The following is a 135,782-nucleotide window of genomic DNA, read 5'->3' on the forward strand; positions in this document are numbered from 1 at the left end:
TCTCAAAATAGTATCCTTTCTCTTGTGTCTTTATTCATCAGCACAGTTATTCAACACCCTCTCTAAGGAACCATATTAGAACAGGAAAACTGTATAAAACAGTGAAATGACCTAGGCTGACCAGATTGACTGACGTGCCAATCTGCCACCTACTAGATGCTTGCCCTTAACCAAATTTCATTAAAAGTCCAATAATCCAACAAAGTCCAGACTGATACTCTACTGGATCATTGGATTTTTCTATACTATTGGGTATTAAACTATTAATACCACAGATACCAAAATAAATATCAATTTTCATCATCAAATCTACAATATAGTATTTTGATGCTTTATTATAAAGCATAATATGGTAAGTAGCCAACATAGCAGAAGAGTATACTCTAGAAAACACTGCATAAAATAGACTATCTAGTAAATCAATACTTATAAATATTATAAATAGCATAAACATCAGTTTGATTTTTCAGAGTGAACTTGCTAGTACATAAGTAAATAAGTTAATTCTTTGCAGGGGATTAGGATGCGTAACGTCATTAAAAAATATATTTTTAGAAACTTTTAAAAATTATTTAATCTGTAACTTAAACCACAATTACTTTTTTTATCAAAATCATAACAGTATTTAAAACAATTGTAACTTAAATAAATGTATTCACGCATTTATTCATTCAAAAACTATTTCTTGAAGTCTACCATGTACCTGGGAATAAAATAATACATAAAAGAGAAATGGATAGTAGCCTTTGGGAATTTGTGGTCTAGTCAGGAAAAGAGACAAGTAAGCAGGCAGTGAGAAAACAGCAATGCATGTCGTGAAGTCTGACTTGTTCTGGCAGCCCTTAAGAGAGCACTTAACCCATACTTGAGAGGTCAGAGAAGCTTCCAGAAGGAAGGGTCAATTAAGCTGAGACCTGTAAAATGAGGAGTTGGCCAAACACAGGAGAATGGCAGAGATGGAGAAGATTTATGGCAGGGAAACTATATGTTCAAAGGCCTAGAAGCAAGAGAACAAGGTACATTCTTTGAGGGACTGAGATAGGTTTTACATGGCCATATTATCCAAAGATTTGAAATACTTTGCATTCCTTAATGTGAATATGTACTCCTCCTATCTCACAGAATCACAGAAGATCAAATGATAAAACAGGTTGTAACAATATTTCATAAACTGCAATGGAGTTGATATATTTTGCAAATTATTATTATTATTTAGTCCTGAGGTGGCCCTGGCTGCAACAGTCATGCAACCGTGAGCTGCTATGGACAATAATCGCTGAATTGTTAAAGATCTCACAGGATCTTTGTAAGACTGAGGAGTTCTAGCAAACATTAATATTTAGTTGAGCAGTTGAAATTAAATCTGTTTATAAAACATTGTTAGAAATTTATACATTGGGGACTAACTGATAGATTTATATACTACACATAAATTTGATCAATATAAACAAATTTCCTAAGAAGTGTGGTTTGCTGCTGCACCAAATCTCTGGTTTCTGATAAGAAACTGTTGAGGAAGTGAAACAAGATAAATTTTCACATGCTTCACTTGAGAAACTTGCCCTGTAGATATTTAATAACACACTCTGCTTTTTGCAATCATTACATCAGAAGACACAAACTTACCTTCAGGATCTGTTTTAATTACAAATGTGTGATGCATAAAACATGTGGAATCATTTCAGTATGTTCATTATCCTTTGCTGCATTCTTCAATTCACAATGAAAGCTTAATTGTAGTATATTCATCAATTCTTCTTTGGTCTTAAGATTTCCACCGATACTAGTTCAGCTGAAATTTATAGAAAACAGTCCTCTGGCAGGTTGTCTCTGATTGGGTTCCACTTGAGAGGACGGTATTAATCGATGTACTGGAAAACACGTAAGCACCAAAGCCACATTAAATCTATGCTCCATCCCATAGGGCTCTGATTATGGAAATAGATTCACATATTTTAGTGATAATGTTAGCACATAAATCTTTCACAAATGAAATGTGAAGCAGTCACGCAGATTAACACTGGTTGAACACTTTAAAACTTTGTTTTTAATCGGGTTTCAGAGGAAATGATTGCAGCTTCCCCATGCACTTATTCTCACTACTTCACTGGGGTACAGGAAGCTTAATTAGACTTATGTTGAGGCTATTTGTTCCTCTGAAGTCAAAGTTTCTACGAATTTGAATCATTAAATAATTGCAGTGGAAACATTTTTTTAAATTCTTTCCCCAAATCAAAGGCAATTTGAGAAATCCCAAGGTACCTGAGGCTGGAGGGATTAAAATAATTAGCTGGTAGATATGCTAGTATTTATTTGAGACAGTGGACCAGAAGTCGATTCTCAGATGAGGAGCCAAAAGGAAAAACCACAGAGAGTGAAAATAAAGAGGCAAACTTGTAAAGAAAGCTGGAGAACTTCAGGAGAAAAAAAAAAAACAACAGTAAGAAGTTATTAGAATTGGGTGGTACTGTTAAACATCAAGGACAACTTTGGTGATTTTTTTAATGATAAGGGTTAGGTGCCCTGAGTAGAGAAGGCCAAATTGAATAGGCAATCAAGTGGCTAAAAGGAAAGTAATTTTGACCAGCCACCAAAAAGTGGATTTGAGACCCAGACAAAAAAAAACTTCTCTTTCCCAATTAGGAAAGATGAGACCAGAGAGAAATAGCTCTGTCCATATACTAGAGAAATTATTTCGTACCTTTTTTCTACCAAGACATAAAAAAATCTTTGGATATTAGATATGTGCAATTTTTCATCACATTTCATCCTTTTTCACTCTAGAATTGTAATGGGTGACTATACTGTCTTTCTGAGATAAGCTCCCTAATGTGTGGAAAAAGTTAATCATTCATTACTTGAAATAAGCCTCACAAATTACTTATACATTTCAGGTTGTTACCATACCCTAGCAGAGGTAAGAAAATTAGAAAGGGCAACTAGAAATGCCTAGAGAAGGCCACAGTATCTGACTACTTGTCAATAAGCTCATGAAAGCCCACAGGTTAAAACAATGAAACATTCTCCAAAGACTTTCTGATCTTAGCCCTATCACTCACTAACAGTCCTCCAGACCAGGGGCCAATATCTAGAACGACCTCACACCACCTTCTGTTTTGAGGGAGAAAATCAAGATAAACAAAATTCAATCTAAATTTTTAAAATTACAACCTACACATTTTAAATTTTGGAAATCTTTTGAAACAATCTCAGCTCACTTCTCAATATATAACTTTCTAAACAATGTTCTACAAAGCGTAGACTGTAAAAACAAAAAGTTGACAACCCAGGAAACATGCTTCTGATTTGGGTCTCATCAAACATATAAACTGATGGGCCAGCCCGTGGCTCACTTGGGAGAGTGTGGTGCTGATAGCACCAAGGCCACAGGTTTGGATCCCTATATAGGGATGGCCGGTTAGCTTACTTGGGAGAGCGTGGTTTATATATATAAACTGAAAACCCACCACTGGGTATTAAAGCCTACAGAGAAAAAAAGCCTCTCTCATTTCACATCTTTTAGATAGCTTATTTTGTATATTTCTCTTAGGTAAGGTGTAGTACTTATTGTCATTACCACCAGACGGGAATTTAATCACATATTCCCTACAAGTTTATTTAATTTTTCTGTTGCGTCTCATCTTTTCCATTAGATTATCAATTCCACATGATTGGGTCTGTACCCCTCTCGTGGGCGATGTTAGGCACAAAGAAGAAATTCTGTTAAGTACTTGTATGATTAATTAATTAATTTAATTAATTCCTACATTACTCTAACTTATTGTTTTTATTTCCAGCTATTATTTTTTCTCTTTTTTTCTTTTTCTTTTTTCTTTTTTTTTTTTTTTGGCGGCCGGCCAGTACAAAAATCTGAACTCTTGACCATGGTGTTACAAGGCTGTGCTCTACCCAACTGAGCTAACTAGCCAACCCCTCCAGCTATTACTTTCTGTAGATTTATTTAAATACAATTACACTTAAAGTAAAATAAAACAAATATACATATGTATATGTGTATGTGTGCATGTGTGAGTGTATAATACCTAAAGGCAACTGGCGGATGTCATAAACTGGGAATTAAGAAAAACATGTCTGTCTTTAATCAGGTACACCATCAAAAACTAAATATACTTTCAATCTTAGACAGAAACTGCTTTTACTATGAGAATGTTGGTGAACTCTTAGGAAATTGGACAAAAATCCACATCTGAATCTAAGGAATATTTTTGTTCCATAGATTAAAATTCTAATGACATAAACTGTGTTTGTTTTAATGTATCACTATAATGGTTTTCTTTTGCATCAATTATACTATTGAAAGATATCTTATCATTAAAATTATCCTTAAAGTTATCCTTAAGGAAAGCTCTTATCAAGATAAGTCTGGGAGAATATAAATCTAAGCAAGACAGTTTAGAGTAACATAATTTATAGAGACTTGCATTTATAGCTACATTACTTTAAGAATTAAAGGTAGGCCGTGCCCAATCACATGTCACACTTTTTTTCAGTGGGGTGGAGATAAGCTTCAGATGTTCATTTCTTCCCTGTGGGCACTACATTTCCATCATGTGAATGGACTCTTGGGCAACAGCATATGATTATCAGAGAAATAGCAGTTGTGTAATTTTAAACAGAAATGTTTTAACATTTCCAGAATAAAGTTTTCAAAATATTGATTTCTACAGATATTCCAGCATTAATCTGTGGAACTCTAGAAAAAAAACATGACATGAAAAACTTGAATGATGACATAAGAAATTCAGTAAAGTTCTAATTAAAGTACATTTTTTCGCAATAACAATTCTTTCAGCAAATGCCTGTAACACCGTAAAGAAATAGGGCACAGGTCTGTAGCCCTTAAAAACTTCAGAAAATAATTATTTCTATATGTACTAGAATTGACTAATGCTCTCTTCGTATTGTTTGACCACTTTAGCAACTTTAAATTGTATGGAAACTATAACCCTCCAACTGAGCTAATATTATAGAATAGCTGCAAAGTTATTAAAATCATTTACTTCCTACAGTTCATAAATATGGAAGAAAACCATTGTAGTTAACAAAGGATTTTTCAGGCCCTGCAGGCTAAAAAGGATCTCATTAGGCTACATGTTTTGGCTTACAAGGTGTTCAATTGTCACCGAGCAGGACTTATTGCAAGCTTCCAAACCTGAGGTCTTTGTTAAGTCAAAAGTAAAATTTTCCTTTGGCTGAAGTGACAGGCTCTGTTCAAAGTGCTATATACAAAATAATTTACTTTTGGACTTCTAGGAAGAAAGCAGACTAGAGGTGCCTAGGGTAGTTTCCACCCACAGAAGAAAATGAGAACAAGCCCACCACCGCTGCTGCTGCAGTTGCCAGTGCCACTGTCTAATCCCAAGCCATTGCCCATCTTCCTGCAGAGCAGTTCATCCAGCTACCAGCTGCAGCCACTCACAGCCACCCACACGACATGGGCACCAACACTGCCACAGTCATACCGCCACATGGTTACCTACCACTGCTGCAGAAACCACTGGCATGTAGGCAGCCCATCACAGCTACCATTGTCACACAGAGAGCCCACTGCCACTGCCATAGCCACTGCCACCATGTGGACATCCCACTGCAGACACAGCTTCCATACAGGTGGCCCCACAGCCACCACACTCGCATGAGCAGCCCACTGACCACCTGACTGCACTGACACAAGGAGGATCACAAGTGGAGCCCCCAGGAAGAGATGAGCACGTACATACCTGTAACCCAGAGGCCCAACCCACACAGAGAATTATGCTGCCCCACGGTATCACAACAGGGGATAGATGCTATGTGCAAAGCCCACATGACTGCCTTGATCCAGAGAGGCAAATGGAGCAGCTGGAGAGTACAGAAACTCAGGATAGCCAAGTAGAGTAAAGAAGAAAATTCCAAGTCACCATCAACCCATCCCCCAAGTGGGGGAAGCAAGGACCTAGGAGGAGCTTCTGCCGGTAGGAAAGAGGAAAGAGAAGGCCCAGCCAGAGTCACCTATTCAAACTGAGGAGATTCAGTATACCCTGGTGTACCTATTAGGATAATGAGATGCTAGATGGGGTGCCAACAAGCCCACACAGAGTCATCCACTCCAGCCAAAAAGTGACAGAGCACAAAGGCACTTATCCCAAGAGCTCAAGATCTCACCTACATTCTTGACAACCCAACATAGTGTCACTAACCTCAGCAAGGAACTACTCAGTGCCCCAGTTCCTAGACCATGGAGGCTGATAGAGTTTGGATGTGCTGTCCCCCAAAAACTCATACAGAAATCTGATCCCCAATGTGAAAGTGTTGGAAGCTGTTTGAGTCATGAGGACAGATCCCACATGAACGGATTAATGCTCTCCCTGAGGGGTGAGGGTCCTGAGTGAGATCTCGCTCTATTAGTTCCCACGAGAGCTGGTTGTTTAAAAGACCTGGCACCTGCTCTCTCTCTCTCTTGCTTCCTCTTGCCATGTGATCTCCTTGTACCTGCCGGCTGCCTGACACTTTCTGCCATGAGTAGAAGCAGCCTGAGGCCCATGCCAGTCACAGCTATCCCAGAATTGTAAGCCAAATAAACCTCTTTTCTTTATAGATTACCCAGTCTCAGGTATTTCTGTTATAACAACACAAACAGACTAATACATAGGCACTCACATGCAACTCCGACATTGAATACAGCCAAAGTAACCCCACACAGACTATATATACTGTGTCTACCCAGAACCAAAACAAAAACACTCTACTCAATGACCAATATAAAAGACAATTATAGGAGAGAATGTCGATCCCCCAAAGCCACTCCAAAATACTAGAAGGAGCAACTGCTCTACCAGATAAAAAGATATCAACATAGGGATACTAAAAGTATGAAAAAACAAGAAAATACGACACCACCAAAAGAATACAATAATTCTCAAGTACCAGACCCTATACAGCAGGAAACCTGAAAATGGCTGAAAAGGAATTCTGAGCAACAACTTTAAGGAAACTTAATGAGATACAAGAAAATTCAGCAAGACAACAGAATGAAATGAGAAAAACTATCCAGGACATGTAGGAGGAAATTTACAAAGAGATACATACCATGGAAAAGAATGTAGCAGAACTCCTGGAACTGAAGGATTCATTTAATGACATAAAATAAAACACACACACACACACACACAATTGAAAGTTTAAGCAACAGGTTAGAGCAAGCAGAAGAAAGAATTTCTGATCTCAAAGACAGTCTTTTTAAAATAACCCAGGTGGATTTAAAAAAAAAGAATTTTAAAAACCTGAAGAAAATCTATGAAAGCAATCAGACAACCTTAACTGCACAAACATCTGAATCCTGGGTGTTCTGGAAGGGGAGGAGAATGGAAAAGGCATTGAAATCCTATTCAATGAAATAATAGCAGAAAACTTCTCAGGTACTGGAAAAGACATGAACTTTCAATCCAGGAGGCTCAAAGATCCCCAAACAGATTCAATCCAAAAAGTTTCTCTCCAAGACACAATATACTCAAACTGGCAAAAGTAAAGGATAAAGAGAGAATCTTAAAAACAGCAAGACAAAAGTGTCAAGTCACCTATAAGAGAGTCCACATCAAATTATCAAATTTATCCCTCAGAAATGAAGGAGAAATAGTACATTTCACAGACAAAGAAAAACTGCCAAAGTTCACCACCAAACAACCATTCCTACAAGAAATCCTGAAGGGTCATACATCTGGACCCAAAAAATAGCAATCATCACTATGAATATAAGAGAAAGAACAAAACCCACTAGTAGAACAAATATGAAAATGAGAAAGAAAAAGAAAATGTATCTTACCACCTGAAAAAAACAATGAACATGGAAGACAAATATAAGAGGAAGAAAGGAACAAAAGATGTTTAAAATAACCAAATGAAAATTGATAAAATGCCAGGAGTAAGACAATACCTTTCAATAACACCCCTAAATGTAAAGCATCTAAATTCCCCAAACAAAAGATATAGACAGGCTGATTGGATTAAAAACCGAGACCCAACTATATGCTGTCTATAAGAAACTGACTTCTGTAAAGATACATGGACTAACAGTGAAGGGATGGAAAAAGATATACCATGCAAATGGAAACCAAAAATGAGCAGGAGTAGCTACTCCTATCTCAGATAAAATAGACTTAAAACCAAAAACCATAAAAAGAGACAAAAAAAAGGCCACTATATAATACTAAAGGGATCTATCCAGCAAGAAGACATAACAGTCATAAATATATATGCACCCAACACTGCAGTACCCAGATATATAAAGCAAACATTGCTAGACCTAAAAAGAAAGACAGACCCCAATACAATAATAGTGGGGGACCTCAATATACCTCTCTCATCATTGGACAGATCACCTAGGCAACAAGTCAACAGAGAAACACATCATTTAAATGACACATTAGACCAATTGGATTTGATAGACATCTACAGAACATTCATCCAATGACTACAGAATACACTTTCTTCTTTTCAGCACATGGAACATTCTCCAGAATAGACTACATGTAGGTCATATATCAAGTCTCAACCAATTTTAAAAACTGAAATTATTTCAAGTATCTTCTCAGACCACAATCAACTAAAACTGGAAATGAATAACAAGTGAAACCCTTGAAACTACACAAATATGTGGAAACCAAACAACAAACTCCTGAACAACCTATGGGTCAAAAAAGAAATTAAACAGGAAATCAAAAAATTTCCTTAAACTAATAAAAATAAAGATACATCAGACCAAAATCTGTGGTTTACAGCAAAAGCAGTACTATGAGGAAGTTTATCGCAATAAATGCTTACTTCAAAAGAATAAACAGACTTTAAGTAAACAACCTTACTTAACATTTCAACAGACTAGAAAAACAAGAACAATCCAATCCCCAAATCAGGAGACAGAAAGAAATAATTGAGAACAGAGCAGAGCAAAATGAAACAGAGACTTTAAAAAAGACACAAAAAATCAATAAAACAAAAAGTTGTTTTTTTGAGACTATAAACAAAATACACAAAGCATTAGCTAGACTACCTAAAAAAGAAGAAAGACCCAAATAACAAAAATCAAAAACAAACAAGGAAACATCACAACTGATACCACAGAAATACAGATAATCATTAGAGACTATTATGAATGTCCATTTGCCAGCAAATTTGAAAACCTAGAGGAAATGGATAAATTTCTAGACACATACAAACTACCAAGAATGAAGAAAGAAGAAACAGAAAACCTGAACAGAGAAATAATGAGTAATGAGATTAAGAATCATCAAGTCTCCCCACAAAGACAAACCCAGGTCCAGATGGCTTTACTGCTGAATTCTTCCAAACCTTTAAAGAGGAATTAATTTCAAACTATTCCAAAAAATTAAAACAGAGGCCATTCTCCCAAACTCATTCTATGAGACCAGTGTCACCCTGACATGAAAATCAGACAAAGACACAACAAAAACTATAAGCCAATATCTTTGATGAACATGGACACAAAAATCCTCAACAAAATATTAGCAAAAGAATACGATAGAACATCAAAAATATTATACATCATGATCAAGTGGTATTCAGCCCAGGAATGCAAGGATGTTTCAACATACCCCAGCCAATAAGTGTGATACACCATATCAATAAAATCAAGGACAAGAACCATATGATTAGCTCAGTAGACACAGAAAAAACATTTGACAAAACTCAACATCCCTTCATGATAAAGGCTCTCAGTAAATTAGGTATAGAAGGAACATATCTCAACAAAATAAAAGCCATCTATGACAAACCCACTGCCATCACCATCCTGCATGGGTAAAAGCAGAAATCTTTCCTTTAAGAACAGGAACAAGACAAGGATTCCCACTCTCACCACTCCTATTTAACACAGTACTCGAATTACTAGCCAGAGCAATCAGGCAAGAGAAAGAAATAAAGGGCAACCAAACTGGAAGATACAAAGTCAAATGTCTCTGTAGATGACATGATCCTTATAGAGAAAAACATAAAGACTCCACCAAAAAATTCTTAGAGTTGATAAAGGAATTCAGTAAAGTTGCAGGATACAAAATCAACATGCAAAAATCAGTAGCATTTATGTATGCCAACAACAAACTAGCAGAAAAGGAAATCAAGAAAGCAAGCCCATTTACAATGGTAGCCAAATATAAGATAATAGGAATAAATTTAAACAAGGAGGGGAAAGACCCCTACAATGAAAACTACAAGTCACTGCTGAAAGAAATTCAAGAGGACACAAAAAGATGGAAAGACATCCCATGCTCATGGATTGGAAGAATTAGCATTGTGAAAATGTTAATACTACACAAAGTGATCTAAAGATTCAGTGCAATCCCCATCAAAATATCAATGACATTCTTCATAGAAATAGAAAAAACAATCCTAACATCACACAGAGAGACAAAAGACCCCAAAGAGCCAAAGCAATCCTGAGCAAAAAAAATAAAGTGAGAAGCATTACACTACCTGATTTTAAATTATCCTACAAAGCTATAGTAACCAAAATAGCATGGTACCAGCATAAAAACAGACACTCAGTCCAATGGAACAGAATAGAGAACCCAGAAATCAACCCACATACTTACAGACTACTGGTCTTTGACAAAGGCACCAAGAAGATATACTGGGGAAAGGACTGCCTCTTTAATAAATGGTGCTGAGAAAAGCAGACATCCACGTGTAGAAGTATGCAACTAGACCCATACCTCCTGCCATTTACCAAAATCAACTCAGAATGGATTAAAGACTTAAATATAAGACCTGAAATTATAAAACTCCTAGGAGAAATCATAGGGAAAACACCTCAGGAGTAGGACTGGGCAATGATTTTATGAATAAGACCTCAAAAGCACAGGCAACAAAACAAAAAATAAAATGGGATTATATCAAACAAAGAAGCTTCTGTGCAGCAAAGGAAACAATCAACAGGTGAAAAGACAACATACAGAATGGGAGAAAATATTTGCAAATTATGCATCCAACAAGGGATTACTATTCAGAGTACACAGAGAACTCAAACAACTTAAAAGCAAAAAAACAAGTAACCCAATTTCAAAAATGGGCAAAGCACAGATCCAGACTAATGAGGGCCATGGGCCTGAGCCCTGCCCCCCCTACTGGCCAGCAACAGAGCCAGCCCAACATCCAGGGGTCCTGTGAGATGGGGACCACGAGCCTTGGCCCCACCCCTAGAGCTGCACATGCAAGCCAGCAACAGAGCCAGCCTGATGCCTGCCTGGGGATCCTGAAAGTCAGGGGCAGTTGGCCTCGGCCCCACTGCCACCACTGCATATTCAGAACAGCAATGGAGCCAGCTGACTCCCAGGATCTTGAGACAGGGCTGTTGGCCTTAATCCCACCCTTATCTGCAACCAGACCCTGGAATGTACTTATTAATCATGTGTGTTTCTTTGGGGTGTGTGACTTATCTACTCATGTCCTTCACCAAATTTCTTCTTAGATTTTTCTAATTCATTTTCAAGAGTTCTTTTTGCGATAAGGATGTTAATCTTTGTGTGCTTAAAAAAGAGAGAGAGAGAATAATGGTTACCAGAGGCTGGGAGGGTAGGGGTGTGGAGAAGATAAGGGGTGAACTAATGGGGACAAAACTATGCTAACTACCCTAAGTGAATCATAGTGCAGGATATGCATGTATTGAAACAACACACTGTACCCCCCCAAAATAAATTTAAATAAAATTGAATTTTTAAAAAATCAGAATAAATGGGCAAAGACCATTTCTGAATAGACCTTTCTGAAAGGAAGACATACAAATGGCAAAAAAAAACATGAAAAAATGCTCAACATCACTAATTATCAGGGAAATGGAAATCAATACCACAATGAGATCTTATCACCCCAGTTAGACTGGCCATTATCAAAAAGACTAGAATAAAAAATGCTGGCGAGGATGAGGAGAAAGGGGAACGCTACTATATCATTGGTGGGACTGTAAAATAGTGCAGCCATTATGGAAAACAGAGTGGAGGTTTCTCAAACAACTACAGATAGAAATGCCATACGATCCAGCAATCCCACTGCTGGGTACATACCCAAAGGAATGGAAATCGTCATGTCAAAGGGACACCTGCACTCCCATGTTCATCACAGCTCTGTATACAATAGCCAAGAGTTGGAACCATCCTAAATGTCCATCAATGGATGGCTGGATAAGGAAAACATGGTATACTATGCCATAAAAAAAGAATTGAAATTCTGCCATTCGCAGCAACATAGATGAACTTATATTAAGTGAAATAAGCCAGACTCAGAAAGAGTACATGTCCCTCATAAGAGGGAGCTAAAAGAAAAACAAATAAATAAAAAAGAATGATACAATAATACATTGATCTTTCAAAAGGAGAGAACAGAACTGTAGTAACTTGAGATGGGAAAGGGGAAGGGAGAGGAATAGTGGAGATTAGCAAGAAATTGGTTAATGGAACAAAGAATGATTGCAATCATGATAAACATAATAATTATCCTGATTTGAGCATCACATATTGCACACAGATATCAATATTCAAGTCTGTACCCCCAAATATGTATAATAAATTATGTTCAATTTTTAAAAATAAACCAGAAAAAGACAGGATTTATACCACATGAAGAAAGTATGAAGAGTAGACACTTTCAGGAACGTGCCCATGTTCAATCACCTTTCAATCTTACTAGTCCACTGATAAGGCTCTTCCTCAGGAAAGCCAAGAGTGCTACTGCAATATTATCTATTCTTTAATACTTCTGCAGCTCTGAAACTTGTTAACCCCCTCCTTCTGGAAAACTCTTTCTTCCATTAGGGGAAAAATGAAAACTGGGTTTGAGACCTGACTGCTACTGTAGGTAAGACAATAGGCAAGTCACTTAACCCATCTGGCCCTCCTTAGTAAAAGAGGAATAATAATATCTGTCCCACAGAGCTGTGAGGAAAAATAAGAATTCTATGTAGGAGCAAAGTTTCAAAGACACATTAATGCATTATACTTGGTGACTAAAATTTCCACTCACCTCATTAAAGACCTTTGTTCCCTACATTAACCTTCAACTTTAATGCAAAATTCTCCAATTCAGCATTAAACATGTATTTATTGAGTTTCTGCTATATATTAAGCACTGCACTAGGAGCTAAAGATCCAAAAGGGAATAGTCAGGGAGGAAGCTGAAAGTTGCATGAGCTCAGCTGTCCTATTGTATGTGACAGAATTGAACAACATTGAGACATGTTGTATACAAGCATAATCAAAATGTTTGACATTTTTTTAACCTAAGCTTTTTTCTCATTTTTCTCTTTATGTTCTTTTACGTACTAAATTTCAAGAATTCCAGGAGAACTAACATATTTTCTCTAATTAAGGGCTTTTGGAACACTGAACTTACTATATAATACATTGTGTCCTCAGAGACAATAAACCATCCTTTCCATCAATATGTTTAAAATCATAGCATGATGTAATATCAAACATATATTTCTTAATCTTAACAAATGCAATGGTTGACAGAATCTCAAGAACTGATTCCTCCATTAGCTGCCTAACTCTATCGCAGATCCATAAGAGCATTTTCCTGGTCTTAAGTCACTAAGACCTTTCCTGTTGTGGTGAGCTTGGGCACACCATGTGCACATGCAAAGACCACTTTTGCCTACACTAGAGTTAGACCCTCTATGCATCCTCTGGATCCCATCCAAGTGCCTGCAAGGCTTTCCAAGCGTGCCCTCCCAAGTGCAAGGGGAGGTAGCCCTAGGCCCTTCTTACCAAACATAGTGAAGAGAAGAGAGGGCAATGGAAATAAATGGAAGGAAAGGGAAGGGGAGAGGAAGAGATCCAAAAGAGATGACTGCCCCAAAAAATATCATGTGGAATAAAGCACTTTTAACCGCTTTATACTTCTCTCTGACACTTTCCCTTTTATGTCAAGATCCATCCCATGGTCTAGTTATACACCCCTGAGGACTCCAATGCAGATCAAGTTCCTTTTCTCAGGAGGAAGGGAGGAGCAAGCATGCTGCTATGGGTCAAATGTGTCCCTGAAAAGTTCGTGTATTGCAAACTTGATTTCCATAGTAACAGTGTTAAGGGGGTGGGGAGTCCAATTATTGTATTTGAAAGATGGGGCCTTTAAAAGGTGATTAGAAAAAAAAAGGTGATTAGAGATTAGACTATGAGGACTGTGCCTGGTGAATGGATTGATCCATTCATGAAGTAATGGATGTGGTTATGATGGCCTTATAAAGAGGGGAATTGAGAAAGTAAGTCTCTCATGCTCAGCCCATTCTTGCCATGTGATACCCTACACTGCTTTTGGAGAGTCACTACCAAAAAGAAAGCCTTCACCAGATATGCTCCCTGGACTTTGGATTTCCAAGCCTCCAAAACTGTAAGAAATAAATTTCACTTATTTATAAGTTACTCATTTTCGAGTATTCTGTTATGAGCAACAGAAAACAGACTAATACGCATTAGTTCATTGAGCCACAAAGAGTCTAGAGAAAGCCAGTATCACACCAATTTAACCACTTTAATTGTGTTTTCTTTTATAAAACTCAGTCCTGAAATTGTCAAAATGAGAAAATTATTCACATAAAAGGAAATTAAAATGGCTAACTTTTCAAATTTGCATGCAAAAATTATTCAGACCTGCTCATATTTGCTATGTCCATTAAGCCCTTGTTTTTAGTTTCCTTTTCAGTGTGCTAAGAGAATACAAACCTTTCCCTATTCAATGCTATGAATACTTCTCAAACTTAAATTTAGTGAGGTGAATTAGGCTAAAATACATTTAAAGATCAGCCTTTGGAGAACGATTGCTACCAAGATGATATCAATAGAAATAAAATTTCATTTGTAATCTTTTTGATATAATCACAATAATCAAAAATAAGAAATATGCAACTGACAACTATAGATATTATGAAGCATTTCTCTATGTCTTTCTCCTTCAAACATCCCAAAAGCACTATAAAATGAGTCTTCTCTCCAACTGAGGTATTCTTATAGCTAGAAATGACTTTGTAGGTCAGGCTTCTAACTTCAAAATCCCATGCACTTTTCATTGTGCCACACTTGAACTGTTATCTGTGTTTGACTTCTTGCAGAGAGAACATATTTCCAAGCCATTCATATAACTAAAGATAGATCAAGTTTAAAAATGTAAACAATCATGTTGGTGGCAGTGGAGGGCATGGCCATGCAGAGGAGCTCCTGACAACACAGCTCTACCAAAGGGACAGATGGGGGCCCAGAAAAGCTAATGGCAAAGACCAAAGCAATTACACTAATATGCAGTCACAATGGGGATCTAATCCTCCATTTTAAGTAAAGTTAAGGTTAAAAAAAGCAATGTAATAATGGTTACCAGAGACCATGTAGCAGGGCAGGCAGGGAGCAGGTAGCATGGAAGTAGTGGACTAATGCAAAACTATGCTATCTACTCTAAGCAAATCATTGTGCAGTATACACATGTACTGAAACAACATACTATACCCCACAAATATGTACAAGTAAATGTTAAAATATTTTGAATTAAAAAAATAGAAAATAAAAAATTTTCTAAAAAGCAAAACAAAAAAGTATAGCTGGAAATTTCAGTAATTGGTAGAACAAGTAGACATAAAATCAGTAAGGATATAGAAAACTTCAACAACACTATAACCCAATTTGACCTTTTTGACATTTATGGAACATTCCAACCAACAACAGTAGAATACACTTTTTTTCCTAAATACATATAGAATATTCACCAAAATAAGCCATATACTGGGTAACAAAACAAGTCTCAATTAATTTAAAAAGTGATTTAAATTTATGCTTGGAATTCAACCAAAATCTCAACTACAGCCTTGAGCAAGTCATTTATTTCTTATTACCTCTGTAAAGCAGAATAACAATATTGTCTCACAAATGTTGTAAGGATTAAATTAATTATTGAATGAAAGCTCTTACCAGGTGCCAAACACATAACAGTTGATATTGTTGTTGAATTTATCATTTTCATTATCCTTAACCTGAATGAGACTAAAGACCTCTCCAACTAGAACTGCTTATCAAATGATTCAAAAGAAAAAAACTGACTTCTGGGAAGACGGTGGACTAGAGGTACCCAGGGCATGTTCCTCCAGCACAAGAAGATCAAAACAAGCCCACCACCACTACAGTCACCAGAGCCATTGTCCAATCACAGAGAAGCTCCCGCAGAACAGCAGTTGCACAAGTGGCCCACTGCTGCCACCACTGCCACTGCCACTACCACCATGGACACCAGCCCTGTGGGAGCCTGCTACAGGCACTGTCACATAGGAAGCCCACAGCCTCTGTGGACACCATAGCCATGTGGGGAGCTGCTTCAGCCTCCACTACCACCACAACCACAGCCACTGCTGCCACCAGGCAGCCACTGCCATTGCACAAGTGGCCCACCACTGCTGCAGCCACCACCATCACACAGGCAACCCACTGTTGCCACAGACACCACTGCCACATAGGCAGTCTGTCACAGACACTTCCAGGCACAGGCAGACCACTGTAGACACCACCACTGCACAGATGACCTGACAAAGCCATCTCCACAGCCACTGCCACCATAGCACCGGCCACCATAGCACCAGCCACCACTCAAAGGAAGTGAGTGAGCACAGGACAGTGACCTAGTGGCCCAACCCACAGGGGGAATTACAATGCCCCCCCTGCAGTAGCCCACCTGGGGGTGACAGATATGTGGGCAGCTCATGTGACTGCCTGGATCTGGGAAGAGACACATGTGGAATCCACAGAGAGTGCAAAAACCCAGGATGGCCAAATACAGTAAGGAAGAAAATTCCCAGTGCACCTATTAGGGTCACATTATGCTATCTGGGGTCCCAACAAGCCCACCCAGGGTCACCCACTCTAGTCAAAGAGTGACAGAGCACCCAGGCACTTCTCCCACAAACTCAAGAGCTTGCCTATATCCTCAATGACCAAACACAGTGTCACTAACCTCAGCAAGGAATCATTAAGTGCCCCAGTGCCTAGGCCACAGAGGCACTCATACATAATTCTGACATGGAGTATGGCTTAGGTACCCACAGGGAGACTGCACAACTACATCTACCCAGAACCAATACTAAGACATCCTACTCAATAGTCAACATAAAACACATCTACAGGAAGAAGTCTCTCTCCTCAAAGCCTACTCCAGAGTAACAGAAGAAGCAACTGCTCTACCAGATGACCAGACATCGACATAGAGATACTAGAAATACAAAAAAAAAAAAAAAAAAAAAAAAAGCAAGATTATAAGACACCACCAAAGGAACACCATAATTCTCTAGTACCAGATGCCACAGGCAGGGAAACCCTTGAAATGACTGAAAAGGAATTCCGAGCAACAATCTTAAGGAAATTCAATGAGATATAAGAAGACTCAAATAACACAAAATCAGAAAAACCATCCAGGATGTAAAGGAGAAAATTTACAAAGAGATACGTTAAAAAAGGAATGTACCAGAAATCCTGTAACTGGATGATTCATTCAATGAAATAAAAATAATTTTTTTTAAATTAAGAAAAAACAAACAAACCAAGACCTTAACTAGCAGGCTGGAGCAAGCAGAAGAAAGAATTTCTGATCTTGAAAACAGTCTTTTTGAAATAACTAAGGTGGGCGAAAAAAAAAGAAAAAGAATTGTAAAAAATGATTAATATCTAAGAGAGCTAGCACACAACCTTAAGTACACAAACATCTGAATCATGGGTGTTCCGGAAGGGGAAGAGAAAGGAAAAGGCATTGAAAACATATTCAATGAAATAATAGCAGAAAATATCCCAGGTGTAGGGTGAGACATGAACCTTCAGATTCAGGAGGCTCAAAGATTCCCAAACAGATTCAATTCAAAAAGGTCCTTTGAGACATATTGTCCTCAAACTGGCAAAAGTCACGACAAAGAGAGAATCCTAACAGCAGCAAGAGAAACGCATCAAGTCACCTGTAAGGGAGCCCCCATCAGACCAACAGTAAACTTCTCAACAGAAACTCTATAGGCCAGAAGAAAATGGGATGATATATTCAAAATACTAAAAGAAAAAAACTGCCAGCCAATAACACTATACCCAGCAAGGCTATCCTTCAGAAATGAAGGAGAAATAATGTATGAGAAGTCCTGAATCTGGAATCCAAAAAAATGATAATCACTACCACAAATATACAAGAAAGAATAAAATATGCAATGAAACAAATAGAACAAATATGCAATGGAAAGAGAAAGAAATTATATCTGACACCTCAAAAACCAACGAACACCAATGACAAACAATAAAAAGGGAAGAAAGGAGCAAAACATATTTAAAATATCCAAACAAAAATCAACAAAATGCCAAGAGTAAGACAATACCTTTGAATAACATATTAGCCCATTTCTGTTGATTATAACAAAATACCTGATACTGGATAATTTGTAAGAAAACAAAATTTATTGCTTACAGTTTCTGAGGCTGGGAAGTCCCAAGTCCATGGAACACATCTGGTGAGGTCTTCCTTGGTGGTGGCTTCAGTGGTACAGAGTATCACATTGAAAGTGCTCCCCTTTTAAAGCCCTCAGAATCATGCCCATAAACACCATTATTAATCCATTCATTAGGGCACAGGGCACAGAATCTAATCACCTCTTCAAGGCCCCATCTTTCAATTGCCATAATATGATTTCCCACCCTCTTAACAGTCACAGTGGGGATTGAGTTTCTCATACATAAAACTTGAGGGATACAATTCAATCCATATCAAATAACAACCCTAAATGTAAATGGATTCAATTCCCTACTCAAGAGATACAGACTGGCTGATCAGCTTTAAAAGCTAGACCCAACAATATGCTGTCTACAACAGATTCACCTCACTTGTAAAGATACACACAGACTCAGAGTGAAGGGATGGAAAAAGATATAACACAAAAATGGAAATCAAAAATAAGCAGGAGTAGCTATTCTTGTATCAGATAAAATAGACTTTAACAGTCAGAAAAAGAGACAAAGAAGGCCATCATATAATGATAAAGGGATCTATCCAGCAAGAAGACATAACAATCATAAATACATATGCACCCAACACTAGAGTACACAAATATATAAAGCAAACACTATTACATCTAAAGAAAGAGACAGATCCTACTATGATAATAGTTGGGGACCCAAACATTCCTTTCTCAACATTGGACAGATCATCTAGGCATCAAATCAACAGAGAAACACAAGATCTCAACATTTTAGACCAATTGGATTTGGCAGATATCTACAGAACATTTCATTCAGTGATCACAGAATACACATTCTCCTCATCAGCATAAAGAACATTCTCCAGGACAGACCACATGTTAGGTCACAAATCAAGTCTCAACAAATTTTCAAAACTTGAAATCATTTCAAGTATCTTTTCAACCCCATGGATTAAAGCCAGAAATCAATAGTAAGCAAAACTCTGGAAATTATACAAACACATAGAAATTAAACAACATTTTCCTGAACGACCTATGGGTCCAAGAAGAAATTAAAGAGGAAATCAAAACATTTCTTGAAACTAATGAAAAAAAAAAAAGACATATCATACCAAAACCTGTGGGATACAGCAAAAGCAGTACTAAGAAGGAAGTTTATTGCAATAAACACATCAAAAGAATAGAAAGATTTAAATAAAGAACCTAACGCTACACCTCAAAGAACTAGAAAAACAAAACAATCCAATCCCAAAATTAATAGACAGAAAGAAATAATTAAGATCAGAGTGGAACTAAACTAAATAGAGACCCCAAAAAATGATACAAAAGATCAGTGAAACAGGAAGTTGGTTTGAGAAGATAAACAAAATAGAAAAACCATTAGCTAGATTAACTAAAAAAGAGAGAAGACCCAAATAAGCAAAGGAAACAATTGACAGAGTGAAAATACAACCTACAGAATGGGAAAAAATATTTGCAAACTATGCATACAACAACTGGTTAATATCCAGAATATATAAGGAACTCAAACAATTTAAGATTAAAAAGCAAGGTACTTGGATTAAAAATGGGCATCCAACAAGGTGTTAATATCCAGAATACATAAGAAACTCAAACAATTTAAGATTAAAAAGCAAGGTACTTGGATTAAAAATGGGCAAAGGAACTGAATAGACCTTTCTAAAAGGAAGGTATACAAACAGCCAACAAACACAGGAAAAAATGCTCAAAAATACCATGCATCAGGGAAATGTAAATCAATATCACATTGAGATATCATCTCACCCCAAGACTGGCCATTATGAAAAAGACAGAGAATAACAAATGCTGGCAAACATGCAGAGGGAAACCCTCCTACACTGTTGGTGGGTCTGTAAATTAGTGCAGCCATTATGGAAAACAGTACGGAGGTTTCTCAAACAACTACAGATAGAACTCTCATAGGATCCAGCAATCCCACTTCTGGGTATATACCCAAAGGAACGGAAGTCATCATGTCAACAGGATACCTGCACTCCTATGTTTATTGCAGCTCTATTTACAATAGCCTAGAGTTGGAACCAACCTAAATGTCCATCAACAGATGACTGGATAAGAAAAATGTATATTTACATAATAGAATACTATTCAGCCATAAAAAAGAATGAAATTCTGCCATTTGCAGCAACATGGATGAACTTAGACAAAATGATATTAAGTGAAATAAGCCAGGCACAGAAAGAGAAATACTGCATGCACATCCTCACTCATGAGTGGGAGCTAAAATAAACAAACAACAATCACAACAACGCACTAAACTTCCAAAAGGAGAGAACAGAACTGAGGTTACCAGAGATGGGAATGGGTGAGGGGGATAATAATTTAGCAAGGAATTGGTAAAGGGCCACGAAAAATGATTACACTGTATATGTTGAATATACTAATTATCCTGATTTGAGCATCACATATTGCACACTGGTATTGATATTCAACTTTGTACCCCACAGATATATACAATCAATTATGTTTCAATCTAAAAAAAGACACAACCTGATCTCAAACAAGAGAAGCCTGAAACACAGGAATATTTATGCATCTATCATCAATGTTTCGGCCTCAAGACAATCATTTTCAATTCTCACATCAATGTAAATTTATTGGTTTACATGTTTTGCAGATAGTTCAGAAGCAAAGCTAATCAACTCAGGTAAATCAGGTAATCTCATTCCAAACACCAAAGGTCCCTGTTCTCACGTGTCTACACCAGTTTTTCTGCTAAAAATTTTGCCTTATGTAGAATATATTGTCTTTAACATTTCCATCAATCCAAGGCACTGAAAAGGAGACCACTGATGATATGGCAACTGAGAAAAACTAATAAGCAACCACAAAATGCAATAGCTAAAAGTCTTACAGAAAATGAGAAAATGGATAAAGGCTGAAAATTACTTACAAATATCATGTAGATAAGATAATCTTTAGTAATTACAGCTACATTTTTGGAATGTCATGTAACACAATGAGAGTTATATAATTCTACACCTATCCTGCTTGCTCAGAGTTGCCATTTTATTGATCTTTAAATAATGTTTCTTACTGCAGCTTAAAAGGAAACTAACTGAATTATTTTATCCACTCATCTCCTTCAAGACAAAAAATACTTCCAGTTCTCAGTTGGTCTCAAGAAATATACCATATTTCTCAAGACTGTAAATTAAACTAGTGATATCTGCAGGCTGGCATTTCATAGATGGCTAGGAAGTTAGACCAATAACAGAACATACCATCTGCTATGGTCTGAATGTGTCCCTCCAAAACGCATATATTGAAACCTAATCCCCATTGTGGTGGTATTAAGAGGTGAGAACTTTAGGAAGTGATAAGCCATGAGGACTCCACCCTCATGCATGGAATTAGTGCCCTTACAAGAGAGGAGCTGCTTTGTCCCTTACACTGTGTGAGGATGCAGTGAGAAGTCACTATTTATGAGGAACGGGCCCTCACCAGATGCCAAATCTGCTGGCACCTTGATCTTGGACTTCCCAGCCTCCAAAACTGCGAAAAATAAATTTCTGGGGTTTTGGGGGTTTTTTTATTTATTTCGAATATTCATGAGATACAAAGCTGATTATCCCCCCTCCTGCCCATGATGTGGGGGCCAGATTGATATTGGGGGCATACACATTACCAGAAATTACTTTTGTACCCTTTGTCCCCTTCCAATTATCTCCCAACCTCCCTCCCCTTCCCCATCTCCCCTCAACTCCAACTTGTAGCCCTAGGAATTTTCCTTCCCTCTGTTGGATCATGGCACTACTTTGGTCTTTCTTTCCTGCCTTCCTTTCTCTCTTAGCTCCCACATATGAGTGAGCACGTGCAGTATTTATCCCTCTGTGCTTTGCTTGTTTCACTCAACATAAGTTTCTCCAGGTTCATCCATGTTGTTAAAAATAGGAGTATTTCATTCTTTTTTCATGGCAGAGTAGTATTCCATAGTGTATATATATCACAGTTTCCTTATCCAATCATCTATTAATGGACATTAAGGTTGGTTCCATATCTTGGCTATCGTAAACAGGGCTTCAATAAACATGGGAGTGCGTGTATCTCTTCGACATGATGATTTCCATTCCTCTGGATATATACCCAGAAGAGGGATTGCTGGATCATATGGAAGATCTATCTGTAGTTGTTTGCGAAACTTCCAAATTGTTTTCCAAAGTGCAGTAGTGTTCCTTTCTCTCCACACCTTCACCAGCATTTGTTATTCAGCATCTTTTTGATTACAGCCTGTCTAACTGGAGTGAGGTGGTATCTCAATGTGGTTTTAATTTGCATTTCCCTGATGACTAGTGATGTTGAGCATTTTTTCATGTATCTGTTGGCCATTTGTATGTCTTCCTTTGAAAAATGTCTATTCAGCTCCTTTGCCCATTTTTTAATTGGGTCATTTATTTTTTTACTGTATAATTGCTTAAGTTCTATGTATATTCTGGATATTAGTCCCTTGTCAGATGCATAGTTGGCAAAAATTTTCTCCCACTCTGTAGGTTGTCTTTTCACTCTGTTGTTTTGTTTGCTGTGCAGAAACTTTTTAGTTTGATATAATCCCATTTGTTTATTTTTTTTTTCTTTTACTGCTTGTGCTTTGGGGCTTATGTTCATAAAGCCTGTGCCCTGACCTAACTGCTGAAGTGTTTCACCTATATTTTCCCTTAGTAATTTTACAATTTCAGGTCTTATACTTAAGTCTTTAATCCATTTTGAGTTGATTTTATTGTATGGTGAGAGATGCATATCTAGTTTCATTCTTCTGCATATGGAATCCAGTTTTCCCAGCACCACTTGTTGAAGAGGCAATCTTTACTCCCAATGTAGATTTTTGTTGCCTTTGTCTAATATCAGATGGCTATAAGCCTGAGTAGTGATTTCTGGGTTCTCTATTCTACTCCTCTGGTCTGAATATCTATTTTTATACACGTAACATGCTGTTTTGGTTACAACAGTTTTGTAGTATAATTTGAAGTCAGGCAGAGTTATGCCTCTGGCTTTTTTTTTTTTTTTTTTTTTTGCTCAGAATTGCTTTGGCTATTTGAGATCCTTTGTTTTTTCATATGAAAGGTAAGATCGTTTTTTCCATTTCTGTGAAGAATGTCATTGGTATTTTGGTGGGGATTGCATTGAATCTGTAGATCACTTTGGGTAGTATAGACATTTTCACAATGTTAATTCTTCCAGTCCAAGAGCATGGAATATCATTCCATCTTTTTGTGTCTTCTTTAATTTCTTTCAGAAGTGGTTTGTAATTCTCACTGTAGAGGTCTTTCACCTCTTTGGTTAAATTGATCCCTAGGTATCATATTCTTTTGGTGACAATTGTAAATGGGCTTACTTTCTTTATTTCTCTTTCTGTTAATTCATTATTTGAGTATATACCTGCTACTGATTTCTGGGCTTTTATTTTGTATCCTGCAATGTTACTAAAGTTATTAACGAGCTCTAGGAGTTTTTTGATAGAGTCTTTAGGTTTTTCTACATATAGTATAAATTTCTGTTGTTTTTAAATGATCCAGTCTAAGGTATTTTTTTGTTATAACAGACCAAGTGGACTAAGATACCATCTCACTCTAGAAAGCAGAAAAACAAATACATGCTGATTCATTTTCATATTTGTACTCAGAAAGTACTAAACTTTATGCTAAAAGAAGAATATCTTGGCATTAATTACAGCACCATGGCATAATACCTGGTAGGGATGGCTGTAGATAGTGGGCATTTGAAGGTATGAAATGCTTGTGTCTGGCTTTGAATCCTAGTTCTGCCACTTCCTAGACATGTGACCTTGCATAAGTACTTAACATCCTAGGATCTCCCTTTCAACAACTGTAAAATAGCCACTTTTCAGGGTTATTGTGACACTTACAGATAATAACGTAGAAAGCATATCACTTATTTTCAAACTAGCTTTCCTTATAAACATAAAATGTTTTCATGGTTGGAAAACAGTTGAGCAGTACTTAAGAGAACAAAATGACATTCATACTTCTATGTTACTTTTGTGTTAAGCTAATAACAGTTATGTTTCCAAGCAAATTCATCCCTAAAATGTATAAACAAATTGTATCTCCTTTTACTTGAAATGTCACTACTATCATTAGGTGACCCTTTCAAGAGAAGTTTCATGATATAGTTGAAAGTGAAGTAATCTAGGCATTGAAAGCCTGGAGTTCAAACTTCTTTACTTGAAAGCTCTATAAACCATGGTCAATGACTTGACTTCTCCAAATTCCAATTTTCTCAACTATAGAGTCCATATGATAACCCTTAATCCTGTCTATATCAAGTAATTATAAGGAAAAATGCACAATTTATAGAATAGTTCTTTTAGACAGCAAAGATCAGTTTTTCCACATCTGGAAAATATTCAGTGAATACACTGACAAAATATTCAGACTATTTAGTGAAACATTTACATTGCCCCATTTACTATTATGAAGACAATAATAGTAATGATACTTTGCCTTTTTTAGCAAAGTAAATTTAGCAATGCAATTTTTTAGCAATAACGAAACTATTTGATATTAAATTAAAAGATTTGGATTACTTTACTTTCCATTAATCACTTAATAAGCTATATAGTGCTTAAAATAACATACAATAAAAAGTTATTTATTTATGTATGTGTTCACCAAATATTTATTGAGTACCTACTATGTGCCAACACTGTTCTAGGCCTAAGGATAGAGCAAAAAACAAATTATTGTTCATTTTAAGCAGACAGTGCACCTTCTCATTGTGATACTCAAAACTACCATATGAGGTAAGCAGGTAAAGCTCAGAGACGTCAACAGACTTTACTAGGATCAATAATAAGTTGTGGCAACTATAATCCAATTCTTCTGACTCAACACAGTTCTTCCATTATACAAATTTCTCTCTGAATAGGTGTGTCCTGATTCTTTAAAGATTACCACCCAAATTGACTAGATTATATTACCATCAGATGACCAAAACCCAGTTAGAGAAAATGTCATTCATTTCCATTAGTTCTTCTGGGAACCACATTGTTTTATCTGCAATAAAATGGCAAGACTTATTCAAGAAGCTACTTCCAGTTACTGACCATTTTTCTGCTCATTCTTTATAATAATCCTCCTTAAAAGAGTGATTTACATTCATTCTCTCCACCTTCCTTTTATTACCCCTTTAATTGACTCCAGTTAGGCTTTTATCCCACTAGATCACTAAAATGGCTAATTTTAGTGACAGGGTAACCAGTAACCTCTCTCTTGCAAATCAGATGGGCATCAATTGTACTCCAAATATAAGCAGCATTGACACAGTTGATTACCCCTTCTTTGTTTGAGTATTTCCTTTACTTGGCTTCAGAAATTTTGATCTCATACCCTTCCCTTCCCATGTCTCCTTCCTTTCCCAACTTCCCATATTTTCCCATCTTCTCTTTCCACCTTCCTTTCCTGGGGTGGAAGAATTAATGGCAGGCAGAGGTGCAGGGTTGGGGGGGGTATGCGAAGCATCTTGGCAGCTTTCCTACTTGTAGTGGACAGAATTATGTCCCCCAAAACTCAATGAAGCTTGAATTGTGTCCCCCAAGTTTTATGTATTAGAAATAGCCTCCACTGTGACTGTTAAGAGGGTGGGAAATCCTAGTACAGTAATTGGAAGGCAGAGACTTGAAGAGGTGATTGGACTATAGGACCATGCTGTAGTGAATGGATTAAAAATGGTGGTCAGGGGTGTGGTTCTGAGGGCTTTAAAAGAAGAGAAGAGTCTTTCTCTCTCTCTGCTCTCTCTGCTTCCACCATCTTGCATTGTGAGACCCTTGGGACACTGTCACCACCACCAGATGGACTTTGGACTTCCCAGCCTCAGAAATTGTAAGCAATAAATTTTGTTTTTCTTTATAAATCACTCAGTTTCAGGCATTTTGTTATAAGCAACATAAATGGACTAATACACTACTGGTGTCCATGGATGTAAGAGGTGAAAGAGTAAGTGAGGGGAGCTACATGGAGGCATGTTTTCAGCATCCTTAACAGCTCCCAAAAATCCAGGGCACTGCAGGAGGTGGGGGGAAGACCTGCACAGCGACTGCCTGCAGAGAGGTGCATTAGTAATTTGTCCCCCAAATGATCAAAAGACTTAATTTATCACCAATCAAAACCCAGTATGCTTTTTTGTAGAATTGATCATCTGGTTCTAAAATTTATGTGGAAGTTCGAAGTACCTAGAATAACCCAAGTGACTTTAAAAACAAAGTTTGTGGACTGATCCTATTTGATTTCAAGACTTCTTATAATACTACAGTAATCAAATAGTGTGGACTTGGCATAATAAAGATATATAGTTCAATGAAACAAAACTGAGAGTCCAGAAATTGACACATGTATCCTTGTCAATTGTTTTTGACAACAATGCCTAGACAACTCAATAACAGAAAAGAAAGATTTATCAAAAATTAGTGGTATTATACATTTGGAAAAAATGAACATTGACTTTTACCTCACACAATACATAAAAATAACTAGAAATGGAAAATAAACCAAACTTGAGAACTAAACTATAAAACTTCTAGAAGAAAACAACAGAAAATCATGATGAACTCAGCTTTAGTAAAGATTTCCTTAAATGGAATACAAAAGTCACAAACTATAAAAGAAAAATAACAAACATATTGAATTTCAACAATATTTTAAACATTTTCTCTTCAAGACATTATTGTACAACTTAAAAGAAATAGATCAGTTTCTCAAAAACCGCAAATTACAAAAACTCTACCAAGATGAAATTGAAAATTTTAAAAATCCCATAACCACTAAATTAAATTTGTAATTTAAAAGCTCCCCCCAAAAAACTCCAGGTCCAGATTATTTCACTGGCAAATTCCACCAAATATTTAAATAACTAATACTAATTTTATATAATGTCATCAAGAAAATGGCAGAAGAGGGAACATTTTCCAAATCATAATATGAGGCCAATATCACCCTCAGACCAAAATCAGACGTACAATACAAAAAAAGAAAACCAGAGGCTAATATCTCTCATAAACTTAGACATAAAGATTCGCAACAAAATATCAGCAAATCATATCTAGGAGCTTATAAAGAAGAATTATACATCACATCCAAGAGAAACTTATTCCAGTTATAAAGGCTGCTTCAATATGTGAACATCAATGAAAATAATACATCATATCAACATACGAAACAAGAAAAATCATATGATCATATCAATTGACACGGAAAAAGCATTTGACAAAATATAACACCCATTCATGATAAAAACTCTCAGAACAATAGGAATAGAGGAGAACTTCCCCAAATTGATTTTATAAAAAAAAACTTACAGGTAAGACTATACTTAATGGTGAAAGACTGAATGCTTTTCCTCTAAGATCAGGAACAAGGCAAGAATATCCATTCACCACTCATTCAACAAAGTACTAGAAGTTTGAGCCAACAAAATAAGGCAAGAAAAAGAAATAAAATGTTTATAGACTAGAAAGAAAGAAAACTGTCCCTATTTTCAGATGACATAATTGTCTATGTAAAATTCCAAAGGAATTTTTTTTTTAAAAAATCCTAAAATTAATGAGTTCAGCAAGAGCACAGAATACACAAAAACCAATCATGTTTCTATATAGTAACAAAAACATGTGGAAACCAAAATTAAAAACAAAATACCATTTACTATTGTGCCAAAGAAAATTCTTAATATAAATTCAACACATGTACATGATCTGTGTGCTAAAAATTACAACACTGATTTAAAAAATCAAAGATGACCCAATAAATGGAGAGATATATATACCATAGATTTGAAGACTTAATATAGCAAAACTTTCAATTCTTCCCAAATTAATGTATAAATTTAACTTAATTCCTATCAAAATTCCAGCAAGGTTTCTGTTTTTGTTTTTGTTTTTTGTAGACTGTGGTAGGCAGAATAATGGCCCCCAAAGATGTGCACGACCTAATCCCTAGAACCTGTCACTATGTTAGGTTATAGGACAAATAAGCTTTATTCTAAAATTTATATGGAATGGCAAAGGATCTAGAAGAGCTAAAATAATTTTGAAAAAGAATAAAGTGGGAAGAATCACCCTACTCTTAAGGCTTACTGTGTAACCAGAGTAATCAAGACAGTTTGGTGTTGACAAATATAGATCAATAAAACAGAATAAAGAACCTGGAAATAAACCCACGCAAATATGCCAAAGTGATTTTTGATAAAAGTGCAAAAGCAATTCAATGGAGAAAAGATAAGCTTTTCAACAAATGGTGTTAAAGCTCATAGGCACACATGCACACACACACACACATGCACACAAAGAACCTTGACTTCAACCACACACCGCATACAATATTAATTCAAAATAGACTATGGACTTAAATACAAAATATGAAACTCTTAAAAAATAGGAGAAAGTATTCAGGATACAGAGCAAGGAAAAAAGTTCTTAGACTTGACACCAAAAGTTTGATAAATAAAAATAAAAAATTATAAACTAGACTTTATCAAAATTTAAAAATTTTGATCTGTGAAAGACCCTGTGAAGAGGATGGAAAACTGGTGAAATCTGAATAAGCTCTGTAGATGATGCCAATGCCTGGTTTTGATATTGTACAATATTTACACAAGATGCTACCATAAGAAAAACTAAGAGTACACGGTACTCCCTGTATATATTTTGGCAACTTCCTATAAATCTATAATTATGTCAAAACAAACAAAGAGATATTGTAAAAATTAAAAGCAAGTTGTAGATCAGGAAAAAATATTTGCAAAATCTATTAAATAGGGAACTTGTACCAAGTATATACAAGAATACTTCAAAAAGTTCATGGAAAAACAAAATTAAAAGATAACACAAATCTTTCCATGAACTTTTTAAAGTACCCTCATGAAGAGAGCACTTACAACCCAAAAATATAAATAAAAAAAGTAAAAATAAAAACAGGCCAAGATTTGAACAGATTCTTTACCAAAGATGTATGGATGAAAAATAAGTACATGAAAAAAAATGCTCAAAATCTTTTGTCACTGGGGAAATGCAAATGAAAGCCACAATGAGATATTACTCCCTATAACAGATAAAATTTAAGACTGACCATACTAAGTGTTGGCAAGAATGTAAAGGAATTAGAGTTCTTATTCACTGCTTGCAGGGAATATAAAATAGTACAGCCACTTTGGAATACTGTTTGGCCATTTCTTAAACAATTTAAACTTACACCTACCATGTGACCTAGACATTGCAGTCCAAGGCATGTATACAAGAGAAATGAATGCATAGAGCCACACGAAAACTCACACATGAATGTTCATAGACACTTTATTTATAATAGCCCCATATTAGAAACAACTCAAATGTCTATCAACAGGAGAATTATGACAGGAGAATTCTAAGACTGACTCACATCCTATTATAATTCCCTCCCTTTTGATTGTGAACATGATGTGATATCACTCCAGTGATTATGTTGCTATATATAGCAAAACAAATTGTATCAACATGACAAAATTTAGTATCTTCTAAAATAATAATTGACAAAACTAACATCTAAATTTCTAGGAAAAGAACTTTTTAAAGTTTACAGTCTAGAAAACAAAATCTTTCCTTTGTAACTCTTCTGAAACAGCACATTTTCACTGCCTGCTGTCTAGTAACTATACATGACCACTCCTAGAGTTAGGAAATAAACCAAAATTTAATCAGGACACAGTTCCTGCTCTCTGTTTTTCATATTGCTTAGTGATCTCTAAGTAATCTGCTTCTCTAAGCTTCTGAATAACTTTCCATCTGTTTCACGGCTCTTATTGTTCGACTGTATACTTTGTTATGCTTGACTAGTTTCTTGCAGAAATCTTGTCTATTCAATTAAATTCAAAGATACTTGCAGGCCAAAGAGTCAGTTCATTCACTCACTAAATTTTGGCAGTTCCAGGTAGGTTGATGTAGGGGAGGAAAAAATAATTTTCTCTCTACCTTTCTAAGTTCTTGGCTGGTGACCCTGTAACAAAAGATAAATTAACAAGAGAAAAACCAACAGAAGTTTATTAACATGTATATCTCACATATGAGAGTACTTCCAAAAGTTCACGGAAAAATAGAATTAAAAGATAATACAAACCTTTCCATGAACATTTTGAAGTACACTCGTACACATGGGAGATACCCGGAGAATGAGTAATTCTCAAAGAAATTGTTTAGAACTCTGGCTTACATAGCATCTTCAACAAAGAATACATTTTTAGAGAAGTAAAAGACAAAGGAAAAGGAACTTAGGTCTCACAGAGCAGCAAATTGTAGGAAGGCAAATAAATGGAAACTAATGGTAGAGAAAGACTAGTTAGTGGTTTATTATGTAGATTCCTCTGGCGCCATCTCCAAGCTAAGGGTCTAGAGTCTTCTCAGTCTGCTGATTAGCTTTTGTCCTTCCTGGTAGAGCGGGGAGGAGGGGGAACCTTTGTAAACTTACATCCTGCTTATAGGCAAATGGGGAGAGATTGCAGAGTTTTTTTCTTGTATCTGCTTCTTTTCAACTGCCTTCAGCTCAAAATAATCCTCACGCCAATGTGGCATATTTTGGAGTGTCATATTCTGCTACCCTTCAATGGTATGAGAAACGTAACTTGATAAGTGTTCTACAAGAAGCATGCAAAATGCTCAATCTAAGAATGATTAACTCTGACTATAAAGTGGTAAAAGCTATCACAGAGGTTACAAAGATGAGAGATATCTGGAAACTATACTATTTTTGCAACTTTTCTGTAAGTACAAAATTAGCTAAAAACAAAAAAAAAATGTTTTTAATAGATCATAACAGGTGTTGCCAGTAAGACTGTAAATAGAAAGAAATAAGCATATATTGAATACCTTCTGGGTACCAGGCCCTTTGCTAGGCACCTTCATTCACTTCATTCTCTTAAAAATTTTACAAGGTCCTAAGATTAACCTTCTTATTCCTCAGAAAAGGAAACTCAAGACAATACAGTTTAAGTAATTGCTCAAAATCATTCAGAAGCTAAATGTCCAGACTTAATATGTAGACCCAGCTGATCCCAAAGTCTAGCTAGTTTTTTCCTGGCAGAGGAAGTACCATGAGCAAAAGCAGAGAGGCCTTAATCATGTAACAGCAAATAGCTCAGTTTGATTAACATTCAACATGTATGTGGACAGTGTTGGGAGCAGTTAATAAGCAGGCTGGGCACCATATTATCTCCTTAATGATACTGACTAAAAACAATTTTAATACTGCAAAAGACCATTCACTTGCCTTATCTGTCATCCAAAGTTATTCTACTGTCACAGTTATCTGATAATTAGGCCAATGTCTACTCTAAAAAGGTGGATGAATTAATGGATTTCCTTATGCTCTCCACTCCTAGAAGTTAATTTGTTTTTATATGGTTCCAGGGATTTAGATTGATATTGGAAAAGTCCAAGAGGTTCTATTCAAGTTCACGGAAGCCCCAGGAGGTCTAAGAATATTTAAGGGGAAAAGGCTGGTTCTGGAGTTATTATGGTAGCTTTGACTTGCTTTCAAGCTGGAGCAGACTGGTCAATAAGGCCATGAATTTAATTAAGATCCTCTATGGAGTTCTGGTTGGTCCATACATCTAAACACTGATAACAGATCACCATAAATCATTTGTGCCTATCCTTACTTAACCTCCTCTTTCTAACCACCTGAATAGCCTCAAGTCCAGGTGAATATTTTGCAGAAGAGCTTCCTTAAAATGTGAACAAGTACCACTGCACGGTAAAGGTGTTAATGGCTTATGTCAAAGGGTTTAGTAGCCCATCAGATTCTGAGTGATCCTGAGTTGCACTTGGCCTAACAGTTGAACTAATGTCATTAAAATCTCTAACAAAAAGTACTGTGTTAATAACCCAATATTGATGACATGGTATATTGAGAGAGGTATGTTTGAGTGATTTTATATAAACCATTCTAAATTTGTTCCAGGCCACACAATGATCCCTCATTACCATTAGAATCTGATGGGTCTATTATTTAAGATCTCAGGTTCATTAGCAAACATGGTACAACATAAAGTGCCTTAATTTAGGGACTAGAATAGAGTCCGAGTCTTAGTTATTAGCCCTATCAGCTAGCTTCTATGAACCTATTCCCTCATTATATCCACAATTTCATAAGATTGCTTTAAAAATAAAGTAAGATAATTGAAGTAAAAGAACTCCGTAACCAGAGAACTGTGCCAACAGTGCTGTGGTGTGTTCCAGGGTGCAGGAGGCCAGTGGCACATGACGTGTGTCAAATGAGGTGAATCAGGCAGCATCTTCAGAGAAGGGAAGGTCCCTGGAAGCAATTACAATCCTCCCCTGAATCACATCAGTGGAAAACCCAATATCTGCCTGAAGCTGGATACATAAAAATTCCCTAAGGATATGTGTCTCTAGGGTAGTAAGCCTGAAAAGGTAACACTTGGAGGCCTAGGATGTTCTTATAAGAATGAGATTGAGTCACAGTATTTGGAGGACTAGAACAGGACAAGGTAGGTAGAGCCTACAGCAAAGACAGAGCAAAGGCAGTAACTAAAGCCAGACCCAGACCTAAACACAGACTTATCTCCCCAGGGTCATGGACTAGCCTCTCTATATTATGTCCTCCTCCAAGACCACTGGCCCATGGTGATGCTGACCTCCCTCAAATGTTAGCATCCAGGAGGAGAAACTTATTCCCACTGGTGCCTTTCAGACCATCTGAAGAAACAGGCCTTATTCACTTGGTTTGTGCCTTATCAACTGGAAAATCCCTTGGGAAGCACATATAGATCAAGTTCCTAACACCTGCAGCAAAGTGCAACATATTTATCTTGAACCAAAATTAATGTGGCATGGGCCTGAAGTCTCTGAATACAGAAGAAACATCAGAAAGGCCACCAATTAACCAGCAATGAAGTCAACAAAAGGTAATGTAGAGTAGCTATACAGCTCAGAGGTCACTACGACAGTAGGCAATCAAGATCTGAAGTCCAGAGCCGCACCTGGCCTTTGTTTTTATTTGTTTTTAGGCAGAACCACAATGGAAAAAAAGAAAGATTTAATAGCTTTCTCATGTATGAAATCAGGTGCAAGTTAGGAAATCTGATCCCAAAAACAGATTAAGAAAAAAGATGTTTAGAAAGAAAAACTCCATGGACAGCTTAGTAATGCTGGGGCACAGAGATGAAGCTAACATTTAACTTCCAGTGAATTCCCTGAATTAGAGTCCAGATATGATAAAGAACCTTTTTGATCTGAAATTGAAAATTATGTGAGGGGTCCTCACATTTATTGAGTGATTAAAATATTCCAAGCACTGTTCTAAGTGCCTTATATGAATTAACTCATTTAATCCTCATAACAACTTGAGAGCTAGAAGGGGAAAGCTAAAATATAATGGATGTCCCTTTAGAAATCCCTAGTCATTTGCTCAGTTCTCCATGTTCTTATACAGAACACAACATGGGATTTAGAGTCAGAGAACTATGCATGCTAATCCTACTTTAAATACTTTCTATGTGTTACAGACAAAATGGTCTCCTTGGCTTCAGTTTTCTCAACTATTAAATAAAGATAGCATCTATCTCTCAGGGCTGTGGAAGGATTAAATGCAATAAAATATGTAAAAAGCATAGCACAGAGTAACACATACTATTCGACAAATGTTAGCTCCATCCCTTTGCCCCAATATTATTATCAAGCATTCTACAAGACCTTAAACCTGTAAAAAGAATATGACAGAAAAAACCCACAATATTCTTACAAGTTATAAAGGTAATGTATAAATCTCTGAATGAAAGCACCTTATAATATTTAAGCTCATCAGGTCAGGTAGCTAGACCAGGAGTAATAAAGTCAAAATTCAGTGTTCATACTCCTTCATTTTTGTTCTCACAAGATGTGTTATTATATTTTGCAGAATCATCCATTGTTCAAAAAGGAGCCCAGTAATTAAACTAGTGTTACAAACAAGGCCCAGAGGTTGTACAACTTGAGAGCAGAGCTAAGAACTTCTGCCACTTGAGTCCCAGACTCAATTCTCTTTTTCTCTTTCAGTACTAGTATTTATGATGCAAAAATAAAAGCCCCAAAATTTGGTGAGAATAAAATATTTCCACAAACTATATAAAATCTATAAAAACAAAAGAAAACAAGTGCTGGAGAAAAGGGAACACTTGCACACTATTGGTGGGAGTGTAAGTTAGTACAGCCATTACAGAAAACAGTATGGAAGTTCATCAGAATATTTAAAAACAGAACTACCACATATTCTGGATAATTCCACTACTGGATATATTACCAAAGGAAAAAAATCAGTACGTGGAAGATATATCCGCACTACCATGTTTATCGCAGTACTATTTACACTGTGGAAGCAACCAATATATGGAATCAACCTAAGTGTCCAACAACGAACTAATGGCTTTAAAAAAAAGTGGGGTATGCATATCCTCACTCTTAACTGGGTTCCAAGAAAGAAAGAAAGAAAGAAAAAAAAGACCATAATAATACATTGAACTCTCATAAGGAGAGAACAAACCTAAGGATACTAGAGATGGAAGAGGGGGGAGAGAGGGGGGTTGGGGAGGGATTGGTCGGGTAAGGGGTATAAAGAATGATTACAATTCGTAATAATGAATATGCTAATAAAAAAATTTTTTTAAACATGGTATATACACAATAAAATACTACTCAGCCATAAAACAAAAATCCAGTCCTGTCATTTGTGGCAACATGGATGGACCTGCAGACATTATGTTAAGTGAAGTGAGCCAGACACACAAAGACAAACACGACATGATCTCAATTATATGTGAATCTTAAAAAAAAAAAAAAAAAGGTTGATATTATAGAGCCAAAGAGTAGAAAGTGGTTACCAGAGACTAGGAGGGGAGAGGGGAAGGAAAAACAGGGAGAGGTTGGACAATAGGTACAAAATCTCAATTAGATAAGGAAAAATAACTTCTGGTTTTCTATTCACAGTAGAGTGATGATGGTTAACATTTATGTATTTGTTATGCTAGAAGAGAGGTTTTTGAATGTTCTCTCCACAAAGAAATTATAAATGCATGAGGTGATGAATACACTAACTATCCTCACCTGAATATTATACAACATATATATGTATCAAACCATCAGATTATACCCCATAATTATGGAGAATTACAATGTGTCAATTAAAATAAATTTAATCTTAAAAAATAAAGAATAAGCAGACATTTCCCAGGTGAGGAAATGCAAATAGAGAATATATAGTTGAAAAGAAATTCAACTTTATTAGTAGCCCAAGAGATGCAACTGATGACCTGTGGAATCCACTTTACTAGATTGACCCCCAAAAGTCTGATCATACCAACTTTGGGGAAAGTTTCAGCAACAAATAGATGATGAACTTAAATTGGGTAGCAATGAATAAAGCTTCCTATACTCTGCCCACTAGGAAAAAAAAAAGAAAAACCATAAAAGAAAAGAAAAAAACAAAATCTATAAATACTGCAGGAAGCTAAAAAGAATTTCAAATGGGATTCTGAGAAGCTTGTTTCAAGTTTAATACCTTTTTCTTTTTAAATAACAAGTTAGAATACCTCCATAAACACAAAATTAAGTTTCTGATACTATACTCACACACTCAAAGGATGAACAAACTTCAAAAGTAACATATTTTTCTTTGACAAAATCAGTAAACAAGTTGGCAAGCTTGTCAAAGAATCATTTCAGTCTAACATTTTACCTAGTAGATAAATATCTGTAGATAATCTATAAATAGTATAAATGCTTTTCTCAATACGCCAAGTGAAAGAAGTCAGACACAATAGATTACACATTGTATGATTTTACTTATATGAAATTCTAAAAAAGCAAAACTAATGACAGAAAGCAAATCATTGTCTGCCAGGGGCCAAGGATGGGAGGAAGGGACTGACTGCAAAGGGACACATGAGAAGTTTGCGGGGTGAAGAAAATGTTCTATAACATGATTATAGTGGTAGATAGACAACTGTATATGTTTTCAAATCTCACTTTACAATGAAAATCGGAGAATTTTATTACGTGAAAATTCCTCGATTTAAAAAAAAGTAATATATAACACATCAGCATGCTTTTCAAAGAATCATTTAGATCAAAATATTTTACTTAGTAGACAAATATTTACTTGTAGAAAACCTGTAAATATAAAATACTTTTTTCACAATCACAAATATTGTTTACTTTCTGACATTTTTTATAACAAGTACCTTTTAACTTTCTTATAGAAACATAAGCAAAATTAAGAAATGCTTGAAAAGTGACACTGAATGCAATTTAAAACCCTCCAAAAATGTTGCATAAACCCAATATACTAATGCAGTACCTAGCAGGTCTTTTGGATACTTTTTCTAGAACGTAACAGTATACCAGAGGTTGCAAATTCATGTCATACAGGGGCCAAGTAGGTGACACAAGTATAAGTGAGCCACACAGAGGAAACACAGAGGAAGTGGCACTGCAGTAAACTGGAATGAGCATGGACCTGCCCAAGTGAGCTACTACCACTTATGTCCTGCAGACTGATGTCAGGAAAGAACACAGGGTTCAGTGTAGCCAGAGCATCTGATGTTTAAAGAGAAGCAGAAATCTGGACTTTTATGTGAAATTTCCAGAGGTTTTAGAATAATGGTTCAAAATTTTTTTTTATACCACCATCTGGGCCAAACAAATCACATCCATAGGCAGGATTATGATCTCTGGTCCGCGTCCCATGTATGCTTCCTGAACTGTTTCAATAGCATAGTCTTGCCATCTTTCTAACTGCTTACCTCTTTATTCGTAGAGAGTCTAGAATAACATGGAATATTAGTACAAAGTAAAGTTCACCTCAAAATTACATGAAGCCTAATCACTCTGGTCACTTTAGTGAAAAACCAACTCCTATTTACATTTCTAAGCATACTGGCTGATAATAAAAGGAAAAATGAGTTAGAATGAAGAAAGAAGGGGTGAGGAAACACTGAAGAAACCACTGCTTTAATTAAGACCATAGTCATCTTCCAGACTCCAGAGCAAGAAAATAATCCACGTGCTGAAATTTGAGGACTTCATTGCCCCAACTAGTCCAACCTGGCTGTAAATTTCGAGCAAACAATTCCAAACATTCCCCATCTGGCTTGATGTAGTCTTTTAGAACCTCTGTCCAAAACAAAAAAAAAAGAAGAAGAAAAAAAACACAAAAATTATTATTAAGAAAGGAATTGATTTCCTTTTAGAAGAGTAGAAAAGAAAGGATATTACATTTTCTAAAAAAAAGACAGCAAATTAATCTCAAGAATTTTATCACAGGCTTTTTACTATTTATAGTTAGTAAGCCATTTGAAATAAGTGCTCTTGAGATTGGGAACAATACCATCAGAACTTTCAGTAGTCCTAATTCATTCGTTTTTATTTGCAGATGAGAAATGAGGATATTAACACCCACACAGATGACTTTTCAGTTTTCCAATACTGCTGACATATCTCCTGAGATTTTAAAAATAAACTTAATTTATTTTTTAATAAATATAATCCATGCATGAAAAAGAACTCTATAGGAGCAATACAAAGAAAACACACTTAAAAAACTAAGATAAAATATGTCTCTTCACAACATATACTTTAATAAGAGAGTATTAAATGAAGAATTGGATAAAGACAGAAATATTCAGAACAAATAACTTACAAATAACTATAACAGTAACTTGGTAGTACTAAGAACATTCTTTCATGTCGAAGTTATAAATCCTTCTTCACCCTAAATTTCACCATATTATTATCACAGTTAAGTACTCCTTATTCAATATATTAATAACTATTAAAAATTATTTTTTGTTGGGGAAAGGTACCTCATACATATGGTCGGCCAAACAGCTATGATCTACACTAAGAGAAAGAAAAAAATACCATAGAAGCATTTTTAAAAGCACATGCTCAGTTTGATGACAAATATTTAAATCAATTTAACCTTGATCTTGTTGCTAGTTAGTTATATTAAACATAAATAATAATTCAGAGGAGAAAAGCTGCTAGAACAGGTAAATACATAGAACATATAGCTGATAGTTGCTATGTAAGATTGAGCTTGAAGAAATCCTTTAGGAATGATAAGGATTCCTTAGGAATACTTCATACAGGTAAAGTTTAAAAGACAATATATTAAACATTTCAGGTTTCATAATGTTCTTCAATTGCTCTCACAGCAAAATGCTTGTTCATTTGTCTAAAGTTACTGGTCCTGTTTAGTAAAAATCAAAGAAGTAGTAAAAATTTTCATTGTCTATAATTCAGCTGAACTCAAATTTGAGCTTTGATAGCTTCTAGGAGAGGCTGGCATGAAGACTTCTGGTCCTTTCATAAGTGTATAATTAAATGCTACTAAACTTGAAAGAGAAAGATTTCCCCAAAGTCTTAGAGGACAATAACCTTATATCACTTTTCTATTTTCTCCCCATGTATTCAGTGCATTACCAGCCTCAACTCACTTTCAATGTGGTCTAAGGTTATATTGAAGCAAGGTTTTGTTTGTTTTTGCTTAGTTTGTTCAGTTTTTTGGTACAAAGATGTTAGAACTCCTATTTTGGAACTTTAGAGTCAGCCAGTCAAAAAAAAAATATTTACTATTCTGAGCACCCACTATAATCAGTGTTATGAGACTTAACAAAAGAAGTAGAATATCCATGTTTTATTAGAGTTCACAATCTAACAGAAAACAATAACCAGGTACCTGGAATGGAAAAATACACAACACCTAAACCCATTTACTACCACCCTACTTTCTCAATGTAATATATTTTTGCCTAGTTTTTTTCTTTCTAGTTGAGCAAGACAGAAAATAAAGTAATGTTTTTATAATGCTGACCACATTTGTTTTATTTCAAAATAAGGCAAAAGAAATAAGGGTTAATAGAAATGTGTTATTTGTACTAATTTTAAATATCAATTTAAAAATAAATGCCAATGTACAAGTAATACAAATATTTCTTGCTTATCACTGCTTAACCAAAACATAAGAATTACAGATAGTCATTCAGATTTTCCCCCCAACATCTAATTTTTGTTCTTAAATGTTTTCAGCTCTAAAATGTGTTTCTGCTGCTCTCTACTGGGAATGAGGCATAACTGCATCTCATAGATACAAGCTGCAGTACTTTATGGCAAGACTAATTGTGATTCACTGTTTAAAAAACCTTTGTCCTGAAACTAACTTTAAAATATAATTTTATTCTATTTTAAAGGAATTGATAAATAGCTAACTATCATCTGAGAATGAAAAACGGTGAAGTTCTTAGCCTTTGGATATCGGAGGAAGAGGAGAAAGGCCACAGGGGAGAGGGAACGGGGAGAGTAGGAGAGAAGTTAGAGGAGAGAGGGGAGGGATGAGGGAGGAGACAGGAGGAGTGTGAAGAGGAGAGGAGAACAGTCAGGAGTAAGGGGGCAGAGGAGAGGAAAGACAGAAGTGGTCAGGGGAGCAGCCTTTGGATTTTTAAAAGTAAAAAACTAAGGCCTGAGACAAACATTAAATTAAGCTTCACTACTCATCAAATGAGAAAGAAAATTCAAGTAAGAGGAATACATATACATATACCATCAGGCATAACTGCTTCCAAACACAATTTTTTTCTTTCTATCTCAAAGAACAATGCTAGCTCACTTTTCATTTAAGTCCTATATTTAATGCATTAAAGGGTCTATGACAGTCCAGAGTACAAAGGTGATTATTCACTGAGAATCCCTCTAAAGTGGATTATCAGGTAGACATTTGAATATTTGTCAAATGAAGAAATACTATAAAGACTCTTCTTCATAAGCACTTTAAGATAACAGAAATCCTAAATGCTAGCAATACAAATTTTCCAGGGAATCTGTGTTCACTTTCCAACATAGCTCATTAACTATTCCATCTTCTACAAAATAATATGATAAGGGGCTTGTAGTTTTCCTGAGCGGCAGCTTGAAAGAGTTATTGGGGTTTTTTGTTTTGTTTTTGGTTTTTTTTTGTTTTAAGCAGGAATCACCAAATTAATGAAACATGTATTCCTGAAGATATTCTTTGAAAAGTAAACATTGAATATCAAATTCAGTATCTCTCAAGGACTTACATTCCTATGTTTATAAACCCTGACTTGAAAAATTTAGCATTTACTGAGCTTCTACTATATGTTACAGAATTTTAAATATATTATAACCAATCCTCAGAACTCTAAAAAAGTGAATATGATTATTCTCTCTTTAAATGAGGACTTGGAGGTAGAAAAAGATTCAAGTAACTTGCCCAAGTACCAGAGCCAGGATTCAAACTTACATTGGTCAGTCTCCAAAGCCAAATTCTCCACTATTCCTTGCAGCTCACTTTCATTGGATGAAGAACATTACACTAACAGACTAGGGAGAATTGTAGGCTGTAGCAATTACCCTTCCAATATTTCAGAAAAGCAATACTACCTCTCAAAAAACAAAACTGAGAGCCTCTACCAAATATCAAGGGAAGTCTAACTGTCTCTCTGACTACTGTTCTGAGCTCCTGGTTTTAGAACATGCAAGAAATAGAGCCCTGGTAGCAAAATAAAGACCCTCCCTGAACTACGCCCTCAGATGCCCCATCAGCCTTCATTCTGTCAGGGCCAGGGATGGGAGAACAAACTAAAAAATGGTGTAACAGGAAAAGCCAAGGTAACAGAAAACTAATCTCTTCTCTATTTCATAAATTCTGCTATGAATTCTGCTATAAAATTTTAGAATATTAATTAAAACAACACATATGTGATTTAATTTCCAAATCTGTACAACATTTAAATACTAAATCCAATCCTTTTTTCAATTTGACAAAAGTCACAATAATTCCGTTTCATAAAAACATACCAGCAAGGGGTGGCTTGTGTGAGTGAAGGATACAGGGCACGCTGACGATTAATCTGTGGTCTGGAACGGGGAGCACGTCTACATCTGCATTCCTATTTAAAATAGAGCGAAAAAGTAAACTATACTTTAAAAAACAATTTTTTATATATAAGCCACAGTTGTATTTTTTCCCCTTTCAAATAGTATCTGATTTTAAAACAAATTTTAGAACCAATAAAGAAAATCAACAATTTAAGAACTGAGACATTTCTTTTACTACAATAATTATAATTACACACTAGCTAGAACAAAAGATAACATAAAATTTCACGTGCATACCGTTCACTCTTTTCTACTCTAGGACATTTTCAGATTTTCAAAAACGTAAAAATAAAGGAAAATCAATGATCATTGTATCAATAATTTTTAAAAACCTGAAAATTAATATATTTATACAATTTTGAAAAGTCACTTTTCCTACCTTAACGGTAAAGCAGTTTTGTCTTGAACTCTCCCCAGTATAAGACCTTCGTAAGGTTTTTTGTGTGGAGAATCTAATGGGAACACAAACTCTCCTGAACTAGTGATCTGATAGGAGGAGCCAAAAGAAAAGAGTTATTTTTTCCCTTCACTATACAATTTCCACCCCCCACCCCACTCCCAAAATTATTAAGCCTCCGGGCTAGTGCTGTTCAATAAAAAATATAATGTGAGCCACAAATGCAAGCCACATGTGCAATTTTAAATTTTCTAGTAGTAACTATCAAAAAAAGTAAAAAGAATGCAATAAAATTATTTTAATTATATATTTAATTTAATCTAACATTTAAAATAATATCATTTCAATATGTAATCAATTCAAAGAAGTTATTGAGATATGTTACATTCTTTTGTACCATGTTTTTGAAATCCCATGTATATTTTACACTTAACAGCGCATCTCAATTTGGACTAGCCACACTAGCTGAAGAGCCACATGTGCTAGCAGTTACCATACTGGACAGTGCAACTATAAGGATTTAAAAACTATATTTATACTATCTATATATTTTAATATAATTTTATTATTATCTTGCACATAAACAATCTCTACTTTTCATTAAAATGTATTCCTTGAAACCATGTCATCATTAATTTATTAATTTATTCAAATAACATTTATTGATTATCAGCAATGTGACTTAATAGATCAAAAATTTTCTTTAGTTATAGGAAATAGTGTCATTAAATACCATCAGAGCTAAAATTAATAAGGAAAGAAGCTGGGTAGTTGATAAGACAGTCAATAGCTATTCAGAGACCAGCCCTCGGCATTATAAATTCAGAAATTCAATTTTGTCATTTCACCTTGGGATGACCAGACTCTCAAAGACCCATGTAAGCTAATCAAACTCAAAATATAACTTATAATAACAATATAAATTAATTTACCATGGGGATATATATTTTTCACTGTCAGAATATTCATATCTATTATCTATAGAACCCTTGACCCTATATATCAAGGTACCTAAGCCACTAAATCAGTAACCAAAAAGTCCTTTCATCTCCTTCAGGACCAACTAGAAACAGCACCTCTTACACACAAAGCTACATAAACACTGACAAATTCTTATTCTTTGGATAGCCTTTGTACGCAGTGCAGATTACTTCTTATAACAATATTTGTAATCACCTAATAAATGTTTCACATAATATATATTGTACTTTTGTTTTAACCTCTGGTCTTATCATCTCAGAACTGATTACTACTATAGATGAATAATCTCAGCTTTTATGTATTAATATTTTACTGGGCTTGATTTCAGATTGACTTCTTCCTGACTTTGGCCCAGTCTATGACTATAAAAGAACAATCATAATGGGCAGAGTAAAACAGGATGTTATATTCCTGTCATCGTCTTATACCAAATCAAACAAAACTAAACATGATCAAAGTACATCATGAAAGCAAAGATACAACTGTAAATCTTTGTTTAGCCAAGTCCCATAAAATAGGTACAAATAAACAATACACAGATTTTAGAAGATACTCCAGTAGACTAAAAATTATATACAAAGCACATAAAAGTACAACTCTGTGTCTAAAATAAATATTCCAGTTATACAACTTTTAAAAGATGAATTAATAAAACTTGGCTTATCTTTTTAAAATTTAGGGGAGCTTTTATGGAATTCATCTGAATAGTCAATGTATCTTTAAAAGTACAATGAACTCTGAATTAATGCCTTATCTTTCTATATTCTTGTAGCACACAAAGATATTATAGACCATTCAACCAACCCTACAGATGGAATCATTTCTTTCAAATACAGGCACAGCAGCACATAAGGCACTGAGGATCTAAGTTAACATTTAGAGCATAAAAGATTCTTGGGTTCTGGCATCTTCTCTGCCCCTCTACATGGGTTACTTTGCTATTCTCTAATGTCATCCCCAGCAATGTAAGAAAAAGAAAGAAAGAAAGATGGTCACAAAGGGTGACTGAAATTGTGGATATGTAGAGGGAGAGAAGACAAAGCATAAGACTATTTCTGTGTTTGGTAATGGATAAATTCCTCAAAGTATTTGTTTGTTGTTTTTTTAAATTACAGACATAAGAGCTTTTTAGAATTTCATCCTCATATCTTCCTGATTGATTTCCCAAGGCCAGCAGTTTGGGATCCTTCTACAAAAAGCCACAGAAGAAACAGGTAAAAGTCTTGAGAAGAATAAGATGTTTAACAGCAAAGTGAAAGTTTTAATAAGTCCATTGTGAAGGAGCAAAGGAGTGAGATGTTATGCATTAAAAAGTAGATGTGGGGCTTTAAAAGGAAATAAAACGTAGATACTAACTTTATGTGACATATACGTCACACTGTAATTACAAATAACTTCTGAACTTACTTTTACCCAATGCCATTCAGCAACTATCTCCACAGCCCAAGAAGGATAAAGTTCTTCCTTTACAAAATGTAGGTGTTTCTGTCTATTGGTCACCCAAGTAACAACAAGGCAGTTTGGTGCAGCCAATTCAGGGATAGGTATTTGCTTTATTTGCAGTGGTGATAAATAACTGTACCTAAAAATAAACAGAAAAAAATACGAGAAAAATTCAGTACAAAAAAAGAAAAATAACCAGGAAGACTTAACATTGACTCCACAAATACAAAGCTCCTCCAGCAATTTGTGTTAACTAAATATGAAGCCACAGTGACACCTGGTGGACACATTATTACACACAACTCAGAAATAACTTTTTTTTTTTTTTACTAATTTAAAATCATCAGTATTTTTTTTTATCACTTCTAAATACATTACATTTTGGTAATTTTACTATTTATAATGCATTTTTCTCCCATTCAAAATTAATCAAATATTATTGTTTGGATCCCACAATCTATTTGTTACACAAGAAGCCCATCACAGTGAATCTAGAAACTAGTGTTAATAACCCAAGTCAAATTCTACAGGTGAAAGTGGTAATGCTAAAGCCAATTTATTTCAATAAAGCTTCTCATACTCCTAGAATTCTCAAACCCTGCACAAAATGCTTGGGTCATCTATCATCTCAGCCATCCTCATCTCCATCCCCCTACATTTGCAATCCCCAATCTATCAGCCTGCTTCTTTCTTCCTCCCAATAAATTCTACTAGGTTCTCTGAAGTCCTCATACTTTATTTAAAAAAAAAAAAAAATCCTATAGTCTTGTACCTTCTGGCCATCAATACTATGAAGTCTATTTGTCTTGCTAGAAAGCTACTTGCTCTACAATATCCAATCAAATGAATATGGCCCTTTCTCTAACACCCCATACACACAAAAGAAGGGGAGAGGTCAGTATTCTCCTAGCTGCCCCATTGCTGCTTCTAGGCTGTAACTCATCTACTATTGCATAATTCCCTTCTCTTTGAGAAGTATACTGACCAGCTAAGCTAGCTTCTAACGCTCCTTATTGAACCCATTTCATCCTTATTCTCCATTTTCTATGAAGACTTCAACTCTGAGATCCCTCTACCTCACCAACACAAACATTGCCATTATCCCGGGCAATTTCAAAGCACAATCCATATAACTAATCTTCAGCTAAACAAGTACAATTGCATTTACCCCTCTTCAGTAATCCACTCCAATGCCATAACCTGGTCATCACTCACACTTGCTCCATCTCTGAAACCATAAACATCACTCTCTAGCCACAACCTTTTATGCCTGACCTATTCTTTGACCTTATCAAAGCATGCAGTGCCCCATCCCTCCACTTTGCTGAGTCTCTGTTTCTTCCTGACCATACTTGTTCCTCTTCCCCACAGACAACCAATCGCTTCACTGCCTTCTCATCAGCACTCTCAACTCCCATCCCACCCATCCCCTCCAACCTCACAGTTCCTGCAAACCTCTAATCTTAAATCAATACCACAGTTTAATCCAACTTCTTCATGTGGGGAAAATCAAGTGGAGAAAAATGCAGAACAGAAAAACTGGGTCACTAAGTTTATTAAATCCATTCTCAGGCTCTCAAAACTATTCACCAATTCTTTTACTTATCCTTGGTCAAGTACTACAAACCCTCACCACTTTTCAGGTCCCTTGCCTAAACTCACTTTTGACAGAAAAGGTTAACTCATACATCAGTAAAAATGAAGTCCACCGAGCTCCTTCAATTACCCTACTCTCTTCCCCCTCCTTTACACACCTTTACTTATCTATTTCTATACATCTCCTCTTAAAGGAAATGGCATGACTTCACCTATTAAAGCTTATCTCTCCAGCTGTATTCTCTTGTCCCCAAATTCTATGATCTTTAATGCCACTTATTCTCCTCCTGTATTTTCAACCTCTCTAGTAGCTCTTTACTATGAAACTATAAATATGTTTATACTATCCTATTCCATTTGAAAAGAAAGAGGAGAGAAGGTGGATGGAGAAAAGGGAGAAGGAAAAGGAGAGGAAAAGGAGGGGAGGGGAAGCGAGGAGAGAAAAAAGAGAAAAGAGAGAAATTCCCTCAATTCGATCTCCTTCCGTCTACAACTAAGCTAAGGACTGCTATGCACTTAGTCTTTCTACTTTCTCTCCCTTATTTTTTCTTCAGTCGACTCCAATGAAGCTTCCACCAGTATACCTGCTCTGAAAAAAGTAAATGACCACCCAAAAGCCAAAATTAATAAACATACAAATCTAGCCCTAGCACATGGAAACTGTATGAAGTCAAGAATGATCAATAAATATTTCTTAAACAAATAAATGAGTAAAAGATCATATCTCAAGCATCCAAGTTCCCTGCCATCTAGGCCAGTGCTCTTCCAGCAGACTAGCATTTCTTATAACCAAAGTGATGATCCTAAAAAACTAATTTTGCCACAGTATGAAGAATGTCAGGTCAAAAATTTGAAGTAAAATGGTTTGAATAATTGCAAATTTTTTGATTGCCTTAATTTTATTTAATTGGGTTGATTTGGGAGGAGGGGGAAGGAGGAAATACGCATATTCCCTCTTCTAGCTCTAATCTCATGGAAATCACTGAGCGAATTCCAAAATATGCAACAGCACCTACTCTTCAAAGGAAACACAGGTGACACCTTTGTGACCTAGGTTTAGGCAAAGGCTTCTTAACTACATCATCAAAAGCACAAGCGATCAAAGAAAAAGATGGATCACATCAAAATGAAAAACTGTGCGTGAAAGAACACTATAAAATATCCAAGTGGATCACCTGGTTTTAAAAAAAAAACAAGACGACAATGAAAAGAAAACCCAGAGAATGGGAGAAAATATTTGAAAATCATATATCTGATAAGGGTCTAGTATCCAAAATATATTTTTAAAAACCCAGTTGTAAAATGTACAAAGGATTTAAACATAGTTCTCCAAAGAAGACAAACAAATGGCCAATAAGAACATGAAAAGATGCTCAGCATCATCTATGGGACTGCGCCCTTTTTCTAAGCAAAAACAACAGATAAAAGGTGGCGCACAAGGGAAGTTAAGGGGGAGGGCTAAGCATAGAGAGGCAAGGCACGTGCACATTTGACCTTTTCAAGGATTGGCCTAAGCTTGGAAATCCCCGCCTGCTAAGCACATAAATATGATCTTTTGTGTTACAATAAATGGAACTGCCTGACAGAACCCCTGCCGTGGGTATGTGTGTTTGTTCCCTATCTGGGAGAGCAGCGGTGTGCTCAGCCATTTCTTGGAACCTCTTTTCGCCCGCATCCTGGGGGGAAGAAAAGGGCAATCCCTTTGGCCCCAACCCTCTAGGGAAAGGAAAAACCTGTTGGGGTCCTGTGCGGCCGCCGGAGACGCCCAACAATCATCAGTCATTAGAAATGCAAATCAAAATGACAAGATACATTGCACATCCAATAGGATGGCTATAATTTTCAAAATAAATAAAACAAAATAAGTGGAGAAACCAAAGATGCGGAGAAACTAGAACCTTCATTGCTGGTGAGAACGTACAAAGGTGCAGCTGCTGTGGAAAATAGTTTGGTAGTTCTTCAAAAATTTAAAGATAAAATTACCACATAGTACAGCAATTCTACTCCTAGGTATACAATTATACCTGAGAGAACTCAAAACATATCGCCCAGCATTAGCCAAACTGCAAAGACTGACCTCAATACTGACCTCACTTGTCAAACCAAGTTCAGGCAGTTTCCGAAACCATCCTCAAGTTCAAAACTTTATTAGTTAGACACACAGAACTTATTGAAAGCTGTTATACTCACAGTTACAGTTTATTAGGGGAAAAAACAGAGATTAATATCAGCCAAAGGAAGTGAGTTAAAGTATACTAAAGAGATATGACAACTGAACATAATGCATAATCCTAAATTTTATTTTGCTATAAAGGACATTTCTAGGACAACTGGTGAAACCTGAATAAGGTCTGTGGGTATAGTACAGTATTAATAAATACATTGTATCAATGTGGATTACCTATTTTGATAATTACATTATGATTATGTAAGACAGTATCTTTGTTTTTAGAAAACACACTGAAATATTTAAAAGTAACTTTTTATCTTAAATAACTCATTCTCTAGTCATTCAGGAAAAAGTTATATAGAGATCTACACACACACACATAGAGAACAGATACATGAATTCCTTGTATAATTCTTGCAATTTTAAAAGAAAAAAATCCTAGTGGCCCATAAACAAAAAGCATAAGGAAGGTGAAGATAACTGTGGAGAAGAAATTTCTTATCTAATTTCATATTTCAAGGAAATAGGAGTAATTCGGTCTAGAAAATTGAAGAGTGAGAGGAAATGCAACTAAAGATATTCATTATAACTAGGGGGAAAACTTAAAGTTTTAAAAACACTATTAAAAGGAAACATCATCTGAGTAACGGAACTTATCATCGTAAGAGGTGGTATAAATTAAAAATGGTGTCAAATTTAAAATAAAAACAAGTTTAAAATGAATTAGACAAATTCATTCATAGTAGGTTATTAAAGAAAGTTAGAAATATTTTGGCACATATTTCTTTTTTCTTTTTTTATATACATATTTTTTTTCTTTTATTATTGAAACAGAATCGATTGTACATATCTGTAGGGCTTAGAGATGAATATCCATACCTGTGATGGCACATGTTTCTAAACTTTAGAATTTGATACCAAATAAGGCAAATATGTGGCCCTTTGGTGTTACAGAAACCACCGTGAACTGGTTCAGGTGCAAGCCTTAGTGATTAATAAATATATTACTCTTGATGTTCTTACAAATAGTTCTACTTCAAGGGAATTATCCAGTTAAGGAAATTAAAATTTAAAAACTATTTAGAGCATTTTAGTAGTTTCAGATAACATATATCATAAAGTAATAGTTATAGTATATTAAAGTAGAACGTACAAAGGACTATAGTTTTTAGAAAGTATATCTAATAGATAATTCATTTCCACATACCTGTTACTTCTTTTAACTGATTTGTTCTGCCATGGTGGATCTATCACAATTACATCAAACGTTTTCCCACCTGAAAATAAAAACACAATTTCAGGAAATACCTTCCGTATGTAATCACTTTAAAAAGTAAGCATGTTCTTCAAAACTAGAGTGCCTTCACTACAGACACAAACATAATGGAATGTACTATAGGATTTGCAGCATTTATTCAAATAGAATAATTTATCTAGAAAAATTAGAGAGCTCCCTTACAATTTAGTACCTCTGGGATTTTCACATAGTTTCACCTATTGCTATTTTTGCAGAGACTATTTGCAGATGAGTACAGCTCACTGAGTTGGACACTTAGGACTTGTAAATTTCCTGTAAGTCTTGGCAGCCATATTAATATGGTCCTTTCAAACCCATAATGTTATTTAAAAATAACGTTTTATTTTAAAATAATTTAAGTCTTAAAACTGATATATTAGCCATAATAAAATTTCCCAATTTTCAACTAATGTCCTTTTTTCTGGTCCAGGATCAAAACCAGGATTACACACTGCATTTAGTTGTCATATCCCCTAAATCTCCTCCAATCTGGGAAAGTTCATCAGTCTTTCTTTGCCTTTTATGACCTTGACACTTTTAAAGGCTATTGGCCAGTTACTTTGTAGAATGCCCTCCAGTTTGGGTTTAATATTTCCCCATGATTAAATTTAGGCTATTTTTTGGCAAGAGCATCACCAAAGTAATGCCTGTTGTACCCTACCAGAGAAATATGTCAGGGGTACAGGAGGTCAAAATGTGTCATCATTCGTGATATTACCTTACATCACTTAGATAAGGTGTTGTCTGCCAGTTTTCTCCACTTTTTCCCTTGTAATTAGCAAGTATCTTGGGAGATACTTTAAGACCATGAAAATATCCTCGATCTCATCTTTTCACCCACTATTTTGACATCCAATTATTACTATGGTGTTTACCAAATGGAAATTTTTTAGTTCCATCACTTTATCCATATTTATTAACTGGAATTCTACTGTAAGGAAGAGCTGTCCCTTCTCCCCCTTTCATAAACATAGGCATATTTTTATAAATGTACAGTCTCATAAGTAATCAAAAGAATGCAAATTAAAATAAGGCAGTGATACTTTTTAAACTATTAGAGTAACAAAGATCAAAAAGAATAAAAAAGGGGAGGGGTAGAACAAGATGAATTACTGACTACCACTAGTCTCTCACACAAAAACAGACAAAACAAGGGCTGGCAGTTACCTCACATGGTTAGAACATGGTGATAATAAGACCAAGGTCAAGGGTTCAGATCCTGTACCAGCTAGTCACACACACACACACACACACACAAAAAGACAAAAGAACAAATACACAACTACACTTGGACAAAAATAACTAAAGGAGAGCACTGGAGTGCATCAGAGGAGTAACAGAAAAAATAATGAGCACAAAAACTCAAGATAGCCACACAGAGAACAGAAGAAAATTCCCAGCCTGCACCACCCCATCTCCCAGCCAGGAGCAGCTAGGATCCAGGAGGAATTTCTGCCTACAAGAGAAAGGTAAATGAGAGCTGCACCATGGACACCTGCAATCAAAGCTACAAGGGAGCTGCGTGGCTTACAGGCAGTGAGGCCACCGTGGGGAGCTGCTGAGAACCCATACAAATATATTAATCCAGAGACAGAGTTCCCAGTGAGTCTCCCCACCCCCCAGGTCCCAGGCTGCTTCAGCAGTCACCATTTTGGAATCAGAGCCAACAACCAAGTGCATTTTGCCCTGGGGCCCAATAGCCCCAGCATCCCCACATCCCTGAGGCCCCCTCATGACACCAGATCCCTGGCACCCCAAGTACAGTGTGGAGGCCACCCACAGGACACAGGGAGTCAGTGTACACACTTACCAAAGCCAAAAAGCCAGCCAATCAAGGCCTTCTGCCACTGATGGTGGCCCTGCTCTCTACAGTGGAGCATCCATGCGCCTCCCACAGGGTCACTGAATCCCTCCATGGCTCCAGCAAAGCTGCCCAATCCGATGCACCACAGCAGGGAAACTGTAGAGTGCATGCACACCTCTCTCAAGGGCACAGAGCCCCATATGCAGAGCCAGTGAGCCTACCTACAGCTACCCACTACAGCCGGAGAGCTGCAGAGGAATGCATCATCTCTCTTGGGGGCACAGGGATCCAGCTACAACTGCAGTGGCCTTGCCCAGAATGTCCTACTCCAGCTAAGAAGCTGCAGAGCACCCCAGCATCACTCTTGGGGGCCTGGGGCCCTGCTCACATCCCCAGTAATCTCACCCACTGTTGCCCACTTCAGCTGAGGAGCTGTAGAGTGCCCCAATGCCTCCACTATCAGTACAGGGCCCACCCAGAAGCACCAATGACCCCACCCAGAGTTGCCCACTTCAGCTGAGAGGCTGCTGAGCACCTTGTTCTCTCCTTCAAAGTCCAAGGTCCTAATCTTGACCCCAGCAATCCCATCCAGGGTCACCCATTTAAGTTGAGGTGCTGCAGAGGACCCCAGTGCCTCTATCAGGGGCAAAGGATCCAGCCCGGGACACTAGCAAGCCTGCCCAGGGTCACACTCTCTGCTGAAAAGCAGTAAAGAACCCCAACACTTCTTCCAAGTACTCAAGACCGTGTCCACAACCCCTACGACCCAGCCCAGTGTCACCCACTTCAGCAAGGAGCTGCTGAGTTCCCCAGCACCTAGGCCATGGAGGGACTCAGACAATCTGACACTGAAAAAGTCAAAGAAGCCACACAGAGACTACACTACTGCATTCACTTGGAAACAAAACTAAAACATTCTACCCAACTGTCACTATAGACCACATCTACAGGTAAGAGTCACTCCCTCCAAAAGCTACTCCAGAGTATTAGAAGAAGTGACTCTTCCACAAGATGCCCAGACATCAACATAGGGATATGAAAAAAACAGGAAACATGACAATGATTCGCTGGTACCAGACTCCAAAGAAAAGGAAATCTATGAAATGCCTGAAAAGGAATTCCAAACAATAATCTTAAGAAAACTCAATGAGGTACAAAAACATATAGAGACAACACAACAAAATGAGAAAAATAATCCAGAATCTGAGGGAGAAATTCAACAAAGAGATAGATATCATAAAAAAAGAACCAAGCAAAAACCTTAGAACCAAAGGACTCATTCAACAAAATAAAAAATATAATTGAGAGCTTAAGCAACAGGCCAGATGAAGCAGAAAAATTTCTGAACTTGAAGACAAGCTTTTTAAAATAACCTAGTAAGACAAAACAAAAGAAAAATTAATTTTAAAAAAAATGAAGAAAGTCAAAAGATCTATGGGAAAACTTTAAGCAGGTGTTCCTGAAGAGGAAGAGAAAGGAAAAGGCATAAAAAATCTATTCAACAAAATAATAGCTGAAAATTTCCCAGTTTGGACTTGGACTTCCAGATTCAAGAGGATCAAAGATCTCTAAACAAATTTAACCCAAAAAGATAATCTCCAAGACACATATTAGTCAAATTGTCAAAAGTCAAAGACAAACAGAGAGTTCTAAAAACAGCAAGAAAAAAGCACCAAGTCACCTGGAAGGGAATTCCCATCAGACTAACAGCAGATTTCTCAGCAGAAACCTTATAGGCCAGGAGAGAGTGTTCAAAGTGTTCAAAGAAAATACTGACAGCTAAGAATACTATACCCAGTAAAGCTATCCTTGAGAAATGAAGGAGAAATAGTGTCCTCCCCAGACAAACAACCACTACAGGAATTCATCACCTCAAGACTATCCCTATAAGAAATCCTGAAGAGAGTCCTACATATGGAAGGAAAAGAATGATAACTACTATCATAATAACACACAAAAGAATAAAACTCACTGCTGGAAGAGATACACAAATAAGAAAGAAATTATATCTTATTGCTAAAGAAGAAAAACTGCAAAGACAAACAATATAAGGAATAAATGAAAGGAATAAAAGATATATAAAACAAACATAAAAAACTAATAAAATATCAGGAGTAAGGAAATGCCTTTCAATAACAACCTTGAGTGTAAATGTATTAATTTCCCAACTTAAGGATATAGACTGGCTCAATGGATTAAAAACTAGACCCAACTATAAGCTGCTTACAAGAAACTCACTTCACCTCTAAAGACACACATAGACTAATAGTGAAGGGATTGATAAAGACATTCCTTGCAAATGAAAACCAAAAATGAGCAGGAGGCTATGCTTACATTGGATAAGCATACCTTAAAACAAAAACTACTAAAAAAAAAAGACAAAGGAAAACATTATATAATGAAAAAGGGATCAACTCAACAAGAGGATATGACAATTGTAAATACACATGCACCCAACATTGGAGTACCCAGATATATAAAGCCAATATGATTGGAACTAAAGGGAGCAATAGACCCCCAAAATGGTTAATAGCTGGGAACTTCAACACCCCTCTCTCAGCACTGGACAGAACATCTAGACAAGAAACCAGAAAGAAACAATGGACTTAAACTGCACTACTAACCAAATGGACTTGACAGACATCTACACAACTGCAGAATATACATTTTTCTCATCAGCAAATAAATCATTCTCCAGGACAGACCACACGTTAGGCCACAAATCAAGTCTCAACAAACTTAAAATAATTGAAATTATATCAAGTGTCTTTTCAGACCACAATGGAATTAAACTAGAAATCAATAACAAGCAAAACTTTGGAAACCGTACAAATACATGAAAATAAAACAACATATTCCTGAACATCCAATAGTCAAAGAAAAAATTAAACAGAAATCAAAAAATTTCTTGAAGCAAATGAAAATAAAAATACGTCATACCAAAACCTATGGCATACCACAAAAACAGTACTGAGGGGGAAGTTTACTGCAGTAAATGCTTAAATCAAAAATGTAGGAAGATTTCAAACATAACATTCTACTTCAAGGAACTAGAAAAGCAAGAAGAATCCAACAACAAAATTAGTAGACAGAAAGAAATAATTAAGATCAGAGCAGAACTAAATGAAATAGAAACCCAAAAAAAAGATAAAAAAGATCAAAGAAACAAAAAGTTGGTTTTTTTTGAGATGATAAACAAAATTGACAAACCATTAGCTAGACTAAGAAATAAAAAGAGAAGACCAAAATTACATTATAACTGACACTACAGAAATACAAAGACTCATTAGAGACTATAATGAAAACTATACCTAACAAATTTGGAAATCTGGAGAAAATGGATAAATTTCTGGACACATACAACCTCCCAAGGAGAAAAAGAAAACCTGAACAGACCAATAATGAGCAGCAAAATTGAATCAGTAATCAGCAGTCTCTCAAAAAAGAAAAGTCCAGGACCAGATGGTTTCACTGCTAAATTCTACCAAATTTTTACAGAATTAACACCAATTCTTCTCAAACTATTCCAAAAAATCGAAGTAGAGGGTATTCTCCCAAACTCATTCTATGAACACAGCATCACCCTGAGATGAAAATCAGACAAAGACATAACAACAAAAAAAATATATAGGCCAATGTCCTTGATGAACATAGCTGCAAAAAGTCTCAACAATAAAGATGGCAAGTGAACAACCTAACACTTCACCTTAAAGAACTAGAGAAACAAGAACAATCCAAACCTAAAGTTAGCAGACGGAAAGAAATCATTAAGAACAGAGCAGAACTGAATGAAATTGAAAACCAAAAAACAATTCAAAAGATCAACGAATCAAAAAGTTGGTTTTTTGAAAAGATAAATAAAATTGACAAACCATTACCATGGCTAACAAAAAAAAGAAGAGAGAAGACTCAAATAACAAAAATTAGAAATGAAAAAGGTGATATTACAACTGATTCATCTGAAATACAAGGAATCATTCGAGACTACTATAAACAACTATACGCCAACAAATTTGAAAATCTGGAGGAAATGGATAAATTTCTGGACACACACAAGCTCCCAAAACTGAACCGTGAAGACGTAGAAAGTTTGAACAGACCAATAACAATAAAGGAGATTGAAGCTGTTATCAGAAGGCTCCCAACAAAGAAAAGCCCAGGACCAGATGGATTCACAGCAGAATTTTACCAAACATTCAAAGAGGAAATGACACCGATTCTTTACAAACTATTCCAAAAGATTGAAACGGACGCAAATTTCCCAAACTCATTCTATGAAGCAAACATCATCCTGATACCAAAACCAGGTAAAGATATAACCAAAAAAGAAAACTATAGGCCAATATCCTTGATGAATATACATGCAAAAATCCTCACTAAAATACTAGCAAACAGAATACAGCAACACATACGTAAAATTATTCATCACGATCAAGTGGGATTCATCCCAGGGATGCAAGGTTGGTTCAACATACGCAAATCAATAAATGTGATACACCATATTAATAAACTCAAACACAAGGACCATATGATCATCTCTATAGATGCTGAAAAAGCATTTGATAAAGTTCAGCACTCATTCATAACAAAGACCCTCTATAAGTTAGGTATAGAGGGAAAGTATCTCAACATAATTAAAGCCATATATGCCAAACCCACAGCCAATATCATCCTGAATGGGGAAAAGCTGAAAGCTTTTCCTTTAAGAACAGGAACTAGACAAGGATGCCCACTCTCACCACTCCTATTCAACATAGTGTTGGAAGTACTAGCCAGAGCAATCAGAGAAGAGAAGGAAATAAAGGGCATCCAGATTGGAAAAGATGAAGTCAAACTGTCCCTGTTTGCAGATGACATGATCCTATATATCGAACAGCCTAAAACCTCTACAAAAAAACTGCTGGAATTGATAAATGACTTCAGCACAGTAGCAGGATACAAAATCAACACACAAAAATCAGTAGCATTTCTTTTCTCCAATAGTGAACGTGCAGAATGAGAAATCAAGAAAGCCTGCCCATTTACAATAGCCACCAAAAAAATAAAATACTTAGGAATTGAGTTAACCAAGGAGGTGAAAAATCTCTATAATGAGAACTACAAACCACTGCTGAGAGAAATTAGAGAGGATACAAGAAGATGGAAAGATATCCCATGCTCTTGGATTGGAAGAATCAACATAGTGAAAATGTCCATACTACCCAAAGTGATATACAAATTCAATGCAATCCCCATCAAAATTCCAAAGACATTTTTCTCAGAAATGGAAAAAACTATTCAGACATTTATATGGAACAATAAAAGACCACGCATAGCCAAAGCAATGCTGAGCAAAAAAAATAAAGCTGGAGGCATAACACTACCTGACTTTAAGCTATATTACAAAGCTATGATAACCATAACAGTATGGTACTGGCATAAAAACAGACACACTGACCAATGGAATAGAATAGAGAATCCAGAAATCAACCCACACACTTACTGCCAGCTGATCTTTGACAAAGGCACCAAGCCTATTCACTGGCGAGGGGACTGCCTCTTCAGCAAATGGTACTGGGATAACTGGATATCCATATGCAGGAGAATGAAACTAGATCCATACCTCTCACCGTATACTAAAATCAACTCAAAATGGATTAAGGATTTAAATATACACCCTGAAACAATAAAACTTCTTAAAGAAAACATAGGAGAAACACTTCAGGAAATAGGACTGGGCACAGACTTCATGAATATGACCCCAAAAGCACGGGCAACTAAAGGAAAAATAAACAAATGGGATTATATCAAACTAAAAAGCTTCTGCACAGCAAAAGAAACAATTAAAAGAGTTAAAAGACAGCCAACAGAGTGGGAGAAAATATTTGCAAAATATATATCTGACAAAGGATTAATATCCAGAATATATAAGAACTCAAACAACTTTATAAGAAGAAAACAAGCAACCCAATTAAAAAATGGGCAAAAGAGCTAAGTAGGCATTTCTCTAAGGAAGATATACAAATGGCCAACAGACATATGAAAAAATGCTCAACATCACTCAGCATCCGGGAAATGCAAATCAAAACCACATTGAGATACCATCTAACCCCAGTTAGGATGGCTAAAATCCAAAAGACTATGAATGATAAATGCTGGCGAGGCTGCGGAGAAAAAGGAACTCTCATACATTGTTGGTGGGACTGCAAAATGGTGCAGCCTCTATGGAAAATGGTATGGAGGTTCCTCAAACAATTGCAGATAGATCTACCATACGACCCAGCTATCCCACTGTTGGGAATATACCCAGAGGAATGGAAATCATCAAGTCGAAGGTATACCTGTTCCCCAATGTTTATCGCAGCACTCTTTACAATAGCCAAGAGTTGGAACCAGCCCAAATGCCCATCATCAGATGAGTGGATACGGAAAATGTGGTACATCTACACAATGGAATACTACTCAGCTATAAAAACGAATGAAATACTGCCATTTGCAACAACATGGATGGACCTTGAGAGAATTATATTAAGTGAAACAAGTCAGGCACAGAAAGAGATATACCACATGTTCTCACTTATTGGTGGGAGCTAAAAATTAATATATAAATTCACACACACACACACACACACAAACTGGGGGGGGGGAGAAGATATAACAACCACAATTACTTGAAGTTGATACGACAAGCAAACAGAAAGGACATTGTTGGGGGGGAGGGGGGAGGGAGAAGGGAGGGAGGTTTTGGTGATGGGGAGCAATAATCAGCCACAATGTATATCGACAAAATAAAATTTAAAAAAAAAAAAAAAGTCTCAACAAAATACTAGCAAGCAGAATTCAACAGCAGAATTCATACACCATGATCAAGTGGGATTCATCCCAGGGATGGTTCAATATACACAAATCAATAAATGTGATATACCCTATCAACAAAATGAAGGACAAAAATATGACCATCTCAATAGATGTGGAAAAAGCAATTGATAAAATTCAATGTCCCTTCTTGATAAAAACTCAACAAATTAGGTATAGAAAGAAAGCGTCTCAACACAACAAAGTCCATATATGACAAATCCACAGCTAACATCATCCTGAATGGGGAGAAGCTGAAAACCTTTCCTTTAAGAACAGGAACAAGACAGGGATGCCCACTCTCACCACTCCTATTTAAAGTAGTACTTGAAGTTCTAGCCAGAGCAATTGGGCAAGAGAAATAAATAAAGGTCATCCAAATTGGAAAGAGGAATCAAATTGTCTGTTTGCAAATGACATAATCTTATATAGAGAAAAACCTAAACCTCCACCAAAAAACTCTTAGAATCAATGAATAAATTCAGTAAAGTTGCAGGATACAAAATCAATATACAAAAATCAGTAGCATTTCTATACAATGAACTGCAGAAAAAGAAAAGTATGTTAAGTGAAATAAACCAGGCACAGAAAGACAAATATGACATGTTCTCACTCACATGTGGGAGCTAAAATGAAAAATAATACGTTGGACCTTTATTTAGTTTTGTTTTTTTTTTTAAAGATGACCAGTAAGGGATCTTAACCCTTTACTTGGTGTTGTCAGCACCACGCTCTCCCAAGTGAGCTAACCAGCCATCCCTATATAGGGATCCAAACTTGTGGCCTTGGTGTTATCAGCACCACAGTCTCCCAAGTGAGCCACAGGCCAGCCCTATAAGTTTTACCTTAAGTAGAGACTAGAACTGTGGTTACTAGAGGTGGGAAAGGAGAGGAAAAAGGGGGGAAAGTGTGAGGTTGGTTTATGGACATAAAATTAAAGCTAGATAGGAAAAAATAAGTTCTACTGGTATACAGCAGTACTCAGAATCTATAATTAACAATAACATTGCATGTTTTTAAATGGCTTAAAGAGAGAAGCTTCAATGTTCTCATCACAAAGAAATAATAAATATTTGTAATGATGAAAAAAAAAGAATGAAAAAAAGGTTTAAGCATAGCATGGCATTCTCATTAATTTATTATCCTGTCAATTACCCTGAAGAATTTATGACACTGTTACATGGGTAACCACTCGTGTAAGATGGCTTGAACGCAATTAAAAGAAACTTTTCATTAGTAAGTTATGTTTTAGTTACTTGATACCCTAAAATTTTGCTATAAAATGTCCAAATAACAAGACAGAAGATTAAATTCAATTTGATCAATATACCTCTTACCGACCACATCCTTTAGGATATTATAATAGTTTTAATTCATTAAAAATATATAAATCACTGAGCTAATAACCTGACTCAGATTATCTCATCTAATCCTCAAAATGACCCCCAGAAGTAGGTATTTTCACATCCATTTTACAGTTTAGGAAACTGAGGCTCAGTATTATAAAGCAAATAGCACAAAGACTCTGTTAACTAAGCTTCAGACTCTAAATTCAAACACAGCTCTGTGTGGCTGTAAACTTCAATATTTAAATTTTTTAACTTTGTATGGGAAAACATTTCAATAAATTTTAGAAAATAAACTTGAACATTAGCTTAAAATACAACCTAAAGGACTAGGAATGATTTGAGAATCAATATTCATAACTGAAGTATTCTACTTTACTATGAAGAAAAGTTAAATAAAGTCATTTGGTTAAACACAATTGTATCCTAAATCCCTAAGTACAGAGAGTAACTGTATTTGCTCTCTTGGAGACTATTGTTTGACCCTTTATTTGTAATAATAATGTAAATTTTTTTAAAAAAGTAAAAGTCAGCACTTTAAAATTGAATTTAAAGAAAAATAACTCTGGGAAAAGTATTTACCCTATCCTCATAAATGTTGACCCTCATTCAAAATACAGACTATCTTTTAACTTTTGAGGCCATAGAAAAATTCTCTTTATTTAATAATAAACATAATTACTTACAGTTCAGAAGTGGCTGCATACAAGAAATGTCAGACAAAAGAAAACTGCTTTTTGGTGGCAGTAGGTATTTCTGTCCCATTAAAGTGATCATTTTTGTAAATCTCGAGTTGTTTTCAACAACCCGTGAAAATAAATCCTGCTCTGTAATAGACATATCATCTTCCATCAATTGTAATGTCTGAAGTTCCATTACATTCAGAGAAGGCAAATGCTTAGCCATTTCACATAATTCTGACAAATTGCAGGTATCAAGTGGTAAAGTAATGGGCTCACTACACTTGTCCCGTTTTTCAAAAAGAAAACCACTTTTGAGACCTTCTTGGATTAATTGTAAAGATCCATCCAAAATCAGCTCCCTGATCTGTAAGAGAATTTTTTTAAAGTATATTAAAAGGACATTGACATTAAAATAATTTTCTAAATAAGAAAATTCCTGTGCTTTGAATATTTGAATTTATAGATTGAAATCAACATTCTTAATGCTTACAATAAAATAATTTTATACTACAATGAAAATATAAAAATATGTAAATATACCTTTGAACAGCTATTTCTTAACTGTAGAATGAAACAAAACCCACAAACTCACTGACAATTAAATAATCAAATGATATATACAGGAAAATATATACTTAAACATTTATAACATGAATTTGATAATCTAAATGTTTCTTGAAGAAAATGAAATTTCTATTCTATGAAGAAAATTAGTCTAAAAGATAACATTTAATCTTAGATATTTCTAGTAACTTAATTTTAAAATAAACATATCTCTGATTTTATAAAATATTCATATAGCTTGAATTGTAAAAAAAAAAAAAGAAGAAAAATAACTGCAAAATGAACATATAAACAAAGTTTTGCAAAAATACAACTACAATAATTATAAAAATAAAAGCCAAGTCCACTTCTCGACAAGATGGAGTACCAGGGATTGGACTACCCTTTCACCTAAAATTATTTTTTTTAAATGTACAAAGTGTGTTTTTTAAAAAGGCTTTCAAACTTTGGATGTCACACAGTACAGAACAGTGGTCTCTAAGTAGGAGAGACAAAGGACTGCTCCAGCTTCGTGCCTCAAGAAGTTCCCAGGCAGCAGTGCAGGTAAGGAGACCCATGCAGAGTCCCACAATCTCTCTGAGTAGCGGAGACAGAGCTGGGAGTCTGGAAAGGCCAAAGCAGCTAGAGTTTGCAGGACACGGTGCCAGAGACAAGAGAGCTGCACAGGGAAAGCTTCTGAGAGCTAGAGAGGGTCAGCTCAAGTAATGATCAGCCCATGCATATGATGAAACCACCCAAGGTCAAGGAACAAACCAGATAAAACAATCAGAGGGAACAATCCCCATAGCTTACACAGGGCTGGGAATAGTTAATGCTCCCACTGGCCAAAACGGAAAACTTCATAATTCACAGGGCATCAGGTGAACTACTCAGAAGTTTTTTGCCTCAGTAGCAGAGGGGGAAAAAAAGCTCTAGACCAAAGTCAGCTCTGGTCCTAACTAAATAAGTTTACAGAAAGTCTCAACAGGATCAACCAATTTCAAAGTAACTTTGTCTGGGAACAAAGCTGAAGAATATTTATAGGAATATATCCAGAACCCAAAAAGTTAAAACTGAAATGTCTTACAAAAAAATGACCAGGAATATAAAGAAATAGGAAAATACAATATATTGTAAAAGGAAATACCATTCAAAAGAAACACAGGAATGACACAGATTATACAATTAGTAGAAAACATTGAGTAGGTTTACTCACAGCCCATTTAAAAATATTAGGGGAAAAAATAGAAAAGGATATCAAAGCTCTTATTATACAATATTCATATGTTCAGAAATGTAAAGATAAAATAAGCATATTAAGAAGAGACATAGAGCTATTTTTTAAAAAAAAGACCAACTCAAGCTTCTAGAGATGAAAACTACAATGCATGAAATAAAAAATACACTGGATTGGACTAACAGCAGATTAGACACTGAAGAAGAAAAGATTAGGGCACTTAAAGATATCACAATAAAAGTGTCCAAAATAAAGGAGACAAAAAAGTATTTGAGGAGATAATGGCCAATAATTTCTAAATTTGCTGAAGACTATGAATTCACAGATCCAAGAAGCTCAACATACAGGAAAAGAGAAGGAGGAGGAGGTGGGGGAGGAGGGGGAAAAGGGAGAGGGGGAGGGGGAGGGGGAGGGGAGGGGGAGGGGAAGGAAGAGGAGGAAGAGCAGCAGCAGGACATGGGATACAAGGGAGCCTGCGAGCATAAAGCACTGTGGAACATCATAATCAAACCACTAAAAATTAGTGATACAGAGAAAATGTTCAAAGCATTCAGAAACTTCTGCTCCCAACAAAGACAAACAGTAACAACAGTATTCAAGACATTAGGCAACAAAGGACAGTGGCCATCAGCTATGGGAAAGAAATCATAGATAAGTCCTACGATTGCCTCAGCTAACTGCCTGGACAGCTTCCAAGCCACAAGATGGAGTAATCTGGGCAGAACGTAGAAGAATCCCTACACATTGAGGAGACAAAACTGAAAGTACAGATAAGAATTCATAGGACAGAGCACCATGGAGGAAAGATGTCCACAGAGAGATAACTCTGAAGACTTTCAGGTAGGTAGTCAGAAGAAATTCAGGTATGTACTAATCAATACAAGTGTGTGAAAGAACTATCGGAGGATGGGAAAAGGAGTACCCAAAAGGATTAGAAAAAACAGTGCCTGGTGCCAAGAATAGTGCCTATTTCCACCACTCGGACTGGAAAACTTCATGATTTACAGGGCAATTGGAAGGCAATTAATTACGGATCTCAATCTGAGCTAAGGCACTCACTGTTTTTGTTCCAGAATAAATTTCCAAGGATATCTGTACAGCATGGAAGTTGTAATAATGTCTCCCTTCAAGGCAGAGGGCAGATCTGTATGCCATCCAGTTTAATACAGTCCCCACTCTGAAGCAAAAAGTTAGACAGGTTTGCTTGCAACCCACTTAAAAGACTGGAGTTCCTTAAGGTTAGGATTCCTTCACTGTGAACCAAAGTACTGCTGCATGCACAGCAAACCCACTGCATGTACCGCATCAACTAGGCTGCTTGGCATTGTCCCCATGGGATGTGGTGCACAAACAAGAGAGCATAAAGCATATGCTTCCCACTGTGCCAGGAGCAATAAAATCCTTTGTCCCTGACCTAGGAGTCTCATATCTTCCACCAACATCCACGAAACTGTGGCAGGCTAACTGTTAGCTTCCAAATAGGGTAAACTCTCGGATTTCACAGTTCTTGAAAGGTGCAATGAGTAATCAAACAGATCTTGCATCAATACAGGGGAATAATTAGCCCTAAAGACTATTCTAACACTATTTTTAAAAATCTACCCAGCAATTGATAGACCAATGCAAAAATCTCTAAAGATAAAAGTTTTATACAACACTATCAACCAACTTCATTTAACATTCATAGAACACTGCATCCAACAACTGTAGGATACTTATTCTTTTCAGTAGCACACTGTACAGTCACAAAGATAACGCATGTGCTGTGCCATAAAACAAGGCTCAATATTTTAAAAGGACTCAAATCATTAGAGTATATTCTATACCCCAGTGGATTTAAATTAAAAACAGGAACAAGAAGATATCAAGATAAACCCCAAATATCTGGAAATGAAATAGTACACTTCTAAATAATTCAAATAGGTCAAAGATAAAATCACAAGAGAAACTAGAAAATATTTTTCATTGAATGAAAGTGAAAATACAAAATATCAAAATATGTGAAATGCAACTAAAGCAGTGATCAAAGGCAAACTTACAGCTTTTAACGCTTACATTATAAAAGAAAAAAACTTTTCAATTCACTGACATAAGCTCCACTTTAAGAAATGTGAAAAAGAGCAAAGTAAATCAAAAGGAAGAAAATAACAAAGATCAGAAATCAACAAAATAGGAAACATGGATAGTAAAGAAAATTAGCTAAGTTAAGGTGGTTCTTTGGATATTTGCAAATCATATATCTGATAAGGGACTGATATCCAGAATATATAAGGAACTTCTAAAACGCAACAACAAAAAAACAAACAATGCAATTTTAAAATAAGCAAAGGACATGAATAAAACGTTTCTCCAAAGAAGATATACGAATAGCCAGCATACACATAAAAAGATGCTCAATATCACTAATCACTAGGGAAATGCAAATCAAAACCACGATGAGAAACCACTCCACATCCATTATGATGGGGAGGGAAGGAGGGAAGGAAAGAAGGAAGAAAGGAAGGAAGGGAGGGAGGGAGGGAGGGAGGGAGGAAGGAAGGGAGGAAGGAAGGAAGGAAGGAAGGAAGGAAGGAAGGAAGGAAGGAAGGAAGGAAGGAAGGAAGGAAGGAAGGAAAGAGAAGTATTGGCAAAAATGTGGAGAAATTAAGAACCTTTGCGCATTGCTGGTAGGAATGCAAAATGGTACAACCACTGTGGAAGACAGTATGATGGTGTCTCCAAAAATTAAACACAGAATTACCATAAAATCCAGCAATTCCACTTCTAGGTATATACCCAGAAAAAATTAAATATTTGTACAAATAATCAATATTTGTACATCCGTGTTTACAGAGCATTAATCATAACAGCCAAAACGTGAAACAATCCAAATGTCCATGAACAAACAGATGAATAAGTAAAATGTGGATTTACATACAACAGAATATTTTTCAGCCTTAAAAAGGAAGGAAGAGCTGGCTGATTAGCTCACTTGGGAGAGTGTGGTGCTAATAAGGTGAAGGGCTCAAATCCCCATACCGGCCAGCAGCCAATTTTTAAAAAGGGAAGGAAATTCTGACACATGCTACAACGTCGTGAACCTTGAAGACATTATGCTAAGTGAAATACAAGGGTATTTCGAAAAGTTCATGGAAAAATAAAATTGAAATATAATATGACTCTTTCCATGAACTTTTTGAAGAGTCCTGGTAAGACACATGCAAAAGGCCAAGCATTACACGACGTCATTTATATGAGGTACCTAGAATAGGCAAATTCATAGGACAGAAAGTAGAATAGTGGCTACCAGTTCCTTCAACAAGCCTTATTCCATCCTGATTCTCAACTTTAGCAAGTGCTATTGTTCTCAAAGCCCAGAACACTCTTCATCATTCTCTTCACATGATTAATGCCTACTGAAAGGACTCAGCTCAAACAAAATCACTGCCCCCATAAAGCTTTCCTTAACACCCCATCCTCAAGTCTGGATTGGACATCTACCCTATCTATGTGCCACCACTGTATCCTAGAATTCTATGACAGTGTTTTTTACACTATAGAGTAGTTTAGTTTAGTTGCCTGTGTTCCTCAAGAAGATCATAAGATCATAAGGACTATATCTCAACTTCTAATGAAATCCTAGGGCTAACACAGTGTCTGGTATACAGTTGACAATTAATGAATATTTGTAAGTAAATTGGATTAATTTAATCAATGAGTTAGTGAATAGATAAATGGATAAATGAAAAAATGAACTGCATGAGAAGGAAGGAAGAAATACAGATTCAGTGAAGAAAATAATAAGGCAAGTTCTACTCCAGGCTTTTTCTTAATATGCTTCTTAAAGTCATCTATATATCTTAGCTATTAATTGTCCTCATACCAATCCTTTTAGTAGTTAATTCTTGAACACCACATTACAGCAATTAACTGAAAATAAAATGGCTACGAATTATTTTCATTCAAATGTACTACTGAAGCTAAAAGAGCTCTAAATTTGATTTAGCAACTGTTCTGTCCTATTACCTCTTAAAAGTTTGATTCCGTCCTAAAGCATGCAAATATTTCAGAATTTATATTTATCATTAACATTCACAAGTATTTAGAAATCTGAATATAATTCAAGAAATACTATTCTCTAATTTTATTTAACAACTTAATCTTTCTTATAGATATCATACCCTGGATGTCACCTCTCCCCCAGGGTGACGGACACGCAAAGGATTACTCAAAGCCCATTTCTTCTGAGCAGTGAGAAACCCCGAAGGGGTTAATCTCCTGGAACGCTCAAGAGAGAGGCATTCCTCCTCAGGAAATTAACCTCAAACTGGGGTTCTTTCTCAGTATTTATTTTCCAGGCCAGAAAGTTACAGAAAAGGAACATAGGTGGAGTTATGGCTAATGGCTAAGTATAGTTTAACAATACAGGCTGGTAATATCAGTGAAATAACAAAGTGACATTCCATAATGCAATTTGCAAAACGTTAAGTCGATCCACCAACAAAAGCTTGTTCTTAGCAAATACTGTGTTTCCTTACAGTAATTTCCTCAGTATGTTTACATAACAATCAAGTAACTTTAGGTTAACTCTGCATCAAGGACACCTGTCCTTGGGGGAGGGAGAAGGGAGGGAGGTTTTGGTGATGGGGAGCATTAATCAGCTACAATGTATATCGACAAAATAAAATTAAAAAAAAAAAAAAAAAAAAAAAAAAGGACACCTGTCCTTGAGCCCGGGATTTTGCTGTGTTACAATTCTTTATCTACAACAGAGACTTTAGCCCAGGGAAATTTTCCTGTCTTTTGCAAGCTTAACATTTCTATATGTAATTTTTAAAAGTTAGGTTATATCTGAAACTACAGGGCTTTGGAGGCTAGGCCCTGTGAAATACATTTGCTTTATTAATGTTTGTGCTCTCTACACCTGGATATCTGCATATTTCTGTAGTTTAATCTTGCAAGTGGCATGTCCAGGCAACAGGTATATTTAACACCAGTGAACTTACACTATAATTAGTGTAAAGATTGTAAAAGCAATAAAAGCCTATTGTCCATAAATAAAATAAATTGATATTAAATTCTAACCCTAATCAAAATGACTGCTTGATTTTGAAGAACATCCTTATTTATGTTGTCCATTTATTTTATACTACTTCACACTGACTTTCCAACGTGATCAATAAACATTTTACACCTACCTTTGTATGGTATTCCATAGCATCCAATTCACCTTGGTTGAAAACAATACATCTTTTATGCTTCTAAAGTGTAGATAAATTACAGGGAAAAAGTTATGTTGCCATCTATAACAGTATTGATATTTTGAAATATAACATTTTTGTAATCACATTTTCCATATTGTATACTCAGTCTTTAAGAGGTAATAATTGTCTACTGAGGTCAAAATCAATGTAAAGGGTAGAGGCTAAGTAAGTAAGCTTTCCCAAAGTAAAAGATAAATAAAAATTACTAACTTAATTGGTGATTATAGGTTGCTTCAGCCTCCTCTGCTATTAGTAAGAGCTAATACCATATGATAAAATATAGCATCAGTACCTATGAAATATAAGGAAACTGCATGAACAGTTACCAGTACCATCTATCAGTTGTTATAAGTGGTATAATTATTCTCAACTCTCTTCATTTCTGAGGAGAGGAACTATCCATGTGTTATCATCAAAAGAAATTCCAATGTACTTTTAATAGTGTTTTATGATTGATCTAAGGGTTAGATGCAAATCAGATGTATTAACACTATTCTATATCTAACAATTCCATAGAAAAGAACATATAAAATTGTGCAATAGAGAGCAAGGACTTGTACTTTTTATTGCTGAAACCCTACAGCTTTGACTTAAGATTTGGCTAACTGTATAATTTGCTTTAGCATATCAGAAATAAGGTTAAGTTTTGTCAAGATAACATTCATTACATATGGTTACCCATATTTTTCCATATCAAAATAAGAAATTTACCCAACATAGAAGATTATACATTGAAGTTAAAATCCATACTCTGTAAACTACAGTCTTTTACAAATACTTATTTGCTTGAATTAGTAACAGTAATAATATATTACCTACACACTATTTTACTGAGATCTCAAACAATACTATAAATTTTCTGTGCCTGACACACAGCAGATGATCAATAAATATTTGTTGAAAGAAAAGAAAAAAGATATGTGTAAGAAAATACAAGGGGGAAAGAGGAACGGATAAAGGGTCATGAAAATTGACTACAATGTATATTGAGAAGTTAAATAAATAAATAATATAATATAAAGAAAATACAAGAACATTATAAGTTCTACTTCAGGTACTTATAAAAATGTAATAAATTATCTCTATTACTTTCTTTATTCTAATTCTCAACGTTCTTTCTTATTTAATATATTTTTTCCTTATCAATTATAAGATCTATGAGGGCAGGAATTAAGCTTATCTTGTTTCATCACTATGTACAATTGCACATAAAAAGATCTCAAACATTTGCTGGATTAGTAATGAATCCTATCCTTAACAAAGAAAATGTTCATATAATCTACCTAAAATAAATTTTGTAAAATCACCTCTGAACTCTTCAAAGATACAAAATGTATTAAAACGTAATTAATTTGATCTTGTATGGTATTCTTGAAACTTTACTAAAAGACTGCACTAATGTGTATATACAAATACAAGGGTACTGCAAAAAGTTCATGGATTCATATTGTCCTTTAATTATATTTTTCCACAAACTTTTTGAAGTACCCTCAAGTATATACTTTACAAACATGTAATTTTCCACAGTAACTTTCTACTTTTATCACTAAAACTTTTCAAAAATATCACCCTTCCTCCAAACTTTTACTACATAAGCTTATCTCCAAGGATATGTGTCTAAAAATCTCCCAAAATCCATTTACTAGTTAGAAATTTTGCAGAGAAACAAGCATGTCTTTTAGCAAAATAGGTGCAAAAACATTTGATTAATACAAATATCTAAGCAAAAAGGACTTTTTTGTTCTTTGGGTTTATTTTGTTTGCTTAACTTATAGAGCATTCACTTCTGAGCCAATTTTGCTTATTTTTGATATACTCAATTTGCACTTCTAAGAATGGTACAATATTAGGAAAGAGTTAAAAATTACTCTGAGTATGCGAACGCCTTCTTATGCATTATTGATTCTTCTTTATACTTACTAAGTCACAAGATTTTTAAGATATTAAAATGATTTTTTGTTTTCTGCAGAAAAAATTAATATTTCTTAAAACTTTCTACCTTCCCAAAAATAGAAACGGAGATTTCTTTTTTAACACCATTCATTAGATCTTCCTTTTCATTACTTTGTCGGCATTCTTTGTGAACCGCTGGAGTTATATAAGGCTTGGTGACATCAAATAGTTCAGATCGAAAAACATATTTTTGTGTGAACACTTCATGATTTCCTCCATCATCGTTCTCTGACTTAGTGGTACAGTCAGAAGCAATAATTGTACCAGAGGCTCCAAAAGAGGACACCGAATCCATTTGAAGAGAATCAAAGGGGACAGAAGAAGTGGGCTCATTTTTATTGCAGCTAGGCTCACGATGCTGGTGAAGTTGATAGTTTATCTTGTTAATGAAAGAAAGATGATCCAGTAACCACCCAGGTGACATCTGATGTACCACAGACATTCTCTTCCTTAAAAAAAAAAAAAAAAAAATCCTGTAGGAATTAGCAATTAGAAGTAAAACCCAACTTTCCAAATCAGGTTTTTAAATGTCTTGTATTTCGATAAACATATACTTCACACACGCAGGTAGATTTGACGTTCAAGTATATAAACCTGACATGAACACAGAAGAAAATTTAACATTCATGACATGTTAATATATAGAGAAGTTCTAAGGAAAATTACAACATTTTCATATAAACTTTTAATTTCAGAGTTGATAATTCAAAATTTTTAGCCAAGTTGACCAAAAAAGGTTAAAGCTCTTATTTTTGGAATCTCAATTCGATCCTCCTCCTCCTCCTCCTCCACATCCTTCCAGGCCCACCACAACTTCTTGCTTCGGTCCTTGGATCTAGCCACTAGGTTCACATACTCTGAGTAAGAAAGTCATTGACTCCTTTAAAGTTTAAAGTGTCCTGTGGAAGCAAAGAATACACACTATCTATGTGAATTCGACCTTTTTAATGAGATAAACTTATCTAGAGAGAAGGTCACAGAATTTCAGGATGAGCTATTAGCAAGCCAGACCTTGATTTTTCTAACATTTGCCATAGTAAGTCAGCTCATTCTCCAATATCATTGCCCTACTTAACTACTGCTACCAATGGCCTAACAAGGTGAAAAGAAAAGATTGGTCTAGCCAGAGCAAATGGAATTTTAACAGCACATCAGAAGCACCCTAGCAAAACTACAAGCATAAAAATACAGATCTCTAACTGGTTCTGAGCAGCACTCATAAGATAAATAGGTTTTTCAGAACTTCTTTTATCTTTTTTCAGAAGATGGTTTACAGTTCTGGATATTGCATTCTAAACCGAGTGGAGAACTTAGGAGACAGAATAAGAAATAAATAAATGCTTAATAGAATAGTTAATAATAATAGCATTTAGATTCAAACTTCTAACTCCATGTATGATTTTTTTTTTTTTTTTCCTTTTGTCCACTACTCCTGCCTCACTATAAACCTTGTAATTTCCCAGTGGGGCTGACCAGTTAGCTCAGTTGGTTAGAGTGCAGCCTCATAACCCCAAGGTCACGGGTTCAGATCCCTAAAAGGGCCAGCCGCCAGGGAAAAAAAAGAAAAAAAAGAGTAGTAAGAGTAACTTTTGTTGAAACATTTGGCCTTTAGTCCTTGGTTCCATAAAACTAAGCTGAGTTGGCAACAGCTCCAGAGCACTAAAGGTTAAGTAATAAAGGTCTTTTGTTATTTATAACAAGACCCTTTCAACCATGTCTGAGCTTGTATTTATGAGGTGATTTTTGGAAAGTTCCTAGGTAACCACCGGATGGGAGGCTGAATGCCGGAGGAACCAACCATGTGCTCAGAGAGTTGGAATCCCGCCCCACCCCCACCCCCCACCTAAGGAGAGGGGAGAGGGACTGAAAGTTGAGTTGATCACCAATGGCCAATGATTTAATCAATTAGAGATCACCGAGCTGGTGTCTGCAGCTGCAGAATCTGGAAAACTGATCAACTGGCTGCTGGTGGAGAGAAATCCCCACAGTTCTTGGTGACCACAAGTCACAGAAGTCTTCTGTGATGATTATAAGTATGAAAGCAGAGGAAAAGTGGTTTGTTTCTTCTATAGACCATGTATTAGCAGTGTGACCATAGGCAAACAGATCTCAATGAGCCTTAAAGTCATCATTTTTTATGACACCTCGGAAGGCAGTTTAGAAAATTAAGCTACATGAAATGCTGTGCACAGTGTCTGACACATAGCAGTTACTCAAGTAAATGCTAATTGCTGTTGTTAGTGGTGATCCTTGCCCCCCTCCCCGCTTCATGGTCACTCCTCAAGTCTCTGTAATGGCCAGTCAGAGGTAGAAATTTAGACAGGAAAACAAACTCATACAAGAAAGACGACTTGCCCAAAAATTACAACTTTAGTTGGTGGCACAATTGCTAAAAGATCCAGGGACTTTCGATCTGAGCCCTAGTCCCACCCCCACCACTCTCCCGGTATTCGGCAGTGCCTGTCTCTGAGTTCGAACTCAGGGAAGCAGAGTATTTCAGCAAAATATTTTAAGAAAATAATTATATAATATTATGTAATTTTAAAAAATTTAGCAAAATCTTAGTGCACCTGCTTCTCCGCTTCACATTCACCGCCTCGCCACCCCCAACCTTGCTCCTCGCAGGCCACCCACACCAGAACAGCGTGAGACCCTGGCGAGCAATAAAATCCAGATTCCGTATCATGACGGCGGCCACACCCGCGTGATCCTTGGAGACCACTACATCCACACTCAGCAGCCGCGACCTCCTACCTCACTGCTTCCCTGGTCAGAAACCTGCACGACGCCTTCCCAGACGCTTATCAGGAAAACAGCACCCATCTAAGTGGTGGTCATAAAAGACACCCCTTTCGGGGCAAAGGAAAAAAGTTCTCCTTTTCTAAGAGTCAACGGGCGCCGCCATGCTGCTGTACGGAAAATCGTTTCCAACGCGATTTGGAGCGCTTAGGCTGTGGCTCGGTGATGAAGAGCCCTCGGGTCTTTCAGAGCTTATTTTAAAGGTCAGGCCAGACTTCGTAGGGAAGCTCGCACTGGACCACAGACACCACTGAGCCCGCAAGGAGGCGGGGCGAGACCAGCACGCACAGTTCCGGCGACGAGCGGCGTATGAGGACTGCGCACGCGTGCGCACGTCGTGCGTGGTGACGTCAGAGCCGGCGGGGTTTTTTTTCAAATTCAAACGCTCCGGAGGGCGAAAGGAGAGTTGGTGTTTTGGCAGGTGCTGTCCTGTCTAGCGGACAAGTGCAAGGTTTACAGAAATTCGGACCCTGGGCCTTTCAGTAAGCTGGAAGAAAGGTAAGTAATTTGAATTGACTTTATTACTGCAGAACTGTTCTGGAGGAAGAAAGTGTTGGCGTCCAAAACTTAACTGTGGAGGCCCTGAGGGACTACGTTTTATTGATTGCTGTTGCGGGAGGCCTTGGGGCCAAATCTGTGCGAGGCGCCAGTGTCAGCGATTTCCCCCAAGGGAGAAGGGGAGGGCCTAGGGGGCGCTGGTGGGGAGAAGCGGCTGAAGAGAAGAAAGGGGAAAAGAAGGCGGGAAGGGGAAGGACGAAAGAGGAACTGTTTGTGTTGAATTTGGGTACTGGTGTAGCATCTTAGTGGCCTTGTAAAAAGTACAGTGGAAGTCTTAATCCTAAATCTTGAGAGTACATCATAAATGGAGGTTAGGAGTGGACATAGAGGTGAGAGTGGAAAAGTTGAATAGATGAACAAGGGTACATGGAAAGAGAAAAGATGGGAGCCAAAACCAAAAAGGAAAGAATGCAATCAGTGTAAAACACTAAGGAGTGCTCAGAAAGGTTATTCGTTTAGAATAACCATAACACACAATTACAGCCAGATGGGAAAAATAATTTCTAGTGGTGTACAGTAGTGTTAGGCATCTATAAATAACAGTATTTTATTGTATGTTCTCCAATGGCTAGAAGAGAGATCAAATTTTTTCATCACAAAGAAATGATAGTTTTGCGATGATGGATATGCTAAATACCCTGATTTGATCATCACACATTGTATACATGTATTGGAATATAACTGTACCCCATAAATATGTACAATCAATACATATCAATTTAAAAATAAATAAATTCCTTTTTTTAAAAAAAGGATAACCATAGAAAAGATAACCACTTTCCTGGAAGCCAGGGCACTTCCTTAGAGAGCTAGGTGGATAGTATCTAATGCTGCAAAGATGAGACAGGATCAAAAGATTTGTTAATCGTGAGTATCCTACGAGACAACTTTTAGTAGGTGTGAAGGCAATGAGATGTTAATGTGGTTTGAAAATGGAGGCAACCTGTAGACTATTTTGTGGACCAGATGATTTATCCTTGTTGAAGGGGAGATTGAAGCCAGGAGGGCAATAATTGAATATAAACTGGGAACAATAGATTAAGGATAGAGCAGTTGAGAGAGGTATTAGGAAAAGAAAAGAGAATAGCTCCATTCTCTGAGACCAAAGAAAAGGACACATTTTGAAGTGAATAAAAGAATTTGAGGTGGTTCTTTCACTTCTCCTGGAAATTGGCATAGCCAACAGCAGTGATGTGGTCTGGGTTAATATTCAGGGCTTTAGTTACCATAAATGCCTTTGTGAAGGCAGGAATTATGCCGTATTCATCTTTATATCTCCTGCATTGCCTAGCACACTCGTTTGTACATGGTTGGCATTTAGTAAATATGTATGTTATGTTGAATATTTTAAAATGAAGTTAAGTAGACGTTCCCTGCAAATGAGGACTTCAGTGTATTTGAACAAATAAAGAGCATAGGGGAAAGGTTATCTCAAAGAAGCAATGAAACTTGGCTGAATAGTTGTTGCTTAATGTATCAGCTATGTCTGGAAAGTTTTTTTAATACTGAATTCATGAATATAGGTCATAAGCATGAAGCACAGTTCAGTTTCCACTGGTGGTGCTGGCCGCCTCTCTATGCAGGAGTTAAGATCCCAGGACCTAAATAAAGGCCTTTATACCCCTCAAACGTAAGTACCTCCACCTATGGTTCTCACCTGCATGCTTTATCTAAGGGTAGAAAATCATTAGGTGGTTATTAAAAACGAGACTAGTAAAGTAGACAGTGATGGGGTTAAAACAAAGGATAAATCTACTAAAGATTGGATGGACCAGAAGGACCCCCACTTGTCCCCTAACACTATAGGTGTCATAACTTATACTGTGTTTAAGCCCATCCCATTTATAACAGCTATGGTTGCTGCTAAAAATTTTCGTGATTTTGAATTATTTTTATAGGTAATGGAGGAAAGGTATTGGTTCCAACCTATTTCCAAAAGTTTTTTGAACTAATATTTTTTTTATATTTATTTTAAAGAGTTGATTTTCTGTTTTTGTTTTTGTTTTTAAAGCAAAGAGAAACCAGCCTTTGGAAAGTTGAGTATAAACAAACCCACATCTGAAAGAAAAGTCTCTGTGTTTGGTAAAAGGTAATATTTTATATTAGTTCTAATGAAGGGATTCTTATAGCCATGCATTGATGCCCTCAGAGAACCAAAAAATTAGATAACGTGGTCCCTTCAGAGAGAAAAGTTATCCAGTTTTCCTGTTTTGAATGATTAAAATTTTAGGTTATGTCTGCCTTAGATGGCACTAAGAGAGAGATGAACACATTCAGACCAGTATTTCATTGTTACAAGTGAATAGTCGATTGTAAAATCTATTCCTAGCTTTCAGACACTATGGAAGTTATAGCATTTTTTAAAAAGGAGGGACCATCAATTTAGTCTTGACTTTTTGTGCTCTTAATGATTAGTGAGGATTCAAAAGAGCTTTTGTTTTGTGGGCTATATCTGTCGATATTAACCATATTAGAAATTAAAACTGAGAAATTTTAAAGTATGTATTAATTCAATGTAAAATAACAATACATCCATTACATGGTAATAAATAACATGTTGATTTAAAAAAAAAAATTTCAAAAACAAAACAATTTCAATGAGAAGAGTGACATGGTTTTACATTTTTGCAAATTTCTTTAATGTCTGGCTTGATAGAAGATAGCCAGATTTTTATATCTGCTTCTGCATTCAATCTGTTACAATATCATACATCATGTTGCCAGCCTCTGGAAGCTGCCAGTGTACACTCATGAGAGAATGAGAATGAAAAGAGCAAATAACATGTTAGTTTTATTACGAAAATAGTTTTGATTCGTCAGTGGTATCTAGATAACGTTTTAAGAAGAGTAGACTAGCAGTTGTCTAGGCTCTGGGTGAGGGAAAGATTAACTGTTAAGAGTGTAAGGGGACTTTGGGGATAATGGAAATGTTCATATCTTAAACAAGTATATACATCGTCAAATCTCATCAAACTGTATGCTTTAAACCAGGCGCTTTTTATTCTAAGCAAACTATGTCTCAATAAAGTTGGTTTTAAAAAAAAAGCTCAACCACAAAAGTAAGAAAATAAACTGTTGTCTCACCAAACAAAAATATAACTTTGTTTTAAGATAATTGTTTTAAAAATATTTAGAGATAAAATATTTGTTACCTGCTAAAAAGCCTCTGTCATGACACCAAGTTAAACTTCTATTTCTGATATTTATTCCAGTTTATGTAAAATCTTAAAACATTTTTGTAATGTAACTCTCATCTCAGAGCTAAATTTTAGAGATGATGATAATTATAAAAATCTAACATTTGTTGAGCATTCCTTTAGGCCAGACATTGTTTTAAATGCTTTATCTATCTTAACTCTTTTAGTCAATCCTTAGAACTGCCCCATGAGGGACAGTTCTGTTATTGTCTCCATATTACATGTAAGGAAATTAAAGCACAGGGAGATTAAGTAATTTACCCAAGGTCACACAAATAGTAACAGGCAGAATTTGAAACCACATATTCTCGCTCTCAACCTTATGCTCTTTAACTATAAACTGACTGAATGATTAAGTATTTTGATTGATTGGGACATTCTCTTAAAATTTAAAAAGATATCTATTAGTGCAGTTTCGTGTAGAATAAGAGTTAAATCTATACACCTATTCCTCTTATGGTAAAATATATATATACATATATATATATTTTTTTTTTTTTTTTTAAAGGTTCAGCAATAGCAGTATGTGGTCCTTGAATTAGCAAATTCTCAGAGGAAAAAAATGGCTAATTTACTAGCTAATTAATCTGGGCAGTGGAGAGAGAGAGCCCAAGCTAAAGAACTCTTTAGAGCCTGAGTAGGAAAGAACTTGCCAGCAGCTTACAGGGAGCAATGAAGTTTTGATGAATAGAGTTCAGATATTACAGCAATGTTCACTGTTACTCAACTTTGTAGCATCTCTTGAAAAGGAAAATTACTGTTCTGAGGATATTTAGTAAGCTACAATGGTTAGCTAAATTAGGCCACAATGGTAGGCAAAAAGAACCATTAAAAAGATTATTTAAACAAATAAGATTTTGTTTGGGGGAGACAGTCTTGTAAAGAAGCATATATACTACAGCCATTAATGACTAAAAGGTAGCAACATATATTTTTAGGGTAAATCACAATCAGTTACATAATATAGGTATCACCTGACAGAGAAATGTTCTTGAGAAAAAGCCTACACAACCTGTTTTATCATATCTCAAAGGCAATTTTCCCACAAGAAATAATGGCAAATGAAGGTGTTGAGAGTAAGGGAGCAATCGTAGATAAACAGAGTAGCTAAGGACTTAGGTGACTGAACAGACTTGAAGAATAGTTGGTATAGGTAATCTAGTGGATTAAAAATACACATTCTTAGTATATGTGTTGACAATGCAAAGCACCAGAAGTGTATTTTTATTCTCTCCTTATTTTATATCTGAATTATCTGTAAACTGCTATAACGTCATTATTTCCTTTTTTCTCTGCTTTAAATAAGAGAATTCTGTTTAAAAAAGAATTAAAGAATTAAACTTTAATGTTTGCTGATGTTAAAATATAAAATCGCCTCGAAATAATTTAGATTGACCCACAGAAGAAAATAGTTTTGACTAACTTTAAAAATATGTTTCCAGAACTAGTGGACATGGATCCCGGAATAGTCAATTTGGTATATTTTCCAGTTCTGAAAAAATCAAGGACCCAAGACCACTTAATGACAAAGCATTCATTCAACAATGTATTCGACAACTCTGTGAGGTATTTTATAATTTTAAATAGTCTAAATTGTAAGCGTTCTCTTAGGTATTTTCTAATACTTTTTCTATTACAAAATGTTTGCCATTTTATAAAAATTGTTGTAGTTTCTTACAGAAAATGATTATGCACATAGTGTATCCATGAAATCTCTACAAGCGCCATCTGTCAAGGACTTCCTGAAGATCTTTACTTTTCTTCATGGCTTCCTGTGCCCTTCATATGAACTTCCTGACACAAAGTTTGAAGAAGAGGTTCCAAGAATCTTTAAAGACCTTGGGTATGTGTGTTCTGTTTCTCATTATTCTAAAGAAATTATTGGAACACAGAGAAGAATCAAACTCAAATTTGTAAAGAGTTTGAGTTAGAGAAATAACATGTTTTAAGATGATCGCTGTGGGCAATATATGTAGGGTAAAAAAAAAATGACCATTTTTAGGTTATTACAGAAATACAAATGAAAGAGCATAACAACCTGAACTGCTGAACTGACAGGGAATAGAAAGGACAAGCTGAATACCACAGATTTTATAGAAACAAAACCAACAAAAAAACAGGATTGGGCCTGGTAAAAATGGGGTGAGAAGCAGCAAAAAAGGACTGTAAAGAGTAAACACAGGGGGAGGAATGGATTTGGGAATGAGCAATACATACATATGGCTTATTGGGGGGTACGTTGAATTTGAGGGACCAAAAGATCTTTTAGGAGAGATGTCCAGCATATTGGTTGTAAATGAAGTTCTCAGCTTAGGCGATATATGTACAAAGTAATCTGCAGAGAATAAATCGAAAAATACAAACACAATGTATATTGACAAAATAAAATTTAAAAATAATAATAATAATAATAAATACAAAAAATCATTAGAGAGTAAGATGACTAGGGACAGAATCTCAACAAATATCTTATTTTTAAACAAGTCAAGGCTGTGCGTATATATGTGAGATTTTTTAAATGTAACTTCTCTCATAGTTTAGCCATTATTTTTACTTAATTAACATATTAAGTTAGCTTATTTGTTCTAATTTTTCATAGGTATCCTTTTGCACTATCCAAAAGCTCCATGTATACAGTGGGGGCCCCTCATACGTGGCCTCACATTGTGGCAGCCTTGGTTTGGCTAATAGACTGCATCAAGGTATTTGATTTTCATTTTAAAATGTACACATAGAAAAAGTTCTTCTCCCCTCAGGAGGATATTTCCATTTCTATCTCTACTGTTAACACATGATACCAGAGGTGAGGGGAAGAAGTACTACATTAGCAAGGAGTGTTTGTCTTCATGAGGTTTTACAGCTCAAAAAATGAATCAGTAGGAAATTGATTTTTTTATTTTCCCCCATGAAATTTATTTTTTCCCCTTTTTAAATTAAAAACCATATTCCATATTCATTGCAAAAAGTTTTCAAAAATACAGAGCAATATAGCCATATTCTTTCAGCTCAGAGGCAACAACTTGAAGCATTTCCTTGGGATACAGGGTTTTTGTGGGGGTTTGGGGGGAACTTACAAGAGCTTCTTTTTTAATTTATTGTTTCATAATTAACCCATGATAATTATATATATTTGTAGAGCACAATATGATATTTGAGTGCATTTATACAGTGTGCAGTGATCAGGGGTATAGTTTTTAAAAGTATGTTATTGCTATGCAAACTATGTATATCTTTTAAACTTTTTTTTTAAATTTATTTTTATTGGTCATGAATATTCATGAGATACAAAGTTGATTGTCACCCCTCGTGCCCATAATGTGAGGGCCAGATTCATACTGGCAGCATACCCATTACCACAAATTGCATTTGTACCTCATGTCCCTGCCCAATTATCCCCAACCTCCCTCTCCCTCCCCCTTCCCCCGCCACTCCACTTTGTAGCCGAAGGAATGTTCTCTCCCTCTGCAAGTTCAACACACTACTGTGGTCTTTCTTTCCTTCCTTCTTTCTCTCTTAGCTCCCACATACAAGAGAGTACATGAGGTACTTATCCCTCTGTGCTTTGCTTATTTCACTCAACAGAAGTTCCTCCAGGCTCATCCGTGTTGTTGCAAATGGGAATATTTCATTCTTTTTTATGACAGAGTAGTATTCCATGGTGTATATATACCACAGTTTCCTTATCCAATCATCCATTGATGGACATTTAGGTTGGTTCCATGTCTTGGCTATTGTAAAGAGAGCTGCAGTGAACATGGGAGTGCAGGTGTCCCTTCGACATGATGATTTTCATTCCTCTGGGTATATACCCAGAAGTGGGATTGCTGGATTGTATGGAAGATCTATCTGTAGTTGTTTGAGAAACCTCCATACTGTTTTCTGTAGTGGTTGTACTAATTTACAGTCCCACCAACATTGTAGGAGTGTTCCCTTCTCTCCACATCCTCACCAGCATTTGTTAGTCACCTTCTTTTTGATGATAGCCAGTCTAACTGGGGTGAGGTGGCATCTCAAAGTAGTTTTAATTTGCATTTCCTTGATGACTAGTAATGTTGAGCATTTTTTCACATACCTGTTGGCCATTTGTCTGTCTTCCTTTGAAAAATGTCTATTAAGTTCCTTTGCCCATTTTTTAATTGGGTGTTTGTTTTTTTACTGTATAATTGCTTGAGTTCCTTGTATATTATGGATATTAATCCCTTGTCGGATGTGTAGTTGGCAAAAATTTTCTCCCACTCTGTAGGTTGTTGTTTCACTCTGTTGATTGTTTCCTTTGCTCTGCAGAAGCTTTTTAGTTTGATATAGTCCCATTTGTTTATTTTTTCTTTTACTGCTTGTGCTTTTGGGCTCATGTTCATAAAGTCTGTGCCCAGACCCAGTTGCTGAAGTGTTTCACCTATACTTTCCCTTAGTAACGTTACAGTTTCAGGTCTTATACTTAAGTCTTTAATCCGTTTTGAGTTGATTTTCGTGTATGGTGAGAGATGCATATCTAGTTTCATTCTTCTACATATGGATATCCAGTTTTCCCTGCACTACTTGTTGAAGAGGCAGTCTTTTCCCCAGTGTAGGTTTTTCTTGCCTTTGTCCAATATCAGATGGCTGTAAGCCTGAGGGGTGATTTCTGGGTTCTCAGTTCTACTCCTCTAGTCTGAATTCTTTTAAACTTTTGGTACATTTTGACAAATTTTCCTTCAGAAAATTTTACCGATTAAAAGCTCCTCAACAATAGGCATTACTGTTTTAAAATCTTTACCAATTTGGAAGATGAAAAATAGCTTATTTTAATACATATTATTGAAACCTTTATGTTTTTGTATGGTTTGTTACTTATATTTCTTTCAACTTGATTGTATGTGTTTTTTTTTTTTTTTTTTGCCTATTTTATATTATATTTGCTTTTGCTCTTAATTTGAACCTTTATATATTGAACTCCTTATATGTTAAACTTATCAATGTTTTTAATAGTTGACAATATGACAAGCAAAAAAAAGACAGCTAATTTTTTGTATTTGCATTTTTTATTTTTAAAAGTGAACATTTTCACATTTATTGTAATAACAGCCTATTCATGTCTTTTGCCATTTTTCTTTTTTCTTATTGATTTGCAAGAGTGCCATTCTGTAGGTCAGAAGTGGTCAAGTTAGAGAAATTAGCCCCTGCCTATATGGTGCAAATATTTTTTTCCCTCTTCTTCCTTTTGATTTTATGTGCTGTGTTTTGGCTGTTCAGAAATGTGAGTTTTTATCTAGTCTAGTGCACTCTCTTTTGTAGCTTCTGAGTTTCCTGTCCTACTTAGTGCTGGGATCATTAAAACTAATATTGTTCCCCTACATTCTCTTGGCCATCAGCATGCTCTTAACTAAAAGTAGGCAGACACTGAGTGGATGGATTTTGACACGAGCGGTGCTGCTACATTCAGCACGACCAGTTGTGAATGTAGGAATAGAAATCCAACACCATAGCCCATTAATAAAATTCAGGTTTTATTGGACCTGATGTAAAACACTTACGCATTCAATTTGCCTTGCCCCACTGATGCTCATGGACGTTGGATAACCACTTCTGTGCTCTCACCATCAGATACCCCTATAGTCACTAGAACATTTTACCCTTTTTGGCTAAGTAGCTTATGATATTGGAACGTGGTTGGAAGATAGCATTTCCACAGTGATACAGGAGCTGGTAGAGTAGCTGCTGTGGCTTCAGTTGGGAAGGTTCCTCTTGAGATGCCTCCATGCCTGTTATTTAGGTTGAAATCCCTTCCTTCTTATCTTGCATTGCTTGACGTGGTAGAAATGAACACTATAGCAATGTAAGAATCCATGAGAGACTGCAGGTTTCTTGTTCTAATTATCTTTCCCACTTAACATAAGCCTAGAAATTCAGACACACTTAGGAAGCCCTCCTTTATCCCTGATGTTTAAAAAAAATTCTTCCAATTTTTTCTCTAGTATTTTATGGTTTCTTTGTTTATGTTTAAATCTTAAGCCATCTGCAGTTTGTTTTAGCTTAAGAAAGAGGGTGCTTTATTTTTTAAATGACTCACTCTCTCACTCAGTACCACTTATTGAATAACTCTTCTTTTTCCCACAGTTTGAACTGTTGCCAGTATGCTCTTAGACCTAATTCTCTGCTCTTTTTTCCTATCCCTGAATCATGACGACTCTAATTCCTGTCACTTTCTAATATATTTTATTTAGTAGAAGAAGATTCTTACTGCTTTTCACAATTTTCCTTGCTAGTCTCATATCCTTGCCCTTTAAATTATTTTTCAAATTCCAAAAAATATCATATGTGGTTGGTTTTTTTTATTGATATCACATTGAATTCATAGATATATTGGGGAGAAATTCCCATCTTCACAATATTTAGTCTTGTCACTTGGGAAAGTGTTAAATCTCTCATTTATTCATATTGTATGTGTTTGTAGTTTTCTTCATATCGAGCAACATATTTTTTATTAAGTAATTCCATGTGTTTTGTTACTATGATGAACAGGCTTTTTTCATTCTATTTCTAAGGTTATTATTGCTAAAAAAGTTTTTTGTAATTACTACCCTTATTGAATTGCTTTATTACTACTGCTTTTCTCAGTTGATTTCTATTACTACCACTGTTTTCAAATGAAATATTTTCTGTTTTATATTTAGTTATGGTGTATTCAAATAGAAGATAATGTTTTTCATGTTGAAGTGCATCCAATTTTATCAGGAATGATCATTGAAGGTTTTCATATGCTTTTGCAGGGTCTATTGACATTTTTCTCTTGACCTATCGATATAATACATTTGTTTCCTAATAATAACCTCTATTTGTTCATTGCTTATTATTCCTTTGTTATATTCCTGAATTGTTTGTTAACATTTTATAAATAAAGTTTGATTTTTTTTTTCTCTCGCTCTCACTGTGCCTCTTAGAACAGAGCATGGCACATAATCAATCCTTATTACAATGTTTGAGTAATAGTAATTTAGCCAAAGTTACCCTGTCTCCTCTACTAAGGACCATGAATAGGAGGGTTACGTATGCTCCAAAAGCTCCATTAGCCTTTTGGTTAGTGATCAAAGTGTACCAGGGCCTGACTTATCTCAGATCCCTCTGAGTTCTTCCTCCTCCTGATGATTAACAATATTGAGAAGTGATATTATATTGGAAAATATCACCTTCAGCTGGAAAAAGATGACTCAGATCTTTCTTTTTATCTCTGTACAATCTCAGGTTGAAACTATTTCAACCAAATCTCAGTTCAGAACTTTTCAGTCCTTGTAGTAGAGGCTTTTCTATAGCTCCTGGGAATCTGTTTGTCCCTGTATAGGGCTCTCCTTAAAACTTTCAGAGCAATGAGAGTTTTCACAAGGACCTTTGACAGGCAGCTGAAAATATCTTTACCCTGATGAAAAGGAAGATGATTCTTTTCTTCATCTTGAGCTCTGACCTGCATGTCTTGCAGACTTAATTAAATCTGACTGTCACCTGAGGCCCTGTCAAAGAAAGATGAGGTAGAGGACAAGTTGATAGAGCTCTCCTGCATCCAACCTAGATATATAAAAAGCCTTATGAGTGCCTTTAGAATTGGAAAAGGATAGTAGGGCAAGCAACTCTGGGCTCAGGATGGTGTCTCCCTCAGAAATCTTATATATGAGTCCCAGGATAAGAAAATCTAATTCAATAGAAACCACATTCTTTTATGTACTCCTAATGCGTAGTCCTTTTCTTAGAAGCTTAGTGTTCATTATACTAGATATACATTTAAATACATATCTAGTATATCTATGTTTATATTCATCTTATAGCCATTTCAGTTAAATTTTCTAATTTTTTTAATGTTTGAAAGGTTATATTTTTAAAATAAGTTATAAAAAACAGGTGTTCCAAAATGGAATTTCTGTGCCTTAAAAACCTGTAGCCAGGGCCGAGCCTGTGGCGCATTTGGGAGGGTGCTGCGCTGGGAGCGTCGGCCGCGGGTTCGGATCCTATATAGGAATGGCCAGTACACTCACTGGCTGAGTGCCACTCACGAAAAAGAAAAAAAGAAAAAAAAAAAAAAACCTGTAGCCATTTTCCTTTTAGTTTGTCAGTGATAAATATCTGAATGTTTTTCTATAATCATTCAAATGTTTATCATTATCCCTTTCAAATTTAAACTAGTATTTCTGAAGATTTTATATTGTAAAATTTGATCTAAAGTTCATTCTTGAACATACTGAAGGAATAAGTTGATAACATTTGAATACCAAGATTGAAGTTATATAAAAAAAAAATTATTACTGGTTCACCTTTAATATGGCGGTTCTGTTTTGGATTCTTAGAGTTGCATTAAAATGTGTATATATGCTTTATGCTCTCAATGGGTTAATAGCGTAAAATTCAGCATATTTTTCTCTATGGAACAGAACTGAATATGGAGCCATCTTTCTAAATCTTAAGGGGTTTAGCTATTAAAATACCAAAAGGATCATATTTTAAGGGTCAATATAATAACCTCTCAAAAGAGACTTTTAGTCATACAATAATGTAAATGCTTCTAAAAATGACACTAGGAAACTAATTTGACAAAACATGAAAGCTATATTTTTGCATCAATTTAATTAGCTTAAGATGTTGCTTGTGTGCTGATTAGATACATACTGCCATGAAAGAAAGCTCACCTTTATTTGATGACGGACAGCCTTGGGGAGAAGAAACTGAAGATGGAATTATGCATAATAAGGTACCATACATTACCGTAAACAATAATGTTACTTTTGTTATTAAGTAAATAACAAATAGTATGTTTTTATTATTATAAAATAATAAATAATTTTACTATTGAAATTAATACTAATGCTCCTGGACTTAAAATGGGGTACATCCCTATAAACCCATTGTACACTGAAAATATGTTAAGTCAAAAATGCATTTAAACATCATAGATTAGCCTAGCCTATTTTACACTTCCTTACATTTAGCCTAGAGTTGGGCAAAATCATCTAACACAAAGCCTGTTTATAATAAAGAGTTGAATATTTCATATAATTTATTGAATACCGTATGGAAGGTAAACAGAATGGTCGTATGGGTACTCAAAGTATGATTTCTACTGAATGCGTATTGCTTTCACACCGTCATAAAGTCAAAAAATCTAAAATTGATTTTCAAAAATATTGATGACCTACTGTTTGAGTCAAATTATAATTTCCTAGAATTTAACTAGACACAGAAATTTGATAATGTTAACTAAATAAAAAATAGAAAAGGATTGGAATTAAATCATAACATGTTATTGTTATATGTTATAGATATAATATTTCTTCTATCTTGTGGAATGAAGACATCAGTATTGACATTTTAATGCAATTCTTTGTTAATACAAAGCATGATAAATTGGGTCATAAACTATGCATATGGGTTTTTTTTTTTGTTTTGGCCTTTTTAGTCAGGTATATTGCCACTTAGCTCAGAGTACCAACTCCAAAAGTAAACAGGTGGTCTCAATTGGTTCCCATACTATATATTTTATTAAACCCTAAACTATGTAACTAACCCCAACCTATTTCCTAAATTATGAAAATTTTATATATCCAAATGGAGCAAACACCAACTCTGAGGAATAAATTTAAAATATTGAGAGTATATATGAACATTGTCATACATAAAAGACCAATCACCACACAGGCCCCTAAAAAGAAAAACTATTCTCTGCTCTCATTCTAACCTTTACTCTTTGGAGCCTTTGTCACTAAAGGAAAGTGGAAATAACTTCAGTTTCACCTTTTCTTATTTCCTGGGAGATAGTTAGAAGATGTATCGGCTTACTGGCATGATATCATTGCCTTTTTTTTTTTCTTTTTTTTTTTTAAATGCACCTTTACTACTTCAACAATGATCCCAGCTGGAGCGGCTGTTAGGAAGCCTCTGATCTTACCTTGGGAGAATTTTCCTCGCGCATTGCAGTATATATTTCTAGAGTACATTTAATTGTACCTCAGTTTTCACCCAAATACAATTACAACAACACCTATTAATGTTAAATTTCTTGACATTCATCCTAAAGATTAAACTTATAAAAGCTATTCTTGCTATCTGAGCTGTTATTTCAAATGCTAATCTGTAGAAAAGCACTTTGGAAACTATAAAGTGCTATTCTTAATTACAGTCATCAGAGGATCCAGCTTCACCAGATTCTGATCCTCGGCTTTATGGGTTCACAGACTCAATTTTTTTTTTTTTTTTTTTTTTTTTTTAAATCTGGAAGATCAAAACTGACCAAGCTTAGGGAAACAAATTCACTCTTAACAAATTCACCAGACTCTGATCTGAAGTAGAATGAAATTATTAATTTACCATCAGTGGTACACCTTTCCAGTTATAGGAATACTCATACTTTCTATTCAGGGTAAACCTTCCATGTCAACCAAGCAATAAGAAGGTTGCTTAGTAAGCAAAGAATTGGCACAAAGGGAATTGGCTTGTCTTGAGGGATATTTATTTCATCTAGGTGATGGAAAATTTTGATCATCCTTGCCTCCTAATAAAGTATGCATTCTCAGTGACCAAAAAACCTCCTGGATACAAAATATAGTGTTCCCTTCCTCTTCAGAATTCTAATATTCTACTGTTTAGATCTCAACTTACCATGTCATTTTTTAGTCTGAAGTTGCAATGTAATTATAGCCTTTATTAATTACATTCTGGTTTTTACGATTAGACCTTGTCAGTTTAATTGGACTTAAATGATCAGCAATTCACTTAAATTTTTTATAAGGTACATTGTTCCTAAAGATGATTAAGTTTGTACACTTTATGTTGAACTACTTTTATTAATAAGCTTTCTTGTTTGTTTTTTCTGAAGTTATGATTTATTTACTGTTTTTAAATATCACCTTTATCCAATTTTACGTGTTATTTTCATCCGTATTATTTGTTTATAAGTAGCAGACTAAGTCTGTACGGCATAATTAATAATATATCTTAGGTTTCTGTTTCTTATTTATAATTCATATAACTACTTAGTATTTCTGACCTTTTTTTAATCCAAATTTAAATTCCCAGTTAGAAAAATAAAACAAACTAAACAGTCTTTACTTTTTTTTTTAATCTACTTAACCCAATCAGCTGTTTTTGGACTACACCATAAAGTGCTATGAGAGTTTCATGAGCGGCGCTGACAGCTTTGAAGAAATGAATACAGAGTTGCAGTCAAAGCTGAGTAAGTGTTCTCCTTCCTAGTGCTCTTGCTTTTAGTCATGTAACTCTGCTCGTGGAGTGGTAGCTTACTTTACCATATCCGATGTTTATATGAGCTACTTACTTTAAATGCATCTGGATGTTTACTGACTTTTACCTTTGTGGTTTCTTTGGTGGAGAGAAGTAATAGTCAAGCAGAAAGTATACTACAGAATAATAGTATTAGAGTCAGACCTGAGGCATAACTCCTTACTGTCTATGTGACCCTAACAAAATACTTGACCTATCTGACAAAGTTTTACAGGCTTAGATGGCAGTATAATAAAGTACCAAACACACTACCAGGAGCACAGAAGATAATCAACAAATGTTATTCCTCCTGGGGGATAATATCCCTATGATGTCCTTCCTTTACTGCTTGAGAAATTAAGTCACCAATTAGTCAAAAGACCTAAGGACTGTTTCAAAACTTGTGGCAGAATGGTAACAGGCCATTATATTTCTAAGCACAGAAGGAAATTCTTCATTTTCTCACTCAACTGTATTCTAGTGACATTCAGTATTTACTGCCTAACTCTACAACATTCCAGAGGTATTATTTTACATTCTTGTTTCTTCGGTTGAGATAGCCTTGTATATAATATACCAGAGCGGTAGATAAAATAGATACATCTAATATGTGTGAAGTTATTCTTCCGAAGACAATAGAATCAATCAAAACAGGAGAATATCACTTTGCCACCAATAGCACAAAAAGTAAAAGCATTTCCTTATGTTCCCCTGGGAATGTACCTTCCTGAAGAGTAACTAGGACAATTTCAGCTTGTCCACATGGGAAAGGGAGTAAGATAAATGATGCTTTGTTTTGAGAGAGGAAAATTCATAGTTATGTAATACAGAAAGCATCTAGTGAGTTATGTGATATTTCTATATATAATTAAGCACATAAATTGCATTTATTCAGACAAATACGTGTATACCTACTGTGTGCCAGCCACCATTTAGGCACCGAGGATACAGCAATGAAAGATAAAAATCTCTGTTCTTATGAGCTTACATTCTAGGAAACAGAAAGGGTCAATAATGAAATGAGCAACTATAAGTCAAATGGTGTTAAGTGCTATGGAGAAAAACCAAGCAGGGTAGGCGGAATAGGAAGTACAGTGGAGCAAAGCAAAGGGTCTTCTATGTCATGAAAGGTAGGATGTACTCTACTGATAGTATTTTGGGCAGAGACCAGAAGAATGTGAGGGAGCAAGCAATGGTGAAACCTGGGGAAGAATATTCTAAGCAGATGTGAGATCTTACAAAGTTTTTGGGTTTTGTCTCCAGAGGATTTATTTAACGTAGATGCTTCCAAGTTGGAATCACTAGCAGCAAAAAACAAAGCATTGAATGAACAGATTGCAAGACTGGAACAAGAAAGAGAAAAAGAACCGGTTAGTGATCATTTTTATGCACTTACTTAACAGCCTGTTTAGATTCTTAGGTCTCCTTAGCTGTCTTTATCAAAACTTTTTTTAAATGTATTAACAAATTAAACTCCTTAAAGTTAAGATTTTTACATAGGATAGAACTCTCAGTGAAAACATGTTTGGTATCTGTGGAGCCTTGTTTTCCCTTGTGGTCTAATAGTTTTGGACTAATGGTGCTCACAGCATGATGAAAGATTCTTACCTATTTACATAAGACCAAAAGTATCTTTTGAACAAGGCCCCCATGCTGTATACCTCCAGGGAGCACTATTCACAAGAGGCCCTAAGTTTTGTAGTTAGTGAAAAAGGAGTGGTAATAAATGGGTTTGTATAATACATTGTATCCTGAGGGTATCTTAAAGGCTAAATGGTAGTATCCAGATATCTAGTTTTATTTTGTGTTTTAGTACGAAGCACCCATATTGTTCTATAAAATGTTTAACAGATTTTAAATGTTTGTGCTTTTTCACCGTGGTTTTTTCTATCCCAAACTCACTTCTTGAAAAGTCCATCTTAATTAGGTAATAATAGTATAGTCCTCTTTTAGTTTTTTGACTCCTTCTAAAAGTGAAAACTCTAATATACCTTTCAGTAAGATAAATTTAAATAACGTTCCTTTCTTTACAATAAAGTATAGAATGATTATTGATGAGAATAATTTAATATTCTTTTCTCTTAAAGAATCGTCTAGAGTCACTGAAAAAACTGAAAACTTCCTTACAAGCAGATGTTCAGAAATATCAGGCATACATGAGCAATTTGGAGTCTCATTCAGCCATTCTTGACCAGAAGTTGAATGGTCTCAATGAAGAAATTGCTAGAGTAGGTAAGCACAGTAGGTAACGACCTAAAAGAGGTTATTCAGCCTGGGAGGCCTGCCAGTGTGGGATTTGTCACATATAGAACCAGCTGTGTTATCCATGTCTTTGTTTCCTTCTATGGTAAATATCTATAGCAGCCTACCAAGTTTTCAGTACTTTCTGTATTAGTTTCTTGAGGCTGCTGTAACAGATTACCACCAACTTGGTGGCTTAAAACAATGGAAATTTATTCTCTCACAGTTCTAGAGGCTATAAGTCTAAGATCCAGCAGGTCCACACTCTCTCAGGGACTCTGGGGAAGAATCTGTTCCATGCCACTTCCAGCTTCTGGTGGCTGACAACATTCCTGGGCTTCTGTACACATCACTCCAATCTCTGCCTCCATCGTCATGTTGCCGTCTCCTCTGTATGTCTGTCCTCTTCTATCTGTATGAAATCTCCCTCTGCCTTTATCTTATAAAGATACTTATGATGGCATGTAGGGTTCACCTGGATAATCCAGGATTATCTCCTCATCTCAGAATACTTAATCATGTCTGCAAATACCCTTTTTCCAAATAAGGTAATGTTTACATGTTCCAAAGATTGGGACTTCATAGTTCTTGGGTGGCCATTATTTAACCTATTATAGGTCATGTATCCCTTATGCAAAATGCTTGGGATTTCATTTCATGTTTTGGATTTCGAGTTTTTGGATTAAGGATACTGAACACCTTCGAACGTGTTTTCAAGCACTTGGCTTTTGAAACCAAGAGGGACCTAACCTAAGAATACATGCTGCCTGAATATAAATGTATCGATATAGATATATATCCTATATATATATTCTACATAAATGTATATTCTAGTTCACTTTTAAATTAATAAGACAGATTTTGTTTTTTCTCTGCAGCTGGCTAGTACAGCTATCAAACCCTGGACCCTGGTGTTATCAGCACCATGCTCTATCCATATGAGCTAACCAGCCAGCCCAATAAGCCAGATTCTTGACTTCTGCATGCCTCAGTCTGCTGTAACTGTCTTATCCTCTATCACTACCACCTAAGCAGCTCAGCAGCTGAAACTGACTGAAAATAAGTTGAAAAGCTGTGGTACCTCAATTCTTGGGATGCAAAAGCCCAACTAAAGAAAGCTCTTTTTATATCCTGTGTCTCCCTAAGCTTATTTTCATAAACACATAGTGGTCTTAATCAGAAAACTCTGGAAAATAGTGTGGCACATGCAAGTGCTTGATACTTCTGTGTTGTCAGAAAGAGAGCAATGTAGGTTATCTATAGATCACAGAGCCATTAGGCTGCAGTTTAAAAGATAAATATGAGACTGGCCCGTTAGCTCAGTTGGTCAGAGCATGGTGCTGATAACACCAAGGTCTAGGGTTCAATCCCTATATCAGCCAGCTGCCAAAATAATTAACAAAAGATAAATATATGGACAACTATACTATTTTCCCAGGACTTTGCCTGCTTTTAATTTATTCTTTTAGGATTTTATAGGCTGTGTCTGTCCCATGTAGGAGTTGTATAATGGGTCCTAAGGATATTTGATTTAACTCTTAGTCTAGGGAGTATTGGTCATCTGTCAAGTCACGGCTGGTAATTATCTGGGGTATTTGCTTAATCAGTTTATTATTTTTTTCCAAATAAGTCTGACCATGTAAGTTGGATTTGCTCTAAACAAACTCTTTAAATATTTTACACTAGGTTCCTAATCAGTTTGTTTGTTCTTCATGATGACAAGGAACCTTAGTTTCTTATAAACAATGTTTGTAATGCAGTTAAATCAATACTTTCTAATATTAATACTTTATCTTCCTTGTCAGCAGGTAATGAAGAGAAGTGTCATACTTCGTACTTGTTCTTATGAGAATTTCTTTTCAATAGTTACAAACTGAGTAGTTGAGAAATACTGCAGCACTCATTTGCCATTCCAGAGTGATTTTATATGAAACATTAATTTGATAACTGTTAACCTAAGATGTTTTTATGCTATGAGTATTTTCACTTTCCTGATTATTTAAAGCCATTCGAGACCAAAAGAGAATGAGACATATTTACACTCTATAGATATTGTATGTTGTGGATTGTTTGTGCAAATGCCTATAACAAATGTGTAAAGTTTTATGTAAACCAACCATTAATTTATTTTTAGTTCAGATGTGAAGCTTTCCAACTATTGTGCTGCAGATAGGTTATAACAAAGGCAACATATGGATCCTCCCAGCCCTCAGGATGATTCTCGTGGCCCCTATGGTCATCCTCATTCATTCATCCCAGACTGCTATTAAAATACTGTTACATTCTATGTAATCCATGATTTGAAGAAGGTTGGAAAACACTATTGGTAAACCTAACCAGTGTGGTTATCACTGAAAATGTCAGTAAAATAAGAATAAACTCTGATGTATTTTAATATAAATATTTTTATATTTGTGAAAAACTTGTGGTTTTTCTGAATTATTGAACAGAATCATGCAGGAGTATGACTTGCTTTTTTTAAAAACATTTGAATTGAGCATCTTAATCAGCCCTGTTAAGTAGTGGTATCAATTTCTCTGTAGGAATTGAGGAAACTTTAAAATTTTGATTTTTTTTCCAACACAGAATTGGAATGTGAAACAATAAAACAGGAGAATATTCGACTACAGAATATCGTTGATAACCAGAAATACTCAGTTGCAGACATTGAGAGAATAAATCATGAAAGAAATGAATTACAGCAAACCATTAATAAATTAACCAAAGACCTGGAGGCAGAACAACAGAAGCTGTGGAATGAGGAGATAAAATATGCCAGAGGCAAAGATGCGGTATGTCATTCTGTTTCCTATTGGCAACTCATCATGATTGACTTTTGTAAAGGTCTATCCCAATTCAGAAAGATTCAGTGGGTAAATTGGTTGAAGAATTAAAATTTTTTAGCACCGACATTTTACTAAAACACCCTTATCCCTTTATGCCTATTCAGTAACACCCCAATTTCTCTCAATCAGACTTAAGGTAGCTTTTATTTTATAATAGTTAACCAAGAAATAAGCAAAAGTCTCTAAGACAATGAAAATAATTTTCATAAATGCCACCCTTTTTATTCTGCAGAAAAGGAAATGAGTTCCTCTTTATTTACCTATTCACTGCTCAAACATTTATTTAACATCTGCCATGTGCCACTTATCATGCTGGGCATGAAGAAGTAAAGATAAAAAGACATGGACTCTGGCTGGCCAGTTAGCTCAGTTGGCTAGAGCACAGACTTGTAACACCAAGGTCATGGGTTCAGATCCCCATACTGGCCAGCTGCCATAAAAATTGTAAGAAAAACATGGACTCTTCCCCTCAAGAAACTTCCAGCCCAGTTTATATTTTCTACCACAAGATTAGACCTCTAATAGATGTTTGCACAGGGTACTGAGGAAGCTTGTAATATACCTAACCCAGACTTTAGTGTACGTGGTATGATGAGATCAGTTAAGTGGTTTTTAGAAAAGGCTTCCTTAAGGAGGGAACTCCAGAGCTGAATTGGGAAGCATGAGGAAGAGTTAGCAAAAAAAAAAAAAAAGAGAGAGAGAGAAGTGTATATGAAAGTTCAGAGAGAAAAAAAAAGTTTGTTTAGCTTTTCATATGGCTAGAGCTTAGAGGCAAGGTTTCGGGGACTCAAGATAATTATAGGCCAGATGGTGAAGACTTTTTTGATGTTTAGAAGTTTGGACTTTATCCTGAAAGCTCTACAAAGGTCTTAAAATTTTTAAGCAGGTATGATCACATTTTAGAAAGATTTTTGGTAATGTGAAAAATGGGTTGGAAGGGAGCAAAACATTCAAATAAGGATCTGTGGCAGTAATCTAATGAGAAATTACAAGCTGCATTTAGGTAATGTTAGTGGGGCTTCAAAGAAGTGGGTAGATTCTGACTGCTTAGCAAGTAGAGTGATAAGACATGATGAAAGAGAGGGAGAGCAGACGCTGTGTCTGGCTTGGGCAATTGGGCAAGTAGTAGCATCAGTCAGGAATAGAAGAGAAGGAATAAGTCGTAGTCAGGAATGGGGATGGAGGGCCGAGCCCGTGGCGCACTTGGTAGAGTGCTGCGCTGGGAGCGCGGCACGCTCCCGCCGGGTTCGGATCCTATATAAGAATGACTGGTGCACTCACTGGCTGAGTGCCGGTCACAAAAAAAAAAAAAAAAAAAGGAATGGGGATGGACATATTGAGTCCATGGGGCATCCATTATGTAATAAGGTATTGTGTACATGAGTCTGGACCTCAGCATAAAAGAACCAAATTACTTGCCTTAATTTTAAGTTTATAGATAGTACATAACAATTTAGCCAATATTGCTGGTAAGTGTACTTTCTGACCATATGAATTTCTAGATAAAGTTTGTCCTTTTTTATAGGCAATCTTTTATAAATGCTCTGTACTCCTGCCTTACTTAATTTACCATATGTTATTTACTCCTACTTTTAAATGTAGCTCTCAGTGTAAGTGAACTTTTTCTTAATGATTCAGCATAATTATAAATGCAACACTATTGTATTTTAAAACAACATAGTAAGTTAACAGGTTGTCTAGTGACATTTTTTCCCATGAAATAATTCTATAGTGATCTTTTTTAAGAAAAAGAAAGTGTGTGTTTAAAAAGCTTTCTTTTTAATAGAGAAAAATAGACTAGAGAGTTTCAGACTTACGTTTTGGTTTGAAGTTTTTCAGTTACATTTGTTTATTGGTAGATATTCTAAAATCTAACCTCACAGAGAAAAAATTTAGCCTCTAACTTTTGCTCCTAAAGTAATGGGTTTTTTTATCCTATTAACTCCAGCACTTTCTTAATGCAGTATTTTTTACGTTAAAATGAAAAAATCACTGTTGTTGAAATGAAAAAAATGTTTTTCAAACAAAGCACTTATGTTTGCCTAAGGGAACAGTAGTAGTTTTCCATTCTGATCACAGTATAAGCCACATTATAAGCATAATGCAGATAGTTTCTTAGTTAAGTTTTAACTGTTTTGCATTATTAAAAGTCTGTATTTTACACACCTACATATATAATTCTTAGTATGGATTGTCCAGTTTATCATGAGCAGTAAGCATTACCTCCTTTCTTAGCCCTGTTTCACCATGCCATCTATATTCCCTCATTCTCCTGACCCTTCTAGGTAATCTCTGTCCCTATGTTTCAAGGAGAAAAATATACATTTGTAAGAAATAACCTGTGGTGGTGAGCCCAGAGGCTTTGGACCTAGAATCTGGTAAATCTGGATTGTAACCCTGGATTTTCCACTACCCACATATGTGACCTCAGTATGTCATCTAACCTCTCAGAAGCCTCATTTTCCTTATTTATAAAATGACATGTTGTTAGACTAGATATGTAAATCTGAAATGAGTTAACCGCAATGGATAGTAATGAATGTATCATCTCTTAAGCACTGTGTGGGAGACGGAAAGTTGTGAATCTCTAACTAGGTGATCTTACTAGGTGATCTCTGAGCTTAACTAATTAAAATGAGTTGTACTAAAAAGAGTAATAATTTTGATTTGGAGGACCAGGCTAAAAGGAGAAAAAATTCTGCTAAGTAGGTAAGCAATGGCCTGGTGATGTGACAGAATAGGGCTGTGAACAGTGCAAAGAAATCCTTACTGTACTAAGTACCTGAGAGTCAGATACAAGGCTTATTAAAGGATGGTGGCAGGATGCAAAAGATCATCACAAACATTTCATCCATCATCTTTTTTTCTGGACTGATTTTTATTCCACATGCAATCTCTGATAGGTAGTAGCCCTCTGGAGCTGTTGAGACAGACATTGAGGTACGTCTGGATTCATCAGGAAAGAGTGTGATAAGTTTTTATTGTCTGAATTGGTTGTGGGAAAGAGAAAGAAGAGACAAATGTGCCACATGTTTGATCTCCCTGCAGGTAGCCATGATAAAGTGCCTAGGCTTGTGAAAGCTGATTTCATTAGATTAAAAAAAAGGAAAATGGTGAAAGAAGAAACTACTCCTAAAACCATTTAGTATAAGAACAAACAGGCCTGTATATGTTAGTCCCTAAAAAGCTACTATATTACAGTACAGAAATCAAAATGATTTCCTGATTCATTAATAGAATAGTCTCAAATTTTATATATAAGTAGTATTGCTTTTAAGATCTGATGCGTATTTGGAGATTGCCTACTATTTAAGCAAGTTCCGTTGTATGTTCTTGCAGTCATATTCCTTCATTCAAATTATTCATTTCTATGGATGGGCAATAGCAATGAGAACCTAAGCATGTATTAAATGGAGGAAGCAGTGTAAAAATGGGTTGCCTAGATTCTGCAACTTTATGTATTTAATCAAATATTAAGTATCTATTATATGCCAAGCATTGTTCCAGGTTCTGTGGATACAGCTGCCTTTGTGGAACTTACATTCAAGCAGCGGAGGTGAACAAATAATATAATATGTCAGGTAGCAATGAGTACTATGAAGAAAAATAAAGTAAGGGTTTAGAAAAATTGGGGGATTTATATTAGAGGAAAAGCCTCTCTGGTGACATAATTTGAACAGAGCCCTGAAGGAAGGAAGGAGAGCAGGAAATGTGAAATGTTCCTAAAATATTTTTATCAATACGACTAAAATGGCATTTTGACACTTTAATGATTACGTTCCACTTACTTTGGATAAATGAAATGTCTTAATTTGTAAAGTAACAAAACTAAGGCTTGTTTGTTTTTGTTTCATAATTTATCAGGCACTTTAAAAAGTAAACTTTAGTTAATACCTAAATATGGACTCTTATTCCAGACTGTTCAGGTGAATGGAAGAACAATTCCATTCTGTTCACCAATCATAGTCTTAAAATTATTCTACCAATTTAGTGTGAGTAAAGCCTTTCACTCTTTGTACGTTTTTAAACTCCCACCCTTGCTACTAAAAATTACTAAATTACTAAAATACTAAAAATAAATATATTTTGTATAAAATTGCGGAAATGCCTGTTGAAAACTATATGGAATGTGGCTGCTTTATTTTCAACGTTTTTGTGTGTGTGTTTGTGTTTTCTCCTTTCAGATTGAAACACAATTAGCAGAGTATCATAAATTGGCTAGAAAATTAAAACTTATTCCTAAGGGTGCTGAGAATTCCAAAGGTTATGACTTTGAAATTAAATTTAATCCTGAGGCTGGTGCCAACTGCCTTGTCAAATACAGAGCTCAAGTTTATGTAAGTAATCATGACTACCTCAAAGGCTTTTAAATTATATGATTGATATCTGTAAGAGTTTGAACTTCAGCATGCCCATAACCCAGGACTAAACAAAGAAATAAAACACTGAAACTCTTCGTCATCTTTCTTCTTGGTAAAAGAAATCTTCTTTCTGTTATATCTAACTCTTCAAATTATAAAGCCTTTTCTTCTTCACCTACTTTATCTATTCAATTATTCAGTAAAATATTTGATTATATATAAAATAGAGAGCCTAATACTTGCTCTTAAGTTGCTACTGGTCCCCTCAGGGGAGAAAGACATAAATACATAAATATATACATGCTTCCTTAGAAGTCTTTACAAGGTATAGTAACAAGATTAGTTTTTCCCACGTAGCAGAAAACACTCCACAGAAATGGTAACCCTGGAATGAAATATTGAAAGATGTGGTATTTATGGGGATGGTCTATGGAAAGAGTTCTATGCACGGTGACACACATGAAGACATAAATTACAACACAGCATTAAGGGATGCCAACAGTCAACAATGAGAAATCTGTGCCTAATTTTGAAATATGGCCAAGCAGGTGATTTGGGGAATAAAATTTTTAAATTGCTGTATTGCAACTTCTCAATTATTCACAGATTTTAGTATTTTAGTGACTTCCCCAAAATGCCAGTTTTCAAAATACTTAGTTTTTGAATAGAAGAATGGAGATTAAAGTCAAAAGCTGTGCATTTTTACTCTTGAAAATTATTTATTCATTCAACAAATATTTCCTGAGTCCATATTATGTTCCAGACCAGCTAATTGCTGGGGATAAAATACCAGAAAGTTACTTCCCCACTTTCCTGAGATTATAGTTTGTTGGTGAACATATATTGATTAAATCAAGTTAGCTTCATTTTCAACAGGAAAAAAAAAATGCATCCAGTAAACATTTACTCTTATTGAATTGTTTTTCAAGCGAATAGCTTCCTAACTAGGTAGGTAGATCAGTTGATATGGATAGACTATAGATAAGCAGGCAGGCAGGCAGATTAGAGTTTGCTCACCGCTATTTTAGCTGGTACAAGAAAATATCCTGCATTAAGTCACTGTAGAAAAGATTATCCAGTGCAAAAAGAATGCATATGCTCAGAAAAGGAAAACTTTTACTTTGATCTCTGGAAATGGTTTTAAATAATAGTAGAACAATAAAAATAGAAATAGCATCAATGAGGTACAACACCAAGCGTTATAAGTAGCATGAGCGTACTTCAATAAGTTCATGGAAGAATGGAATTAAAGATAATATGCCACCAAAAAAAAAGATAATACAAATCTTTCCATGAACTTTTTGAAGAACCCTCATATTTGATGAAAAGTTTAAGAGGCCATTGCATCTTTCAAAAAAGTGCAGGCCAAAATTTAAATTCAGCAATAATTTCAAAAGACTTACTTAAAACATAATTGCATATGGGGTTTTCTTCTGGAATGATGAAATGTTTTAGAACTAGAGGTGATGGTTACATAGCATTGTGAATGTACTAAATGCCACTTAATTGCACACTTTAATTTTATGTTAAATTCATTTTAACCTAAATATTTCAGTTTAACTATTTTAAAGTGTGAATTTCACCTCACTAAAAAAATTGATAAGCAATGAAGTAATGTGATGAAATAAAATCAGCAGAACAGAATGTAAACATAAGAAATACAAGCAGGGAATTGTAAGACTAAACAGTTGAAAAGGATTAAAACAAATTGATGCATCTGAAAAACATAGCATAAAAATACAACCTGCATATACATTGTTTTCAAAAAATACTGCAGTAAAGTAAGCGTACTTGTACAATGCTTAAATAATATTGGTCAATTTTCAGAATAGATGAGCAAATCTTGAATTTTGCAAGTACTTAAAACCAAGGTTATATTCTATAGTTATACAAATTAGAATAAAAACTAGTTTTGTTTTCTTATTAATGGTATATTAAAAATGTCATGGCTTCACTTTTTTTCTCCAAAAGTGGCTCCTCTTGGCACAATGTGTAGATGTCTAATGAGAGAAATTTCGTGATTACATGTTATATATCACCCACCTTCCGATGTCTTTTATAGGTACCTCTCAAGGAACTCCTAAATGAAAGTGAAGAAGAAATTAATAAAGCTCTAAATAAAAAAATGGGTTTGGAGGATACTTTAGAACAAGTAAGTAATGAAATATAGTCATTAAGAACAAAAATAAGAGTTTTTAAATATATTTTTTTAATTTTCTTTTTTTTTTTATTGGCACACAATTGTATATATTTATGGGGTATAGCGTGATGTTTTGATACATGTATACAATGTCTAACAATCAGATTAGGGTAATTAACATATCTATTATTTCAGACATTTATCATTTCTTTCTAGTGAGAGCATTTAAAATCCTGCTATTTTGAAATATAGTTGACCCTCGAATAACAAGGGTTTGAACTGCACAGGTCCACTTGTATGTGGATTTTTTTCAATAAATATATTGGAAAATTTTTCAGAGACTTTATGATTTTCTTAACATGTTCTTTCCTCTGACATACTTTATTGTAAGAACACAGTATATAATGCATATAACATACAAAATATGTGTTAATTGTCTGTTTATGTTATCAGCAAGGCTTCTAGTCAACAATAGGTTATTAGTAGTAACATTTTGGGGGAGTAAAAAGTTAGACTCAAGTTTTGGCTGCATAGGGGGTTGACACCCCTAACCCCCACATTGTTCAAGAGTCAATTGTATACAGTATCTTTTTGTTAACTCTAGTCACCATAGCGTGCAATGGAACACTAGGATTTATTCCTCCTATCTTACTGTAACTTTGTACTTGTTGATCAACCCTTTTGCCTCTAACCCCCTACCCTTCCCAGCCTCTGGTAAACATTATTGAGTACATACTCTGTACATCTATGAGATAAACTTTTTTAGATTCCACATATGAGTGAGATCATACAGTATTTGTCTTTCTGTGCCTGGCTTATTTATCTCACTTTACATAATGTCCTCCAGGCTCATCCATGTTGCTGCAGATAACAGGATTTCATTATTTTTTATGTCTGAATAGTAATCCATCATGTATATATACCACATTTTCTTTATCCATTTTTCTGTTGATGGACACTTAGGTTATTTCCATATCTTGGCTATTGTGAATAGTGCTGCAATAAATAAGGGTGTACAAATATCTCTTCAACCTACTGATTTAATTTCCTTTGGATATATACCCAATAATGGGATTGCTGGATCATATGGGTAGTTATACTTTTAATTTTTTGAGGAACCTCTATACTGTTCTTTATAGTGCTGTACTAATTTACATTCTCACCAAAACTGAGAGTTCAGCTTTCTTCACATCCTTACCAGCACTTCTTATTTTTTGTCTTTAATGATAGCCATTCTAACTGGGGTGAAATGATATCTCATTGTGGTTTTGATTTGCATTTGCCTGATGATTGGTGATGTTGAGCATATCTTCATATACTATTGGTCATTAGTATGTCTTCTTTTGAGAAATGTTTATTCATACCTTTTCCCCATTTTTAAATTGGATTTTTTTTTTTTTTTTGGCTGTTGAATTGAGTTCTTTGTGTATTCTGGATATTTACCCCTTGTCAGTTGCATAGTTTACAAAATATTTTTTACCATTCTGTAGGTTGTCTCTTCACTCTGTTAATTGTTTCCTTTGCTGTGCAGAAGCTTTTTAGTTTGATATAATCCCATTTTCCTATTTTTGCTTTTGTTGCCTGTGCTTTCAAGGTCTTATCCAAAAAATCCTTGCACATGCCAATGTCATGAAGCATTTCCCCTGTGTTCTCTTCTGGTAATTTCATAGTTTCAGGTCTTACATTTAGGTCTTTAATTCGTTTTAAGTTGACTTTTGTAAGTAGTTAGAGATAGGAGTCATTTCATTCTTCTACATGTGGGTATCCAGTTTTCCCAGCATCATTTATTGAAGACACTGTCCTTTTCCCACTGTGTGTTCTTGGTGCCTTTGTCAAAGATCAGTTGGCTGTAAATACGTGGATTTACTTCTGGGTTCTCTATTCTGTTCCATTGACCTATGTGTCTATTTTTATGCCAGTACCATACTGTTTTGATTATATAGTTTTGTAATATATTTTGAAATCAGGTATTCTGATGCTTTTAGCAGTATTCTGTTTTTTTCATGATTGCTTTGTCTATTTGGGGTCTTTTATGGTCTTATATGGGGAATTTTAGGATTGGTTTTTCTATTTCTGTGAAAAATGCCATTGGAAAGTTGACATGGATTGCATTGAACCTGTAGATTGCTTTGGGAAGTATGGATATTTTGACAATATTAATTCTTCCAATCCATGAACATAGGATTATCTTTCCATTTATTTGTTTCCTCTTCAGTTTCTTTCTTCAGTGTTTTGTGGTTTTCAATGTACAGATCTTTCTCCTTGGTAAAATTTATGCCTAGGTATTTTTTTCTTTTTTTTTTTTTTTTTTTTGGTTTTTTTTGTTTGTTTGTTTGTTTGTTTGGTAGCTATTGTAAATGGAATTGCTTTCTTGATTTCTTTTTCACATAGCTTCTTGTTTACCTATAGATATGCTAATTTTGTATATTGACTTTTGCATACTGCAACTTTACTGAATTTATCAGTTCTGAGAGTTTTTTGGTGGCGTCTTTAGATTTTTCTGTAAGTAATAGCATGTCATTTGCACGCAGGGACAATTTGACTTCTTCCTATCCAGTTTGAATGACCTTTATTTCTTTCTCTTTCCTAATTGCTCTGGCTAGGATTTCCAGTACTATGTTGAATAAAACTGGTGAAAGTGGGCATCCTTGTCATGTTCCAGATTTTTTTTTTTTTTTTTTTTGTCGTTTTTTCGTGACCGGCAGTCAGCCAGTGAGTGCACCGGTCATTCCTATATAGGATCCGAACCCGCGGCGGGAGCGTCGACGCACTCCCAGCGCAGCACTCTACCGAGTGCGCCACGGGCTCGGCCCTTGTTCCAGATTTTAGAGGAGGAAAAGCTTTCAACTTTTTGTTCACTATTATGTTTTGGCTAACACATTTCAAAATATGAAATGAAATCCTGTCTTTTCTCAGAACAAAAATTTGTTTATTTTTTCTCATGTGGAAACAAAACCAATGGCATTTCACACATAATTATGCTAGTAACCCACAGAAAGATGTTTTTAATGTTAACAAGTTCTATCAATACTTACATTGTATTAGAAAGAATTTTTCCTCTCCTCAAGAAAATAGAAAAATTTGTAACATTAGATAAGAGTTTCATCATACTATTGTTACTGTACTTTGGGGTTTCTGAAATATCAGACTATTGAAGTCCTAATTGAGGAATTAGGACAGCTTTAATGGGAGCGCCACAGGTATGATTATTTCTTGACGTAAAGTCTTCCTTTAGTCTGCTTCAGTTTGATTTCTCTTTTTTATTGGAATGAGTACTAAACCTGGAGATGCTCAAAAAGATGTGAATTACAAGCAACCTTAATAGGAATCTTGTAACTGAAACGTGTTTTATAGCAACTTGAAACTTTTTTAAAGGTTATAAGCAGGAAAGCTGGGAGTCGGGGGGGGTATGGATTATAAAATGCCTACTATAGTCTAGGCCTCATGTTAGTGTTCTAAAGGTAAGTACATTCTTCAGGGACTCCCATTTGGAGAAAAGGGAAAAATATAACAATGACATCCAGATTTTTCTGGTTTGAGTAAATAAGTGGATTATACTGCTCTTAACCTAGAAGAGGAAAAATGAGAGCAGGGGGTGCCTGGGACAGTGCTGATGATGTTGAGCTTGCTGTCTGTGGGACATCCAGGAGGAAGTTGAACCAATAGATTCAAAACACAGGAAAGAGATTTCAGAACACAGGAGAGAGATCAGGGCAGAGGAGCCAGAAACCAAATTACTGTGGATCGAAGTATGGCTGGTAGAAGAAGAGACAGTAGTATGAATAGGCTGCTGTTGGTCATCTACTGCAAAATGAGACTACTACTAATATTTGAGTCTGAGGAAAGGAGATAGAACAGTAGTTAGAGCTGTATGGGAAAGGTTTTTGCTTTTTGTGGTTTTGGGAGGGAGGGGTTTGTCTGGTTTTAAAGATGAGAGAGAGAGTGCAAGAGAAAGAGGGTAAAAAAAAAAAGTAGGAGTATAAGAGAGTGATGAATTTGAATGTGGTCCATGCAGAAATAAAAAGGTGTGGGATCCAGTGAAGAGACAAGGAGTTATTCCTCATCAGGAGGAATATGGGTGTCCTGCATTCTGAAACTGACTGAAAGGATGAAGGAAAGGTCTCATACAAATAATTGGTTGGTTTGGGAGGCAGGAAGTGACAGAATTCCAGCCTGGTGGCTTCTGTTGATGATAGAGGGATATCTTCTTGGGTTACAAGCAACTTGAGGGCTCTTGAATGAATGAATGAGGAAAATACTGATGAAAGTATGCCAGATATGAATAGTGGTTTTGGGGGGGGTTGCCAAATTATTGATGATTATTTTCTTTATTTTTTCCCTAATTTGCCACAATGAAAATGTCTGTTTTTCTAATCAGGAGGAAAAAAAATGTTTATGTAATTAATGCAATTTTAGTAAAGTTGACATGGAAAGTAGAAGATGCCCAGAGATAAGTGAACATGGTTTTGACCGGCCAACCATGAGGAGCTAGCGGAAGTTCTGGTTATGAAACAATTTGTTTACCTTGCTAGTTACTTCAGAAATAACTTGGAGTTAGAACATCTGTTTTTGAGTTCTGGGCATAGGCTGTTTGGATCATCCTGAGCAAAAAATATTCTTTCCAGTTTACTCTTCTTACCTGTAAAATAAGAGAACTTCCCTTAGAAGGCATTTTTGATGATTAAATGAGAATTATATGCAAGTTTCTTTAGTACATGTAGTTATTTCACTACCCTATCTTTTACAAATAACATTAGTTTCACTGAATTTTTTTTTAATTCTTTTTAATTTATGTCTGTGTAGAATTATCCTTTTAAAGAAAAATGTCAGCTATTTAAACATTTTACTGTTTTCTGTTTCCTATAGGAAACATTTTTCTCTTGGTCTAGCCAAAGAACGTTCTATATTAATTACTGGTATCAACTGCTGCCAGAACTTGTCAACAGGAAATGAACTTTAGAAAAACATTTTTTTTCTTCAGTTTTGGTTTCAACCTATCTTAAAGCTCAAGCTTTAACAGGATTAAATGTAGTTACTTTATTACTCTTTGGAAAAATGCATGACTATAACTAAATAAAATAAAATCCAATAAAATAAGTCATGAATTATCCAATAAAATCAATATAAAGAGTTCTCTTTAACATTCCATAAAGTGAATGTACAAATGGAAAACTAGATAACTAGCAAAAATAGATAGTCTAAACAAAGCTAAACTTCTAAACTAGAGCAAAAATAATTTATATTGTGAATAAATTGATTATTAATAACGTACATGATGTAATATATGTAATAGTTATATAATATGTATGAGAGCTTAGAAAGCACTTCCACAGGTATTAGTGGAAAAACAGGCATTAGAATCCTTATTTTAAAGGTCTTTCGAAAGAAAAAAAATATTTTTTTAAAGATAAATTTTAAAAAAGAAAAACAAATTTTAAAAATGTAGAAAAAAATAATCAAAAAAGGAAAAAAAGGTTTTTTGAGATTAATTCCTCTTTTGGAAATAATAAAATTTGGGGGCAAATGATAGTTGAGAGTCCAATAATAGCACCAGAAGAAATAACATGGTTCAGTTAGTTGATTGGTAATATAAAATTTCTAGCAACTTATTAAAATGTCTTTGATATGTAGTTAAGATTTCTCAACCAAAGTTTTATTCCCCAAGTTGAATACAATGATAACAGAAAGCAAGAGAAGTGTGAAAACTCTGAAAGAAGAAGTTCAAAAGCTGGATGATCTTTACCAACAAAAGGTCAAGGTAAGAACTTTGCCACAGTTTGTATAGGTTAGCCAAAGCTGTGTCATGACTGATTGACTAGGCACATATTCTGACACAGAAACTGATATCTTTAAGCTATATCCTATAACTTGTGTCTTAGTTTAGTCTTCTGCTACAAAGTTTATGGTAAGGAGTTATTTTATTTTGTTCTTTAAAAGACTTTTTTTCTGTATTATCGCTGTTTGACCATAGAACACATTTACCTCTTCCATTATCTCATATTTTGTACTTACATATGTGATTCAGTATCCTTGCAAGACCAAAACATGTTTTAAACATAATCATTTCTACATTCTTATAGAGATTTAATGTTATGTACTCCTGAAGCTTGAACCCCCAATAAGGTCTTTTATATGTATAATTGCCCATCAAGAGGCATTGCAAATTCACTATCCTGGCCAAATTCCAAAAACAATTGATAAAAGACAAAAGATAAAATAATAAGGTTGATTCTCTACCACTCTACTTCACCTTCTGATCAGCATTTTGCTTAAGGAAGTATTCAGATGACTCTATTCATTACCACTTGCACAATTTATGTGAAAAATTTAACTATGCCAATTATTTTTACTCTGTTATACCAACAAAGTATCAGGAATTGAAAGCTTTTCTCTTGGCCTGTATTATATTTAAGACCTATACATTTTTTTTAAGCAGTGTGAAATTTTTAGAAAATGTACCACATAATATGATCTACATGTGAAATGTGAGGCATTTGTTAATCATTTTTATTTTTTCATATGTTCTCCATGAAAATGTTTGACTTTATTTTTTGTAGCATTTAAATGAACAACTTTGATATTTCATCTTCACAAACATAAGAATTGATTAATTTGGGCTATTTTGCCTGTGCATAGTTAATATATCTATGAAATAATGACTAATATAAGGCCTCCTTGATCTTCATGGAAAATATTTAAATCAAAATATCATAAAATGTCCCATAGTTCAGACTTGAAAATACTGCTGAATGAATTCTATACAGACCTCTTGAAAAGGTCACATTTGTGTTTATAGTATAGAATTCCCAAAGGAGCATCTTTAAAGTCTCTTACATTTTAAGAAGTAAGCATCCTGAGAATATAAATGATGCGACCTGACTTTTTTTTAAATGCTTTTCATAAGTTTTTAAAAATCTGCCTGAAGAGCCGGGCCGGCCCGTGGCTCACTTGGGAGAGTGTGGTGCTGATAACACCAAGGCCAAGGGTTCGGATCCCTATATAGAGATGGCCAGTTAGCTCACTTGGGAGAGTGTGGTGCTGATAACACCAAGGCCAAGGGCTCGGATCCCTATATAGAGATGGCCAGTTAGCTCACTTGGGAGAGCATGGTGCTGACAACATCAAGTCAAGGGTTAAGATCCCCTTACTGGTCATAAAAAAAAAATCTATCTGTAGTATATAGAATATGAATATCAAAAAATTCATAACCATGACTTTATCCTGACAGGAGGCTGAAGAAGAGGATGAAAAATGTGCCAGTGAGCTCGAGTCCTTGGAGAAACACAAGCACCTACTGGAGAGTGCTGTTAACGAGGGCCTCAGTGAAGCTATGAATGAGTTAGATGCTGTTCAGCGGGAGTAAGTTCATCTCATCAAGATTTATATGTTTATTTGCAGATTAATCATCTAACATTTCTATAAAACTAGATCTATTTTTAGTTGCTTTAATTTATATTATAGAGCTATTTGGGGTGGAGGGACTGATAAATAGGAACTGAAGCACAACAGCTTATAACTTGGGATGCTTTTGCTACGACAAATCCATTCTGCTGTTATAGTTACTACCCACTAAGAAATCATTCATTTTTAGATCTAATTAATAAAAGGCTTTTAATCTTTGAAAACAACATAAAACTTTTAATTAATTCATATAACTGGCTATTTGTTAGTGAATTTTAATAAAATTCCACTAAGCTTTAATAAACTCCATTAAGCTACTCATGTTAAGCTATATTTCCTAGAAATTATGTATATTATATGGTAAAATATAATTAAACTATAAGTTAGAGTCAATCATCTGTAACACAACATATGCCTTCCTAATAATCACCATGCTGTGCAAAATCATGTGATAAACATCATAGTACCTATGGGAAAATCGGTATTAAGGCACAGCACTCAAAAACTCCATTAGAGATACACGTAAACAAAAGAGGAACCTAAAAAAATGTTAGCACAACTACACACATGTTAAATGACTAAGAGATACATAAATGCTACACTAAGTAACGTACCCTTCACCTTAAAAAGATCTTCAGTTTACTTTGGGAAATGGGCATACAGGCAGTTGTAGCTTGTGAGTTGTTACGCAGAGGTGGAAGAAGAATTATCTGAAATGGGATGGAAAATTGCAATGCCAGTTGTGGATGCCGAAGCTCCAGTGGCGCAATCGGTTAGCGCGCGGTACTTATATGACAGTTGTGGATGCCAGTTGTGGCTCATGATATATGCAGAGAACTGAGGTAGCTGGTGGACATTTGAGGTGTGTGCTCATGCGTGTTTTGTGTATTCCTTCTCATCTGGATTCAGGTGGGTGCAGTTTTCTGCATTCAACATGTATTTTTCAAGGAAGAAATTTACATAAGCAAACATGAAATTTGCATTATGCTCAGATTATTACATTGTACTTATATTCCTGTCTGATATATCAATCCAGTTGGAATAAATATGCATTTCCAAACAAGTGTTATAGCAGAACTGATTGTATATTTTGTTGTATTTCTCAGAAGTATATGCTTTATAATCAAATTATATATTGTCAGGTTTTCCCTCTCAGTTTCCCTTATACTTTTTAAAGCTTACATAGGAAAAATTTAGCCATACTGAATAACTATAACTAAAAATAGTGGTGTCTTTTCTATAAAGAATATTCTGCCTTTCTGCAACCTATACAAAATCAATATACGGAGTACTTAATCCATAGGCTCTATGTACATTTATATGAAAATATACATTTTTTGAAGTCTTAAGTGGCCATCAAATAACTAAAAAGTTCTTAATTTGAGGTTGCAATTACAAACCTTGAGAAAGTCACACGTTTTCATTTCTTTATTTGTAGTCTAAGGATAGAAAATTCAGTTGAGGTTTATTTGGCCTGCAATTTTATTCTTAATTTGAACTCAAATGCCTAAAGATGCAATTTCTATTCCCCCATTTGCTAATTTTCTGTCTTGCCCCCCAAAAGCATTTGTGTTTATAACACCTTTGGAGACAAGTAAGACCATTTGCTCCAAAGCTTTATATGTTAAAGCATGAGGCATTGGTGCTATTTTGTTTTGCTGCCTGCAAAGAATCTTTGAAAGTGTTTTCATTTCTGTTTTAGTGATTGATAACTAGACTTCTGTGAATTAATCCATATAGCAAGTGGCACATTAGACCAGTCACAGCTTGGTTTTATTGAACATGTATGGAAATGGGAAATGAGCTAACTAGAACTGATAACATTCATTTTCTTCTAGACAACTTAAACAAGAGTTTTTATTCTACAGATACCAAATAGTTGTGCAGACCACAACTGAAGAAAGACGAAAAATGGGAAATAATATGCAACGTCTTTTAGAGATGATTGCTACACATGTGGGGTCTGTGGAGGTAAGTATGTGAAGGTCTTCCCTACATTCTAAGAAAGGTTTTTAAAGCTTTGATATATTTCTGCTTCATTTCAACAGAAATTAAATGAATTTTATTTGTACTGAAAATAAGATCTAGTAAAAATTCATCAGAAGAATCCTGCCTGGATGCAGGGGAGCACTTGGGCATTTTATAATCTGTTTTGCTCACATAAACAACATAATGATATTGACTATATAAATTTGCTTTGCCTCCCATGGATTTGTCACCCCTTTTCCCCTGGGTGATGGAGCCGCCAAAGATTACTCAAAGCCCATCTCTTCTGAGCAGTGAGAAGCCCCAAAAAGGGGTTAATCTTCCAGAACCCTCAAGAGAGAGGCATTCCTTCCATTTGGGAAATTAACCCCAAATTGGGGTTCTCTTCCCACATTTATTCTCCAGACCAGGAAGTTTCAGGAAGAGAACATGGGTGGGGGTTTTGCTAAGTATAGTTTAACAATAGAAGCTGGTAACATTCAGTAAGACAAGAAAGGTAACATTCCATAATGCAGTTTTCAAGAAGTTAAGTTGATCCACCAACAGAAACTTGATCTTAGCAAACATTCTCTTCTTACAGCAATTTCCCAGTATCTTTACATATCAGTCAGTAACCTTTCTGTCTTTGAGCCAGCAACCTTGCTGTGTTACAGTTTTTTATCTTACAACAGAGACTATAGCCTGGGGGAAATTTCCTGTCTTTTGCAAGGTTAATATTTGAAACTGCAAGGCTTTGGAAAACCAGGCCCTGTGAAATACATTTGCTTTATGTACACTCTACATAAACAATGTATAATGATGTTGTGCCAGGCCATGTTCTACATACTAAAAGCATTCATTTAGGGTTTCATTAAGATGAAGATAAAGGAGCATGTCTTGTGACAAATGTTTTTCCCTTCTGTAATTTCATATAAACACAAAATAAAATATTTCTGAAATATAAAGTTTATTTACCTCATCCCCACTCTTCACATAGCTTGAAAGTTCAACAATAAGGGCCGAGCCCGTGGCGCACTCGGGAGAGTGCAGCGCTGGGAGCGCAGCGACGCTCCCGCCGCGGGTTCGGATCCTATATAGGAATGGCCAGTGCACTCACTGGCTGAGTGCCGGTCACGAAAAAGACAAAAAAAAAAAAGAAAGAAAGAAAGTTCAACAATAAAACTATTCCTCCAACCTGCTGTATAGACCCCCAAAAGCTAAGATAAATTGCTTATTTGTAAAAATTTTTTTTTGACCGGTAAGGGGAACGCAACCCTCAGCTTGGTGTCATCTGCACCACGATCAGCCAGTGAGCGCACCAGCTATCCCTATATAGGATCCAAACCCGCGGCCTCGGCGCTAACAGCACCGCACTCCACACAGAGTGAGCCATGGGGCCAGCTCTGTAAAATTTTTTAGTAATTTATTAGGTGACAATGTATTTCCAGTTGAGAATGGTTTAATAAATAAAGCTTATTATATCAAATTAATAGGCTTCCATATATTGAAAACTTGAGCATGTGATACCCCACTTCCCATCTTCTCTCTTGAAAGACATTGAACTGCTGGTTTGTTGCTTGCTAGTGCTCTTTACTGCTTAGTAGTAAGATCTAAGAAAAGCATCCTGGATACTACATTAGAAAACCTGGATTCTACCCACTTCTTTCTAATTGAACCACTTAGTGGCCCTATAATCTTGCACGGATCCTTTTCAGCCAGTACTGTGCATATAAGCCATAGGCCAGAATATGATTCGAGTGAATATTTTCTCATTCTCCCAAGGATGATGTATGTACATAAAAGAAAAGTTCATAACATACAATTGATGGCTTAGGTTGAGAACAACTGTTTGTATGTATCATTTTACTTCTTTTGGTCTTCAGTTTCTTCATCTGTAAAAGGCAGGGCAGGGGAGACAGTTGCCAATCTCCTTAGCACCTCTAACTTTCTATTATCTGTAACTATTGGCCTATCCTCAGTGTTAACCCAGTAGTGACTTTGTCATTAAGGATGTGTGTGAAGATAACTATAATTATTAAAGTTTTAACCAGTTAACATAAAGTTAGATTTGAAAATCTAATGGTAGATTACTAATTTTTTTTAGTTAGTTTCTGTACATTACAGTGTTGTTCAGGGAGATCAGACCAAATTCAACAAATATTTACTGAGCACTTTGTACTATGCAGAATTCACTATTCGTCAATATGAAAGGTTTAATAGCTTAACTAGTAAAGTATGGAAGAAGCATAGAAAGTCAAACCTGATGTGAGGAAATTTTACAATGAGCCATGAAGTTGGACTAAAGAAAGCAAAGGCATTTACATCTAATGGTATCTTTAGGTACTTACATCTAATGGTATGTTTTTCTTATGAAACAAAGTATTTGAGCAGTTCTGGTTGGAGTCCCATACAGATCCTATATGTGGCTTGAGTTCTAGACCAGGGGTCAGCAAACTACAGCCTGTAGGCCAAATTCTTCCCATAGCCTACTTTTGTAAATAAAGTTTTATTGGAACATAGCCACCTTATTTGTTTCAGTACTATCTATGGCTGTTTTCACACTACAGTGGCAGGGTTGAGCAATTGTGATGAAAACCCTCTTGCCTGCCAAGCCTAAAATAATTATTATTTGGCCCTTTACAGAAAAAGTTTGCTAACTCCTGCTCTGGACTCAAATTCCCCGAGGGACACAAAATCGATTTTTTTTTTTTTTTTGGTTTGTCTGTTTAAGCATTCTAAGAACTATTATAAAGCTGTAATAATTAGTACATTGTAGTATTAATGTAGATAGAACAACCTCTGTGATTAAGAATCTAGAAATACATGCATGAGCATAGACATGAAATTGATATGTGTGTGAGAGTATTACAGAATAGTAGGGCAAGATGAATTGGTCAGTTAATGGAGTTATCTCCCTACATTAAACTCTATGCAGAAACCAGTTCTAGGTAGTTTAAGAAATTAATGCGAGGCTAAAATTTTTAACTTCTAGAAGAATCTTAAAAGACTATCTTTACACCTCAAGGGTTGTAAAGGAGTTCTTAAATTAGGTACATAAAGTGTACAAACCACAAAAAATGTTACTTACCAATTCAGCTTTGTTAAAATTAAGATCCTTTTGGGGCCGAGCCCGTGGCGCACTCGGGAGAGTGCAGCGCTGGGAGCACAGCAACGCTCCCACCGCAGGTTCAGATCCTATATAGGAATGGCCGGTGCGCTCACTGGCTGAGTGCCGGTCACGAAAAAGACAAAATAAAAAATAAAAATAAAAATAAAATAAAATTAAGATCCTTTTGGGGGCCGGCCCGTGGCTCACTTGGGAGAGTGTGGTGCTGATAACACCAAGGCCACAGGTTCAGATCCCTATATAGGGATGGCCAGTTAGCTCACTTGGGGGAGCATGATGCTGACAACACCAAGTCAAGGGTTAAGATCCCCTTACCGGTCATCTTTAAAATATATATATAAAATTAAGATCCTTTCTACATCAAAAGACCTGGAAAGAGAGAGAAAAGACAAGCCACAAACTGGTAGAAGATATTTAAAAACACAACTAATAAAGAATTAACATCCAGATATATAATGGCATCTGGAAAATAAATAAAAGTGGGCAAAAGACTTGAATGGGAAATTTCACAAAAGAGCAAAGGTGACCAGTAAACATATGAAAAGATATACTATATTCCACACTCAAGAACTGGCAAAAAATTAAAGTTTGGTGATACCAAATGCCAGCACAGATGTGGAGAAATGGGAGTTCTTCTTTATTGCTGGTGGTTGTATAAATTCATGTAACAATTTTTTAAAAAAATTTGGTGCAGTCCCTTATGAAACTTAAATGTGTACATACTTAATGCAGTTCCACTCTAGGTATTTGCCCTAAAGAAATTTTTACACTATGTGCTAGGGGACTGTACTGGGTTGAATAGTGTCTGGTCACCCACCCCCACGAACTCCCCTAAAATTCATGTCTATCCAGAATCTCAGAATGTGACCTTATTTGGAAGTAGTGTCTTTGCAAATGTAATTGGTTTATAAGAAGGCCATGTGAAGGCAGAGATTGGAGTGATGCATCTATCTACAAGCTAAAGAGCACCAAGGAATACCAGGAACCACATAAAGCTGGAGAGAGGCAAGGAAGGATACTTCCCCAGAGCCTTCAGAGGGAGGATATCCTTGCTGACATCTTGATTTGGGACTTCTAGACCCCAAAACTAAGAGAGAATAAGTTTCTGTTGTTTTAAGCCACCTAGTTTGTGGTACTATAATTTGTTATGGTATCAATATTTGAAATAGCAAAAAACAAACAACATAGTATATTAGTTTCCTATTGCTATTGTAATAAATCACCATCAACTTAATGGCTTAAAGCATCACAAATTTGTTATCTTACAGTTAGGGAGATCAGAAGTCTAAAATGGGTCCACAGGGCTGCAGTCCTCCGGAAAGCTCTAGAGTAGAATCCATTTCCTTGCCTTTCCCAATTCCTGGAAGCCACCCACACAGTTCTTGGCTGGTAACCCCTTTCTCCATCTTCAAGGTCAGCAGCAGAGCATCTTCTCTACTCTCTGCCCTCTGCTTTTGCCCTTACATCTTCTCTTTCTGACTGATAATTCCCTCTTATAAGGACCCTTGTGATTACATTGAGCCCCCCCAGATAATGCAAGATAGTCTCCTTTTGTCAAGATTCTTAACTTAAACATGACTGCAAACTTCCTTTTCCCATGTAGGAAAACATAGTCACAGGTCCCTGGAATTAGGGCATAGACATCTTTGGGGAGGCTGTTACTTAGCCTGCCACGCCTGGAAACAAACAAAACTTCATTAACAGTAAAATATAAAAGTAAATGTTTATATATTGATTCTAAAATACCATATAGCGGTACATGAATAAACTGGACCTATATGATTTAACATTAATGAATCTTAAAATACTATGTGAAAAAAAAGTCATAGTACATAACATTTAATATTAAATAAATATGAAGGTTAAAACCACTAAGCCAATATATTGTTTAGAGATACATATCTGTATGTGTGTATGTGTGTGTGCATACACAGGCACCTGCACACACACGTATATAGTAAAATATAAAGAAAAGCAAAACAACATCAGGCCAAGCAGTTATGTCTGGGGGAGAACAGAGGGGATATGGTGAGGAAAGGGCACAAAAAGGGCCTACATGGTAGGTAGAAGAATATTCTTTATTCTTGTTCTTAACTTACAGATGTTACACTCTTGGTTGTAAATTTCACACTTTAAAGGAAATTAATGTTTTTACATTAACAATTGGTAATGTTTTCACTAGAAACATCTCGAGGAGCAGATTGCTAAAGCTGATAAAGAGTACGAAGAATGCGTGTCAGAAGATCTCTTGGAAAATATTAGAGAGATTGTAGACAAGTATAAGAAGAATGCTGCTCTACTTAAGCCTTCTAATGAATGAAGATAAAATGTTACGTTATATCTTTTATATATCTAGTTCTTTAACTGTAAATATGTATCACCTGAAATTTTGATAACTTGTTGGATTGTTATCTTTAGATGTGAAAGACCAGTTATATATGTACTCATAGTTAATAAAATTGTGTCAGTTAAGTGTGGGTTTTTTTCCTTCATTTCTTTGCCTAACGTCGGATAGTGAGAAAGGTAGGTAGTAGGATCTAAATCAAAAGTTTGCAGACTACCATGTGGGCCAAATCTGGTCACACCCATTTATTTACATATTTTCTACTACTGCTTTCGCACTACAATAGCAGAGTTGAGTATATGCAACAGAGACCATATATAGCCTACAAAGCCAAAAATGTTTACTGTCTGGCCCTTTATGGAAAAAGTTTGCTGATCCCTGGTATATATATAAAGATTGGTGTTGTCTTAACTAAAAAATTTCTCAGTGACTCTGGACACATATAATCCAACTGACTTCTGATGGAGAGCCCTAAGACTTCACAAGTAGCCAAAGTTCTTTCTGGCTTCATGCCATAGTTACTCTGAAACAGAAGAATACGGAATATGAGAATCACAAGAAATAATAAAATAACCTAGTTCAACCTCCTCATTTTAGACATGAGGATTCATTCCTAGAGAAGTTCTGATTTACCTCAGGTCATACATCTTATTGGTGGTAGAAGCCACACTGGAACTTACTTAAAGGGGTACACAATCTTAAGTACAGCCACAGAAGCCATGAAAAGTGAATATTCAGGATGATGAGGAAGTCATTTTAGAATGTGCGTCTAAGCTCCTCCTTGAATTGACTGCCTCCAGTTTAACTTTCAACTTTATTCCAACTCTAATGTGAGTCAATACAGAACATGATAAAAAGAAATATAAGCAACATACTCTAAGAACTTGGAATGAATTACAGCAAAGCTTTATGAAGGGGAGGGCATTCGACCTGAGAGAGATACCATGTTTGATTTAGTCAACTTTTCCCCAATTGTTTTAATCTCTTCGAATTTTTTTCTTGCTTTCAATGTTATTTTTAATATTTAAGCCTTTGCTCTATAAGTGTTCTTTAAATTTTCCTCTATTTAATTTTTATTTTTAAAATAATTTTACTTTAAAAACAAAAAGTTTGCAAGAAAAATACAAATAGCCCCCTTCATGCAAATTTCCTAGTTAATATTTTACTACATTTACTCTTTCCCCTTCCCCCCATTTGTTTATTTCTTTATCTTGACTCACTCATAATTTGCAGACATGATATCCCTTCACCTCTAAATACATCAGTGAATACTTCCTAAAAGCAATCACAGTTTCATGACCATAATACAATTACCAAATCAGGAAATTAATATCAGTACATTAGTACCTAATGTACAGAATGTACTCAAATTTTGCTAATTGTTCCAAAATGTCCTTTATTAGGATTTTTTTTTTTTTTCTTTTTTCAAGATTCATTCCAGGATCACATGTTGCATTTAATTGTCAAAACTATTTAATCTTTTTTACACTGGAAGTTCCTCATTCTGATTTTCATGACCTTGAAGAGTTATTTATAGTCTGCCCCTCAATTATTGCTTAATGCATCTCAGGGGTAAATAAGGTATCAACAGAAGTGATGTTATATCAGAAGGTACAAAATGTTTAATCAGTTAGTTTTGGTGGTGTCTTCAGGGTTAATATTTCCCTTTGTAATAAGAGTATTGTGGGGAGGATACTTTGAGACTATGAAAATAGAAAGCTTCTCACCAAGCTTTCGTGTATTCTTCTTTTTTTTTTTTTTTTTTCTTTTGGCCTTTTTTGTGACCGGCACTCAGCCAGTGAGTGCACCGGCCATTCCTATATAGGATCTGAACCCGCGGCGGGAGCGTCGCCGCGCTCCCAGCACCGCACTCTCCCAAGTGCGCCACGGGCTCGGCCCCGTGTATTCTTTTTAATATGTATGTCTCTTGAATGATTATTACTATGATAGTTGCCAAAAAATGATTAAATTTCTGATTCTATCATCCTTCTTATTAGTTGGCATCTTCTATAAGGGAAAACTTTCCCTTCTCCATCATTTATTTATTTATATCAGTATGGGCCCATGGCTTATTTTAGTCAATGGGTTGTAATCTGTAACTATCATTATTTATTTTGATGATTAAATTGTTCCAGATTTGGCCAGTGGGAGCCCTCTCAGGGTTGTTCCTATGTTCTTTTTTGACATTTCTCCATTTTTTGAACATTTCCTTCCTGGTGCAATAAGATGTTCCAGGCCCATCCTGTACTGTCCCCTCCCCACCCCTGGAATCAGCCAATTCTCCAATGATCCCGGTTCCTTTTAGTGAACAATAATATTTAGAAACCAAATCTGGGCATATGCATGCTCATTGCTCCTAAAGTGCCACTGCTTCCAGGCCCTCTCCAAGGACAGACCTAGAAAATATAAGGATACATATACATGCACACATCTGTATTTATATCTCTATCTGTGTTGATATACTATTAAAAACCATGAGTTCATATCAATACCTCCAGTTCCAATCCAACACCACACAAGTGCTTGATCATGAGGGCCAGGACATAAGGCTCATTAAGCAAGAATTCACCAGCTCGGGAGCACTTTTTCCGAATATGGGATTTTACACCATGGCAAGGACCTTAGGGGATGGAGCAAACTCACCGCTGAGGTGGCTCTTAGGAACATGGATAAAACGAACCCTTGTGGAAATGACTAAGTTGCCCTAGCAGAGAGTAGAGGAAGGAATGGCAAGGGTAAGGGAAGTGGGCATCCTGGAATGCACTTATTATGTAAAGCCAGAAGACCCCTCCTGGAGATGATGTTCCACAGCAGGGAGGGCCCTGAGTACGCCCCATCACTTAAGGCCATCATTCCTGGTGAGAGCAATTTCACTGAGAAGTCTAGTGGTGGCTCCTCTGCAGGCTGGGATGATGGTGGGAGAGGCAGGTACAGAGCTGAGCTCATTAACTTTCATCGGGATGATGGAGCCCCGAAGGAGCAGAGGCCAGGAGGCTGCCCACAATGTTGCACAAGGTCAGAGGAGCAGTCAAGGGTGCTTAACCTGAAGGAAGTTGTGGAAGTGGTTAAAGAGTTGTTGTCCCTCGGGACAAAATGGAAGGACAGAGCTATGTTAACTCTCTCCTGCCCTCTGTCATAATATAGTCCAAAGAGACTAGACTGCCTGGACATCACACTGATCAACAAGGGTAGGTTTTTCTTTAAAAAATTTTTAATTAATAAACTATTTTTTTAGAGCAGCTTTAGGTTAACAGAAAAATTGAACATGGGTAGTTTCTAACTCTATAACTGCAAAAATCAGGAATGGTGGAACAGAGGATTAAAGGTAGTCGGTCACTCCTATAAAAACTCACAATCACGGGCCGGCCCGTGGCTCACTCAGGAGAATGCAGTGATGACACTACCAAGGCCACAAGTTCGGACCCTATATAGGGATGGCCGGTTAACTCACTGGCTGAGCGTGGTGCTGACAACACCAAGTCAAGGGTTAAGATCCCCTTACTGGTCATCTTAAAAAAAAATTAAAAACTCACAATCTGTTGCTCAGTTCCCAGATTTGAGCCATTTTCAGGTTTGAAACCCATCGACTGAAGATGTAGCTGAGTCTCTAGAAGGCAGAAACAGGGCTAGCCAGTTAGCTCAATTGTTTAGACCACCTGGAAAACACTGATCTATTACATCAATCAGTAACATGCTGATTGAACAGGACAACCAAGAGCTGCCTAGTAATACACATATGCTCCAAAGGGCTAGAGATAAACCCTATGAAGATTCAGGGACCTACCACTTCAGTGCTAGAGTTCCATTGGTTAGGGGCATGCCAGGATATCACTCCAAAGTAAAAAACAATTGCTATAACCTGCATTCCCTAGCATAAGAGGGAAATACAGTGCCTTGGCAGGGCTCTTTGAATTCCAGAGACAACACATTCTACACCCTGGAATACTGTTCCAGCCCACACTGGGTGGCCCAGAAGGTTGCCTTCCTTAAGCGAGGCCAGGAGCAGGAAAAGGCCCTTCAGCAGGTCCAGTCTATAGTGCAATCAGTCCTGCTTCTTGTTTTATACAGTAAATGAGTCAGCTCATATGTGTGGGCCAAGAAGAAAACACTCAGCAGGTGCACTGCAGCCACATTCAGAGGTGGCCCTGGAAGCCCGTGCCAGGAAAGACCTTCCTGATGGGCAGAACTTTGAGCATAGCACCTGGTCATCCACTTTGTGTAGAAGAAGTGGCCCAAGATAAGAAGACAACAGATTCCTGATCGGTGTTCAAAATAGGGTGTAGAAGACGTAGGACTGACTGAAACATAGGAAACAAAGTTATCTGGGGTACAGCCATGAGGATGAACATATGGGAGGGCACACAAAGTGTGAAGACTTTTGTGTGACATGTTAACACCCACCAGAAAATGTCTACAGCAAAAGAAGCACTGAAAAAATCATTCAGCCAGTTGAAGTTAGGCAGAAGTGGTGTGATGGGCATCTGGGTGGCCATGTTGTCAGAGATGGATGCCAAGTGCAGGCCCAATAGCAAGGACTCCCACTTACAAGATTGGTCTAGTTCCTGCTACTTCTGAATGTCCATCTTGTCAGCAATAGAGACCAACACTAAGCCCCTGATACAGCCCTATCACTTGAGGTGAACAACTGGTCGCTCGGTGGCAAGTTGACCAAATGAGGCTTCTTCCATCCAGAAGGGCCAGCACTTCATCCACACAAGAGTAGATCCCTATTCTGGGTAAGAGTTTATCTTTTCTTTTCATAGAGGCTTAACCCTCAGCATAATCCAAGGTTTATGGAATGCCTAACCCACAGGCATGGAATTCCACACACATAGCATCTGATTAGTGAAAGAAATCCACTGGTCATATCACGTACTGGTCCTCTAGACTGCTGGAACAGCCTTCCAAAGGTGCAACTGAAAGTCCAGCTTGGAGGAAATTCTGAAGGGACAGAATACTATCCTGCAGGATGCAACACATTTATTAAATCAGAGACCTTCATATGAAGCTGTGTCCCCAGCAGAAAGGATACTGAGTAGTGGAACTGTGTTAGTACATTTCCGTTGCCTATAATAAATACCTGAAACTGGGTAATTTATAAGAAACAATATTTATTGCTTACACTTTGGGAGGCTAGGAAGTTCCAAGTCCATGGAATATATCTGGTGAGGGTCTTCCGTGGTGGTGGCTTCCGTGACAATCAGATCTACCTTACCAATTATATTACTAAACTCTTCTTTACTTATTTTTTTATTTACTTGGTCACTGATAGACTTAGAAACAAAGGTTAAATAACTTTACCAAGTTCTTATAGTAAATGGCAAAGTTCCCTAGTAAATGGCAAAAATCTCAAGTCTGACTTCAGAACCTCAATTCTTAATTATTATAGCATGCTGACTTTCATAGGTGTTCATTAAATTTTTCTCTGTACAGTGTCACTTGCGGTCAAACCATTCGATAGGAAAAAGAGATCTCCCAAGGGAACAACTTGAAATTAATGAAAAGGATTGTGAAGACACAGGAGTTTGTGAAGCATTTTAGCAAGGTATCCAGGAAGTCAGGCAACTCTATGGAGCTGAAGATTTGTGCAAAATGGTGATGTGACTGGATCAAAAGAAATTGCATACTACGTGGAACTTTGGTCAGTGAAGTTGCAAGGGTTGGTATACTAAGCAAGGGTGTGGTGGGGCCAGGGGAACGTAAATTCAATTTGGGATGGTAAAATGACATATCAAATAACTGAGTGAGTCGGGGCCAAGTCCCACCAACATTTTGTGAGAGGGTTATGATAGAGGAATCGTTTATCTTTTGCAGACCTTCCAGCCTCTGACTGGGGAGAGAGAGAGCGGTTCTAAAGCAGGAGACTCCGCCCGTCAGACACTAGCAGGTTAAGATACACCTGGGGAAGGACCCTGAGGAGTTTGCCCGTGAAGGGGAGGCGACAGCTCCTTTGTGGTGGACGGTGGGGTGAGGAGTAGCTCCCACCGACAGCTCTTTCAGTTCCTGAGAAAGGAGAAAAATGTCAGTGCTGAAGAAGCCAGTCTGTTCACTAGCGGAAATCGGTCCACCTTAGGGAACTCCGGCTGCTGTGCGTAAAAGGAGCTGCAGACCCGGGCGGTGTCCTAGCGATGGCGGGAAAAATTACTTCCTCATCTTTCAGCCTGAGAACTGGAAAGAGTGTCTAGTCTCTCGGAATTAGAGAATAAGTTAGTTGCCCGGGCCCTTAAGAGAAGGTCCTTAAGCACCTTCCTCACAAAGACCGAGAAGGCGAGAACCGCCAGAGCCGCCCGCCTCCACCCACGCAACGTCGCCGCCTCCCGCCCCGCCGCCCGCGTCCTCTCACCCCGTAGGCGCGCAGGCTCCGCGTCTGGGGTGGCGACAGAATGTTCTCGCTCAGAAAGCAGAACGCAGGGCCATCGGGGGTGGGAACGTTCTCTCAAGAAGCCCAACGCAGGGCCATGGAGGGGGCTGGGAACGTTCTCTCAAGAAGCCCAGCACAGGGCCATGGTGGGGGCTGGGCCATGTGCAGCACGGTACGGTTCCATCTGCAGGGTCCGGTTATGGATTCCTTAGATGTCAAGGTGAAAACAAGCGAGAGGATTGTGCTGCGGGCTGGGGAGAACGTAATCATTCCTTCCACAACCATTGCATGTCCCTATGAGTGAAACTGAACAGCCGCTGTCCTCTGACGGCAGGACTGGGTGGTCCAAAGAATCGGCAGGTGAGAGTGGTTGAAGATTCCTTAGGGCATTGTTCGGAATCCTGGCAAATATTGTTATCAAGCGCCCTATAAAAGCTAGAACACTGCAGGGGATTGATTCTTCACATAGGATGCCATGGATCTGTGGTCCTTTGGGACTCATCAAAGCCATGTTTAACATTCTCAGTTTTCTTTTCAGAAATTCTCTACAATTAAGAAGATAAATTTATTAAACGTGGTCTCTTCTACCTCTGTGGTGTGTGTCATAAACACTGCTTAGAAGGGCTATAAAAAAAAAAGGAGAGAACTCCAAACTGAATGACCTTTATAATTTACCATTGATGTAGAAGGGGCCGTGGAAGTTCTCTTTTCAGAGAACTTTGCATGATCAGTTTAAAAAGAGAGAATGTTATAGTAACAAATAAAGTGTAGTTTAAAATCCAATTTTTATCCTTAATTTGTTCCTGATATTTATTTTTGGCAGGGAGGGGAGGGCAATACATGAAATCTTTATTTAATATAATGAAAATTTTAAGTTTGGACCGGTGAACAGGGTAGATAAAATTTAACTTCTGGGCGTGTGGAATTTCAATTGTCTTTTAAGTTATTTTCTGTCTGACTCTCATCAAGAAAAATCTCGATCTGCACTCACCTCACTGTTCAACCATTGAGTGGTAAAGGACACAAGTATTTTCTAGTTCTGGTCAGGTTATATTTGTAATTTAACTGTGTTTTAGGTAAAATGTTAAGGAGGGGGAAATATTTACCAGTGTAGCATTGGATCAAAAGGTTTATTTTATCACATGATGTTTTAATAAATGGTTTATTCTGTTTGCCTTAAAAAACAAGCAAACAAAAAAATGCAGAATGCAAAACTCCACCAATATGATGAAAAAGAAACAGAATGGTTGTAAAATGGATTCCCTAGGTATCTGACAGCTTTGGATTGGGAAAGATGAACAGGTCTATTTGAGAGAGTTGGTTTTCTAGGCACCAGGACAGTCAGGGTCCAAGTTACTTAGATTCAGGAAAAGGAATCCCAGGTCTGCTCTGACACCTACACCTTCATGCATGACATCCTGGAAGAAGAATATGGAATAGCTGGTGACTTGATATTGTCCATTTTCAGGAAGGGAAGGAAAGATGTGGAATCAAGTGAGGCTAGAAACTGAGCTAGCTGTGGAGAAGAGGGAAAGGCTAAAGTGGTTCTGGCATGCCCAGCAGGAAACCCCCAATGGAAGGTGGTAAGTGATGAGGAGATCTGAGAGCTGCAAGTCCAAAGTCACCCTGTGGTGGATGCCCTCAATCTGTGGGTGAAAAAAAGGAAACTGGGTAGCTGGGAACTAAGAAAAGCACACCCTGGTGTTTTTCCTTAAGAAAACCTCCATCCTGGGGCAAAGAAAGGGAACTGGGAGTAAGCAAGAAAATATGGCTTCTATACAGAATACAGCAACACATACGTAAAATTATTCACCACAATCAAGTGGGATTCATCCCAGGGATGCAAGGTTGGTTCAACATACACAAATCAATAAATGTGATACACCTTATTAATAAAGTCAAACACAAGGACCATATGATCATCTCTATAGATGCTGGAAAAGCATTTGATAAAATTCAGCACTCATTCATGACAAAGACCCTCTATAAGTTAGGTATAGAGGGAAAGTATCTCAACATAATTAAAGCCATATATGCCAAACCCACTGCCAATATCATCCTGAATGGGGAAAAGCTGAAAGCTTTTCCTTTAAGAACAGGAACTAGACAAGGATGCCCACTCTCACCACTCCTATTCAACATAGTGTGGGAAGTACTAGCCAGAGCAATCAGAGAAGAGAAGGAAATAAAGGGCATCCAGATTGGAAAAGATGAAGTCAAACTGTCCCTGTTTGCAGATGACATGATCCTATTTATCGAACAGCCTAAAACCTCTACAAAAAAACTCTTGGAGTTGATAAATGATTTCAGCACAGTAGCAGGATACAAAATCAACACACAAAAATCAGTAGCATTTCTTTTCTCCAATAGTGAACATGCAGAATGAGAAATCAAGAAAGCCTGCCTGCTATTTACAATAGCCACCAAAAAATAAAATACTTAGGAATTGAGTTAACCAAGGATGTGAAAAATCTCCATAATGAGAACTACAAACCACTGCTGAGAGAAATTAGAGAGGATACAAGAAAATGGAAAGATATCCCATGCTCTTGGAGTGGAAGAATCAACATAGTGAAAATGTCCATACTACCCAAAGTGATATACAAATTCAATGCAATTCTCATCAAAATTCCAAAGACATTTTTATCAGAAATGGAAAAAACTATCCAGACATTTATATGGAACAATAAAAGACCACACATAGCCAAAGCAATACTGAGCAAAAAAAATAAAGCTGGAGGCATAACACTACCCGACTTTAGGCTATACTACAAAGCTATAATAACCAAAACAGTATGGTTCTGGCATAAAAACAGACACACTGATCCATGGAATAGAATAGAGAATCCAGAAATCAACCCACACACTTACTGCCATCTAATCTTCGACAAAAGCACCAAGCCTATTCACTGGTGAAGGGACTGCCTCTTCAGCAAATGGTGCTGGGATAACTGGATATCCATATGCAGGAGGGGTTCCACTGAACATTTTAGGTTCTTAGATCCACAGTATCTGAACCCTTTCCGTTTTAGAGAATGTTTTAGCCTTACATGTGCAAAACTCAATCTAACCCTGTTGCTTTCTCAGAACAAAGGGAAGTTTATACTAAGCAGCATATTGTCTCTGACTTTGCCAGCCAAAGAGAAAAACTGCTTGCAACTCACAGCCAAATTCCTCAAGGTGTTCTAGCTCAAAGCCAACCACAACAGGAAGGGGAAGTACACGATATCTTATGCTCGGTAAATTTTGTTTTCTCCCCACGTCCCTACGTCGTCTCACACATCTCTAAATCTTCTCACAGGGTAGAGCATCAGTGGAAGTGAAGGAAACAATTTCTGGGTATCTGAGGTAAGGTTCACTTTAGATGTTTCCACAACTGCTGAGCAGCCTCCCATCTCCACACAAGTCATAGCCCCCGTTTTCCTCTGCTTTAGTTGAATTTTTCATGGAGTGCTCCTTCAGAACCACAACCCTACTGAGGCTTTACCAAGGCCTTCTAATCAGCCAAATTCCTTTCCCCAGCCAGGACCCTTAACTCTAAACAGGGCTTGAGAAACTCTGCTAGCAGTCAGTAATAAACAAATGGGATTATATCAAACTTAAAAGCTTCTGCACAGCAAAAGAAACAATTAACAGAGTTAAAAGACAACCAACAGAGTGGGAGAAAATATTTGCAAAATATACATCTGACAAAGGATTAATATCCAGAATATATAAGGAACTCAAACAACTTTACAAGAAAAAGACAAGCAACCCAATTAAAAAATGGGCAAAAGAGCTAAATAGGCATTTCTCTAGGGAAGATATACAAATGACCACCAGACATATGAAAAAATGCTCAACATCACTCAGTATCCGGGAAATGCAAATCAAAACCACACTGAGATACCATCTCACCCCAGTTAGGATGGCTAAAATCCAAAAGACTCTGAACGATAAATGCTGGCGAGGTGGTGGAGAAAAAGATACTCTCATACATTGTTGGTGGGACTGCAAAATGGTGCAGCCTCTATGGAAAATGGTATGGAGGTTCCTCAAACAATTGCAGATAGATCTACAATATGACCCACGTATCCCACTGCTGGGAATATACCCAGAGGAATGGAAATCATCAAGTTGAAGGTATACCTGTTCCCCAATGTTCATTGCAGCACTCTTTACAATAGCCAAGAGTTGGAACCAGCCCAAATGTCCATCATCGGATGAGTGGATACGGAAAATGTGGTACATCTACACAATGGAATACTACTCAGCTATAAAAATGAATGAAATATTGCCATTTGCAACAACATGGATGGACCTTGAGAGAATTATATTAAGTGAAATGAGTCAGGCACAGAAAGAGAAGTACCACATGTTCTCACTTATTGCTGGGAGCTAAAAATTAATATATAAATTCACACACACACACACAAAAAAAAACCCGGAGGGGGGGGAAGAAGATATAACAACTACAATTACTTGAAGTTGATACGACAAGCAAGCAGAAAGGACACTGCTGGGTGGGAGGGAGGAGAGGGAGGAGAGAGGGAGGTTTTGGTAAGGGGCAACAATAATCAACCACAATGTATATCGACAAAATAAAATTAAAAAAAAAAAAAGAAAGAAAGAAAATATGGCTTCTAAGGGAAGGAAGAATAAGGAAATTCCAACTCTGTGGACAGTCACTCTGAGAACTGAAGAAGCCACCAGAGCTAGCAAAAGCCAGTTAAAACCCACTAACCAAAGGAAAGACCACAGGCCATATCTATAGAAAAGAACTGGGTTTATTGAATTTGCTGTAGTGAAAAGAAATGGGTCATGGGATGTTTCAGTAAGACAAAGTGGTACCGGCCAGCCGCCAAAAAAAGAAAAAAAAAAAAAGAAAAGAAGAAGACAAAACAGGAGGGGCTTGTTATGGGTTTGGGCTTCATTTGGTTGCTAGTCATTTTTTGCAGCTGCAGTATACAGTCTTAATCGTGTTTGGTTAGAAAGATTGTTCTGTTGGCCTTATCTGTGTGCTGTTGAAAATATTATTTGTTTATTACTGACTGCTAGCAGAGTTTCTCAAGCCCTGTTTAGAGTTAAGGGTCCTGGCTGGGGAAAGGAATTTGGCTGATTAGAAGGCCTTGGTAAAGCCTCAGTAGGGTTGTGGTTCTGAAGGAGCACTCCATGAAAAATTCAACTAAAGCAGAGGAAAACGGGGGCTATGACTTGTGTGGAGATGGGAGGCTGCTCAGCAGTTGTGGAAACATCTAAAGTGAACCTTACCTCAGATACCCAGAAATTGTTTCCTTCACTTCCACTGATGCTCTACCCTGTGAGAAGATTTAGAGATGTGTGAGACGACGTAGGGACGTGGGGAGAAAACAAAATTTACCGAGCATAAGATATCGTGTACTTCCCCTTCCTGTTGTGGTTGGCTTTGAGCTAGAACACCTTGAGGAATTTGGCTGTGAGTTGCAAGCAGTTTTTCTCTTTGGCTGGCAAAGTCAGAGACAATATGCTGCTTAGTATAAACTTCCCTTTGTTCTGAGAAAGCAACAGGGTTAGATTGAGTTTTGCACATGTAAGGCTAAAACATTCTCTAAAATGGAAAGGGTTCAGATACTGTGGATCTAAGAACCTAAAATGTTCAGTGGAACCCCGTAAAGTGTGTGCACACGTGTGTGCGTGTGTGTGCACTTGTGACTCTGCTCTACTTTTTTTACTCCTTTTTTGAGAAGTCTGTTTTTAGGTTTAGATCACAGGAACAGGGGGAAGGACACACCCAACAGCTGTAGAAGCAGGAAATATCTACTGTAAAACTGAAGTACAAAAACATGAAAGCAGAGTATTTTCATATTGTGTTCCAGCGAACTTTCTTGAAAAACTCCACGTGTCCTTTATGTGTGACTGGGAATGGGGATGCTTGGTTCTCCTTGTATAGCATATCCAGAGTGATTTAGGCAGTTTTGTCTCTGCAAATTTGTTTCCTTTGGAGAAGTATTTCTTTTCTAGATCACATTTCAGAAGTATGAGGAACTAAGTCCCATAGGACGACAGGGGATAATTATAGGAGTCATTTTCACTTCAAGCTGGAGGAGGGACTGTGAAGAGGCACTTGGCAAAAGTGAACTTGAATTAACTATTAATGGGGGAGTTTAGAGCTAAAAATACATACTTGGGCTGGCCCGTGTTAGAACTTGGTGCTGGTAACACCAAGGTCAAAGGTTCAGATCTCTCCCTGTGCTAGCCAGCCACCAAAGAAAATAAAAATAAAATAAAAATAAAGACTTTGAGGAATGAGAAAAATAAAAACTCTCCTTATTTTTCATAATTTATTTGGTTATGTATAAATAAGTGACCTGTATGCTGTATTATCTGTATCTCTTGTGGGGATGCTACATTCTAGTTCTATTACAGGCCCTTCAAGAAGAGGGTGAGTAATTCGAAGCTTTGTTTTGTTTTGTTGGCGGCTGGCCCATGCAGGGAAGAGGAAGAGTAATGTCCAGTTTTCCGGGATGAGATTATTCTCTTTTAAGAAAGTGAAACCTGGACAAGAAATGGAAACTTAGTCCATAGGGGGAACCTTTCTCTCCCTCTGGGCTTTGCCTTGAGACTATATTTGAAATAAGGTAGACATATTTGAGGGTACTGCTGATTGTTAGGGGAAAATGACCTGTGCCCATTTGAAGACAAGGCTATAAGCTGCAAATGAGTCAAGATGAATTGTGTAAATCCAACTATCTATATATTCTTCCTTAAAAAAGACTATTTTTTTTAGAGCAGTTTTAGGCTCACAGCAAAATTGAGAGGAAGGTACAGAGACTTCCCATATACTCCTGCCCCCACACATGCACAGCCTCCCCCATTATTAACATCCCCCACCAGAGTGGTGAATTTTTACAATTGATGAACCTATATGGAAACATCATAATCACCCAAAGTCAGTTGTTTATATTAGGGTTCACTGTAGGGGTTGTACATTCTATGAGTTTGGACAAATATATAATGACATGTATCCACCATTATAGTATCATACATAATATTTTTCACTGCCCTAAAAATCCTCTGTGCTTCACCTGCTTACCTTCCTCCTCAGCACCCCATGTCCCCCACAACCACTGATCTTTTTACTGTCTCCATAGTTTTACCTTTTCCAGAATGTCATATAGGCTACAGTATGTAGCCTTTTCAGATTGCCCTCTCTATATAATTATTCATCACCCTTTTTGTCCACCTTGGTCCAGTGTTTCTTAAAATGTGGTGTTTGGACTATCTCCATTAGAATCACATGGAAGTTGTTAAAAATAGAAATTCCCAGACCCATACTTGACTGATTCAAAATATCTGGGTGTGGAATCTAAAAATCTGTATTTTAAATGCACAAGTTATTCTTATGCATACTATTGTCCGAACACCCCAGCTGGATGACAACTGTGCTTTCAGGAATTAAGGAGGGGATCTGTGTTCATAAAAAGATGATAGGGTCTTTTAAAAGGAGCTTTTGGTGACAGCAACAGAGATCCCAAGTGGAAGATTGGGGCTTCAAAGTGTAGCTATTTTACAGAGCCTGTGTGTAAACTCTCTTTCTATTGCTAATTGTGGTGCCATTAGTTTGATATTGTAGGAGCTAGTGATTTCCTGTAGATTTTGAATTTTTCTTTCCGAAGAAGCCTGGAAATACCGTAGTTATTATTTGCGACCAGATGAAGCCTAAGGCTTCCGAGTTGGGTTGCTGTTAAATCCTTAAGAAGGTGATCTTTGATCTAGACAATGCTTTTCTATAACCATTTGAGTAGGATCTCCCTTGAGATTTCAGTTCTACCTTCACATACTACAAAGACTCCTCACCAACATTTCATTTGGAGAACGAATCAAAGGTTAGAAACTACTGACCAGACTGCTGTGTGGCCTTGTGAGGCCTCTGACACACCTGAGTGATTACATGGGGCTGACAGGAGCCCCAATCACAGTGATTCCCTGCTCCTTGCCACATATGCATGGCATACCCACCAGCTATGCCTACACGTGGTCAGTCCTGTCCTTCCCTGCCTCCTTTTCTTTCCTCCACATGCCTTATTCCATTACTAATCTCCTGTGGAAGCAAAACTGGCTCTTTGTTCTGCTTCCAGTGTGATTAAGCATGTCACATGCTATAGTTAGGAAGAAAATAAAACTGTTTCACACTTTTAGAAAACCTGAAAAGAATAGGGTGACCCTTGCTGGTTTTGGTCTCTAAAATAATAAACTCTGGAAAATTTCCAGTAAACCTGGACTCTCTAAACAATCCCTGACTTTTGCTATGCTGATATTTGAAGACGTGAATGATTTTTGTAAATATGACAGTCATGGGAGAAAGTTGTTTTTTTCCCACCATCAACAGGCTAATGTAAATTTGGTACCTTTTTTCCCATTAAATACTTGTGTTTTGAATTTGGTGAGCCAATCTTTCTGGCTTCTTCAGAAAAAAGTCTAAGACCCTTGCCATAACACAAGTACAGTTTCTCCTTCATTTTCTTTCTTTCTTTTTTTTATTTTTTTATTTTGAGTGGAAGTAGGAATTTTTTTTAAAAGATTTATTTTTTTAATGACAAAAATTATATATATTTAAGGTGTATGTTTCAAAACATGTATATTCTGGAATGGCTAAACCGAGCTAATTAACATATTGATTACCTCACATACTTATCATTTTTTATTACAAGATTCTCCTTCCTCTTACAAAAGCCGAAGTCTCTTGAGTATTCCTTGGGCACTCCCTTCCAGCCCTTTGTACTGTGCCCTCTGGAATCCCTTCTATTGCAATAAAATCACTTGCATCTCTATCTCTCCCCAACCCAATGAGAACTTCATCATTTACCCAGCAGCCTAAACCCAGAAGTCGGGAGTCATCCTTGACTCCTACCTGTCTTCACTTCCCTACTCGAAGTCTGTCAATTCTGTCTCCTGAAAGTCTTTTACATCTGTCCGTACTACAACCATAACCTTTCCTAATTTTTACTTTTTTATTTTTTACTTAAAATATATTTTTATACATATCTGTGATGTTTTCTTTTCTATTTATTATTTTTAATTGACAAATAAAATTGTATGTATTTATTGTGTACAACATTTTTTTTGAAATATGTGTACATTGTGAAATGGCTAAATAGATCTAGTTAACATATGCATTACCTCACTCACATACTTATTTTTTGTGGTGAGAACACAAAATCTACTCTCTCAGAAGCAATTTTCAAGAATACATGATTGATTCTTTTTGGGGGGGTGGCTGGCCAGTGGGATCAAATCCCAGACATTGGTGTTATCAGCACCATGCTCTAACCAGCCAGCCTTGCGTTCACTGTAGTCATTACATTGTACAATAGATCGCTTGAACTTATTCCTCCCAATTAAAATTTTGTATCCTTTTACCAACATTTTCCCAGCACCCTTCGCACTGAAGCCCCTGGTAATCACCATTCCATTCTCTGCATCTAGGAGTTCAATTTTTTTAGATTCCACCTACAAGTGAGATCATATGGTTGTTGTCTTTCTGTGCCTGTCTTATTTCACTTAATATAATGTCCTCCAGATTCATCCATGTTGTTACAAATGATAGAATTTCCTTTTTTTTTTTTTTTTTTTTTGAGGCTAAATGCTATTCCATTGTGTGCATATTAACACATTTTCTTTATCCATTCATCTGTTGACGGACACTTAGGCTGGTTCCATATCTTAGCTGTTATGAATAATGCTGCAATGAACATGGGAGTGCAGATAGTCTCTTAGACATACTAATTTTATTTCCTTTGGATATAAATTATAAATTGGATTTCCAGTAGTGAAATTGCTGGATTGATTTTTTATTTTTTTATTTTTGGTGCAGGAGTTTGTATTTTTTAATCTGTTGCTTTTTGAAAAAACTTCTTTATTGAGATATAATTCACAGACCATAAAAATCACTCATTTAATGTGTACAATTCATGGTTTTAGTGTGTTCACAGAGTTATGCTACCATCACCACTATCTAATTTTAGATATTTTATCACCCCCCAAAATCCATGCCCTTTAGCAGTCAACCATAATAATCTCTTGTCTGGGTTTCTGTAGCAGTCTCCAATGGGTTATTAATTGATCTAAGCATGCCCCATCCTAGGTCAAAACCTTCAATAGCTCCTTACCCCATTGTATTTTGATGAATTGCAAGTCTTTGTAAATAGAGCAGGCAGTGACTCCAGTGCCTTTAGGGATCTGGCCTCTTTCTTTTAAGGGATAAATAGTATTTTTTAAAAGCAGCGTTCTTGATTTGCTTTTAGGGACCATGATGGACTTGAGGAAATCAATGAACCCCATGAATGTGTATGCAAAAGTTGCAACATACACAGATATGCTTCCCCACCACCGCCCAAGACCATCAATTACATTAGATTACCAAAGGTTTAGAATATCTGGAAGAGCAGATTAATTATATACAATTTTAACTTATATTATGGTTTTATGTTGTTTTTATTTTTACTTTATTTATGGAGTAGGAAACAATCATATTTTCAGGGTTTGAGATTTCTGAAGATCATTGTGCCCTGGGGGTGGAGGTGGAAATGAGGTAGGGGCAGGCAGTATAGGGCAAAAAAGCTTCATTTGGGGGAATAATGTCTAAATTGAGCCCAGTTAGTTAAACTAAGAGTGTGGGGAGGCAGTTGGTAGAGGAGGAAACAGCTGAGAAGGGCCAAGGACAGGGGAGTAAGAAACCTGGCAAGGGGAGGTGTGGAAAGTCAGTCCCACAGTGGGGCTGGAGATGAGAGTACAGGATCTTAGGTCATTATTCCTGGGCCGCTTGCTCCTTGAAGTGGAGCACTTTTTCTTGTTCATCTTTGAAGCCCCATTGCCTGGCCCACACCAGGCATATGATTGGCAACAAGTGCTGAATGAATGATTTAATGAATAAACAAATGAATGCTTCTAATAAAGTATCACAGTTATTTGTTACTGTGCCTGTTTTATTCATTTCTGTCTCTTTAATCTTGTGCTCAGTGTTCGTTGAATTGCCCTTAGTTGCATGGCTAGACAGAGGTTAGGTTCGGTGCTTGGAAGCACAGGTCCCTACTTCTACCTCAATTTTCTTGTCCCTAACACTGTGTTGCCTCTTTAATACTGTGCAAATAAAAACACAACATGCCTCTCCTCTGAGTGCTTATTCTTTCTCTAAGCTCACAAACTATAGTTTCTTTTCTGATAATCAGTTTCATGTCTTTTTAGCCTCGTCTTTTATTGGCAAGCATCTCCAGGAGTGAGTTTCAAATATTCAAACCCATTATCCTTGAGTTTTAGGCAACTATAGCCATTTAATTTATTTAAAATAGCATGAAAAGTGTGTATGTTCCAATTTACCACAGTACTTAATGTCTCTATCAATAGGTGCCATCTGAAGAACAGCACGGTGTATTTACCAATATAGCACTTTGCTTCCAACTTCTAATCGACCAAAATAGGGTTTATTAAAACTGAAACTTTCAGCTGGTCTGATGGTAGTGGGTTATCAGAACTTATTAACATTAGTGTCACTGAACGTGGTATACAATCCCTCACTGCTAAATTTCACTGGCTTAAAAAATATAGGAAAAACAAACTTTCAAAAGAGACAGTTAACCAATTTTGCCCAAATTTTAAACAATAGTAACAAATACTAGAATTCATTTTGAATTTGATTTATGGCTTTTACCATGCTATGATAATTTTTCAAAACAGTGACACATATTAATATTTCAGCATAAGTCCTATACTTTTAGAGAATTTCAAAGAAAGTTTTTTTGTTTTTGTTGTGAATATACATAGAAGTCATATAGAGAATGGAATTAATGGGAAAATGGCTTAGTATGTAATATTGTATGAACCCTAAATGAACTTATGTATAGTGTTCAGGCTTCGGAGCCAAATAAAATTGGATTTTAGTTCTAGCTCTGTCATAGCCATAGGACCTTGGGTAAGTGATTTATCCTTTATGTCTTTGTGTCCTCACTTCTAATATACAGATAGCTATAGCAGAATTCATTGAAATAAATGCCTCACTCAATGAATGGCAGCTATTACTATGACAACATTCAGAGTAGAAATATCAGTCCTTATTAGATCAATCAAGGTTTTTAGTTTCAAGAGGGAAAAAAAAACCACCTCTGGCTCTTCTACAAGCAGAAACTATTTTTGTCTAGGAAACTGGGTAGTTTGTGGATTTGCTGGGAGGTTGGGCAACCCAACCTGAAAGCTCCACAACCAGAAGCATAGCTAAAATTATGAACTGATTCCACGAGGACACCACTGCCACCTGCCCCTAGCACAGCTGACATCATTCCACCCTGGGAAATGGTGCCTCTGTTGCCTCTACAAACTGGTTGCTGCTGCTGCTGCCCCATTAATCTCTGATTGGCAGAGCTCTGGTCACATTCATGCATCTCAGCTGCAAGGGAGACTGGAAAAAGGAGTGTCTGGCATTTTCAGCCACAGCTTCAGTGGGAGGTGTGCTCTTTCTGCCACTTAGATTTATATGATGGGGAATCCCCCAAAGATTGGAAGAGATTGAGATGATGGGATGCCAAAAACATGCAAATATGCACAACACTTCCCCAGGAGCCACTAGTTTTGGAGACTGGCTTAACCACTCTCTTTCTCACACACTCCACATCCGATCCATTAACACATCCATCAGCTTCACCTTAAAAATATATCCAGAACATGACCACTTCTCATTGTCACCACTACCAGCCTAGATCAAGCCCTCACTACAGCCTAGATCAAGCCCTCATCTTGCCTGGATTATTGAATCAACTTCCTGACTGGTCTGTTGGCTTCTGCATTTGGTCCCTTACAGTCTGTCTTCACCACAGCAGTCAGAGCAGTTCCCTTAAAAAAACATGTCAGACCATATCAAACCTCTGCTCAAACTCCTCCAATGCTTCTCATTCATTCAGGGTGAATGCCGAAGTTACGCATGATCTTCCCTTTCTGTTATTCTTCCTCTCCCCCACTGATCTCTCTGATCGCATCCTCTATTACTCTCTGTCACAGCACCAGCCATGTTCAAAACTCAGAACCTTTGCACTTGTTATTCCCTGTGTCTCCTAGATGATTACACAACCTGCTCCTTCACTTCCTTCAGTTTTTGTTCAAATGTCACCTTATTGGAGAGATCTTCTCTGATCCTATATAAAAGTGGGGCGGTCTAGCCCCTCACACTCCCCATCCTTAATTTTTCTCCACAGCACATTGTTCACCATCTGACATTCTGTATATTTAACTGTTAAATTGTTTTTGTTTCCCCTACAGAATGTGAGCACCATGAAGATAGAGACTTTGATGTGTATATTCAATTTTTACAAAATAAGTATTTGCTGAATGAATGAATGATGATGACAGATCTTTAATAACTGTCATGTTATTTATTATCTATATAAGGTATAAAGTATGCACAATATGGTATCACTCCTTTACACTGTTGTCAGAGTTTATTTTTAGGACAGATATTATTATTATTATTTGTCTGTTTTGTTTTTGGCAGCTGGCTGGTATGTGGGATCTGAACCTGTAACCTTGGTGTTATAAGGCTGCACTCTAATCAGCTGAACTAAACAGTCAGCCCAGGACAGATCTTATTATGCCACTCACATGTATAAAATTTTTCTAGTGCTTCTGGGCCTAGCCTGTGGCGCACTCGGGAGAGTGCGGCGCTGGGAGTGTGGCAACGCTCCCACCGCGGGTTCAGATCCTATATAGAAATGGCCAGTGCACTCACTGGCTGAGTGCCGGTCACGAAAAGGACAAAAAAAAAAAAAAATTTCTAGTGCTTCAGACTGCCAACAGCCATGCTTCTCGATTTGGGATACAAGGGGGTAAAGAAGACACAGGATAATGCAGTGCATTATTCTAATTGAGAGTCTCACTTTTACTCTTAAGGTATGGGATTGGAGGGATTTTATTCCTCGTGAAAAGTCTTACCACATGCGTGTATATATGCAAGCAAAATTAGCAGAATCCTTTTTTCTCATTTAGTTCACTTGGGTGAAAACCCATCAAGGAGAAAATTTTATATATGCAGTGAGTGATTTAAACATTAGGTCCTTCTGTGTTGTTAGGGAACCTGGTCTATCAGTACTGTAATTTAATCAGAATGTACAGGCTAATTCTGAACAATATGAAAATATCAAGAGTTGCAGGCTCTGATAATGAGCTTGATATGGAAGCAAATAGCAGCTTTCCAACCACAGCTAAGTGTTTGGTAGCAAGCAATACTCAATTCAGAAAGCTTATGAAATACTCAGTTCTTGACTAAACTATGGGTTTTATTACTGTAGAAACACAGTTGGCCACAATCACAAGTGTCTCTTATGTGAGAAAATACTGAGTAAAAGAGAAGACAATTTTTATTCTTGCAAGTGACACCTTAAAAGCTAACTACATGACAACCCTGAAGAAGAATAGGTGAGGTGGTTTGCCCCATTAGACATCAAAACATAATAAAGCTAGAATAATTAAGGTGGTGTGGTATTAGCAGAGAGGGGAAAAAAAAACCCAAAACAAAACAGTGAAACAGACTAGAAAACTCAGAAACAGAAACTTGGTATTTATGGAAACTTCAAAAGTTACACAAGATACAGCAGGGAAAAGATGGTCTGACTATTCAATAAATCATGCTCAGAAAACTAATCATTCATTTTGAAAAAAAGGTGTTTCCTTTTTTAGTGTCATATATAAACATCAACTTCACACAAATTAAGGAATTATATTTTAAAAATGAAAAAATTTTAAACTTTAAGAATAAAACTTAAAAATACTTTGGTAGTAGAGAAATTCTTGCAAAGAGACCTGAAAGTGCAAACCATAATGGAAATAATTTCAATCATGTTAAGATCAGAACTACTACTGATCATTAAAAGATCTCATAAAGGAAGGGAAACTGTAAGTCACAAACTGGGAAAAAATGTTATAAAGACATATAACCAATAAAATTTTAGTATCCACAACATATAGAGAACTTTTAAAAATAAATAGGAAAAAATATATATAATTCTATTGAGAAAAGGGCACAGGCCATTCACAGATATTTCACAGAAAAGGAAACACAATTAGGAAAGAAACATGAAAAGATGCTCAATTTCACTTATAATGAGAGAGATGCAAATTGTAACCACAATGAGATATTATTTCACACCCACCAGATTGACAAAAATTTTCCAAAGTAAAACCCTAATTAGTGTTGACAAGGAAATGGAGTAGCAAATTATTTTCTGTTATACTATTGGAAAATAATTTGGCATTATCTGATAGGTCTGTAAATAGGCATACTCTGTAACACTTGATATATAACTTATGCAAAATATCCATTGTGTAAGAGTATCAGGATACAACACACAAATATTCATAGAAGCCTAACTTTAAAAACGCAGAAAACAAACAGAAAACCAAAGACCCTGGAATTAATTGAAATGCCCATTAACAGGAGAAGGAAAAAATTGTGGTGTACTCATATCAAGGAATCCTATACAGCAGTAAAAATGAATGAACTAGAGCTACATTCATCAACTTGACTGAATCTCACAAATACCACGCTGAGAAAAAAAAAAAGGTGCAAAAGAATGTATACATGTATATAAAGTCCAAAAACTTTCTAAAACTAAATAATCTATTGTAAACAGAAGGAAAACAAATACTTACAAATTTCAGAATAGAGATCACCTGAGTAGTAGAGAGATGTCACTTTGGGAGGAGCATACTGGGGTCCTAAATGTACCAGTAGCTCTCTCTGCACCACCACTTTCTGCCATGTGAGACCCCTCCAAAACTAAATACTTTCCGAGACTTCCGGTTAAGATGGCAGAATAGATGGTCCCTAGCGTCACTCTCTCCCACAAATCAACCAATTTAAACTATAAAAACATAACAACAAGTGCATATGGAACGTGGAGATGTCCAGCGGGGGAGGCAGAAGCTCCGTGGAGACCACATGCCCTGCGGGGCGCTGTCGCAGGATCCAGCAGACAGGCTTCACCGCCACCACCCGGCTCCATTCCCAGCCCAGCCCAGCCCAGTGCGCACAGAGTGGGGAGATGTCCGGCAGGGGAGGCGGAGGCTCCGGAGAAACCACACACTCTGTGGGGCCACCACTGCGTGATCCAGCAGGTAGGCTTCACCGCAGGCACCCGGCTCCATTCCCAGCCTGGCTTAGTGCACTCGGAGCAGGGAGACGTCTGGCACGGGAGGCGGGAACTCCACGGGGACCACACTGCTGCCGTGCGA

General features: G+C 36.3%; 2 protein-coding genes across 2 annotated transcripts; one reads left to right on the forward strand and one right to left on the reverse strand.

Moving 5' to 3' along the window:
* Nucleotides 1-36,792: 36,792 nt before the first annotated feature.
* On the reverse strand, nucleotides 36,793-71,941 carry METTL4 (methyltransferase 4, N6-adenosine). Its single transcript, XM_063077326.1, has 9 exons — nucleotides 71,729-71,941; nucleotides 69,021-69,423; nucleotides 66,956-67,018; nucleotides 60,002-60,362; nucleotides 49,242-49,311; nucleotides 44,233-44,407; nucleotides 41,827-41,933; nucleotides 41,367-41,458; nucleotides 36,793-37,664 (listed from the first exon to the last, which is right to left on the reverse strand). The coding sequence occupies exons 2-9, from the start codon at nucleotides 69,414-69,416 to the stop codon at nucleotides 37,519-37,521; spliced, it is 1,410 nt and encodes a 469-aa protein (XP_062933396.1). The 5' UTR covers nucleotides 69,417-69,423; nucleotides 71,729-71,941; the 3' UTR covers nucleotides 36,793-37,518.
* A 1,922-nt stretch (nucleotides 71,942-73,863) lies between these two features.
* NDC80 (NDC80 kinetochore complex component) lies at nucleotides 73,864-113,167 on the forward strand. Its single transcript, XM_063077504.1, has 16 exons — nucleotides 73,864-73,961; nucleotides 74,343-74,420; nucleotides 76,971-77,094; nucleotides 77,199-77,371; nucleotides 78,128-78,230; nucleotides 84,152-84,241; nucleotides 86,626-86,719; nucleotides 88,030-88,136; nucleotides 88,854-88,998; nucleotides 91,594-91,799; nucleotides 96,038-96,190; nucleotides 98,277-98,366; nucleotides 104,020-104,112; nucleotides 105,583-105,713; nucleotides 107,624-107,726; nucleotides 113,030-113,167. Exons 1-16 carry the CDS (start codon nucleotides 73,864-73,866, stop codon nucleotides 113,165-113,167), a joined length of 1,926 nt encoding a protein of 641 aa, XP_062933574.1.
* The last annotated feature ends 22,615 nt before the right edge of the window (nucleotides 113,168-135,782 follow it).

Source organism: Cynocephalus volans, chromosome 13 (genome assembly GCF_027409185.1).
Source record: "Cynocephalus volans isolate mCynVol1 chromosome 13, mCynVol1.pri, whole genome shotgun sequence".
Taxonomy (NCBI): domain Eukaryota; kingdom Metazoa; phylum Chordata; class Mammalia; order Dermoptera; family Cynocephalidae; genus Cynocephalus; species Cynocephalus volans.

Bases quoted from the DNA above. Each gene is read 5' to 3' on its own strand.
- METTL4 (XM_063077326.1), bottom strand. From the start codon at position 69,416: ATGTCTGTGGTACATCAGATGTCACCTGGGTGGTTACTGGATCATCTT. The intron at 67,019-69,020 runs GTAGAAAGTTTT...TCTACACTTTAG, and splicing joins CCGTTTCTATTTTTGGGAAG to AAGCATAAAAGATGTATTGT. The intron at 44,408-49,241 runs GTATGTGGAAAT...GTTTATTTTTAG, and splicing joins TCAGTTAAAAGAAGTAACAG to GTACAGTTATTTATCACCAC.
- NDC80 (XM_063077504.1), top strand. From the start codon at position 73,864: ATGAAGCACAGTTCAGTTTCCACTGGTGGTGCTGGCCGCCTCTCTATG. The intron at 88,999-91,593 runs GTAAGCACAGTA...TTTCCAACACAG, and splicing joins TGAAGAAATTGCTAGAGTAG to AATTGGAATGTGAAACAATA. The intron at 105,714-107,623 runs GTAAGTTCATCT...TTTATTCTACAG, and splicing joins TTAGATGCTGTTCAGCGGGA to ATACCAAATAGTTGTGCAGA.